General features: G+C 43.7%; 3 protein-coding genes across 19 annotated transcripts in view; 1 reads left to right on the top strand and 2 right to left on the bottom strand.

Moving 5' to 3' along the window:
- The window catches only part of PIAS1 (protein inhibitor of activated STAT 1), a 61,519-nt gene extending 35,107 nt beyond the window's left edge, over positions 1–26,412 (top strand). For 4 of the 5 annotated variants that reach the window (XM_056571638.1, XM_056571640.1, XM_056571639.1 and 1 more), the window contains exons 3-14: positions 1,432–1,516; positions 5,976–6,023; positions 6,105–6,195; positions 6,280–6,414; positions 7,764–7,869; positions 8,433–8,506; positions 10,718–10,878; positions 13,921–14,051; positions 20,010–20,187; positions 20,337–20,479; positions 22,281–22,318; positions 22,512–26,412. In XM_056571638.1, the coding sequence (XP_056427613.1) occupies positions 1,432–1,516; positions 5,976–6,023; positions 6,105–6,195; positions 6,280–6,414; positions 7,764–7,869; positions 8,433–8,506; positions 10,718–10,878; positions 13,921–14,051; positions 20,010–20,187; positions 20,337–20,479; positions 22,281–22,318; positions 22,512–22,799 (1,478 nt within the window). In that variant the 3' untranslated portion in view covers positions 22,800–26,412. The remainder of the gene's footprint in view (positions 1–1,431; positions 1,517–5,975; positions 6,024–6,104; positions 6,196–6,279; positions 6,415–7,763; positions 7,870–8,432; positions 8,507–10,717; positions 10,879–13,920; positions 14,052–20,009; positions 20,188–20,336; positions 20,480–22,280; positions 22,319–22,511) is intronic. The other variant, XR_008892390.1, reaches the window with a different exon arrangement.
- Positions 26,413–43,096: 16,684 nt separating this feature from the next.
- CALML4 (calmodulin like 4) lies at positions 43,097–88,392 on the bottom strand. Of its 13 annotated transcripts, none has more exons than XM_056571629.1 (5): positions 63,031–63,260; positions 62,682–62,712; positions 51,409–51,450; positions 49,168–49,356; positions 43,104–44,278 (listed from the first exon to the last, which is right to left on the bottom strand). In XM_056571629.1, the coding sequence occupies exons 1-5, from the start codon at positions 63,127–63,129 to the stop codon at positions 44,181–44,183; spliced, it is 459 nt and encodes a 152-aa protein (XP_056427604.1). In that variant the 5' UTR covers positions 63,130–63,260; the 3' UTR covers positions 43,104–44,180. The 13 variants fall into 13 exon arrangements, with proteins under 13 accessions (XP_056427601.1, XP_056427600.1, XP_056427604.1 ...); XM_056571627.1 differs by having other exon boundaries at positions 43,106–44,278; positions 49,168–49,359; positions 51,310–51,450; XM_056571626.1 differs by lacking the exon at positions 62,682–62,712 and having other exon boundaries at positions 43,097–44,278; positions 49,168–49,303; positions 51,323–51,450; positions 63,031–63,300.
- A 17,470-nt stretch (positions 88,393–105,862) lies between these two features.
- On the bottom strand, positions 105,863–123,517 carry CLN6 (CLN6 transmembrane ER protein). The gene is made up of 6 exons (XM_056569801.1): positions 123,488–123,517; positions 118,467–118,613; positions 117,546–117,734; positions 113,090–113,145; positions 109,129–109,251; positions 105,863–106,640 (listed from the first exon to the last, which is right to left on the bottom strand). Exons 1-6 carry the CDS (start codon positions 123,515–123,517, stop codon positions 106,370–106,372), a joined length of 816 nt encoding a protein of 271 aa, XP_056425776.1. The 3' UTR covers positions 105,863–106,369.
- Positions 123,518–129,878: the final 6,361 nt, after the last annotated feature.

Here is a 129,878-nt window from a genome sequence, read left to right as displayed (position 1 = left end):
ATAAAAAAATGTTTTTGCCTGGAATACCCCTTTAAGGCGTGACCATCTTAACTCTTTATATAAAAAGAGAGGACTTTCCTGGGTTTCTATACAAAAGTCTTTAATCTCCAACCTGTGGACCTCACAGCTTTTGCGAAACTACAACTCCCAGCATACCCTGACTGCATACAGCTAGGTATTCAGAGAGTGGTAGTTTTACAACAGTTGATAATAGGGATGTACATAGGCTTCCTACTAATCAGGTTCGGGTTGTATGTAGGAAGTCTACACACATTGCAGTATTTGGTGATAAATATAATCTCCTAGACTTTAGCGCCTTCTATTTAGAATGCCTTCTGGTTGATCAGAACAGCCTTGGTTTCATTGTCGGTATGGTTTGGCAATGTTCACACAGCGGAATCTGTGTTCAGACACAACTCCGCCTGCGTTTGCTGCACATAATGTTCAATGGGATTCTGTTGTCCTATTCGGGCAGCGAAAATTCCGCCAAAAAAATTAAATAAAATAAACTGGTGCCAGAAAGTTAAACTGATTTGTAAATGACTTCTATTAAAAATTCTTAATCCTTCCAGTACTTATTAGTGGCTGTATACTACAGAGGAAATTATTTATTTGGAGATTTTTTTTTTCTGACCACACAGCTCTCTGCTGACACCTCTGTCCATTTTAGGAACTGTCCAGAGCAGCATATGTTTGCTATGGGGATTTTCTCCTACTCTGGACGGTCCAAAAAGAAAAGAATTTCCTCTGTAGTATACAGCAGCTAAGTATTGGAAGGATTAATCCTTTTTAAATAGAAATAATTTAAGAATTTGTTTAACTTTCTGGCACCAGTTGATTTAAAAAAAAAAAAAAAAAAAAGTTAATTCCACTGGAGTACCCCTTTAATTTGTGTGAAACTGCGGAAATTCCGCTGTTAGCATAGCCTAATCCTTCATTATGGGAAATGTTTTATGTCTTTTCTAGACCTGAGAAGTATTTCAAGCCAATTAATTGTGTTTCCCAACCAGTGTGCCTACAGCTGTTGCAAAACTACAACTCCCAGCATTATAATTTCAAACAGTGCAAGTTTTTGAGCATCCGTGTTTTCCCAAACGGTGCGACTTCAGCTGTTGCAAAACTACAACTCCCAGCATGCCCGGACAGCCAACGGCTGTCCGGGCATGCTGGGAGTTGTAGTTTTGCAACAGCTGAAGTCGCACCGTTTGGGAAAACACGGATGCTCAAAAACTTGCACTGTTGAAATGATAATGCAAGCGTATGGAGGGGGACTTCTTTAAGTGGCATTGGCCGATACAGTAATAAGCTGCAGCCCCCGCAATCTTCTGAACACTTTGTCTGGAGAGTCAAAATATTATCAGAGAAAAGTGGATGAATGTAATTCTTCTAATAAGATCCTGATCTGAACGTCTTGTCCTTGTGTCTCTGCAGCCTCCGATAACAGCCAGCGATTTCAAGAAACATGCTTTGCATTTGCATTAACACCACAACAAGTCCAGCAAATCAGCAGCTCCATGTAAGTCTCCCCCCTTTCCTATTACCCCCATTCCCCTCCCTTTCTCTTCTAGCTATGTCTTCCCCCTCTTCCCTCCTCCTTACGCCTCTCACTTGGCAACTGCACTTGGCCTATTGAAATCATTGTGCCTGATGGGGGCTAGAGTTACATCTGTGGCTGATGGTGAATTAAGTGTTGTACTGGCAAAGAGTTAGAAGTGAGCGATACTGGGCTGCCCGCACAGGCGCCATAACCCATTCCAGTTAACTCTTTCGGATCAGCTAGTAAAATCTTTCACCATTCTATTTTTCTGCTTTGAAGAAGAGGAAATCTTTCTAAATAACTTTTACTATAAAGAACAACTTAACGGTGTGTAGCCATTGTGCAGTCAGCAAAAAGTCTCTTTGAGCAATAGTCTGTGGTTACCAATACACGTAGGAAACGATAAGGAGTATTTTACACACACATACTACTTACTAGAGATGAGCGAACTTACAGTAAATTCGATTCGTCACGAACTTCTCGGCTCGGCAGTTGATGACTTATCCTGCGTAAATTAGTTCAGCCTTCAAGTGCTCCGGTGGGCTGGAAAAGGTGGATACATTCCTAGGAAAGAGTCTCCTAGGACTGTATCCACCTTTTCCAGCCCACCGGAGCACCGGAAAGCTGAACTAATTTATGCAGGAAAAGTCATCAACTACCGAGCCGAGAAGTTCGTGACTAATCGAATTTACTGTAAGTTCGCTCCTCTCTACTACTTACACATGCGCGCACACACCATACTGTCACAAACCTTTTACTCTCACACAAAGTACGATCCCTTTTTAAACCCTTAACGACCACGGACGTATATTTACGTTCGTGGCCAGCTCCCGATCAGAAGCTTAGTGCTCTTCATATCTGCGGGGTCGCCAATCGGGCTGATGTCCGATATTAACCCTTTAGACACCGCGATCAAAGTTGATTGCGGCATATAAAACGGGAAAATATGCTGCCGGTTAGCTCAGTGGAGCTGTTTGGTGAATTTGCGGCATCCCGAACAGCTGAGAGGACAGCAGGAGGCTCCCTACCTGGCTCCACGCTGTCCGATCAGCGTTTGATTGCTCCAAGCCTGAGCAATCAAGCGCAGACAACACTCATCAATGCTATGGCAATGCATTGAACAGTGCTGGAAATCAGTGTAATGCATGTTATAGCCCCCTATGTGGACTAGAACATTGCAAAAAAAAGTGTTTAAAAAATAAATACCGTATATACTCGAGTATAAGCCGACCCGAGTATAAGCCGAGGCCCCTAATTTCAACCCAAAATCCCAGGAAAAGTTATTGACTAGAGTATAAGCCTAGGGTGGGAAATACATCATCCCCCCCCCCCTGTCATCATCCAGACCCCCGTCATTAACATCCTCATCATCATCACCGCCTGTCATCATCCAGACCCTCATCATCATCATCCCCTTGTCATCATCCCCTTGTCGTCATCCCCACCCCTCTTCATCATCCTCTTGTAATCATCCCCACCCCCCTTCATCATCCCACACCCCCCCCTTCATCATCCTCTTGTCATCATCCGCCCTCAGTGGTCTTCAACCTGCGGACCTCCAGAGGTTTCAAAACTACAACTCCCAGCAAGCCCGGGCAGCCATCGGCTGTCCGGGCTTGCTGGGAGTTGTAGTTTTGAAACCTCTGGAGGTCCGCAGGTTGAAGACCACTGCGGCCTTCGACATCATCCAGCCCCCTCTCACCCCCTTTAGGTCTGTACAGTACTCGCCTCCGCTTGGCGCTGGTCCGGTGCTGCAGGACTGTCCGGAGAGGAGGTCGTCCGGTGGGATAGGGGTTCCGGGCTGCTATCTTCACCGGGGGCGCCTCTTCTCCGCGCTTCGGGCCCAGAATAGAGGCGTTGCCTTGACGATGAGTCAGAAGTACGTTGGTAATGAACGTACCTCTGCGCCGTCGTCAAGGCAACTTGACTATTCTGGAGCCGGGCCCGAAGCGCTTAGAAGAGGCCTCCCCGGTGAAGATAGCAGCCCGGAACCCCTATCCCACCGGACAGTCCTGCAGCACCGGACCAGCGCCGAGCGGAGGAGAGTACTGTACAGAACTAAAGGGGGTGAGAGGGGGCTGGATGATGTCGAAGGCCGCAGTGGTCTTCAACCTGCGGACCTCCGGAGGTTTCAAAACTACAACTCCCAGCAAGCCCGGACAGCTGATGGCTGCTCGGGCTTGCTGGGAGTTGTAGGTTTGAAACCTCTGGAGGTCCGCAGGTTGAAGACCACTGCGGGTGGAGAGTTCACTCGAGTATAAGCCGAGGGGGGGTGTTTTCAGCACGAAAAATCGTGCTGAAAAACTCTGCTTATACTCGAGTATATACGGTAAATAAAATAAAATCATGTGATTTAACCCCTTCCCTAATAAAAGTCTGAATCACCCCCCTTTTCCCATTAAAAAAATCTTGTGTAAGAAAATTAAACATATGGTTAAACTGCACGGTCTATGGCGTACGTGCAAAAAAAATTCCAAAGTCCAAAATTGTGTATTTTTGGTCACTTTTTATACCATAAAGAAAATGAATAGCGATCAAAAAGTCCGATCAAAACAAAAATGGTACCGCTAAAAACTTCAGATCACGGCACAAGATAGGAGCCCTCATACCGCCCCGTACGCAGAAAAATCGTTTTCTTTGGCATTTAATTACAGTATTAGGCTAGGTTTCCAGTGTATTTTTTTGTTTTTCCTCTGCCGTTTTTTTTAATCTGCCCCAGCAGTTTTTGAGAGGTGGATCCATGAGGAAAGAGAAGTAGAGTCCTTTTTATATTTCCCATTTCTTTTGAATACACTCTTGGCTTTTGCTCAAACTGCATATTCCAAACTGTATTCCAAAAAGCACCATAAAAAATCCTGTGTGGAAACCTAGCCTTTACATTTGGTTTACCCTACAAAACTGCTTAAACAGCTGCACAGACCTTGACGTCCTAGATTTGTGGGGTTTGTACATTGTGTTACAGGGAGTGTTCATGTAAAAAAGAAAATGGCAGCAGCACACTGTCAACAAAATGGAGGCTCTTAGCGCACTTTTTGATCAAAACTTGTCCCCCCATCCACCACGCAGAGGTGGCCTCATATCGGATGGGACCCTAACACAAATACTGAGCCTAACACTCTCACCTCTGCTGGGCATGCCGCCTCTGACTGGGTGACATGTTGGATCCACTATCAATCCAAACTATCCCCTGTGAAATAGAGGAGGGGATGCACGGCTACAGAGTGGGGGGAGTGGCTCCCCGTGTATTGGGTTCGGTGCTGGCTACATTTTTGTGTTACAGGATTGAAAGTTTGCAGACTTTTATTTAATTTTTTTTATTGAAGTTATTTGGGTCATTAGCAGGGAGAGGTTATAAAATTCAAATTGAGCTGCATAGAGAAATTGACTTGCGCTTCACAGGCAAACCCCAGTGTAAAATAGCTGGTCCCAATACAATGTGCCTGGACCAGAACAAGGTGATTATTGGGGGGAACTGAGCGGTCTGTCTTTAAGGAGGTGCTGGGTAGCTGTTTAGCTTCTCCCTTGTGCACTAAAGTTTTTGCCTGGAGGGTCACACTTTAGGATATAGGTGGGGGATTTTTCTACAGCAACCAATCTTATCCCAGCTTTCATTTTTAAAAAAGGCCGTAGATGTATAAAAGCTGGAATCTGGTAATTTTGATTTAGTGTTTACGCAATGCACTATAGTAAAAAAAAAAAATTCTTCTGTGGGTCAAACCTATTAAAATTGTATGTAAAATAGTATGTTTTGGTGTGGAAGGACACCCACGAAATCATGGCGAGAACATACAAACTCCTTGCAGATGTGGGATTTAAACCTAGGACTCCAGTGCTGCAAGAAAACAGTGTTCAAGAACAAGAACGGCCCTCAAACTTTTTTTTTTTCTTTCTCTCCAGAGTTTGACAGCCGTTATTTTGACGGGGCGCAATGGGCAACAGCGGGTCCTGTTGGACCCCATTATAGTCAATGGGGTCTGTCAGACACCATTGTCTTTCAGTGGGAGAGATTGCTCCGATGGCCATCACCCTATCATGTAAAAGGGGCCTTAACCACTGAGCCAAATCTCCCTCATAGTCTCATGAAGCAGATAGGCTGCCGATGTATAACATGAATCTGCATCTTATTACATAAGCAAATAGATGGGATTAGTAGATATCTCATCCACACGCTGCAGGAAAATGTGCACAAAATCTCTGCAGCATGGAAATGAAGGATGAGTTGAAATCCATCCTGCCCAATCTTTCTCCCCCTGATAGAAAACCACCATACACATTAGTCTGCAAGCTAGTCCAGCCAAAATCAGCAAGTTTAACCATTACATGTCTGTGTATGGTCAAAAGGTTTCCATTGTGTTAGGAGAACCTATGAACAGTTTTTTTTTTCTTTGCTTGCATTAAGTGTTAGGAATTTTACATTCACAATTATTACTTCTTGCAGGGACATCTCTGGGACAAAATGTGACTTTACAGTTCAAGTGCAGCTCAGGTAATCCACTGCATTTTTGTCAGTCTTTCTGTCTGACTTGGTTTCCGGAATCAGACTCTAATCTTATATTCTTCTCTACAGATTCTGTCTTTCAGAAACTAGCTGCCCCCAAGAAGACCATTTCCCACCAAACCTGTGTGTAAAAGTCAATGGGAAACCCTGTAATCTACCAGTAAGTGGGGCCTCTGCATATACCTTCCCCTTGTTTTATCCCCCTGTTTCTACCATTTATTTACATTTTCTCCTTCTCTCATAGGGCTATCTTCCACCTACCAAAAATGGGGTTGAACCAAAGCGACCAAGCCGACCAATCAACATTACCTCACTTGTACGTCTGTCTACAACTGTTCCCAACACAATTGTGGTGTCGTGGACATCTGAAATAGGACGTGTAAGTTTGCCACTATACTATACATTTTAGTAAGCAGAATTTCTGCCTGCAATGAGTAGTGGAATTGCAGGCGGAAATTCCGTAGTATGAACCTAGCCTAACAGGGTCACAAATCTCACATCACTGAAACTGAGATTTTCATATCTGCTTGTGAGAAGCCCTTAACCACTTAAGGACACAGCCCATTTTGGCCTTGAGGACACATTCAAATTTTACATTTTAATTTATTTCCCTCTTCTCCTTTTTTAAGAGCCATAACTTATATCATACAGAGCATATGAGGGGTTTTCTTTAGTGTGTGCACTGTGCAGCAGAATTCAATTGACGGCAATAGAATTCTGCGGCACAAGACTTTGAGTGTAATTTCTAAGTGGAATTACGTTTTGGAGATTCCTTAGTCTGAACCTAGAAGGGACCTTTCTCTCCCAGGCGCTTTCCTCGCTTCAGGAGATGGGCTCTAGACTTTTCCTAAAGAATCTTTCTGCAGTAGTGTAGAGCACTCAGCTAAGCACTTTTCTTTCTCTGTTCTTTCAATCGGATCAGTGGGAGTTTCAGAACGCAGACACCGACCAATCAAAACTTTTGACATGGGGTGTTTCATAAAAAAAAAAAAATTAAAAATAAATACTCTTTAAAGCGTACCAGTCAGATCCAACAAAAACATTTTTAATATATAACTCAGTACCTAATCCTGACCATGTACATCTCATTTTTGTGTCTAGCACCTTTATATTTATTTTATTACACTTTTTTAATTTAGCTCACTAGTCTGAATTCCTCTCAAAGAGAGGGGGCGTGGCCTCACTGTGCAGGTCTCCGCCCCCTCCCTCAGTATGCTGTCTGCTCACATCTCCCCTAGCATTAGCAAAACTACAACTCCCAGCTTGTCCTTACTGACAGTAGCGGGACACAAGCTGACAGTGGGAGGATTTTTCCTCAAGCTGTGAGCCCTGCACTCACAGCTGTCAATCAAGGAAGTGTGTCCATGACATAGGTGATGATGCATGGACACAGCAGGACTAGTATGTGTCCAAGCAGGCAGGGGGGCAGTTGTTTGACTGGCTTTTTCAGTATGACATACTGAAAATTTTCTTATGAAAGAAATTGCAAAACCTATCAAGTTTTCGTATCTGACAGTGCCCATTTAAAAAGTAAAGTGTGGAATTTCTGGTTTGTAGAAATTAAATATATTTCTGCCTGATTAAAAAGGAACTAAACTGCTATCCATGATCACTGGATGGTGATATAGCTTGTACAAATGACTACCAGTTCCTGGTTGCTAAGATTGATGCATGAAGAGGTTTTTATTGTGGGGGAATAAAATCACTGAACCCTGATCTATTTTTTAGAATTTCTCACTGGCTGTATACCTGGTGAAGCAGTTGTCTTCAGCCATCTTATTGCAAAGGCTGCGAGCAAAAGGAATCCGCAATCCAGATCATTCCAGAGCACTTAGTAAGTCCTTTCTATATGATTCATCCTACACTTTAGAGGAATGCAGTGGGTTTGGGATCCCGTGAATCTAGCAGGACTCAATATAAAACTTGCGGGTTCAAGCGGTTTTTAGTCTTCAGCGAGCTGAAACGTGCTGCTCATACCCGAAAACCTGGGGGTGATGAAAGTGCTTTCTCTAAAAGCTGTGACAAAATGTTGCAGAAGTCGATCGGAAACCAAAACCGTTCCAAACAGGGCTTTATTATGCTTTACAATGCTATTTGTCCACTTTATTCCCTAGGGTTTGTCAGGGTTTCCAAACCAATGTGCCTCCAGCTGTTGCAAAACTACAACTCATAACATGCCCGGACAGCCAACGTCTGTCCGTGCATTCTGGGAGTTGTAGTTTTGCAACAGCTGGAGGCATCCTGGTTGGGAAACACTGGTTTTAAGTATTCCGCAAGCTTCAATGTATACATAGACTGATATAAATGTCACTGATTTGTAAATCTATAGTGGTTTCAATTGAGAAAATGAAGACATGTGACTTTACAAATGACAGAATTTTTTTCCCCCCTTTCTAGTTAAAGAGAAACTCACAGCTGACCCAGACAGTGAAATAGCAACAACAAGTTTACGGGTTTCTCTCCTGTGTCCGGTAAGATATAACAAAGGCAAAGTGCTTTATGGTCTGCTTTAAAAATGGGATCATTGAAGAAAGTTGTGTACTGCATCTCTTCCTTGTATGGCACTTTACATTTACCTTTCTTATACATTATTTTGTGTGTTTTTTTTATTTTAATTTTTTTTTTTTTTTTTAAACTTTATTCTTACTTTAGTCACTATTGGTTAACTTTATTGCTATTGTGATTTCTAGCTAATAATGACCAGTCACAAATGTACACCTGACAGCTTGTTTAAACAAAAATATGGTATTATTCACACCACTCCTTAACCCCTTAAGGACGCAGGACGTAAATGTACGTCCTGGTGAGGTGGTACTTAACGCACCAGGACGTACATTTACGTCCTAAGCATAACCGCGGGCATCGGAGCGATGCCCGTGTCATGCGCGGCTGATCCCGGCTGCTAATCGCAGCCAGGGACCCGCCGGCAATGGCCGACGCCCGCGATCTCGCGGGCGTCCGCCATTAACCCCTCAGGTGCCGGGATCAATACAGATCCCGGCATCTGCGGAGGTTCGCGATTTAAATGAACGATCGGATCGCCCGCAGCGCTGCTGCGGGGATCCGATCATTCATAACGCCGCACGGAGGTCCCCTCACCTTCCTCCGTGCGGCTCCCGGCGTCTCCTGCTCTGGTCTGTGATCGAGCAGACCAGAGCAGAAGATGACCGATAATACTGATCTGTTCTATGTCCTATACATAGAACAGATCAGTATTAGCAATCATGGTATTGCTATGAATAGTCCCCTATGGGGACTATTCAAGTGTAAAAAAAAATGTAAAAAAATGTAAAAGTAAAAGTAAAAAAAAAGTGAAAAATCCCCTCCCCCAATAAAAAAGTTAAACGTCCGTTTTTTCCTATTTTACCCCCAAAAAGCGTAAAAAACATTTTTTATAGACATATTTGGTATCGCCGCGTGCGTAAATGTCCGAACTATTAAAATAAAATGTTAATGATCCCGTACGGTGAACGGCGTGAACGAAAAAAAATAAAAAAAGTCCAAAATTCCTACTTTTTTAATACATTTTATTAAAAAAAAAATTATAAAAAATGTATTAAAAGTTTTTTATATGCAAATGTGGTATCAAAAAAAAGTACAGATCACGGCGCAGAAAATGAGCCCCCATACCGCCGCTTATACGGAAAAATAAAAAAGTTAGAGGTCATCAAAATAAAGGGATTATAAACGTACTAATTTGGTTAAAAAGTTTGTGATTTTTTTTAAGCGCAACAATAATATAAAAGTATATAATAATGGGTATCATTTTAATCGTATTGACCCTCAGAATAAAGAACACATGTCACTTTTACCATAAATTGTACGGCGTGAAAACAAAACCTTCCAAAATTAGCAAAATTGCGTTTTTCGTTTTAATTTCCCCACAAAAATAGTGTTTTTTGGTTGCGCCATACATTTTATGATATAATGAGTTATGTCATTACAAAGGACAACTGGTCGCGCAAAAAACAAGCCCTCATACTAGTCTGTGGATGAAAATATAAAAGAGTTATGATTTTTAGAAGGCGAGGAGGAAAAAATGAAAACGTAAAAATTAAATTGTCTGAGTCCTTAAGGCCAAAATGGGCTGAGTCCTTAAGGGGTTAAAGGGGTACTCAGGTGGAAACTTATTACCTGCTGTATACTACAGAGGAGGTTGTGTAGTTCTTTTCTGTCTGACCAGTGCTCTCTGCTGACACCTCTGTCCATGTTTCCATGTTAGGAACTGTCCAGAGCAGGGGAGGTTTACTATGGGGATTTGCTCCTGTTCTGGACAGTTCCTGACACGGACAGAGGTGTCAGCAGAGAGCACTGTGGTCAGACTGAAAAGAACTTCCTCTGGAATATTAATTAACCCTGAGAGGGTTAAAAAAAAAAAAAAAAAAAATTCCTCCGGAGTACCCCTTCAATTCTCTATGGTGCACACAAACATGTTCCCTCCGGCCTTCCCTATGTACACAGTGTGTGTGTATGTGTGCGAATAACGACTCGGGACCAAAGCTAAAATAAGATATGAATAGTGCAAGGGTGCTGAGTTTTAGGGGGGGGGGGGGGGGGTGGGGTTATTTGTTTATCCAATATAACTCCATTATTCTGCCATTTACATCCCGAAACCTAATTAAGCACTAAAGAATGTGATTCTTTGCATCTAGAAAAAAATAACCTGTTGGTTTAAATTTCAGCTGGGAAAGATGCGTCTGACCATCCCCTGCCGGTCACTGACCTGTTCCCACCTACAATGTTTTGATGCCACTTTGTACATACAGATGAATGAAAAGAAGCCCACATGGGTCTGTCCTGTGTGTGACAAAAAGGCCCCATACGAGCATCTAATTATTGATGGGTGAGTCTGTAATTCATATGCATTAAAGGTGCCCAAGATAAGTGTTTGATGTGAAAGATGTGCCCTACTGCTATTCGAGAGCGCTGCATTCTAATTGGTGCATTCTAATCGGTGCAGTCCAATGGCCTCCAGGTTATAGGGGGAGATTTATCAAAACCTGTGCAGAGGAAAAGTTGACCACTTGCTCATAGCAACCAATCAGATCCCTTCTTTCACTTTTGAAAAGGCCTCTGAGAAATGAGAAGCGCGAGCTGATTGGTTGCTATGGGGAACTTTCCTTTGCACAGGTTTTGATAAATCTCCATAATAGTTTTCTTTTCTCCTTGACAGAGTTTGGTTGGGAAAGTTGGCGTGGCCTACCAATATAAGCATTACCTTTTTTATATAGCCCCAATATACTTCCCTGTATTTTACAATACAGAGGCTATATGTACACACACAATCAGATATTACATGGTAAGCGGTTTAACAATTTAAACAGGAGTGAAAACTCTGCACAAAAGTGCCTACTCGGCACTTTCCTCCTATGGAAGATCAGCTTTCTCTGAAAGTTCAGCCAAGAGGCTCTAGTTATAGAAGAGGACTGTAAAGTACAAACCCCTTATCGTCATACTCCCACTTTATATCCCCAAAGGTCTGATGCAAGGATTTCAGAATTTCACATCTAAACTTCTGAAAGTTGTCTCTCTTGCCCTCTCTCATACGCTTCTATGTGATTCACTGACAACCTGTGGTGGATGTGTAATCTAACACCGTGCCATATGAAATCCTATAGTGTTTGAAAGATCACCACATGTAATTGTACTCCTCTCTGCTTTTTAGAGGGCACTTGGTGTAACTCTACACCACATCTTGTGTAACCGGCTGTCTGTAAAGGAACATGATACTCTATTAGTAGGGTGCTTTTTTTTCCCCTCCTCCCCTTTGCTAAAAAGTATAATATGCTTTAAAATGTAAGTTTCGGTACAATCTAAAGCAGATGTATCCAATGTGAACTTGTATATACAAATAAACATTACATGAATTTCATTGTGTACATAGACAGTAAACAGAGTACGGCAATTATAGAGATGACCATAGGGAGTGACCTTTATACCTCCACAGCGTAAATTTTACTGTCAGTTGTGAGAGGAGAGAGGGGCCTGTAAATGGACATGCTGATGCATATAAAGGAATAGTTAACTAAAAAATAAATAAATAAAAAAATTCCCTTCCTTAGAATCTGCTGTTCACTTCTGCCTGTTGAGGGAATTCTGTCTCTAGGAAGAGACACAGGAGAAGTGGAACATAAGTAAAAGCAGGGCTTAGCTACTGCTCTGTACAGGAGAGGGAGGGGAAGAGACAATATCTGTCCCTGCAAGCAGTGGGAATATACACTGCCTGAAAAATATAAATTAGGCTTGGTTTACATGGCAGAATTTCTGTGCTAGATTCCGCTGCAGCGAAGTCATGTTGAATGTAATGGGATTCTGCTTCGCTGTGCACACGGCAACATTTTCGTGATAGATGTTTCTGGCACGGAAATTTTCCATTCCAATGAGCACTTTCATTCTTTGTGCGGAGTCCGCATGGAATGCCTAGCAGTCTATAGTGCCAGTGCCCAGCAGTGATCAGAGGGTCCGCATAGAGGTTCTCCATGTGGACATTCCGGAAGTGTGAACATAGCCTTAAGGGTTCTTCTCTCAGTAGCAAGTTAGTACTTTGGTGTAACTTCTTCCTTGATGTGCAAATAAAAACAAAATAGGTTTTCACCAGTCTCCCACATTTCCCATCTTTAAAAATGAAAATGGCAATAGCATGTCAATAAAAACAACAAAAAAAACTATAGCAACCCTTAATCATGGTATATATGCCATGGCATCTTTCTTGCTGTTTTGCGGTTTATTTCATTACAGCTCGCATACCACCTTGCATGTGCATCCACATGCCATCTATTAAGACTGTTCAGTCCACTGCACTTTTCTCCAGCACTGTCATAGCAGAGTATATCCTGTGCTTTGATTGGACAGGCAACTAAGGGAAGGGAATTCCATGTGTGCACTACTGGCAAACTGCTCAGCCCTGGCCCCACCCCCTGGAATGGACCCTGGGACTCTGTGGGCTATTAATAGTTGAATGGTGGGGTGCTGACAAGGAATACAAAGACAACTGCTTCTGTGTTTTTCAGTATAGTGCAGGCACCAAATAGCAGATTGGCAGGGGTGGCTGGTGGTGGTACACCACCGATTGGCCATCAAAAGTATTTTCCTGGAAAACCCCTTTAATGTAACAAAACATGAAGGTTTTTAATAAAACTTTTAAAACAACAAGATTAAATGGTACCTGTCACCATCAATGAAATGTAATATATTTATAGATTAGCCTATTTTAATTACTTTTCTAATATAGTTCTTGATAAAATTTTGTAACTTTGTTAAATTAACCACTATAAAAGTTTGGCCAGCAGAATGTCTCCTGCTGCAGCTGTCCATGCAGCCATGGGAGTTGTAATTTTACAACAGCTGGAGGCACCCCGGTTGGTGCTAAATACCGTGCTATACGTTGTGCTGGATATTTTCAGCTCCCTTTTGCAGCTGCTGGGCAGAGCAGGCACACTGTAGAGTTCAGTGCACAGAGCTGAGAGGGCTGTGCACTGAATGCTGTGTGTTCAGAGCAGCATAGCGGAGTAAGGGAGGAGGTTCTCCCCTGTATGGATTCAGATGAGGTCACACCTGCTGGGTAACACTCCTTCCCAGTCTATGGAGCTGACTGAGACTGAGCAGAATATAAAGCACAATATCAAGAGGGAAAACAAAAAATAAGGGCATCAAATTATTAGAACATTAGTGAACCTGTACAAAAGAGCTCAGTTGGATTTCCCAGCTTGCACAGTTACACTAAAGCTGACTACACCGGAAGCCAAGTTTTCTATATTTTGAACCAGTAAATTAAAATTGTGATTAAAATGTCTTCCATTTCTATTTGGTATATGACCATATAAAATTTTTAGCATTATCGTTGTATATGTAAATAAGATTTATTTAGATTGGTTTTTATCTCTAGCCTGTTCATGGAGATCCTGAAGTGCTGCACAGACTGTGATGAGATACAGTTCAAAGAGGATGGTTCTTGGTCACCTATGCGATCAAAGAAAGACGTGCAGGAAGTCACAACCTCACTTAATGGAAATGATAGTGAGTACTGTGTTTTCAATCTGTCATCATTTACAGATCTGTTTCTAAATCAACATAATGATGTCCTGATGCAAATGTACAGCCAATCAATTATTTATTGTTGATCTTTACTGCTCATAGTAAAATGAAAAATTTAAAAATTGCCATGTATGGCATATGTAGCAATATGACGTGCAGCATTTGCTGTACAATATGAGCCTAGCACAGCTATTGTCAGTTTTGTCTAGACAAGAATGACTCTTATGGTGGGAAACTACTTCCTGGGGAGCTGTGGGGTTATTATCATAGAAAGATCAGATCCTCTAAAAGGATTTTTAAGACTACAAATTTGTACCATTTAAAGGAGTACTCTGCCCCCAAGACATCTTATCCCCTATCCACCACTGGGGACCCCCCGCAATCTTGCATTCAGCACCCACCTCGGGGGAGCTGCATGCCGTGCTGCCAGCTCCAAATCTGCCGTGTGATGACCATGGGACCGGAGCATCATGACATCACGACTCTGCCCCTGTGTGATGTCACGCCCCGCACCTGCTATGGAAGGCCTGCCAGATTGTGGGGGTCCCCAGCGGCGGGACCCCCGTGGTCAGACATCTTATAAGATGTCTTGGGGCCGGAGTACTCCTTTAAATTCCTCCCATACCACACACACACACGCGCACACACAAGTTTTTGTTTGAACACAAACAATCTACTGGCTAATGTTGTAATGGAATGGTGTAAAATTCATACATTTCCACAGGTTAAAGGGGTTTTCTGGATAGGTCAGTGCACATGTCACGTGACCTCAAATATGCTGTCGCAAACACCGTTCCTTTCAGTGTGAGTTCGGCCACCACAGCAAGAGGATGTCTCCTGCTGTGATGGCCGAAGCGCTGCGGCTGTAATGTAATGGTTCCCCTGCTGTGGCTGACATCACATCACATCACATTAATTCCCCGCTATGGAGACCGTGTGCCTGGGGGTGGGGTGGGGAGGGGAGGGGGGGGGCATGGGTGTGGTGGGAGAAGAGAGAATCTCAATGTAATGTCAGCCAAAGCTCTAAGAAAATTGGCTGGGTCCTTAACCCTTTCATGACTGAGCCTTGAAATTGAATTGAAAGAAAAAACACCATTTTGCAACAAGGAATATTCTTTTTTTCAGTGTTGGAGGGGCTCTTTTATTGTGGAACTGGCCGCAACTGCGGCATACTTCTATACTGACAGCCGTCCCCACACACGGTGAGGCAGCTGCCGGCGTCTCCGGACAGCATTTGCGGCCGTCCAGTCTGGGACCTACCCGCCTTTCAGTCCGCGGGCGGTCTCGGCTATTATTATCTCTGGCAGCCGTCCCCGCAGTGGGAGACGGCTGCCGGAGCATCATGGCGGCATGTTCGGCCGGGAGCCAGGCCGCTACTTAAGTCCGCGGCTTTGGCCTGGTCCCGGCCGAGAGTAGCTTCGTCCCCTTATTCGCGCTCTCTGCGCGTCCAATGACCGCAGCGCTCGCACGGGGAGGGCATGTTCAGCCTATCCGGCGGCAGCGCGGACACGCCAGACTTTTCTCAGCCTCTCCCGTGCTAGCGCGGTAACTCCTCTCTTTTGGGATCACGTGACTCTGCTCCGGGTCCAGCACTGCCATCTTCACAGACGCTGCTGCACTCTGCTCCTGTGGGTCTCCCTTCTCGGCCGTGGCATCTCTGCTTATTCAGCCCGCTGTCCTGTATTCCTGAAGCTGCAGGGACGTCAGTCAGGAACCTGGGTGAGCTTGTTCCAGTTTTCTTCTGTCACTAGTTAGCTGTACTTGGCAATGTCCACTCCCAGCTTTGAACCCTCTTTCAGACAGGCGGCCCCTGCTTTGGTCACTTACTATGCTTGTACAGGGTGTAAGGTTAAATTTTCGGGGGGTTCGGCTGAACCCACTTGTTCTACCTTCTCTTCCTCACGCCCTACACCCCCTGCCCAAGATGGCCCTTCGGTGTCTTGTCCCTGACCCTGCCCCGGTTTGGGTGTCTTCCCTCTCCCAAACTATCTCAGACTTGACACAGGTTTCTAAGGAGGTAGCTACGGCCTTAAGGCAGTCTTCCTTGTGTCCCCCTCGGGAAACCAGTTCGGCGTCTTCGGACCGTCGACTCTCCCACAGGCGCCCATGGGTCTTTTATCCTGACTCATCTCTTGAAAACAGGCGCCGTCGCGCTCCAGGTCTCCCGCTCCTAGGCAGCGTTCCTGGTCTCGCAACCGCTCTCCTAGGGGCCGTTCTCGTTCCCTGAACTGCCCTTCCAGATCCCGGTCACCTAGATCGGCAGCCTCCACTCACCGTTCCCGATCTCCGGGTGAACTAGCGGACTCAGACCCGGCTCCGCATTCGGATTCTGAAGAGCTGTCATCCATGTCTGACTTGGTGGACAGCTTGGTGCCTGCAGTCAGGGACACCTTCCATCTACAGGACTCTGGACCTTCGGACCCTGCTCCTGAAGTTTTTACTTTACACGTATTCATCGCTCTCCCAAGGTTTTCCATCCTCATAAGGAGTTTGATGAACTTCTGGAGACTGCCTGGAAGCTTCCGGAGAAGCGCTTCCAAGGCACTAAACGGTTTAAGACTGTGTCCATTACCTCAGGGTCTTATCTCTAAATGGACCGTTCCACCATCTGTGGACCCCCCCCCCAGTCTCCCGTTTATCCAAATCCACCACTCTACCGTTGGCGGATGCTGCTTCCTTTAAGGATCCCGACCTTGCTCTTGCCTAATCCCTTGTACCGCGCCTATCTCAGCAGTCAGAGAGGTTGAGCCGTTACCGGTCGATATGACCTGGTTGCTACCGCCGCTGCGAGACCATCCCGCTTTGCGGCGGGCTCTGGTGAATACCAGTAGCAACTTAGAACCGGTCCACCGGTACGGTCCACGCCAATCCCTCTCTGACACAGAGGATCCACCTCCAGCCTGCCGAACCCTGACACCCGCTCTTTCTCCGGTTTGTTTTTCTCTGCCGAACCTTCTGGCGTTTCTGTAGTTGTGTCTTGAAACGCGTTTGGATCTTAGTTATCTCAAGGGCCAAGTGTCGGCGCTGTCTATTCTTTTTCAGCGGCCTCTAGCTTCCAACTCATCGGTTCGCACTTTCCTTCAAGGGGTAGCTCATGAGATTCCTCCCTACAGGTCTCCTACTTCCCCTTGGGACTTGAATTTGGTCCTGAGTGCCTTGCAATCTGTTCCGTTCGAGACTATCCACGACATTTCTTTGTTTCCTTTCTTGGAAGGTCGCCTTTTTGGTAGCTCTGACCTCGATCCGACGGGTATCGGAATTGGCAGCTCTCTTGTCAACCTCCCTTCCTGATTCTTCGTCAAGACAAGGCAGTGCTTCGGCCGGTTCCTTCCTTTCAACCGAAGGTGGTTTCGTCTTTTCATCTGAATGAGGATATCATTCTTCCTTCTGCCCTGCTCCGTCTCATCCTAAGGAGTGTTCTCTCCACAATCTGAATGTGGTCCGGGCCTTACAAGTTTACCTTTCTGCCACCTCTTCCTTCCGACGGTCTGAGTCGCTGTTTGTCCTTCCAGAGGGCAGACGCAAGGGTTTGCCGGCTTCTAAGGCCACCATCTCCAGGTGGATCCGGTCCGCCATTTCTGAAGCATATCGTTCCAAGGGGAAAGATCCTCCCTTCCGGGTCACGGCTCACTCCACTCGCTCTTTGGGGGCCTCTTGGGCGGTCTTTAACAGGGCTTTGGCCCTACATGTGTGTAAAGTGGCTACTTGGTCTTCGGTGCACATGTTCACCAAGTTTTACCAAGTGCACACTTATGCATCCGCCGAAGCCTCTTTAGGGCGTAAGGTTTTGCAGGCAGCGGTGGCTCTGCCGTCCGCTTGATTCCGGGTTGCATGGTTTTCCCACCCCGGGGACTGCTTTGGTATGTCCCACGGTTCCTTTGTCCCCCAATGGAGCTGAATGAGAAAAGGAGATTTTTTACACTTACCGTAAAATCTTTTTCTCGGAAGCTCCATTGGGGGACACCGTTCCCACTCAGTGTTTTTAGTTGTGGTCTGAGAGTCGGTCGCCTGTCAGTTTGTTGGTTCATTTGTTTTGACGGGCTCCCTCCGGACTCTGTATTTTTTCGGTTCCTCCTATTGCTTTGGGACTAAAACTGAGTGTCTCTAAGGCAGTAGGTGGGGTATACCCTGCTGGGAGGGGCCGACTTTTTTGTATGCCTAGTGTCAGCCTCCTAGTGGCAGCAAGATATACCCACGGTTCCTGTGTCCCCCAATGGAGCTTCTGAGAAAAAGATCTTACGGTAAGTGTAAAAAATCTCCTTATTTTGACCACCTATAACTTTTTCATTTTTCCGTGTATAGGGCTAATTTTTTTGCTGAATTTATCGATACCACATTTGCATATATAAAACTTTATCATTTTTTTTATTTTTTTTTATAAAATGTGACAAAAAAGCTGCATTTTTGGCCTTTATTTTTTTTATTTTTTTACAATTATGCCGTTCACCGTACAGGATCATTAACATTATATTTTGATAGTTTGGACATTTACGCACGCGGTGATACAAAATGTTTTTTTTTTTTAAATACTCTTTTTGGGGGTAAAATGGGAAAAATTGACAATTTTTATTGGGGGAGGGGATTTTTCACTTATATTTTTTTCAACTTTTTAAATTATTTTTTATCCAACTTTTTTTTTTAAACACTATGTCCCCATAGGGGACTATCTATAGCAATCCTTTGATTGCTAATACTGTTCAGTGCTATCTGTCATCTTCGGCTCTGGTCTGCTCGATCTCAGACCAGAGCAGGAGACGCCGGGAGCAGGCCGGAGCCAGGTGAGGGGACTACCGGCCGCCATGCTGGATGATCGTATCGTCGCGACAGCGCTGCGGGTGATCTGATCATTCAAAGTACCGCACTGCCGCAGATGCACAGATCACGGCATCTGTGGGGTTAATGGCGGACATCCACGTGATCGCGGATGTCGGCCATTACCTGCGGGTCCCCAGCTGCTGATAGCAGCCGGAACCTGCAGTGTATGACGCGAGCACTGCTCTGATGCTCGTGGTCATACACGGGACGTAAATGTACGTCCTGGTGCGGGAAGTCCTGCCAAACCAGGACGTACATTTACATCCGTGGCCGTTAAGGGGTAAGCATACTCATTTTCGTACAAAAAGTTAGAAATTTTTTAAAGTGTCCTCTTCTGACCCCTATAACTTTTTTTTTAATTTTCTGCATACATGGATGTACTGACCAAAAAGCCACATTTCTGGACTTTGTTGTTTTTTTTTTTTTTTTTTTTATGTTTTCGCCTTTTACTGTGTAATTTTAAATGTAATATTTTTATTTCAGACTCTTATGCACGTGGCGATACCACATATGCATGGTTTTGTTTTTTACGTCATTTTAATTGAAGAATGGGAAAATGGGGGTGATTCAAACTTAAATTAACGTGCTTTAACCCATTCCCTAATTAAAAAAAAAAAGTTTATCCCCATAGGGGACCGTAAAAATGCAATCTTTAGATTGATCAGTCTCATCGGTGCTCCATTGCTCCATCGGATGACGGGGTGGAAGGTTAGAGACCTCTTGCCGTCCTCTTTTGATTGGGATGCCGCGGCAGTCAGCCCACTGAGCTAGCCAGAACGGGATTTACCGCTTTTAGATGCCGCAATCAACTTTGATAGTGGCGTCTAAAGGGTTAATGCCGGACATCAGTGATTTCCGGCATTAGCCGTGGGTCCAGTTGCTCATAGCAACTGGGACCCACCGGGTATGATTCTCTCTCAGCTGCTGAGCGCGCGTCATACAGCTGGAGCTGTTCATGTAAATAAATGTCCATCTGCGGGAAGAGGTTAAGGCCAATATGGGCAAAGTCCTTAACGGGTTAATGATTTATGCTGTTCTGAATTAACAAGTTGAACTTGAGTTGGTATACGGACTCCATTGTATTCTATTGATCCTATATATTTTAATATGCATATGATGTTGCAGGTGGGTGTATCAGCAGTACAGTAGAGCACCAGATGTCACCCAGCCAGCCTTCTAATAAAAGCAAAAAGGTTGAGGTTATTGACCTGACGATAGACAGCTCTTCAGAGGAGGAGGAGGAGCCATGCGCCAAGAGGAGCTGCCCATCTATTACTCCAGCTTCACCATTAAGTAACAAGGGGTGAGTAAATATCAGAAGTTATATAGTTATGCATTTAAGTGGCAGTCTGGCTTTGTTGCACTTGCAAACTATACAATTTTTTATTCATTAGGTTTTATAGTCTTAGTGTAGTAAATCATTGGTCTTACACTTTTTTTTTTTCTCTCCAGTCTGATGAATCTACAGCACCAGGCATCTCCTATATCTCGAACACCCAGTCTACCAGCTGTGGACTCCACTTATATCAATACCCCCCTACTTCAGGACTACAGGCATCCTTTCCATATGACGCCAATGCCGTATGACCTGCAAGGTATGAGTCATCAACAGCATGCTGCTCCTCAATCCATTGCAATTAACTTCCAGTTTGACTGGTTGGGTTCAGGTTCCATAGAATTGATACCTGAAGATGTTGCAGATTATTAACCCCTTAACGACGCAGGGCGTATATTTACGTCCTGCCCCGGCTCCCGCGATATGAAGCGGGATCGCGCCGCGATCCCGCATCATATCGCGACGGTCCCGGCGCTCATCAACGGCTCATCATCGCTGCGATGTGCGGTATTAACCCTTTAGAAGCGGCGGTCAAAGCTGACCGCCGCTTCTAAAGCGAAAGTGACCCGGCTGCTCAGTCGGGCTGTTTGGGACCGCTGCGGTGAAATCGCGGCGTCCCGAACAGCTGACCGGACACCGGGAGGGCCCTTACCTGCCTCCTCGGTGTCCGATCGGCGAATGACTGCTCCGTGCCTGAGATCCAGGCAGGAGCAGTCAAGCGCTGATAACACTGATTACAGGCATGTTAATACACGCCTGTGATCTGTGTAAAAGATCAGTGTGTGCAGTGTTATAGGTCCCTATTGGACCTATAACACTGCAAAAAAAAGTAAAAAAAAAGTGTTAAAGGTCATTTAACCCCTTCCCTAATAAAAAAGTTTGAATCACCCCCCTTTTCCCATAAAAAAAATAACAGTGTAAAAAAAATGTCCGAACTATAAAAATATATCATTAATTAAACCGCACAGTCAATGGCGTATGCGCAAAAAAATTCCAAAGTCCAAAAAAGCGTATTTTGGTCACTTTTTATACCATTAAAAAATTAATAAAAATTGATCAAAAAGTCTGATCAAAACAAAAATCATACCGATAAAAACTTCAGATCACGGCGCAAAAAAATGAGTCCTCATACCGCCCTGTACGTGGAAAAATAAAAAAGTTATAGGTGTCAGAAGATGACAATTTTAAATGTATAAATTTTCCTGCATGTAGTTATGATTTTTTCCAGAAGTGCGACAAAATCAAACCATATAAGTAGGGTATCATTTTAACCGTATGGACCTACAGAGTAATAAGGCGTAATTTTTACCGAAATATGCACTGCGTAGAAACGGAAGCCCCCAAAAGTTACAAAATGGCGTTTTTCCTTCAATTTTGTCGCACAATGATTTTTTTTTTCCGTTTCGCCGTGCATTTTTGGGTAAAATGACTAATGTCACTGCAAAGTAGAATTGGCGACGCAAAAAATAAGCCATAATATGGATTTTTAGGTGGAAAATTGAAAGGGTTGTGATTTTTAAAAGGTAAGGAGGAAAAACGAAAGTGCAAAAACCCTGAGTCCTTAAGGGGTTAATGACCAACATAAAGACGGAATCTTCAGCATTTGTTTAGCTAGTAAAGTTATAGATATCCAGTGGTGAAAAATGTATCCCCTATCCTAAGTTTCAGATCGCGGGGGGTCCGACCGCTGGGGTCCCCCCGCGATCTCCTGTACAGGGCCATGACAGCCCGCGGGAAGGGGGTGTGTTGACCACCACACGAAGCGGCGGCTGACATGCCCCCTCAATAAAACTCTATGGCAGAGCCGGAGCGTTGTCTTCAGCAATCTCCGGTTCTGCCATAGCGATGGGTTGAGGGGGGCGTGTCTGCCGCAGCTTCGTGCGGTGGTGAACACGTGCTATCTGGTCAGCGAACCGGGGCCCCGTACAGAGATTGCGGGTCCCGTAGGATAGGGGATAAGTTTTTCAACACTGGACTACCCCTTTAATATAAAATGACAAATCCATTAAAAAAAATAGTAGATTGTCTTTTTAACACCTAGGTCAACTCTTTCTTCGCAGGGTTGGATTTCTTCCCGTTCCTATCTGGAGATAATCAGGTAAGTGTGTGTAAAAGTTCCCTCACAGCTTTTTTTTTTTTTTTTTTTGTTTTATTCATCTAATTGAAACCTTCCAGTCTTTCTTTGATTTACCACTCCCTTAATTTTTTTTTTTTTTTTTTTTTTTTAATGCTGTAATTATTCTTTTTTTCTTCTATTTTTTACCCTAAACTTAATTCTCAATTCTCTTTAGCATTACAACACCTCCCTTCTGGCTGCCGCAGCAGCTGCTGCCTCTGAAGAACCAGACCTACTTCATTCTTCACGTTTTTTCCCGTATGCGACCTCTCAACTCTTCTTGGACCAGCTCAATGCAGGGGCTAGTGCCTCTCTCCCAGCAACCAATGGAAGCAACAGTGGTAGTAACAGCAGTTTGGTATCATCGAACAGCCTGCGAGAGAGCCACAGTGCAGCAAGCAGAGGACCAGCAGACAGCTCTTCTCTCTATGGCATAATCCCAGATGTTATCTCTTTGGACTGATCCACAGATGAAGCACATTCGGGAGGGATTTGAACTCCCGTTTGTCACCAAATTCCTTTGTTTAAAATTTTTTTTTTTTTTTTTTTTAAAGGAAATGTTTAACAAAACAGACATGTACAGAGAACAGAACTATATTTTCAGTTTTACTTTTGTATATAATCCGAAAACTTTACTCATGCCCCTCCCTTACAGAGACTGAGTTATGGACCCACCTCTTCCTCTGCACTTGTCCTTTTTTTTTTTTTTTTTTTTGTGTCCCCCTTCTTTTTTGGTTTTCCAACTGGATCTTGGAGACTGACTCTCGTTCTGGAGCCCTCCACCCACACAGTTGGTTCCTCCTTGTATTATCTGGCTTCACAGCATTACCCATTTCTGAACCATATAGATCAGACACAGTATTGGTTTGATTGTCCCTGTACGAGTCAGGTGCTTGCATCAATCATTCTGGAACAATCTCCATTTCTGAATCTAAGCTGCAGTGATCACTTGTTTAGTTTCTCTTCTGCACACGTATCTTGTATTTATTGGATCTTGTTGAAGTCTTTAGCAGTACAAATGAGAATCCTAACATGGCCTTTCTTCTAGGCAGTATTGCAAGGACTTGGAGTGGGTGAAAGTCATCTTATTGGTGTTTGCTGCCAAATGACCACTGCAAAAACAAAGCACTTCTGTTCCCTTCAGCACGAGGAGACATCTTGAAGGCTCTAAGTTACACTTCTCTAAAATAAGCTATCAATCTAAAGAAATAGGGGAAAAATATCAAAGCCTTTTCCTGTGTGTGTGATGAGCTGGCATTAACCTTAACTTGCACAGACATTAATAACTTTGCTTGTCTCCCTACGAATGTTGCATTATTATTCTCCTAGTAGGTCCAGCATTGCAGGCAGTGCTTATATAAGGTGTGCAATATATGTTAATAGGCTGGAAAGGGCCAGGTAAAGGGGTGAAAATCATGGTCAAGAAAGAACATGGCCTGCATCTGTATCGTGTTGTAAACTGCATATGTGATACTAGTGTAGTCTACTCTGAGCACCTACTCTGCTCTTATTTTTACTTTTATGTGTCAACAATCATGTCTGTTACATGAAGTAAATAGCATCTCCCTGTAGGGCCGCGTTCACACTGAATGCTTCAGCTATGCTTAGTGAAACAGAGCCTACCCCTGCATGTGCTTGGGGTAGGCTCTATTAAAATCAGGTTTCTTTAATGGTCTAAAGCAGTGTTTCACAACCAGGGTGCCTCCAGCAGTTGCAAAACTACAATTCCGGGCATTGTGAAGTTGTTGTTTTGCAACAGCTGGAGCCACCCTGGTTGGAAAACACTGGTCTAACGCATTCATTTGCCTTTGATCATTTTACATGTCAAATATAATCTGCACAACCAGTTGAAGAAACCGGATCAATTAATTTCTAATGTGCTGATCCATAGCTGCAGTCACAATTGTGCTTGTTTGATTGGAGTAACAATTGGACACAACTCTAAAAAGCTATCCGAATTCTCATTATACAGTAAGATTTTATTTATAATTTCACTTCAGCTTTGTAATCGGCACGAGAAAAGTCATCATATACATTTAATTAGATGTCATGACCATATATTATATATATATATATATATATATATATATAATTATATGGTGTGAGGGCATGGTCATGTCGCCAGTGCTCCTCAGCCTGTGGATCTCCAGCTGTTGCAAAACTACAATTCTCCATGTGCCTGCTGTCAAGGCTGGAATTTGTAGGTTTGCAAAAGGTGGAGAGTCACAGGTAAAAAGTATTCGTCTACAGAAGATCAGTGTAAGAATCTTAGAGTCTTCTGATGCGGCTGTACATTTTAACCTGTAGGAACCACCCACACAACTAAGTCAGTATTTCCCAACCAGGGTGCCTCCAGCTGTTGCAAAACTACAACTCCCAGCATGCCAGGACAGCCCATCCAGCTTTTTCAAAACTACAACTCCCACATTTGGCTGTCCGGGCATGCTGGGAGTTGTAGTTTTGCAACAGCTGGAGGCGCCCTGGTATGGAAACACTGCCATAACTGCTGTGTGTGTTTAAGGAACAGCTCCTACTACCTGCACATAAGTAGCAAGAGCAGTTTGTAAAGCTAAGGCTGCAGCAATGTAGACTGGCAGTGGAGTAATATGCAACTCTCTAATGTTCAAGGTAGTGATGTGGTGGGAAGGTGCACGAAAAACCCATTTAAAAAAAAAATGCATAGTATTATGTAGCCAGTACCATGATGTTTTTGTTTTTTATTTTTTATTTTATTATAAGCAGTTTCTAAACTGCTTGTAGATGTGTAAAACTGCCTTGTGGAAGTGTAGTTGCTGATATCATTTTTATAAACATACATAATCTAAATTCAAATTAATAAGATCAGTCACCTTGAAGAAAAACACCACACTGCTGTCTTTTTGATCTAGTTTTTTAGCACCTGTGAAATTCCCCAAACAGCGACATTCTTGTCATCAGTTTGGATGTGGGATCGCAGCTTAGTTAAACTGGGGAATCCACCTTCCAGACACTAAATCGGTGCCATGGGTCAGTTTTTAAACTTTTTTTTTTTTGTGTGTCTTTGAGGCACTGTAGAAAAGTTAGTAACCTGTCTGAAAAGTTAAACTGCCCAAAATGTGTGCAGCATCAAACCCTAAGGCTAAGTCTCCACTTGGTTTTTTTTGCACTTCGCTTTTAGGGATTACAAAAATGCCTGAAAAATCGCCAGTGCAAGTGATGCCATCATGCGTTTTTTCTGGCGTTTTTTCCGGCGTTTTTTCATTGGTGTGGAAATTGCACCTTTGGCTTTTTTTTTTTTTTTTTTTTGGTACCCAAAAATTCTTGGGTACCAAAAAAGGATGCAGCAGTGATGGAAAATTTTTTATGAAACGCAATGTATATATTTTATAACATAATTTTTTTAAATTTATTTAATAAAGTGTGTGTGTCACTTTTTTTAAATACATTTTTAACATTTTTTATGTAGTACTACTACTCCCAGCATGGAACAGACTGTTCCATGCTGGGAGTGATAGTACCTGTGCTATAGACATATATCGTACATAATATAGCAGAGAAGCGAGGGGTTTATACATCACTCGCCTCTCTGCACTATACTCCGGCCACTGATGTCAACAGAAATTCATATTTCCCACCCAGAGCTGTGATTGGCCGGATGGTTGCAGCCAATCACAGCTCTGAGGAAAAGATGAAAGAATGAGTGAGTGGCCGGCCCGGAGTATAGTGCAGAGCAGGGATGTGAGCGATGTATACAGTCGCTCCATCTCCGCTATAGACAGGACGATCATAGAGGGTATCAGTAGTGACATCCACTGTGATGTGTCCTTAAGCAGGCACTACTACTCCCAACATGGAGCACACTCTGCTCCATGCTGGGTGCGGTAGTACCTGTATTAATAGACCGCAGCGAGTGTAACTTCTGACACCCGCTTCGATCTGTCTATTAATACAGGTACTACAGCTCCCAGCATGAGGCAGAGTGTGCTCCATGTTGGTAGTATTACCTGCAGTTATGGAAAGATCACAGCGGGTATCACTCCTGACACCCGCTGTGATGCTCCTGTATAATGTATAGATGCAGCGGCCGCTCTTCTATGGTCCCCTGCACGACCGTATATATACACATGTTCCTATTTCTCACAGAGAGCTGTGATTGGCTGGAACCATCTGGCCAATCACAGCTCTGCGGAAAATATGAATAGGTGTATATATACGGCAGTGCAGGGGACCATAGAAGAGCGGCCGCCGCATCTATATATTATACAGAAAGATCGCAGCGGGCGATCTGTCTATTAGTACAGGTAGTACTACTCCCATCATGGAACAGTGTGTTCCATGCTGGGAGTAGTAGTACTAACTAAAAAAAATTGAAAAAAAAGTGACAAACACACAATACATTTTTTATAATTGTCAGCTACATTTTTATTTCCCCGCACACATAAATTGATCCCTGTTTAAAAAGTAAGGTTTTTTTTTCAATAATATACATTTTGTTAGATACAATTTTTCCTTCACTACTGTATTTTTGAAAAAAATATTTTAATGGTACCCTACGAAATTTTATTAGAAACAGCTATCTACATCACTTTTTTGGATCGCTAAAGTCCAAAAAGATTAAAAACCGCCTGCAAAAACGCCAAAGTTAAAATCCACATAGCGTTTTTCTTGGCGTTTTCTCACCCTCATAGACTTCTATTGGAGCCAAATGCCACGATTTTGACAAAAAACGCCAGTTTGAGGGAACTACAGCGTTTTTTTTTCAAAACGCCAAAGAGCGGAAAAAAATGCAGAAAAAGTGAAAAAAACGACAAAAGGATAAAAATGCCATGTGGCAGAATTGGCGTTTTTCTTTGCGTTTTGCAATTGCAACAAAAAAAGTGGAAACTTAGCCTTACAGATTCTCTATCAATAAAATCGTTAACTAATAAACCACCTGTAGCGCATAGTCTCACAAGGCAGATTTTTTTTTTTTTTTGTAGAATGTAGTGCGGTGTTTCCCAACCAGGGTGCCTCCAGATGTTGCAATACTACAATTCCCAGTATGTCTGGACAGTCTTTAGATGTCCAGGATTTCTGGGAGCTTACCTTTGCAACACCTGGAGGCACCCTGTTTGGGAAAAAGTGGCATAGTGCATCTGCAGCATTCATCTAAAGAAATACTTTCCCATGCTGTGCAAAGAAACCCATTAAAGGGGAACTCTGCCCCTAGACATCTTATCCCCTATCCAAAGGATAGGGGATAAGATGTCAGATCGCCGCGGTGCCGCTGCTGGGGAGCTCCGGGATCCCCGCTTCGGCACTGCGCTATCATTACAGCACAGAGCGAGTTCGCTTTGTGCGTAATGACGGGCGATACAGGGGCCGGAGCATCGTTACATCACGGCTCCGCCCCCTCGTGACATCACGGCCCGTCCTCTTAATGCAAGTCTATGGCAGGGGGCGTGACAACTGCCACGCCCCCTCCCATAGACTTGTATTGAAAGGGGTGGGCTGTGATGTCACGAGGGGCGGAGCTGTGATGTAACGATGCTCCGGCCCCTGTATTGCGTGTCATTACGTGCAGAGCGAACTTGCTCTGCGCTGTAATGATAGCGCAGTGCCGCAGCAGGGATCCCGGGGATCCCCAGCAGCGGCAATGCGGCGAGCTGACATCTTATCCCCTATCCTTTGGATAGGGGATAAGATGTCTAGGGGCGGAGGACCCCTTTAAGGGTAGGGTCATGCATTCCATATTTTACTGCTTATTTTCTGCCGCTGATTTTTTTTTTTCTTCTTCTACCCATTCTATTATTTATTTATTTCTTCTACCCATTGACTTAAATGGGTAGGAAAATATGCAGTAGCAAAATACAGCATGTGTAATTTTATTTTTGAGAATTCTACCAGGACTTCTGCAGTTAAAATAATAAACCTTTAACTTTCCTCCTGCCACTGGAATAGGTCTTCTGTTCTATGGACTTTCAGCTTTTAGGCCCGACCTGTCACACTGCACTGACTTGATCGCCGGCTGCAGTGATGTCTCGTCTTCAGCTGGTAATGGGCAGTGTTATGCACCTTCATGTTACATTACACTGCTGCTCAGCCTATCAGTGGGCAGGACATCCCTGTAGACGGTGATTAGCTGAGTGCAATGTGAGTGATTATGTCCCAAAAGCTCTGGAAAGAAGACTGAACCAGGGGACAGGAAACAGATTTCAAGGCATCAGAGAAGGGCATGTCCCTGTAGCCATCCTCTAGCAAGAGGATTGTCTCCACAATAGTAGGTGATCAAGGGATAAATGATTGCAGAAACAATAGTGGGCCATTACAATTTCCAGGTGTGTGTTGTATACAGTAGGTCCATAAATATTGGGATATCAACACAGTTCTAACATTTTCGGTGCTATACACCGCCACAATCCATTTGAAATGAAACAACTAGATGTGCTTTAACTGCAGACTGTCAGCTTTAATTTGAGGGTATTTACATCCAAATCAGGTGCATGGTGTAGGAATTTCAACAGTTTGCATATGTGCCGCCCATATACACCGACAAAAGGAAGCTAGTAGTGAAAAAGATATATTTTATTTAACAAATATAAGAGTAACAGACATTTAAAATAAGAAAAGATAAAAGCAAGGCACTACAAAAACAACTGCAGGTAAGTGAAGGAGGTACAGCAGGCATAAATACACGGAATACAGGGAAAAATGTGTCATAAGTAGCAATAGAAAATTTATAAAATCAGGATATGTATATTAAATGCTAGGTAAATAGTAATCACAGAATTGATAAAAAGTTAATGGTGAAAAGAGGTCATAACATTCTGCCATGCATAGCCTACCTACCAACCCCAACCCACACGTACGTTTCGCTTGTGCTTCGTCAGGGGGTGTGTCTGTTGAGACTCAAAATCAGGAATGCCAGATTAGAGTTTGCCAAACAACATCTAAAAAAGCCTTCACAGTCCTGGAACAACATCCTATGGACAGATGAGACCAAGATCAACTTGTACCAGAGAGATGGGAAGAGAAGAGTATGGAGAAGGAAAGGAACATGATCCTAAGCATACACCTCATCAGTGAAGCATGGTGGTGGTAGTGTCATTTCATAGTGGGCATGTATGGCTGCCAATGGAACTGCTTTTCTTGTATTTATTGATTGTGACTGCTGGCAAAAGCAGCAGGATGAATTTTGAAGTGTTTCGGGCAGTATGATCAGCTCATGTTCAGCAAAATGCTTCAGAACTCATTGGATGGCGCTTCACAGTACAGATGGACAATTACCAAAAGCAACCTAAGAGTTTATTAAGGGAAAGAAGTGGAATGTTATGCAATGTCCAAGTCAGTCACCTGACCTGAATCTGATTGAGCATGCATTTCACTTGCTGAAGACAAAACTGAAGGTAAAATGCCCCAAGAACAAGCAGGAACTGAAGTAGAGGCCTGGCAGAGCATCAGCAGGGATGAAACCCGGCAATGTCTGCTGATGTCTATGCTTCCAGACTTCAGGCAGTAATTGACAGCAAAGGATTTGCAACCAAGTATTAAAAAGTGAAAGTTTGATTTATGATTATTATTCTGTCCCATTACTTTTGGTCCCTTAACAAGTGGGAGGCACATATGCAAACTGTTGTAATTCCTACACCGACCACCTGATTTGGATGTAAATACCCTTAAATTAAACAGTCTGCAGTTAAGCACATCTTGTTCATTTCAAATCCATTGTGGTGGTGTATAGAGCCAAAAATGTTAAAATTGTGTCTATGTTCCAATGTTTATGGACCTGACTGTGTAAAAATAAATAAATATATATATATATATATATAATATTTACCACGGCAGCACATCGAATAACCTGTTTTGTATGCATGAATCATGACACCATTTAGTGGAATCTTGTTTTGCTCTCCATCCTTTATAGTATAATAAGGCTGCTTTTACACTGTCTGTCCATCATGGGGTATAGCTTTCCCACTCTATAAACATAGAACCGCATGTGGACACCATGAAGGACATTTATCAAAGCATTTAGTAGTTTGTTTTTTTTCCTTAAAATTGGTGCAAAAAAGCACGTGCACCTACACTCTTTTATCTGCGACTTTTGTGCACATTCCTAAGCAAAAAATTAAAATCTTGCTTACCAAAGCAAAAAGTGATTTTTGACTTGCAGTGGTCAGAGATTTATCAATTGCGAAAGTCGCAAAAAAAGTTGCATCACATGAAAAAACCTACTAAATTTACTCCAGCTCAGACATGGAGTAGAAAAAGCCACTACCTAAGCAAAAAAAGAAAAATTGCTTACATGAAAGAAATTTATCAACAGGCTGAAAGCAGTTGATAAGTCGCACATAAGCAAAAAAAATTGTAAGAAAAAAATTACTAAAAAAAGGAATACATAAGCAAACATTGATAAATGTCCCCCCATATGCTTTAATCTATGAAAAAAAATAAACTTGTATATACTGTCCGGTAGACATGGTTTTACTGGATACATATGCATTAATAGTGCATTATTCAGTACAGCAGGAAAAAATGAATACTGACCTATAGCAGATGGATAGAGGCCAAAAGAGCAGGACCGGACAGTTGACATTCCACATGCTTGATCCTTCTCTAATATGACGTATGTGTTGGCAGAACCTGCCAATTCAGGGCCATTGACTGCATATTTACTGTGTACAGCAGACCCCCAAGCAGGGTGACCGCTGTATACTGTATAATGCCTTTAAATGCTCTTAAAGGAATTTCAGACCAAAACCACCAAACCGTTTTATTTATTTTTATTTTTTTATGTGCAAGTCTCTAATGTCCATTACATACTCCAAGTTTTAATCAACATTTTCCTATTTAGGCTCAAATATAATTGACAGAAATGAGAATTGATCACTGTTGTATAGCCAGCTCTTCATTCATCACAGTATATTATGGTTATTAATAATCATTGATGGCTTTTGGTAGGTGCCCTCGGTGCTCCGTAGCTGATCTACAAGGAGATGTGCTCTGTTTTCTGACTTCCTTTTTAATGTTTTTCCCTTTGTTCTTATTGGGAGATGGTCCTGATGCTTATCCGTACAGTGCAGTGGGGTAAGCACCAGAACGGGCAGCAGCTGACGTACTAAACACCAGAACTTGGTGTTGGTTTCCATGAACGATCCAACCCTGTAACTCATTGCCTTAAACTTGTGTTCATATGGCATGCCAGACCAGCTGAAAGGCTTTTAAAGATGTATAATAGGCCAATGTCAGTTTGTATAAAGTACCAAGTGAAAATATTTATTACTTGCATTGGAAAAATTGTTTACCTATTGAATGTTATCTGTTTCTGTAGAAGTCTTTAGATGTAATAAAAGCATTCTGATGTCTTCTTGTGACATGTGACTGCCGATTTCATGAAAGCCTGGTGAGGAAACTTTTTCTACCAAAACTGAAGTGAAACAGTTTGGAATCACATTTCTCTATCGGCTCCATTGGGGGACACAGACCGTAGGTGTATACTGCTGTCTAGGAGGTGTGACACTATGGTAATAAAAAAAATTGGCTCCTCCCACCAGGATATACCCGCCTTCAGGCTCTGAGCTAATCAGTTTAAGCTTAGTGTCTGAAGGAGGTGGACATGGTCTGGAATTCTCCAGACCAGGTCTACTGATTTTTTATTTTCCTAGTATAGGGACGTGTTAGTTTTTTTAAATTCCCTTTTCTTTTCTGTTTTTAGGTGGGGACTCAGGGACTCAGGTTCCTTGTTTCCCCATTACGAGTAAGGGGGCACAGACATTGCGTATATGCGCTGTTCACCCCCTCGCCAACGGTCAGCACCTGGGTTGGTACCTCATGGGTCCTGGTCCCCCTATTTCCCTGCTCGCCTCGCTCGCGCATAGCAGCCAGGCGTGATGCAGGTAACTAAGCTGACTGAAGACTTCATTAGGTAATTTCTTCTGACTGAGGTAAGTACTTTCCCCCTTTTCTCCTCAGGTGCGGACTTGCAACTTCTGGAGACCCCCTGTTTTGGCCCACCTTTTAAGGTTATGAGGCTGGCTTACTGGGGATGGGCTTTTATTCTGGTCCTATTTTCTGGGGGAGCAGTGGCATCTGAGGGGGCATATGTTTTTCACTAGTGTGTGTGTGGTACAGTGTTTAGACTGCAGCGCCTTATATGCGGCTGACAGCCGCGGTGCTGGTACGGGCCAGGCGCTCTGCGCTGGCTTACTTTCGCTTTCGCCAGCAGTCTCTGCCAGTGTATCGGCCGCCCTCTCTGTTCCCCCGAGCGCATATGCGGCTGACGTGTGCTCGGGACAAGGAGCGGGCGCCATTACTGTTTCTTCTCGGCCTTCCTTAGCTCCACCCACAGGGCTGTCGGAGCTCTTCTGTGGCGCCAAATAGCCTCCAATCAGCACCGTGGGCGTGTTTTTTGTCAGAAGGGGGCCAATTAGTTAGTGCCTCTGCTTCAGGCACGCCCCCCTCCGCTATTGGCTGGCCTGTTTTCTAACACTAGCTGCACGGAGCCGTTCTCCTCACTGCAGCTGCCAGGGGACACAGACTAGGGTGAGAAAGTTCCTGTCCTTTTTTTCTCATAATGTCTGTACCCAGAGCTGTTACCCCCTCTAAACAGAGTCTCCCGTTCGGTGGCTGAGGCCTCCCGGGAAGTAGTGTCCGCCTTGAAGGGGTTTTCCCTGCGCAGGGCCTCTGAGAGGGCCCACTCCTCCTCTCCACATACTTCACAAGCGTACTAGGGGTGCCTCGTCTGACTCTTCCATTGAGTCTTCAGATAGACGTGAGCGTTCCCCTCGTGGGTCCCGTCCTCCCCCTGTCATCTGGGCACAAACGTCGCTCCTTCAGAGGATGTTCCCAGAGTCGCCGCTCTGCCACGCCAGAGCCGCGTATCCGGTCAGGGTCGCCCCCCTCCAGGACTGCCTCTACTCATTCACATTCTCCTGGTGGACGAGGCTTCTGAGCCGGCATCTGACTCAGAGGACCGCTCGGACTCCATTTCAACGGTGAACTCATTGGTGACAGCCATAAGAGACACCTTTCACTTAGAGGACCCAGGATCTTTGGATGTCAATCCAGGAGTATCCTTTCATCGTGCTAAGCCAGCACCTCAAAGGTTCAGCTCTCACGCTGACTTTGACCACATTCTGGAATCTGCATGGAAACATCCAGACAAGAGGTTCCCGGGAATCAAGACGATTCAAGAACGTTATCCATTGGACAAGGACTTTGTCACTAAGGTGGTTTCCCCTCCCTCAGTGGATCCACCAATCTCCTGGATCTCTAAGGCGACTACACTGCCTCTGGCAGATGCTGCTGCCTTCAAGGATCCCGTGGACAAGAAGGTAGAATCCTTAGCGAAGTTTGCCTCTGAAGCAGCTGGCTCTTCTCTTCTTCCCATATTCGCCTCGACATGGTTGTCCAAGGCTCTGTCGGAATGGTGCCAAAACCTCCATCAGGATATCTTAGCGAGATCCCCCCCCCCCCCCAGAGGATCTATCTGCTCTGGCTCTCCAATGCTCTAAAGCTGGGGACTTCCTGTGCGCAGCTTCCATGCAGTCAGCCCGTTGTTCTGCCTTTGCTGTGGGTCACCTAGCGGCTCTCCGTCGCTCTATGTGGCTTAAAGCTTGGAATGCGGATGCCGCTTCCAAAAGGTCTCTCACTGAGCTTCCCTTTACGGGTGGCCGTCTTTTTGGCAAATGCCTTGATGAGAATATCTCTGAGGCAACGGGAGGTAAGAGTTTCTTGTTACCTCAAAACAAGGCTCGCCCTACTTCCCAAAGGAAGTCCTTTTCCTTTCGGTCCTTTCGGACCTCTGGCTCCGGCAAAGGGTCTGGGCAGGCGCCCTCGCGGGACAAGAAGGCTCCCTCATTCCGGGCACGCCCGTCTTGGAAGTCGGACTCCAACCGGTCCGGCTGTTATGCGCCGAAATCAGGCAACCGCAAACCCACTTCTGCATGAAGTGAGGCCCCCACCCGCGGTTTCTTCTCGGGTGGGAGGTTGTCTCTTGCTTTTTCGAGACATCTGGACCTCACACATTCAGGACTCTTGGGTCAGGGACGTGGTGTCCAACGGTTACCGAATCGAATTAGTCTCCCTTCCGAGGGATTACTTTTTTCGATCCCGGGCCCCCCGGTCTCCTCTGCCGAAGCATTTTCGAGCGGCTCTCCAGTCACTGCTTCTCCAGGGGGTTATCGTTCCCGTTCCTCCAGGGGGAACGGTTTTGGGGTTTCTATTCAAATCTTTTTGTGGTCCCCAAGAAGGACGGTTCTGTGCGTCCAATCCTAGACCTCAAGCGTCTCAATCGTCACCTTCTTATCCGCCACTTCCGAATGGAATCTCTCCGTTCGGTGGGGGCATCCCTGGAACAAGGGGAGTTCCTCTCATCAGTGGACATCAAGGATGCCTACCTCCATGTGACAATATTTCCAGGCCATCATTGGTACCTCCGCTTTGCGGCACTTTCAATTCGTAGCCCTCCCCTTTGGTCTAGCAACGGCTCCTCGGGTCTTTACAAAGATCCTTGCGCCAGTGATGGGCCTGTTACGGTCGAGGGGAATCTCGGTGATATCCTATCTGGACGACCTTCTCATCAAGGCTCCAACCAGAGTCCAGACTCTGGAGAATCTGGACGTCACTCTCCACACTCTGGATCGCTTCGGGTGGATGGTCAACCAGGACAAGTCAGTCCTCCGTCCTACCCAGTCTCTAATCTTCCTGGGACTTCGATTCGACGCGGCCTCTGCCCAAATTTGTCTCCCGCCGGACAAACGTCTGGCGCTTCGGTCGGGGGTCCGCTCTCTTAGGACCCAGGTCTCAGTCCCCATCCGCACTTGTATGGAAGTCCTGGGTCGGATGGTGGCAACTATGGAGGCCGTACCCTTTGCCCAGTTTCATTACCGCCCCCTTCAACTGGCGATTCTCTCTCGATGGAACAGATCTCCTCTGTCCCTCGATCGTCAGATTGTTTTCCCTCGCAGGGTCCGTCAGTCTCTGCTCTGGTGGCTCCGCTCCCCCCTTCTTCTCCAAGGGCGGTCATTTCTTCCCCTTCACTGGCAGGTTGTTACAACGGATGCCAGCCTGTCGGGCTGGGTTGGCATGTTCAGGGATTGGACGGTTCAGGAACTCTGGTCTCCCCGGGAGACCCTTCTTCCGATAAACATATTGGAATTACGGGCGATTCTTCTTTGTCTTCTTCATTGGGAGTCCCGTCTTCAGTCCCGTCCTGTCCGCGTTCAGTCGGACAACGCCACGGCCGTGGTGTACATAAATCGACAGGGCGGCACTCGCAGCTCGGTAGCCATGGCCGAGTTGACCAAGATTCTCACCTGGGCGGAAAGCAAGGTTCCGGCTATTTCGGCGATTCACATTCCGGGAGTGCTCAACTGGGAAGCGGACTTCCTCAGTCGGTCCTCACACGACCCCGGCGAGTGGTCTCTACATCCAGAGGTCTTCGTGCAGCTCTGCGACCTCTGGGGCATTCCGGACGTGGACCTCAGGCTCTGGCCATGGCGCCCTAGTGATTCCTTGGGCGGGGTTTGCCCTACCCTATCTGTTCCCTCCCCTTCCGCTCCTTCCCAGGGTGCTGAGGAAGCTCAAAGCAGAGGACGTCACCGCCATTCTGGTAGTTCCAGATTGTCCCCGAAGGTCGTGGTACACCGACGTAGTCAGGCTCCTGGACGACGCTCCACTGCGCCTTCCGCTCCGTCCGGACCTGCTCTCTCAGGGTCCTCTTTGCCACCCCAATTTACAGTCGCTGCATTTGACGGCGTGGCGGTTGAGACCGCGTTTTTGAGGGCCCGCGGGTTCTCTTCCCAAGTCATTCATACCATGCTCAGGGCTCGTAAGCCCTCCTCCGCAAGAATTTACCACCGTACTTATTTTCGTTGGTGTTAAGCTCAGGACTTCTCCCCGGTAACCTTCTCGGTTCCCCGTCTTCTCTCCTTTTTACAGGGGTTGGAACTGGGGTTGTCTCTCAGTTCACTTAAAGGTCAGGTTTCGGCCCGTGCTGTTCTTTTTCAGCGGCCCCTGGCTTCTAATTCTCATGTCCGGACCTTCCTTCAAGGAGTGGTGCACGCTGTTCTTTCTTATCGGTTACCCTCTCCCCCTTGGGATTTGAATTTGGTTCTGAGTGCCCTCCAGGGTGCACCCTTTGAGCCCCTTAGAGAGGTGTCTCTCCGCCTCCTTTCTTGGAAAGTGGCGTTTCTTGTTGCTATCACCTCCATCCGGGGGGTGTCTGAATTGGCAGCTCTTTCCTGCCGCTCTCCGTTTCTGGTGATCCACCATGACAAGGTTGTTTTCCGGCAAGATCCTTCCTTTTTGCCTAAGGTGGTCTCGGCCTTTCATCTCAATGAGGACATTGTCCTCCCGTCCTTTTGTCCTGCTCCTTCTCATCCTAAGGAGCGCTTACTACACAAGCTGGATGTATTTTGGGCTGTTCGGTCTTTTCTCTCTATCATTTCTTTGTTTCGTCAGTGTTATTCCTTTTTCGTCCTTACGGAAGGTCGTCGCAAGGGACAACCTGCTTCCAAGGCCACCATTTCTCAGTGGATTTTGTCCGCCATTTCGGAAGCCTATCGCTGTAAGGGGAAGATTCCTCCTTTCAGGGTTGTGGCTCATTCTACCCGTTCTGTTGGGGCATCCTGGGCTCTCCAGAATAAAGCCTCGGCCTCGCAGATTTGCAAGGCGACTACCTGGTCGTCTTTGCACACTTTCTCGAGGTTTTACCGAGTTCATACTTTCGCATCGGCTGATGCTAGTCTGGGTCGTAAAATGTTGCAGGCGGCAGTGGATCGGCCGTCTGACTGACTGCTTATCTGCCCACCCAAGGGACGGCTTTGGTACGTCCCATGGTCTGTGTCCCCCAATGGAGCCGATAGAGAAAAGGAGATTTTTGTTTACTTACCGTAAAATCTCTTTCTCGGAGGATCCATTGGGGGACACAGCTCCTGCCCTTTTTGGGATTTTCCTTTGGTTCTCTGTCCGAGGTTGTGTTCAGTTATGTTTTTTCTTCTGGTTCTCGGACAGTTTTGGGTTTTTCTTTGACCTGTTGGTCTCCTCCTATTGCTCTGGAACTTAAACTGATTAGCTCAGAGCCTGAAGGCGGATATATCCTGCTGGGAGGAGCCGACTTTTTTTTATTACCATAGTGTCACACCTCCTAGAGACAGCAGCATACACCCACGGTCTGTGTCCCCCAATGGATCCTCCGAGAAAGAGATTTTATGGTAAGTTAACAAAAATCTCCTTTTTGTTCTTTTGGGGGTAAGGTGCCATATTTAGCTGTTTTTTTTTTTTTTTTTTTTTTTTTCTACCCCTTGAAGTCAATTGGTATCAAAATACACAGCTGATTTTGCTATCCATTGCCTCCAATGGGAAAGAAAGTATGCAGCAAAATATGGTACGTGTGACCCTAACCTTATATTCTCAAGAATCTGACCCCACACCTCCCAACTTTTTGAATGATTAAAGAGGGTCATGTAGAGTCAAATGAAGCATAAAGCTCCTTGAACCCCATTCAGAATCTGTCAAGATTCCCATACACATTATATTTTAAGTGAATGATTTAAAGGGGTACTCCGCCCCTAGACATCTTATCCCCTATCCAAAGGATAGGGGATAAGATGTCAGATCGCCAGGGTCCCGCTGCTGGGGACCCCCGGGATCGCCGCTGCCGATCGCCGCTGCCGCACCGTGCTATCATTACTGCACAGAGCAAGTTTGCTCTGTGCGTAATGAGGGGCGACACAGGGGACGGAGCAGCGTGATGTCATAGCTCCGCCCCTTGTGACATCACGGCCTGCCCCCTTAATGCAAGCCTATGGCAGGGGGCAGGATGACCGCCACGCCCCCTCCCATAGACTTGTATTGAGGGGACGGGCCGTGACGTCACGAGGGGGAGAGCCGTGACGTAACGATGCTCCGGCCCATCTATTGCTCGTCATTACGCGCAGAGTACTGGTGGGTGCAGCAGCCGAGATCCCGGGGGCCCCCAGCAGTGGGACCCCGGCGATCTGACATCTTATCCCCTATCCTTTGGATAAGGGATAAAATGTCTAGGGGCGGAGTACCCCTTTAAACAAAAACGATTGGGTAAAATTCAACAATAAAATGAGTGTTGTCTCTGGATTTTCCCAGGTTGCAGTGCGGCCCAAAACATTACATCACTAGTCAGGTGATGAAAGGGAGCGTGTCTGTACTTCAGTGCGTGGAGCAAATGCTGGGTGGGAAGGAGATTATTCTCCACAGGGCTGCAGGGAATTGTAGTTTGTCACAGCACCCATGGAAAGGGAGCCTAGCTGTTCTGCAAGGGGTGGGATCACTGATGTGTTTGAGGGGAAAAAGTGACCTCGCACTTACAAACAAGGAATCCTGGGACTTGTAGTTGAAGGGAAGGAATACAAACAGGAAATAGCCAGTTCACAAAAAGAAAGCAGCGTTATGGTGGACTCACAACACAGTCATTTAGCCCAAAGGCAAGCACGTATCCTTCTCAAGTATGTCCATTACTGTCTGGCAGGTAAGTACTAAAGTCACCTTCTGGTGGATAATCCCTTTTAATGTGCACTTTGCCTAAGCCAACCAATGACAAATTATCATCTAAAAAGAAGTTTCAGGCCATAGTGGGATGAAAGATCTTTAGTCCTTGATCTATATTTCAGGAAAGAGTATTATCGGAAGGTTCCCATAAAGATCCCTTGTAATTCGCCTGGTGTCACTGATCATGTACAGTCTGTCTTCTATCTAATGTGTATGGCTCCATTCACATTGGCTCCAGCCACTCTCAGTTCCTCCTCAGTGACCTTGAATGTTCACATTCTAACACTATTTCATTTTTAGGTCTAAGTTCTGTGCTAATTGATGTCATTGTGTTTTTTTTTTATAGGGTAGTGTTTTTAAACTGTGTGCCTCCAGCTGTTGCAAAACTACAACTCTCAGCATGCCCGGACAGCCAACGGCTGTCCGGGCATGCTGGGAGTTATAGTTTTGCAACAGCTGGATACATAATGTTTGGAAAACACTGTTATAAGGGGTCAGACCTCTGGAGCAAACGTTGTTACAATTTGACCCTTTTACAGTGTAGCTGGTTATTATCATGTATGTAAAGAGCATTTATATTGAACAACAGTATACAGAGTTATAAATGATGATGCATTTTAATCACAGTTTAAGGTACAAGATTCATTTAAAGGGATACTCCACTCGAAAACATTTTTTTTTTAAATCATCTGGTGACAGAAAGTTAAACAGATTTGAAAAAAACTTCTATTAAAAAATCTTAATCCTTTTAGTACTTATCAGCTGTTGTATGATCCACAGGAAGTTCTTTATATTTTAATTTCCTTTCTGTCTGACCACAGTGCTCTCTGCTGACACCTCTGTCCATATTAGGAACTGTCCAGAGCAGGAGAGGTTTTCTAAAGGGATTTGCTTCTACTCTGGACAGTTCCTAAAATGGACAGAGGTGTCAGTAGAGAGCACTGTGGTCAGACAGAAAGGAAATTCAAAAAGAAAAGAACTTCCTGTGGAGCATATAACAGCTGATAAGTACTGGAAAGATTAAGATTTTTAAATAGAAGTAATTTACATATCTGTTTAACTTTCTGGCACCAGTTGATTTAGATTTTTTTTTTTTCCAGTGGCGTACCCCTTTAACTTCAATTTTTTTTCTGCCATTAACATTTATGGGAGAAAAGTAGCTGTCTGAGGGTCCAACCACTGGGAACCCAACCTATAAACAGAAGAAGATCTATGTACACCAATAGATAGTGCAGAAAGGACTCAAGAGCTGGTTGCAAATGCGTTGGACCTGCCCATTTCAGTGTGGTGAGTAAAGAGTCCATCTTGATATATTCATTCCAGTAAATAAGTGAATGTCAAAGATTAGACAAAGAATACCCCCCTTTTAACCCCTTAATGACTCAGGGTTTTTCAGTTTTTGCACTTTCGTTTTTTCCTCCTTACCTTTTAAAAATCATAACCCTTTCAATTTTCCACCTAAAAATCCATATTATGGCTTATTTTTTGCGTCGCCAATTCTACTTTGCAGTGACATTAGTCATTTTACCCAAAAATGCACGTCGAAACAAAAAAAAAATCATTGTGCAACAAAATCGAAAAAAAACGCCATTTTGTAACTTTTGGGGGCTTCCGTTTCTACGCAGTGCATATTTCGGTAAAAATTACACCTTATCATTATTCTGTAGGTCCATACGGTTAAAATGATACCCTACTTATATAGGTTTAATTTTGTCGCAGTTCTGGAAAAAATCATAACTACATGCAGGAAAATTTATACGTTTAAAAATGTCATCTTCTGACCCCTATAACTTTTTTATTTTTCCACGTACGGGGCGGTATGAGGACTCATTTTTTGCGCCGTGATCTGAAGTTTTTATCGGTATGATTTTTGTTTTGATCTGACTTTTTTATTACTTTTTATTAATTTTTTAATGTTATAAAAAGTGACCAAAATACGCTTTTTTGGACTTTGGAATTTTTTTGCGCGTACGCCATTGACCGTACGGCTTAATTAATGATATATTTTTATAGTTCGGACATTTACACATGCGGCGATACCACATATGTTTATTTATTTTATTTTTTACACTGTTTTATTTTTTTTATGATTCAAACTTTTATTAGGGAAGGGGTTAAATGACCTTTATTAACACTTTTTTTTTTACTTTTTTTTTGCAGTGTTATAGGTCCCATAGGGACCTATAACACTGCACACACTGATCTCTCATCCTGATCACAGGCGTGTATTAACACGCCTGTGATCAGCATTATCGGCGCTTGACTGCTCCTGCCTGGATCTCAGGCACGGAACAGTCATTCGTCGATCGGACACCGAGGAGGCAGGTAAGGGCCCTCCCGGTGTCCGATCAGCTGTTCGGGACGCCGCGATTTCACCGCAGCGGTCCCGAACAGCCCGACTGAGCAGCCGGGTTACTTTCAGTTTCACTTTAGAAGCGGCGGTCAGCTTTGACCGCCGCTTCTAAAGGGTTAATACCGCACATCGCCGCGATCGGCGATGTGTGGTATTAGCCGCGGGTCCCGGCCGTTGATTAGCGCCGGGACCGACGCGATATGATGCGGGATCGCGGCGCGATCTCGCTTCATATCGCGGGAGCCGGCGCAGGACGTTAATATATGTCCTGCGTCGTTAAGGGGTTAAAGGGGTACTCCCGTGGAAAACTTTTTTTTTTTTTTAAATCAACTGGTGCCAGATTTGTAAATCACTTCTATTAAAAAATCTTAATCCTTCCAGAACTTTTTAGGGGCTGTATACTAAAGAGAAATCCAAAAAAGAAATGCATTTCCTCTGATGTCATAACCACAGTGCTCGCTGCTGACCTCTGCTGTCTATTTTAGGAACTGTCCAGAGCAGCATATGTTTGTTATGGGGGTTTTTTCCTGCTCTGGACAGTTCATGAAATGGACAGCAGAGGTCAGTAGAGAGCACTGTGGTCATGAAATCAGAGGAAATGCATTTCTTTTTTGGATTTCTCTTTAGTATACAGCCCCTAATAAGTACTGGAAGGATTAAGATTTTTTAATAGAAGTGATTTACAAATCTGTTTAACTTTCTAGCACCAGTTGATTAAAAAAAATAGAAAGTTTTCCACGGGAATACCCCTTTAAGGCCATGTTCACACAAAGGAATTTCTAAGTGGAATTCTGCTTGGAAGTTCCGCAAATTTAAGTGCACATAATCTTCAGTGTGTATTCCACTGTCCCATTCACACAGTGGAATTTCCTCTGTGGAAATTCCAGACTCTCCTAAATTATAAGACTTGGTGGAAAACTTTTTTTTTTTTTTTTTATAAATCAACTGGTTCCATAAAGTGAAACAAATTTGTTAACCACTTCTATAAAAAATCTTAATTCTTCCAGTACCTATCAGCTGTTATTTGCTCCAGAGGAAATTCTGTTCTTTTTGAATTTCCTTTCTGTCTGACCACAGTGCTCTCTGCTGACACCTATGTCTGTGTCAGGAACTGTTCAGAGTAGGAGCAAATCTCTGTAGCAAACCTCTCCTGCTCTGGACAGTTCCTGAAATGGACAGAGGTGTCAGCCAGCAGAGAGCACTGTGGTCAGACAAAGGAAATTCAAAAAGAAAATAACTTGCTGTGGAGCATACAGCAGCTGATAAGTACTGGAAGGATTAAGATTTTTTAATAGAAGTCATTTACAAATCTGTTTAACTTTCTGGCACCAGTTAATTTAAAAAACATTTTTTTCCACCGGAGTACCCCTTTAAGTTTTGCAGAATTCCATTAAGAGTCTTATTGAAGTTTAAAGGAGTACTCCAGCAGAAGTTAACTTATCCCCTATTCAGAATAGGGGATAAGTAGCTGATCGCGTGGGGTCCGATCGATGGGACCCCAGCTCTCTGTGAAAGGCGCACGCACTCCATTTCTCTGGGAGCGCCAATAATGCCCAAGAGCTGTACTCTGGTCTTTTCGGCGCTCCCATAAAGGGATGGAGTGTGTGCCGGTTGCAGCATGTGCTCCTCACTGAGGGCCGGGTCTCATCCCAGTGATCGCAGCAGGCCCCAAGGGTCGGACCCCCTGCAATCCTCTACTTATCACCTATCCTATAGATAGGGGGTAAGTTAATTTTGCCATAGTTCTTATAATCAGACTGTGTTTTAAAAGCATATAAATTCAGCAAAACTGTGAAAAAAACTGCAGTCTGCTGTTCTGAGCTGAATACCATTGCTGTGTATGAGCTGTGCCAGGTATTGCAGCTCATCTCCATGCAAATGAATGGATGTAATGGACAAAAGTGTAGCGGTTCTGGAGGAGAAAAAAAACCCACATACCTCATTTTCACCTCCAGGAGAACAACTATAGGCTGGTGTCATACACAGGTTTGGTTTTTGTTTTACATTCCACTGTTTGAGCCAGAAATAGTTTCAAATAGACTCACCTCTGGTTTTATCTTAAAACTGAAGTTGTGTCTTCCCCAAAAATGCTGTGTATGAAACCATCCTTAAAAGGGGTTATATCAATTTTTTCCTCTTAGTAACAGCACCACTCTTGTCCTCAGGTTGTGGGCAGTATTGCAGCACAGTTCCATTGTTTCAATGTAGGGTTGTAATACCGCACACAGCCTAAGGACAAGTGTGGCACTGTTTTATTTATTTTATTTTTTGTTCTTTTAATAAAAGGGCTAGCCTTGTATCAACAAAGTATGCAAAGTGGAATACAAGCATTTAGGTAAATATTTGCTTTATTTTCAGCCACTTAAGCCTGATCTACAGCCATTTCATGGTCACAACAGTTTGGAAGGCCTAGACAAAGTGGGTGTGACAGGGAAAAAGACCAGGATTTCCACACCACTTGGCCAATGAAGATCTGTTTGTTTGTTTTTTAGCTGAAAATAAAGGCAAGTGATCTATAATGGTGAGTACCACGTGTTTTGTTTTTTCCTTTGTATACTAATTTTGTATCCTAAAGTTTAGCACCACCATTTACAGAAGTAATGACTTAAAGGGTACCTTTTATCAAAAAAAAACTTTTGATATATTATAGATTAATGTATGCAGAATAACTTTCCAATAGCATGTTATTAAAAAATATGCTTCCTCTATTTAATTTTCCACTTTGAAAAAATGACCACTAGGGGTCTCCCTACCAGTCCTTTTTTATAGATTTCAGACTCATGCAGGAGTCCTAAATCTCAGAATGCATCTGGGACACAGACAAGCTCAACACTGCTCCCGGGCAGTGAGCAGTGGTGAGTTTGTCTGTGTTCCGGCTGCAGTTGATGAAAGGCACCCTCTAAGTTGTTCAATAGACTACCACCCCCACTCTATCAAATAAAGCAACATATTCGTGGTGCTGGTGGACTTCTTAGTACCAACAAAGCATTGTTCATCTGTTGGACTTCAGTAGTCAGGTAGTGGTAGCGTCATCTTCCTCACAAAATCTTCATACTTCACCATTCCGTCAGGCCCTACCTCAGCATCACGAAAGAGATCATCCACTGAAAAGAGAAAAAAAATAAAATAAATTTGTAGCATGTGAAGAAAATAACAACAAGCTAAGTAAATACTGTATATACTGCACTACCTAACTGTGCAAGAAAGAAGACAAAAGTAACACGGCACTCACCCATCTGCTGCACTCCATTTCATCTTTTAATTGAAGATTTGCAGGGGCACAGAAAGCAAGCAATGGTGCTGTTAACTTCGGAGGTCAGGTAAAGTGCTTGCTTTAAATTTCCCTGCAAGTCTGTTACCTGCCATGAATATTTTTTCAATTAAAAGATAAAATGAAGTGCAGCAGATGAGTGCCGTGTTAGGCTGGGTTCACATCACGTTTTCCCCCATACGGGAGCGCATACGGCAGGGGAGAGCTAAAAACTTGCGCTCCCGTATCCCTGCGTATGCCATTCCGTTTGTAATTAATTTCAATGAGCCGGCCGGAGTGAACCGGTCGGCTCATTTTTCCCCGTATGCGGTTTTCTACCGGACCTAAAACCGTGGTTGACATACAGGACCGCATACGCAGGGATACGGGAGCGCAAGTTTTTAGCTCTCCCCTGCCGTATGTGCTCCCATATGGGGAAAAAAGTGATATGAACCCAACCTTAGTTCCCTCTTCTTTCCTGCTGGATCGTGGACTGTAGAGTAACCCCCCGACATGCGATGGCCCCGACATATGATAAAATCGACATACGATGGCCTTTCAGAGGCCATCGCATGTGGATGTCAGCATCGACATACGATGCTTTTATATGTCGGGGCCATCGCATTAACTGCTATCCGACAGCGCCAAATGCTTAAGCTGCTGTTGGATAGCAGTTTAAGCATCCCTGGCAGGTTCGCTTACCTATTCCACTTCGCGATCCTCCGGTGTCTTACACATCTTCTCCAGGGTCCGGGCCTTGCTTTCCGGCGTCATTATTACGTCACTACGCACGCCGCACCGGCGCAGCAGCGTAATAACGTCACCAGAAAGCGAGGTCCGGACCCTGCAGAAGATGCGGAAGAAGCCGGAGGATCACGAAGAAGACACCGGAGCATCGGGAGCCCCTTGGACAGCATCGGGAGCGGTGAGGACCTGGTCCGGAGAGGCGGGGACAGGTGAGTACAGCTTCCTATACTTTACATTGCACGGATCCCTCAACATGCGATGGATTCGACAAACGATGGGTCGTTCGGAACGAATTACCATCGTATGTTGAGGGACCACTGTACTATATTTGACATGAGCACCCGTTGCTATATAAGATTGGTCTTGCTGCACTGAAAGTCTGGCGGTGGGGCGGATAACTTCAGATCTGTAGTGTGCAGTACCAACACCTGTTCTATAGCAGAGTTTCCCAACCAGGGTGCCTCCAGCTGTTGCAAAACTACAACTCCCAGAATGCCCGGACAGCCGTTGGCTGTCCGGGCATGCTGGGGGTTGTAGTTTTGCAACAGCTGGAGGCAGCCTGGTTGGGAAAGACTGTTCTATATACTTACTACCTAATTGTAGTTTCTCAAGCCTGTTAACCCCTTAAGGACTCAGCTTTTTTCCGTTTTTGCATTTTCATTTTTTCCTCATCACCTTCTAAAAATCATAACTCTTTCAATTTTGCACATAAAATTCCATATTATGGCTTATTTTTTGCACCACCAATTCTACTTTGCAGTGATATTAGTCATTTTACCAAAAGATCCACGGCAAAACGGAAAAAAAATTCATTGTGCGACAAAATTGAAGAAAAAATTTAATTTATTAAATTTTGGGGGCTTCCGTTTCTCCGCAGTACATTTTTCGGTAAAAATGACACCTTCTCTTTATTCTGTAGGTTTATATGGTTAAAATGATATCCTACTTATATAGGTTTGATTTTGTCGTACTTCTGAAAAAAATCATAACTACATGCAGGAAAATTTATACTTTTAAAATTGTCATCTTCTGACCCCTATAACTTTTTTATTTTTCTGCCTAAGGGCCAGTATGAGGGCTATTTTTTTGCGCCGTGATCTGAAGTTTTTATCGGTACCATTTTTGTATTGATCGGACATTTTGATCGCTTTTTATTCATTTTTTTATGATATAAAAAGTGACCAAAAAGACACTATTTTGGACTTTGGAATTTTTTTGTGCGTACGCCATTGACTGTGTGGTTTAATTAATGATATATTTTTATAAAAAATATATTAAAAAAAGGGGGGGGGGGGAGCTCAACGCAAATATAGTAGTAAGAAAGCCTAAACCGAGGATACTGCGTTGCACCTACCCTTGTGCCAAAAGAATAATTTAGTAAAACAGAAAAAGATGCAGTCCTACTAGGTATAGGGGAAATAGGAATAAAATAGAGAGAATAAGAAGAAGTGTCTAAAACATAAATAAATAAATTGTATTTATTGAATGATAGTCTCGATGATGTTCTATAGTCTGGGCAGGGCCCTTGCCACAGACTGAACAAAATATATTAAAAGAATATTAAGACCTATATTGTACATAAAATTTGCACTGTTGCGGGAAATAGATTGTTAAAAAGTCTTGAGAATAAAATATATTCGGGCTAGTGGGTTAACAAAGTCAAATAGCAGTTTTGGGAGCGCTGGAGGCTCCTAAATAAATGCCCACTGTAGCAGTTTGTGCACGTATTAGCGCTGGTGCAAGAAGAACAATAATCCTCTATCTCAGACAGCACGGAGACCGGGTAAATGAGGAACAAAGTTAGAAAATCAGGAACTTAGTGCCTCCTGGCGGAGGACGTTTGCCGGCAAACGGGAGCAGATGTATTTGTGGTACGTCCCCTTTGGCCCGATGGTACGGGAAGATAATCTTTTTATTTTGCAATGTTTTTAATTTTCAACATTTTTTTTTTTTAATGTTTTTTTATAAAAAAAATAAATTTTTTTAAATATTTTTTTTTTTTTTACATTTTAGGCTCTATATGTCTCCAGTTTAATTTATTTATTTTTCCTATATATATATGAACTTTATCCCCCTCATTTATTTCTATTTGCTTTTTTAAACCCCTAACACTATTACACATTTTCAGGCCACGGCTAGTCTTTGATCATAGTACAAACACTAAGACCCAGCACCCCAATGCATTTTTTCATGCATGTCAGTAGTTTCACATCCACTTACCCATATTCCTACTGTAAGTTACACCTTCTTTTATTCCAACAAATTATTATATGTCCATTCTCCACTCATTGCTATTTTTGCACATATATGTAACTTTACATAAGTAATTTATTTATTTAACCTATGCTATCTTTTTTGACACCTACGTATACCAATTTCACCAACTCTTTATTACTATCCTATTTCTTTATTTCATTTTTTTCTCTCTTTCTGTGTCTAAAAACTTTATTGGGGCTTATTTGCCCTAACATAATCCAGGTCTTGTTTTACTTTCACCTGAATGATGCTACCATTGAAAAAGGGGACCCAGCTCCCCGAAACGCATCTGGTTTAGACTGCTATAATCTGCACTTTGATCGGGACACCTATTGGGCTATCCTCACCTCTACATCTGACCCCGTGCCGTCGGGGCAGAGAGGCACTTCACAGTGCTGCCACACGCTGTTAAACTCATCTTCAACACCGGACCCCTCTCTCATCTGCTCCCGTGCTACCGGGACTGAGAGGCATCCAGGACATCACCACCACTGGACTCCGTGCGTCTCTCTTATATCTTCCCGTGCCGTCGGGCCAAAGGGGACATACCACAAATACATCTGCACAAATACATCTGCTCCCGTTTGCCAGCAATCGTCCTCCGCCAGGAGCCGGTAAGAGGCACTAAGTGCCTGATCTTCCAACTTTGTTCCTCATTTACCCGGTCTCCGTGCTGTCGGAGATAGAGGATTATTGTTCTTCTTGCATCAGCGCTAATACGCGTACAAACTGTTGCAGTGGGCATTTATTTAGGAGCCTCCAGCGCTCCCAAAACTGTTATTTGACTTTGTTAACCCACTAGCCTGAATATATTTTATTCTCAAGACTTTTTAACAATCTATTTCCCGCAACAGTGCAAATTTTATGTACAATATAGGTCTTAATATTCTTTTAATATATTTTGTTCAGTCTGTGGCAAGGGCCCTGCCCAGACTATAGAACATCATCGAGACTATCATTCAATAAATACAATTTATTTATTTATGTTTTAGACACTTCTTCTTATTCTCTCTATTTGTTTCCTATTTGCCCTATACCTAGTAGGACTGCATCTCTTTCTGATATATTTTTATAGTTCGAACATTTACGCACGCAGCGATACCACATATGATACCACATTTTTATTTACACAGTTTTTTTTTTTTTATGGGAAAAGGGGGGTGATTCAAACTTTTATTAGGGAAGGGGTTAAATGACTTTTATTAACTTTTTTTTGCAGTGTTATAGCTCCCATAGGGACCTATAGCACTGCACACACTGATCTTTTACCTGATCCCTGCAAAGCCATAGCTTTGCATGGAACAGTGTAATAGGGGGTTGATTGCGCAAGCCTGTAGCTCAGATGGAGCTCGGACGCGATGGAGCAAGGAAAGGGGGCCTCTGCTCGTGTCGTAGCTGATCGGGACATCGCGATTTTATCGCGATAGTCCCGATCAGCCCGACTGAGCTGCCGGGAAGCTTTTACTTTCATTTTCAACGCGGTGATCAACTTTGATCGTCACGTCTGAAGGGTTAATAGCACGCGGCACAATGATCTGTGCTGTGCGCTATTAGCCCAGGGTCCCGGCTATGAATAGTAGCCGGGACCAACCCGGTGTGATGCGGGGTCCAGGCGCAAGGCGTACAGGTACGCCCTGCGTCCTTAAGAGGTTAATAATGGGTTCCAAACACCGCAATATACAAATACAATGGTAACACAAGTCATCTAGCACAACATAGACTATTCTATATTCGTCTTACCTTCCTCAGGTGTTAACTTTTCCCCCATTCTGCATAGTTTAGCCTTCAGCTCAGCCAGTGGGATCAATCCCTTCTTTTGCCTGTCAGTCATCAGCATGGCTACAAGGATCTCATTCTCCGGGTCTTCCTGCTTCTGCTGCCGGTACATAATGGTCAGGAAGGTTGAGAATTCCAGTTCTCCATCTTTACCTGCTGGGTAGGGACTAGTGTTATTAATAAGAACAGATTTAACCCTTAGGGTCTGTTCAAACGGCAGAATTTTTGCCTCAAATTAAAGCCCATAGACTTCTATGGGATTCCGCACTCCCATTCACACTTCTGAATTTCAGAAGGTTGAATAGGAGTGCGGTATCCCATAGAAGTCTATGGGCTTTAATTTGAGGCAGAATCCCGCAAATTCTGCCATGTGAATAGACCCTTTTAATAGGACTACAATGATTCTATTTTGCACATATTGATGTGTTTTCAAACCCTATTTATACAATGAAATTTAAACTGATGTTTTGTACTTTTTTTTTATCGGCTTGAGATAAAATGTTAGTGTACCTGTCCTCAACAAAAACGTTTTATGTAATGTAGATAATACTATTATATGTATATTTGTAATAAACATTGGTTAAAAATATATGTATATTTTTGTCCCTGCAGCTACTGCCTGTGTGTCTCTAGGAGGAGTCCAAATACAGGAAGTGAGGTCAGGACAAGTAGGACTCTGTACACTAAGCAGGGCCCGAGGACAAGCAGGGCTCTGTACACTGAGGCTCTGTGACATGCTATAGTCTCACACATGAGCATGATTGACAAGCCAGGAGCCTGCACAGATCCCTGCTTGTCCTGACCTCACTTCCTGTATTTGGACTCCTCATAGGGACACACAGGCAATAGCTGCAGAGACAGCATTTTTTTTAACCTGAAAATATAAAAAAAAATTTCAGCCAATGTATATTACAAAATACATATAATGGTATTATCTACATTATATAAAAGGTTTTTGTTGACAACTTTAAGGGTAGAGTTCCAGGACAATGCCCTATCCCCCACAAGCCACAGCATGTTACAGTCAAACCTGCCTCAAGGTCTATTTTAAAGTTACGCAGCTCATCGCATGACATATGAATAAAGGCTCCCCAGCCCCTCTGGCCTGCTTGCTGCTGCTGGAGGTGTTGCCGATTTTACAACTGCAGATCCACAATTCGGTCCGGCGTGTGTATATACGTTCTAAGTGTCCGTTATCATTTGCAGGAAATATACTGCTGAAAGGGCACTAAGGGTCTGTTCCCATTGGTGGATTTAATTGTGAGATTTCCTGCTGCAAGTTTGAACCGAGCGTACACTCCGCAGCAGATTTTGGGCAAAGGAATTTTTGCTGTGGAAAAACCAAAGCAGACCCCATTGATGTCAATGTAATCTGCTGCAGAAATTCTGCTTCTGGAAATCTGCCGTGGAGAGCCCGCTCCAGTTCAAACTTGCAGCAGGAAACACACTGCTATCTCACAAGTAAATTTGCCAATGTGAACAGACCCTTAGGTTTTAGGACAGAGATTCAGCATAGATTTGCGAAAAAAATGCATTAATTTGCCAAAATTTGATATCTTTCAATCATTTGCAGAATCAATGCGGAATTTGTGCAATTACCGCATGAATTCCACATTAATCCACAGTGCACGTTAACAAAGTGCCTTTATTCATTGCAAAAGTTTCATTTTACATAAATTCCACACAAAATCTGCCTTTAGAGGAGCCAAATTCCACAACAATAGAAGACATAACCTATATTTTTGACAAAATGCAGAATTTTAGCTGTGCACATTCTGCAAAAAATTCGGGTGTGTTAATGGGTCTACAGAATTCCATTGATGTAAATTGCTGCTGCCCCAGCATTCGGAACATTTTGTTCCGGACGCTGGGTACGGGCTGCGGGGGTCGTGACATCACGGCCACGCCCCTCATTATGTCATGTCACGCCCCCTCAGTGTAAGTCTATGGGAGGGGGCGTGGCAGCTGCCATGCCCCCTCTCATAGACTTGCATTGAGGGGGCATGGCGTGACATCACGACCCCCCCAGCCTCAAGAAGGTGTTCTTTGATTTCTTTGCATCAACCCCCTCCGGCCATGCAGATTAGATATTATTACATTACATACCAATTTTATGCACCTGCAGGTGACGGGTGACTTCTGCGGGGGTAGGACAAGTCCCCAAGCAACGCATAACAGTCAGAAGGTCTTGAGCAGGAATCTTGCCCTTTCCCTTTTTATCGTACAGGTTGAAACATTCCTTGAACTCTGAGAGAAAGTGACATATGACAATAAGCAATACACGCTGTGAACCGAAAGGTTAGAATAGTTTACACAAAAAGTCATACATATACAACCACTAGCAAAAACCATGGAATTCCCACATTTAGAGGGGATATCACCAAGCTTGCTTTTTTCTAATAAATAGCAAATCCACAAGTCACAGATCTGTCACAAAACAATGTATAATGGCTGAACATTATAAATTCATAAAACCAAGAAAATAAATTACTGTAAAAAATTGCAAATGATTTTTCCAGTTCAAGTAAAAAAAATAAAAATAAATGGTATTCGCTTGCAATAGCTGAAAAACAAAACAGTGAAATTGCTTAAAAGGGTACTCCACCCCTAAAGGATAGGGGATAAGATGTCTGATCGCTATGGACCCCTGCGATCTCCGTGCAGCACCCGGCGTTCATTTAAAGCGTCGGGTTCAGTGCTGGAGGGTTGTGATGTCACGGCCATCTAAAAGGGCCCTTCACTTCAGATGTGGCCAGACAACTATCCAGGGCGGTAGCAGAGAACACTAAGGCTAGGTTCAGACTATGGAATCTCCGGGCAGAACATTTCCGCTCGGAGATTCCGAGAACGGCCAGCTACGACCACGCGGACACTGCTGTCTCCAATAGACTGCAATGTGTTCCGCGAGTATTTCCGCCTGAAGAAAGAGCAACGCCACTCTCTTCAGGTGAAAATTTCCAAGCAGATTTTCCGTTCACAAATTCCGTGTGAATTTGTGAATGGAAACCCATTCACTACACTATATATTTTAGCAAGCAGAATTTCCGCCTGCAATTTCAAAGCGGAATTGCAGGTGGAAATTCCGTAGTCTGAACCTAGCCTAAGGGTTTATTCACATGGCGGAATTCCACCTCAAATGAAAGCCCAATATATTCTATGGGTTTCTGGACTCCCGTTGACACTTCTGAATTTCCGCTTCTCTATGGGCTTTCATTTGAGGTGGAATTCCGCCATGTGAATTAAACCTTAGGCTAGGTTCACACTACGGAATCTCCGGACAGAAAATTTCCACCCATAGATCCAGATAACGGCCAGCGCCGACTGAATCTGTCGGCGCTAGGACCACGTGGACACTGCAGTCTCTAATAGACTACAATGTGTTCCGCGAGTATTTCCGCCTGAAAAATGAGCAACGCCATTCTTCAGGCGGAAATTTTCAAGCGAATTTTCCGTTCACAAATTCCGCTTCACAAATTTTTAAAAGTGTGAATTTTGGAACGGAAACCCATTCACTATACAGTACATTTTAGTAAGCGGAATTTCTACCTGCAATTTCAAAGTGGAATTGAAGGCGGAAATTCCGTAGTGTGAACCTAGCCTTAGGGCCTATTCACACAGGTGGAATTTCTGCACCAATTCTTCTTCCTTGGGTGGTTTCTGGCTAGTGCAAATTATGGCCGACATTTATCATTGTCTTTAGACTATTTTTTGTGTCTAGAAAAGGCACAAAAAAAGGCACAAGCAGGGTTTATTTGCGCCTTTTTTTGCACCTTTTGATTTACACATTTCTGCTGATTTTGAGTTGGAATCCACAGATTTTGACAATACACATGATATGGAAGGGTTTTATGAACTGCGCCTTTTTGTGAAAAGGCGCAAAGCCACTGAAAAGTCTCTAAAACGACACCAGCCCAGACTTAACTTTTTGGTGTATGTGAAGAGAGAAATTTCTGAAAATGTGACCTGCTACCTTTTAATAAATTTGGCGCTCCTACACATTACCAGCACACACAAAAAAAAGGTGTGAAAAATGCTTCACGCCATGTGTGTGGAATTGATGCGGAAATTCAGAAGTGTGGAATCCCATAGAAGTCTACTGGCCTTTCATTTGAGGTGAAATTCTGCCCGTGTAAATAGACCCTTAGTGTTCTCTGCTACCACCCTGGATAGTTGTCTGGCCACATCTGAAGCTGAGGGCCCTTTTAGATGGGCCGACAGTGGTCAGGAAACAAGCACTGATCCATCTCACTTTACAAGGCTCAATCGTGCGGCCAGTCAGATGGACTGTACATCCCAGCTGTACATCCCATTTAGACAGAGTGATGTACAGCAAATAACCATAATAACCCGATTAGGGCTGCAAGATTTAGGGAAAATGTCCAATTGCGATTATGGAGGTAAATAATGCTATTTCGATATGTGATCGTGATATAATAAACAAATTGTAAAATCCCCCCAGTTCATATCCAATCCCCTTATTTCATAAAGCCAAACACCCGCTTTCATGTACAATGACTAAACATAAAATGGAGGGTATTGGATATGAATCGAGGAGAAATTATCTTAATTCCTCCTCCGCATTTCATGTGCCTGGCCTAGTCCGCACAGTCTCCGGCATTGGTGCAGCGCAGCCGCGTGGGAAAGCGCACTAGGGTAGGGAGTGTTTGATTCTACTCAGTGCACTTCTTGGTAAAAATGACAGATTATCTTTATTCTATTTTAATATATTACCTAAAAATGTTATATCTTTTTTGTAAAAAAAATGTGTATGCCTAAAATTGGCCTCCTCTGACCCGTATTACCTTCTTATTTTTCCGTATACGGGCTGTATGAGGGCTCAATTTTTGCTCTGTGATCTGTAGTTTTTATCAGGACCATTTCTGTTTCGATGGGACTCTTTGATCACTTTTTATAATTTTTTTTCTGGTATATGAAGAGACCAAAAATTAGCAATCCTGTTGTTTTGGTATATATATATATTTTTATTTTTATTTTCACGCCATTGACTGAGCGGTTTCGGTGATGTCCGGCATTAGCCAGTATGAAGAGAGCTCAGCTCCTGAGCTCTCTTCATACACCCGCCGCATGGCTGCACTGTATTCATGCGGCAACCAGTTGTATTGGGGGAGACACAGTGAGACGCACAATGGAGGAGCCCCGCTGCACTAGAGCTGAGCATACTACCATCGCCGACTCCCGTTTTACACCTTATGGTCGCTCCCATGCGCACGGAGCGGCCCCTCCAGGGTGCGGTCCACTATTTCTCCTCTCAGATAAAGATTTAGCAAAGGGTCAAATCGCTATATAGCAATCCGCAATTATCGCGATTCAGCTAGAGCATAAGCTAAACAATGCTGATACAGTCAAGTGACCATCATAGGAATTGCAGAATTGGTTGTATTATGCAAAAGTGAGGAAATTGGTCATTTATTATCATTATTTATTCATTAATACTATATGAGCAAATTATGGAAAAACAAACAGCATTGAATAACCTCCTTTAATGAATACAATGTATAAATACTATGCAGTAAGCATTTGCGCCACCTAGTGGTGATAATATAAAGAACACCTATCGTACTTTGCAAACTTGTCATTTTGTGTCCAGATTTATAGAAAATGAACCTATGAATCCTGACATTGTCCACTTGGCTCTCTGATCAGAGTCAATTAGAGACAAATGGGCTCAGCGATCAATAAAGTGCTTCGGCACCTGGACAAGTGAATGTGACAGAAGATCAGAAGAAAATGATAGATATCATTTAATAGTATGTCTATGCAGAAATTTAAAGGAAATCTGCCATCAGTTTCACTTGCATTAACCTGTCAGTACAGACAGACAGTGCAGGTGACACTGATGACAACCATACTTTCCTGGTCCAGTTCCATGCCCCGGTATTCCCGCTATCTTCCTCTGTTGTTTTCGTTTCTGGGCCGACTTGAAGCATGGGCAGAGCTTAGTGACGTCACTGCTGCTGCTTCTCTGCTGGGTAACGCTGCTAGCAAACAGCAGTGGTGATGTTTGGAAGCTCTGGCTATGCTACAAGTCGGCCCAGGAACGAAAACAATGGAGGAAGATAGCGGGAGAACCGGAGCATAGAACGGGATCAGGTAAGTATGGTTGTCATCAGTGTCAACTGCACTATCTGAAATAAAAAAGCACAAACAGATGCGCTCCGTAGTGTAACACCAGAGTGTGATCGGTAACGCCAAGTGTAAACTGCGCTTGCCGCATGGAGTTGTACTACAGCCAAGTAAAACAATGGAACAAGGCATTTCATCAAGGTATCTCTGCAGCGTCTTCCTGCTGGGGTAAAAACACGATAAGAGCAGACAATCTCCAGACAGCAAGGCGGGATGGATAGGAGCGCTGAGACAAGGTAGAAGTACTACCTTGTCTCAGCGCTCCTATCCATCCCGCCTTGCTGTCTGGAGATTGTCTGCTCTTATCGTGTAACTGCACTAGCTGTCTGTACCGACAGGTTGGTGCAAGAGAAACTGATGACAGATTTCCTTTAAAGTATTTTATAAGAAAAATGGTGCATCCACAACTATTATGAACGTTAGAGCATAAAGGGGTACTCCAAAGGGGAGGGGGGGGATTTTTAAATCAACTGGTGCCAAAAAAGTTACAAACAGATGTAAATTACTTCTACTGAAAAATCTTAATACTTATCAGCTGCTGTATGCTCCATAGGAAGTTGTGTAATTCTTTCCATTCTGACCACATTGCTCTCTGCTGCCACCTCTGTCTGTTTCAGAATCTGCTGAGCAGAAGCAAATCCCCATTGCAAACCTCTCCTGCTCTGGACAGTTCCTGACACAGACAGATGTGTCAGCAGAGAGCACTGTAAGCAGACAAAAAGGAAATTCAAAAAGAAAAGCATACAGCAGCTGATAAGTACTAGAAGGACTAATATTTTTTAATTAAAGTAATTTACAAAGCTGTATATCTTTTTGGCACCAGTTGATTTGGGGGTGAAATTTTTCCCCCTCAGGAGTACCCCTTTAATAGTTTGTCTAAGTAGGAGAGTACTGTATGAGCAAAATGGTGCCTCTACAACTATAAAGAACTTTATCAGCACAGAATGTTGAACCTAAAAAGAATGACATAGAAATGTACTTTAACCACTTAAGGACCTAGGGCGTATGGATACGCCTTGACGTCCTGGTACTTAAGGACCCAGGGCGTATCCATACGCCCGTGGGAATTTCGGTCCCCGCCGCGCGCCGGGCGGGGACCGGGCCGGGGTGACTGCTGATATCTATCAGCAGGCACCCCATGCAAATGCCCAGGGGGGTCATCAGACCCCCCCACGTCGGCGATCGGCGCAAATCGCAAGTGAATTCACACTTGCGATTTGCGCCGATTCCGGGTCATACGGGTCTATTGTGACCCGGTGACCCGGAATAGAAGGGGGATCGCGGTTGTCCAAGACACCCACGATCCCCCTGTAGGCATAGGAGTGAGGTGGCAGGGTTGCCACCCCTCCTATCCCTGCTATTGGTCTGCTATTGATCGTCAGAGGCGACGACCAATAGCAGACCGGGGGCGGGGGGGTTAACTTTCGTTTTCCCCGTCCTGCCCTCCCACAATAGGCGGGGCAGAACGGGGAACCGAAGGGGACCGGGCGCCGACGTCCACTTACCCGTCCGGAGGCTGCGGCGACGTTGATCGGCGGGCGGCGTCACGTGCTTCTGAAGAGGACGGCTGCTGGGATCCTACGGAAGCCGGTAAGTAGATCTGGAGGGCTACAGTCTGAGACCGTGGTCTCTAACTGTAGCCCTCCAGATGTTGCAAAACTACAACTCCCAGCATGCCCAGACAGCTGTTTGGGCATGCTGGAATATGTAGTTTTGCAACAGCTGGAGGGCTGCAGTTTGAGACCACTATACAGTGGTCTCAAACTATATCCCTCCAGATGTTGCAAAACTACAACTCCTAGCATGCCCACATAGCTGTTTGTTGTCTGGACATGCTGGGAGTTGTAGTTTTGCAACATCTGGAGGTCCACAGTTTGGAGATCACTGTGCAGTGGTCAAAAAACTGTAGCTCTCCAGATGTTGCAAAACTGCAATTCCCAGGATGCCCAGAAAGCAAACAGCTGTCTCGGCATGCTGGGAGTTGTAGTTGGGTACCTCCAGCTATTGCATAACTACATTTCCCAGCATGCCCTTCGGTGATTAGTACATGCTGGGAGTTGTAGTTTTGCAACAGCTGGAGGCACACTGGTTGGAAAATATTGAGTTAGGTAACAGAACCTAACTGAAGATTTTCCAACCAGTGTGCCTCCAGCTGTTGCAAAACTACAACTCCCAGCATGCACGGTCTGTCAGTACATGCTGGGAGTTGTAGTTTTGAAACAGCTGGAGGTTTGCCCCCCCCCCCCCATGTGAACGTACAGGGTACATTCACATAGGCGGGTTTACAGTAAATTTCCTGCTTCAAGTTTGGGCTGCGTCAAATTTTTTGCCGCAGTGCAAACTCCTAGTGGGAAATTCACCGTAACCCGCCAGTGTGAATGTACCCTAAAAACACTACACTACACTACCACCTAATAAAGAGTAAAACACTACATATACACCCCCTTACACTGTCCCCCCCCCCCCAATAAACAATTTAAAACGTCTTGTACGGCAGGGTTTCCAAAACGGAGCCTCCAGCTGTTGCAAAACAACAACTCCCAGCATTTCTGGACAGCCACTGACTGTCCAGGCATGCTGGGAGTTTAGCAACAGCTGGAGGCACCCTGTTTGGAAATCACTGGCGTAGAATACCCCTATGCAATCCCTAATTTAGTCCTCAAATGCGCATGGTGCTCTCTTACTTCGGAGCCCTGTCGTATTTCAAGGAAACAGTTTAGGGCCACATATGGGGTATCTCCGTACTCGGGAGAAATTACACTACAAATTTTGGGGGGCTTTTTTTCCTTTTACCGCTTGTGAAAAGGAAAAGTTGGGGGCTACACCAGCCTGTTAGTGTAAATTTTTTTTATTTTTTTACACTAACATGCTGGTGTTGCCCCATACTTTTTATTTCCACAAGTGGTAAAAGGAAAAAAAGACCCCCAAAATTTGTAACGCAATTTCTCCTGAGTACAGAAATACCCCAGATGTGGGCGTAAAATGCTCTGCGGACGCACAACAAGGCTCAGGAGTGAGAGTGCACCATGTACATTTGAGGCCTAAATTGGTGATTTGCACAGGGGTGGCTGATTTTACAGCGGTTCTGACAAACGCAAAAAAAAATAATACCCACATGTGACCCCATTTTGGAAACTACACCCCTCACCGAACGTGACAAGGGGTATAGTGAGCCTGAACACCCCACAGGTGTTTGGCGAATTTTCATTAAAGTTGGATGGGAAAATGAAAAAAATTATATTTTTTCACTAAAATGCTGGTGTTACCCTAAATTTTTCATTTTCACATCGGGAAATAGGAAAAAAGCCCCCCCAAATTTGTAAACCCATCTCTTCTGAGTAAGAACATACCCCATATGTGAATTTAAAGTGCTCTGCGGGCGAACTACAATGCTCAGAAGAGAAGGAGCGCCATTGGGATTTTGTAGAGAAAATTTGTCCGGCATTGAAGGCCACATGTGTTTACAAAGCCCCCATAGTGCCAGAACAATGGACCCCCGACACATGTGACCCCATTTTGGAAACTACACCCCTCACGTAATGTAATAAGGGGTACATTGAGAATTTACGCCCCACAGATGTCTGACAGATTTTTGGAACAGTGGTCCGTAAAAATGAAAAATAAACTTTTTCATTTGCACAGCCCACTGTTCCAAAGTCCTGTGGGGTGTAAATACTCACTGCACCCCTTATTAAATTCTGTGAGGGGTGTAGTTTCCAAAATAGGGTCACATGTGGGGGGTTCCACTGTTCTGGCACCACGGGGGGCTTTGTAAACGCATATGGCCCCTGACTACCATTCCAAACTAATTCTCTTTCCAAAAGCTCAATGGCGCTCCTCCTCTTCTGAGCATTGTAGTTCGCCAGCAGAGCATTTTACGTCCTAACATGGGGTATTTCCATACTCAGAAGAAATGGGGTTACACATTTTGGGGGTCATTTTCTCCTATTACCCCTTGTAAAAATGTAAAATTTTGGGAAAAAACTGCATTTTAGTAAAAAAAAAAAAATTTTTCATTTACACATCCAAATTTAACGAAAAGTCGTCAAACACCTGTGGGGTGTTAAGGCTCAGCGGACCCCTTGTTACGTTCCTTGAGGGGTGTAGTTTCCAAAATAGTATGCCATGTGGGTATTTTTTGCTGTTCTGGCACCACAGGGGCTTCCTAAATGCGACATGCCCCCAAAAAACCATTTCAGCAAAAGTTGCTTTCAAAAAGCCAAATGTGACTCCTTCTCTTCTGAGCATTGTAGTTTGCCCGCAAAGCATTTTACATCCTAACATGGGGTATTTCCATACTCAGAAGAGATGGGGTTACAAATTTGGGGGGGCATTTTCTCCCATTACCCTTTGTAAAAATGGTAAATTTGGGGGAAAAACTGCACTTTAGTGAAAAAATTTTTTTTTTCATTTACACATCCGACTTTAACGAAAAGTCGTCAAACACCTGTGGGGTGTTAAGGCTCACTGGACCCCTTGTTACGTGCCTTGAGGGGTCTAGTTTCCAAAATGGTATGCCATGTTGGGGTTTTCTGCTGTTCTGGCACCATAGGGGCTTCCTAAATGTGACATGCCCCCCAAAAACCATTTCAGCAAAATTCCCTCTCCAAAATCCTATTGTCGCTCCTTCCCTTCTGAGCCCTCTAGTGCACCCGCCGAACACTTGACATACACATATGAGGTATTTCCTTACTCGAGAGAAATTGGGTTACAAATTTGGGGGGGATTTTTCATCTATTACCCCTTGTAAAAATTCAAAAACTGGGTCTACAAGAACATGCGAGTGTAAAAAATGAAGATTTTGAATTTTCTCCTTCACTTTGCTGCTATTCCTGTGAAACACCTAAAGGGTTAACACACTTACTGAATGTCATTTTGAATACTTTGAGGGGTGCAGTTTTTATAATGGGGTCATTTGTGGGGTATTTCTAATATGAAGGACCTTCAAATCCACTTCAAAACTGAACTGGTCCCTGAAAAATTCTGATTTTGAAAATTTTGTGAAAAATTGGAAAATTGCTGCTGAACTTTGAAGCCCTCTGATGTCTTCCAAAAGTAAAAACATGTCAATTTTATGATGCAAACATAAAGTAGACATATTGTATATGTGAATCAATGTATAATTTATTTGGAATATCCATTTTCCTTACAAGCAGTGAGCTTCAAAGTAAAAAAAATGTAAAATTTTCAATTTTTTCATCAAATTTTGGAATTTTTCACCAAGAAATGATGCAAGTATCGACAAAACTTTATCACTAACATAAAGTAGAATATGTCACGAAAAAACAATCTCGGAATCAGAATGAAAGGTAAAAGCATTCCAGAGTTATTAATGCTTAAAGTGACAGTGGTCAGATGTTCAAAAAATGGCCGGGTCCTTAAGGTATATTTGGGCTGGGTCCTTAAGGGGTTAAAGTCAGTAACTTGATTTTTTTTTTTTATATGGATCAATGTTTCCCAACCAGTGTGCCTCCAGCTGTTGTAAAGCTACAACTCCCAGCATGCCTGGACACCATCTAAGGACCCACATTAGTCTAAAACCTGATTAGCCTGGCTGGACTTTTCAGATAAGTGTCTTATATTAATGTGATAATCACTGTCCATTGCAGAGTAATAAATGCATTCCTGCCTATACATCACCACCATTAAATGTGTGCTGAGGCTTAGGACAAACGATAGGTCTGTGAGAGTATCATTCAACAGTTTAGTCTATTTTACCTACCATATATACTCGAGTATAAGCCGAGTTTTTCAGCACGATTTTTCGTTCTGAAAACACCCCCCTCAGCTTATACTTGAGTGAACTCTCCGCCTGTCAATCCCTTCTCAGTGGTCTTCAACCTGCGTACCTCCAGATGTTGCAAAACTACAACTCCCAGCATGCTCGGACAGCCATCGGCGGCCTTCGTCATCATCCAGACACCCCCTTTAGTTTTCTACTCACCTCCCCTCGGTGGGAAGGAAGGGTGAGCTGGTCCGGGCCATCTATGCTCCCGTCTGGTGAGGAGGGTTAGTCGTTCCGGGCTGTCCATTTTCACTGGGGGGGGGGGGGGCCTTCTTTTCTGCACTCCGGGCCCGGCCCCGGACTGGTGACGATGCCTTAACGACGACATCGTCAAGGCAACGTCACTCTTCCTTCCCACCGAGGGGAGGTGAGTAGAAAACGAAAGGGGGTGTCTGGATGATGACGAAGGCCGCAGTGGTCTTCAACCTGCGGACCTCCAGAGGTTTCAAAACTACAACTCCCAGCATGCCCGGACAGCCATCGGGCATGCTGGGAGTTGTAGTTTTGCAACCTCTGGATGTCTGCAGGTTGAAGACCACTGATGAAGGGATTGACAGGCGGTGATGATGAAGGGGGGGGGGGATGATGATGGGGGTCTGGATGATGACAGGGGGGGGGGAGATGATGACATGGGGGCATGATGTATTTTCCACCCTAGGCTTATATTCTAGTCAATAACTTTTCCTGGGTTTTTGGGGCGAAATTAGGAGCCTCGGCTTATATCCGGGTCGGCTTATACCCGAGTATATACAGTATTTAAGTGTTTCAAAGCGGGGGGGATCCGACCACTGGGACCTCCCCCCGTCATCTGCACGGTGCCGCCGGCTCTCCCCAGTAATGGAGCATGTCAACCCCCTGGTAGCTCTATAGGAGAGCCAGTGATACCCAAACAGATTCCCCACTCCCCCCCCCCCCCCCCCCCCTAGAGATACAAGGAGGGGGCGTGTTGGCCAACACATGCAGGGTTATTACGCTCCGTTTCTGGGGAGAGCTGGGGCACCATGCAGGACACTTATCCCCTGTTCTTTTGATAAGGGATAAGTGTCCTGCACCACAGTAATATAGATGCATGGATAGGTGAATATAGCAGAGGAACACTAGTATAAACCATGGGGGGAGATTTATCAAAACCTGTGCAAAGGAAAAATTGCCCAGTTGCCCATAGCAACCAATCAGCTTGCTGCTTTCATTTTGCAAAGGCCTTTTTAGAAATGAAAGAAACAATCTGATTGGTTGCTATGGGCAACTGGGCAACTTTTCCTCTGGACAGGTTTTGATAAATCTCCCCCCATGTCTCCAAAAGAAAGACCCTTGGGAGGTATGGATAAACAGGAGGCAAGCCAGTAGTTTCCACATAGATATTAGTGTGATCAGCCAAAACAAGACTAAACGGGGAAGATAGGAAACATGATAGTTCCCTTTGAGTTGCTGTGCTATGACTTCTGTATCAGTCTCTGTCCATTTTTACCCTATACTAGACAATGCAGGAGTCCGATAACAAAGCGTCTATTACGATCAGGCCTGTCCTCCCACAATCCCCAAAACTTACTTTGTATGTCATCCTGGGACAGAAACTTGGTCTGCAGAAAACACATAACCAGTTACCTCAATGTCAGCAATACATACAAAATGCATAACGTCAAAACGGTTAGAATTCACAATACATCTAAGAAATGTCATCAGTCTACCCTCTATGATAGTGGTCTTCAAACTCTGGCCCTCCAGATGTTGCAAAACTACAATTCCCGGCTGTCCGGGCATGCTGCGAGTTGTAGTTTTGCAACAGCTGGAGGGCCACAGTTTGAAGACCGCTGCTTTTTGACATGGTAAAGGATGGGTGCAGGCATGCCATGTTGTGCCACCATGATAATTGTCCCCATCATCTGATCATCACCTACCATCTCTGTTCTCTGTGCTGTTCCTGCTTCCTGCCCTGAGTGAAATGTTAAAGTCCACACAGGAAGATGAATATCCGGCCACACTTCTTCTATTGTCATGGAGACCCGGGGTCAGATTCCAGGTAACAGGTCCTATTACCCTCATAAAGCAGCTGCCATACAAAACTCCTAGTCCAGTGAAATATTTATGGAGTGTAGACAAACACAACCTCTCCCTAGGCCTAACCACAGTCATATGAAGTAGATGAAGCACAATCCAACATTACCCCATCATAGCCTTATATTACCTATGCTGGGTCACCGTGATTGCTTAAAGGGGTATTCCAGGCCAAAACTTTTTTAATATATCAACTGGCTCCGGAAAGTTAAACAGATTTGTAAATGACTTCTATTAAAAAATCTTACTCCTTCCAATAGTTATTAGCTTCTGAAGTTGAGTTGTTTTCTGTCTAACTGCTCTCTGATGACTCACGTCCCGGGAGCTGTGTAGTTCCTATGGGGATATTCTCCCATCATGCACAGCTCCCGGGACGTGACATCACCATTGAGCAGTTAGACAGAAAACTTCAGAAGCTAATAACTATTGGAAGGATTAAGATTTTTTAATAGAAGTAATTTACAAATCTGTTTAACTTTCCGGAGCCAGTTGATATATAAAGGTTTTGCCTGGAATACCCCTTTAAAGGAGTACTCCACCCCTAGACATATCTTATCCCCTATCCAAAGGATAGGGAATAAGATGTCTGATCGTGTGGGTCCTGCTGCTGGGGACCCCCGCGAACTCGGCTGTGGCACCCCAGACATCTGGTGCATGGAGCGAACTTCCCTCCGTGCCGGATGACTGGCGATGCGGAGCGGAGGCACATGACGTCACAACCATGCCCCCACAATGCAAGTCTATAGGAGGGGGCGTGATGGCCGTCACGCCCCCTCCCATAGACTTGCATTGAGGGGGCGTGGCCGTGATGTCACAAGCCTCCGGCGCTGCACCCAACGTTCTAAACGAACACCGGGTGCAGCAGGGAGATCACAGGGGTCCCCAGCGGTGGGTCCCCCGCGATCAGACATCTTAACTCCTATCCTTTGGATAAGATGTCTAGGGACGGAGTACCCCTCTAAGTGCAAGGTAAGGTTAGAATTTTATGCCTGGAGGTTGGTACATGTCTTCCCTAAGGATGTAGGTCCATTTGTAGAGTTCCAGCAGTCTACGGGTCGTTTTCATCTTGCATTATAAATATGTCTGGAAACCAATGGTAATGGTCACTTTTCAAAGCACTTAAAATAAACACAATCACATTAGGCACAAGTTTGCTTCTTGTCTCCATTAGTTCTGTTTTTGATCCACATAGGGAGGACATTTATCATTGTTTGCTTTGGTAAGCAAGTTCTGAAGTCATTTTATTTTTGCTTATGTGCATATTTATAATACTATCACAGGGGGTTGATAAATTTGGAGCACATAAGCAAAACACAAAAGTCGCACAAAAGACTTTTGTGAGACTTTTTTTTGCGACTTTTTTATTTTATTTGCTCAGATACATGAGATTGGAGAGACCTGGAGTTGACTTGTGTGACAGTCGCACATCATAATGACCACTGCAAAGTGAAAACTCAAATTTGCTTAGGTAAAGGCTGTTTGTAACTTTTTGCTTACCCACTAAAGTCGCCCCAAAAAAGTGCTCAGTCGCACGTGCTTTTTGTGCGCCCGGAGTAAACAAAAAAAAAAATATAAAATATATAAAATGTCCCCCATAGTGACTGGGCAATGACAGACAATATAGCTAAAATATGCAATACAGTGAAGAAGCAAACAAAAAACTCCTTGTGCTTCTCTCCCCTTCTAAACTCCATAAGGGATCTCCTCTTCCTTGATTTCCCCTTCTTACCTCAACAGTGTTTGCAAAGGCTGCGCTCCCTCCTCTTCAAAGATAAACACATGATAAGCCATTCTGGGGATCATTAGAACCTTTGTACAGTACCCTAACAACCCTTATCCTAAACCGTAGAAAAGTCATTTAAAAATAAATAAATACACAGCAACCCATAACAAGGTACTTTCCTATATACAGTCATGGCCGTAAATGTTGGCACCCCTGAAATTTTTCAAGAAAACAAAGTATTTCTCACAGAAAAGGATTGCAGTAACACATGTTTTGCTATACACATGTTTATTCCCTTTGTGTGTATTGGAACTAAACCAAAAAAGGGAGGAAAAAAGCAAATTGGACATAATGTCACACCAAACTCCAAAAATGGGCTGGACAAAATTATTGGCACCCTTTCAAAATTGTGGAAAAATAAGATTGTTTCATGCATGTGATGCTCCTTTAACCCCTTAAGGACGCAGGATGTAAATGTACGTCCTGGTGAGGTGGTACTTAACGCACCAGGACGTACATTTAGGTCCTAAGCATAACCGCGGGCATCGGAGCGATGCCCGTGTCATGCGCGGCTGATCCCGGCTGCTGATCACAGCCAGGGACCCACCGGCAATGGCCGACGCCCGCGATCTCGCGGGCGTCCGCCATTAACCCCTCAGGTGCCGGGATCAATACAGATCCCGGCATCTCCGGCAGTTCGCGATTTAAATGAACGATCGGATCGCCCGCAGCGCTGCTGCGGGGATCCGATCATTCAGAACGCCGGACGGACTATTCAAGTGTAAAAAAAAATGTAAAAAAATGTAAAAGTAAAAGTAAAAAAAAAGTGAAAAATCCCCTCCCCCAATAAAAAAGTTAAACGTCCGTTTTTTCCTATTTTACCCCCAAAAAGCGTAAAAAACATTTTTTATAGACATATTTGGTATCACCGCGTGCGTAAATGTCCGAACTATTAAAATAAAATGTTAATGATCCCGTACGGTGAACGGCGTGAACGAAAAAAAAAAAAAAGTCCTAAATTCCTACTTTTTTTATACATTTTATTTAAAAAAAAATTATAAAAATGTATTAAAAGTTTTTTATATGCAAATGTGGTATAAAAAAAAAGTACAGATCATGGCGCAAAAAATGAGCCCCCATACCGCCACTTATACGGAAAAATAAAAAAGTTAGAGGTCATCAAAATAAAGGGATTATAAACGTACTAATTTGGTTAAAAAGTTTGTGATTTTTTTAAGCGCAACAATAATATAAAAGTATATAATAATGGGTATCATTTTAATCGTATTGACCCTCAGAATAAAGAACACATGTCATTTTTACCATTAATTGTACGGCGTGAAAACAAAACCTTCCAAAATTAGCAAAATTGCGTTTTTCGTTTTAATTTCCCCACAAAAATAGTGTTTTTTGGTTGTGCCATACATTTTATGATATAATGAGTGATGTCATTACAAAGGACAACTGGTCGCGCAAAAAACAAGCCCTCATACTAGTCTGTGGATGAAAATATAAAAGAGTTATGATTTTTAGAAGCCGAGGAGGAAAAAATGAAAACGTAAAAATTAAATTGTCTGAGTCCTTAAGGCCAAAATGGGCTGAGTCCTTAAGGGGTTAAACTCATCTGGGGCAAGTAACAGGTGTGGGCAATATAAAAATCACACCTGAAAGCAGATAAAAAGGAGAGAAGTTCACTTAATATTTGCATTGTGTGTCTGTGTGTGCCACACTAAGCATGGACAACAGAATGAAGAGAACTGTCTGAGGACTTGAGAACCAAAATTGTGGAAAAATATCAACAATCTCAAGGTTACAAGTCCATCTCCAGAGATCTGGATTTGCCTTTGTCCACAGTGCACAACATTATCAAGAAGTTTGCAATCCATGGCACTGTAGCTAATCTCTCTGGGCGTGGACAGAAGAGAAAAATTGATGAAAGGTGTCAACGCAGGATAGTCCGGAAGGTGGATAAGCAGCCCCAAACAAGTTCCAAAGATATTCAAACTGTCCTGCAGGCTCAGGGAGTATCAGTGTCAGCGTGAACTATCCGTCAACGTTTAAATGAAATGAAACGCTATGACGGAGACCCAGGAGGACCCCACTGCTGACACAGAGACATAAAAAAGCAAGACTACATTTTGCCAAAATGAACTTGAGTAATCCAAAAATCCTTTTGGGAAAACGTCTTGTGGACAGATGAGACCAAGATAGAGCTTTTTGGTAAAGCACATCATTCTACTGTTTACCGAAAACAGAATGAGGCCTTCAAAGAAAAGAACACAGTACCTACAGTGAAATATGGTGGAGGTTCAATGATGTTTTAGGGTTGTTTTGCTGCCTCTGGCACTGGGTGCCTTGAATGTGTGCAAGCCATCATGAAATCTGAGGATTACCAACAGATTTTGGGTCGCACTGTACAGCCCAGTGTCAGAAAGTTGGGTTTGCATCTGAGATCTTAGGTCTTCCAGTAGGACAATGGCATAGGGAATAAACATGTGTATAGCAAAACATCTATTACTGCAATCCTCTTCTGTGAGAGATACTTTGTTTTCTTGAAAAATTTCAGGGGTGCCAACATTTAAGGCCATGACTGTAGTAGTTTCTATCACCTGCTGTGTGATCATGACAAGAACTCCTCGCATGATATCAGACCTCCTGGTGGCCCATGCACATCAGCCATTCCAATAAACATCTTGTTTCATTCACTCCCTCTATCTGCCTTGCATGCTTTCCTATCTACACTGATACAGCACAGCCTATGTGATCTGCTTTCTCTGAAGACTTGGATGCTTTCCCTCTTCTCCACATACTGACAATCTCCTCCACCTCCTGACTGGTACCACTAAGGCCGAGCTCAGGAGAGAGGGAGAACTCCCGTCCTCCTGTGCTGTCTTCTTCCTGGGGCCTGATACGTCACACTGCTGCTCAGCCCATTGTTGGCCGAAGCAAAACATCACTGTGGCCAGTATTTAGCTGATCAGCAGTGTGACCACCCGCAACCAGGAAGAAGACAGCACAGGAGGACGGGAGTGGCAATACCTGGGTAAGTCCAGGTTGTTGCTTTATATGCCAGCAACTTGGGGGTCGATGGTTGAAAAAAGTTCTACTCTGGAGTACTCCTTTAAAAGACATCTTATCCCCTATCCAAAGGGTAGGGGATAAGATGCCTGATCGCAGGGGTCCCACCGCTGGGGACCCCCGTGATCTTGCACGCAGCACCCCATCATAATGAGTCCCCGGAGCATGTTCGCTCCGGGTCTGATTACTGGCGATTACGGGGGCCGGAGCATTGTGACGTCAACGCCCCGCCCCCTTGTGATATCACACTCCGCCCCCTCAATGCAAGCCTATGTTTTTATTTACTAATGCAGTTACAATGTTTCAGCAGTTCTATGTTGCATTTATCTACTAATAATCCATGACCCGTCCTGAGTCCTCAGTCCCCCCGTACATCAAAATGTTTTTGTTTAAAAAAAAAAATACAGTAAGAAGCATACAGGAAACATTTTTCAAACATTTGCATTTTTATTTATTTTTATAACATAAGCTAATCCAAACATCCCCTGTGGATTTGCTACCTAATGACTTAGTGATTCCGCATCCTGCTAAAATCCGCAGCTGAATCGCAGCATGTGAACATAGCCTAAATCTTTATCTAGCCAAAAACAGAGGCAGATGTCTAAAGTGAATTATGACTTATACTGTCAGTAGTATTTAGGAAAGGATTTTGTTAGTTTAATTCTGGCTACACAACAACTCCTGATCATGTCTGACCTTGTAAATTCTTTGCTGCCTATTCACCCTTTACTAGAGAGCAGAACCTCCATCACCTGATAAGTTGGCGGGAGCAGTAATCCGGCCTCCTATGTTATTTTACAACAAGTATTTATTTTGCTCAAAGGCCTTATTCACAATGGTGTATTACAGCTCCATGTGAGAGCTGTGTATTAAAGGGGTATTCCAGTAAAAACTTGTTTATATATATATCAACTGGCTCCAGAAAGTTATACAGATTTGTAAATTACTTCTATTAAAAAATCTTTATCCTTTCAGTACTTATGAGCTTCTGAAGTTAAGGTTGTTCTTTTCTGTCTAAGTGCTCTCTGATGACACCTGTCTCGGGAAACGCCCAGTTTAGAAGAGGTTTTCTATGGGGATTTGCTTCTAAACTGGGGGCGTTTCCAGAGACAGGTGTCATCAGAGAGGACTTAGACAGAAAAGAACAACCTTAACTTCAGAAGCTCATAAGTACTGAAAGGATTAAGATTTTTTTTTATAGAAGTAATTTACAAATCCGTTTAACTTTCTGGAGCCAGTTGATATATAAAAAAAAGTTTTTTCCTGGATAACCCCTTTAAGTGTCAGAAAAGGAGTGTCATCCTATTCAGAATATGCTATAAAATCTACTTTCCCATGTTGGGCTCCCATCTTGTAAAAAAAAAAAAAAAAAAAAAAGCCTTTGTGTTATTCCAGTGTAGTTATCTTTTCTATACTGAAGTTGTTTAGTGACGCATTTTCCTTCTCTGTGTTGACCCCACTTCTCTGCAACCTCTGCTCGCTCCCCCTTCCTTCCGGCCAATATGTCACACAAGTGACGAATGTGTGATTTATTGGTCGCAATGGAAACGGGGAGCCAGCAGAGGTTGCAGAAAACATGCATTTGTTGCAAAACACAATAAAGTTTCAGTTTGCAGCAGTCTAAGGCGACTGTCTGTCAATGGCGGGACATGTAATGGACACCGTTACATCAAATTCCTTTCTGCTATCAAAAAATGGTCTAGGCAGAGATGGGTATGTAGTGAAGGTGCCACCTGTTTCTAGATGGTGGACTGTGGGAACTGCTTGTGATTGCTGGCAGATCAGCTGATCCTCTCTACTGGTGGTCTGTCTGGGCCATCTAGAGCCTGTTTACCATGTGTGCCCAGAATGGCAGGAAATTCATGACAAGCATCCTGCTTATTTCAGTCTAATGATGCCTCCTCTGTCAACTGGGCATCATTTCTTGAGTGTATCTTGAGGCATGCCTAAGAGTCAACAATTTCTTACCAAGAGGTACACTACTCAAAGTAGCCTATGAGAGTCTTTTTATAGGGCAGTGGAGGAAGCACTTGTACACCCTCTTGTGGCAAGACCCAGTGTCTAATCAGCTCAGCCCTTTTAACTGAAGTACAATACTAGAAACAGCTAATTGTTTTCTTGTACAATCTCTTTAACCCCTTAAGGACTGAGCCCTTTTTCACCTTAAGGACTCGGCCATTTTTTGCAATTCTGACCACTGTCATTTTAAACATTAATAACTCTGGAATGCTTTTAGTTATCATTCTGATTCCGAGATTGTTTTTTCGTGACATGTTCTACTTTAACATAGTGGTAAAATATTGTGGTAACTTGCATCCTTTCTTGGTGAAAAATCCCAAAATTTGATGAAAAATTTGAAAATTTAGCATTTTTCTAACTTTGAAGCTCTCTACTTGTAAGGAAAATGGATATTCCAAATAAATTTTTTTTTATTCACAAATACAATATGTCTACTTTATGTTTGCATCATAAAGTTGACGTGTTTTTACTTTTGGAAGACACCAGAGGGCTTCAAAATTCAGCAGCAATTTTCCAATTTTTCACAAAATTTTGAAACTCGCTTTTTTTCAGGGACCAGTTCAGGTTTGAAGTGGATTTGAAGGGTCTTCATATTAGAATTACCCCATTATAAAAACTGCACCCCTCAAAGTATTCAAAATGACATTCAGTCAGCGTTTTAACCCTTTAGGTGTTTCACAGGAATAGCAGCAAAGTGAAGGAGAAAATTCACAATCTTCATTTTTTACACTCGCATGTTTTTGTAGACCCAATTTTTGCATTTTTGCAAGGGGTAAAAAGGAGAAAATATTTACTTGTTATTTGAAACCCAATTTTTCTCAAGTAAGCACATACCTCATATGTCTATGTTAATTGTTTGGCGGGCGCAGTAGAGGGCTCAGAAGGGAAGGAGCGACAAATGGTTTTTGGGGGGCATGTCACCTTTAGGAAGCCCCTATGGTGCCAGAACAGCAAAAAAAAACAAAAAAAAACCCACATGGCATACTATTTTGGAAACTAGACCCCTCGGGGAACGTAACAAGGGGTTAAGTGAACCTTAATACCCCACAGGTGTTTCACGACTTTTGCATATGTAAAAAAAATTTTTTTTTTTTACCTAAAATGCTTCTTTTCCCCAAAATTTTACATTTTTAAAAAGGGTAAACGCAGAAAATACCCCCCAAAATTTGTAACACAATTTCTCCAGAGTACGGCGATACCCCATATGTGACCCTTAACTGTTGCCTTGAATTACGACAGGGCTCCAAAGTGAGAGCGCCATGCGCATTTGAGGCCTAAATTAGGGACTTGCATAGGGGTGGACATGGGGGTATTCTACGCCAGTGATTCCCAAACAGTGGGCCTCCAGCTGTTGTTAAACTCCCAGTATGCCTGGACAGCCAGTGGCTGTCTGGTAATACTGGGAGTTGTTGTTTTGCAACAGCTGGAGGCTCCATTTTGGAAACCGTGGCGTACCAGACGTTTTTCATTTTTATTGGGGAGGGGGGCTGTGTAGAGGTATGTGTATATGTAGTGTTTTTTACTCTTTATTTTATTTTTTGTTAGTGTAGTGTAGTGTTTTTAGGGTACAGTCGCACGGGCGGGGGTTGACAGTAGTTTCTTGCTGGCAGTTTGAGCTGCGGCAGAAAATTTGCCGCAGCTCAAACTTGCAGCCGGATACGTACTGTAAACCTCCGCGCATGTGAGTGTACCCTGTACATTCACATTGGGGGGGGGCATCCAGCTGTTGCAAAACTACAACTCCCAGTATGTACGGTCTATCAGTGCATGCTGGGAGTTGTAGTTTTGCAACAGCTGGAGGCACCCTGGTTGTGAAACACCGAGTTTGGTAACAAACTCAGTGTTTTGCAACCAGTGTGCCTTCAGCTGTTGCAAAAGCTACAACCCCCAGCATGTACCGACAGCGGAAGGGCATGCTGGGTCTTGTAGTTATGCAACAGCTGGAGGCATACTACTTTGGCTGGGGATGCTGGGGATTGTAGTTATGCAACAGCTGGAGACACACTGGTTTGCTACTTAACTCAGTGTACCTTCAGCTGTTGCAAAACTACAACTCTCAGCAGTCACCGACAGCCAACGGGCATGCTGGGAGTTGTAGTTATGCAACCAGCAGATGCACCACTACAACTCCCAGCATGCACTTTAGCTGTTTGTGCATGCTGGGAGTTGTGGTGGTCTGCCTCCTGCTATTGCCTAACTACAGCTCCCAGCATGCCCTTTTTGCATCAGGTCAGTCCCTCGTCGCCGCCGCCGCTCCTGGGGCCCCGATCCCAACATTGACGCCGGGGATCAGGGTCCCCAGCTCCCGGAGTGCACGTCCCACACCCGCTCACGTCCTCCGGAAGAGGGGCGGAGCGGGTTGCGGGAGTGACACCCACAGCAGGCGCCCTGACGAATCATCGCCGACATGGGGGGTCATCATGACCACCCTGGGAGATATGCCCCGATGCCTGCTGAACGGTTTCAGCAGGCATCGGGCACCGGCTCCCCTCCAGCTAGCGGCGGGGGGCCGGGATTTGACAGGACGTACTCAAACGTCCAGAGTCCTTAAGGGGTTAAAGGTAAATGCACACTATGGGGGAGATTTATCAAAACCTGTGCCAAGGAAAAGTTGCCCAGTTGCCTAAAGCAACCAAGCAGATTTCTTCTTTCATTTTGCAGAGGCCTTGTTAAAAATGAAAGAAGTGATCTGATTGGTTGCTATGGGCAACGTTTCCTCTGGACTGATTTTGATAAATCTCCCCCTATATGTTTAGACCTATAGCAATTGCAATAAAATATTCCACTGAAGTACCATTATTGGAAAAAAGCTGGTGTGAACAAAGTCTTAGAACAGACAATTCTAGCCTCTGCCTTTTCTAATAAAGTCAGTTACCTTCGGGTGCGTTCACACATGCGTATTTTCTGCTGCAGATTTGCCTCAGCAGATTTTGTTGCCCATTGAAGTCATTGGGCAGCAAAATCTGCAGCAAAAACATGCACGTGTGAACTACCGTATTTTTCGCCGTATAAGACGCACTTTTTCTTCCCCAAAACTGGGGGGAAAAAGTCAGTGCGTCTCATACGGCGAATACACCCCTATCGCGGCGGTCCCTGTGGCCATCAACGGCCGGGACCCGCGGCTAATACAGGACATCACCGATTGCGGTGATGCCCTGTATTAACCCTTCAGACGCGGCGATCAAAGCTGACCGCCACGTCTGAAGGGAAAGTGACACTAACCCGGCTGTTCAGTCGGGCTGTTCGGGTCCGCCGCGATTTCACCGTGGTGGTCCCGAACAGCCCAACTGAATAGCCGGGTTAGTGCTTACAGGACACCGGGAGGGACCTTACCTGCCTCCTCGGTGTCTTCTCCGTTCAGGGATCCCCTGTATGGCCGGCACTCTCCTTCCTCGTCATCACGTCGTCGTGTATGTGCGTCGGCGTGCGTCGGCGTGCGTAACGACGTGATGGTGGCGACGGAGAGCGAGGATACCCGGCCGGCAGCAGAGATGTTCCAGAGCGACGGGGACACGGCGACAGCGATGGAGCGACATCCAGGGCAGCGGTGACGGGTCCGGAGCGGCGGGGACACGTGAGTATTACATCCTATGCAGTGGTCTTCAATCTGCGGACCTCCAGATGTTGCAAAACTACAACTCCCAGCATGCCCGGACAGCCAACGGCTGTCCGGGCATGCTGGGAGTTGTAGTTTTGCAACATCTGGAGGTCCGCAGGTTGAAGACCACTATTGGGTTCGAAATCTTTATTTTTTTAGATTTTGCCCCTAAAAATTGGGTGCGTCTTACATGCCGGTGCGTCCTATAGGGTGAAAAATACGGTAATCCTTACAATACAAAATATAGAAATATAAAAAAGAATTCCTTTACAATAAAAAAAAGAAAATATAGTTTTTATTCTGAAATAACCATCTACAAGGTAAGTGCAGTCATTTCCGAGTTGTCTAATGCGCAATCACATATAATCGGTATATATAACATATAAATTGCTTGCACTAAACATATATATATATTAATGATTGTCTTAACGTATTGTTAGATCAAAATCCACAGGGCCAGAGCTCCAGGCAGACTGTAACCTGAAATAGAAGTCATATATTGTCCAGAAAATACTTTCTTTTGCCTAATTATTTGCCAGAATTCTTGTAAAAAAAAAAAGTCTGCTAATGTAACAGAAAACACAGGAGCTGGATAGCAATTCCCATATACTAAAATATAATAATTCTGCATTAAAACAGCCAAGTCTACTGCAGTAAGAAGAAAACAGGCTCTCCTCTTCTTCAGGTAATAATAAAGTCTATGGAAAGTTTGTCGGGCGTTATCATATTATTATAAATATAAATCAATATATCATTTTCTTTTGCTTATGGAATCCCTAGCTCAGGGCTCTGAAGCCAGAATGTTCCTGTTTTCTGTCAGGCCTTGGTATAATACTGACCTCACCTTTTTGCCCTCTGTTCAAAGGCAGACAGAGACTAAAAGGAAGATTTATCAAAACCTGTCCAGAGGAAAAGTTGCTGAGTTGCCCATAGCAACCAATCAGATCGCTACTTTTATTTTTTAGAGGCCTTTACAAAAATGAAAGAAGCGATCTGATTGGTTGCTATGGGCAACTCAGCAACTTTTCCTCTGGACAGGTTTTGATAAATCGCTCCCTACAACTTGTTTACAAAGAGAGTAAAAAAAACAATGGAAGTCCTAGTCCAGATGTTTGGAAACCCAATATGAGAGCTTACAAATGAGCCACTATTGTTATGATTCGGCAGGCTGGAGGTGGATCCTCTGTGTCAGAGAGGGATTGGCGTGGACCGTACCGGTGGACCGGTTCTAAGTTGCTACCGGTATTCACCAGAGCCCGCCGCAAAGCGGGATGGTCTTGCAGCGGCGGTAGCAACCAGGTCGTATCCACCGGTAACGGCTCAACCTCTCTGACTGCTGAGACAGGCGCGGTACAGAAGGACAAGGCAAGAGCAAGGTCGGACGTAGCAGAAGGTAAGGGCAGGCAGCAAGGGTCGTAGTCAGGGGCAACAGCAGAAGGTCTAGAACACAGGCTTGGGACATACACAAAACGCTTTCTCTGGCACAAGGCAACAAGATCCGGCAATACCGGGAAGGGGAAGTGAGGTTATATAGGCGTGGAGCAGGTGGGAGCTAATTACAGATTGAGTGGGCCAGACACCAATCATTGGTGCACTGGCCCTTTAAATCTTAGAGAGCTGGCGCGCGTGCGTGCGCCCTAGAGAGCGAAGCCGCGCATGCCAGAACGTGACAGCCGGGGACCGGGACAGGCAAGTAGCTTGGGATGCGATTCGCGAGCGGGCGCGTCCCGCTATGCGAATTGCATCCCCGTCGGCAGTGTCAGTGGCAGCGCTCCCGGTCAGCGGGTCTGACCGGGGCGCTGCAGAGAGGAGAACGCCGCGAGCGCTCCGGGGAGGAGGAGGGACCGGGAGCGCTCGGCATAATAACTATTGTTTAACCCCTTTAGGACACAGGGCGTACAGGTACGCCCTGACGTCCTGGTAGTGAAGGACACAGGGTGTACCTGTACGCCCGTGGGAACCAGACCGGGATGCCTGCTTACATTTTTCAGCAAGCATCCCGTGACAATGCCCAGGGGGGTCCTGAGACCCCTCCATGTCTGCGATTGCCGCAGATCGCTGGTGAATTCAGAAGAGGAGTTAATGTCCCCTTCTCTCAGCTCTGCTCGCTCACCAAGCTCAGTCAGTGAGCAGAGCTGAGAATATAAGAGACGAGATCTGTGCCCCTCAGGGCTGAAGAAAAGCTGTGTAGTGTAGGGTGAGCATTAGAGTTTCAGGGCACTGCATTTGGCCCGCTTTATTTATTTATTTTGCTGCAGCATTTTTTTTTTCTTATAACAGTGTGTGATGTATAATCACACATGGTTATATATAAGTTACACCAAGCACATACACTACACACTTAACCCCCCCCCACACACACACACACCCTCGCTTTACTTGCCTCCGACTCCAAATCTGCCAGTGTGGTCGAGGAAGATCTTACTTTTCTGTGCTCTTCCTTGTCCTCCTCATCATTTAGAATTGATGACGAGCCCCTCATGGTGGCAACCCCCCCCCCCCCCATGATAGTGACCCAGTGGCCGACACTAGTACGAGTGTCCATGCAGTTCGTAATAGGAGTCCAACCCCCCATACAAGTGTACCAGAGCCCCCTTCTGGTGAACCTGTCTGGAGACCCCAGAGGGATATCAGCCACGGATTCCTGAGTTTGTTGGCGACTCAGGAATCTGGATTGACACGGAAATACACTGTGTACACTGAAATAGACTATTTTGGCTATTATTCCAGTGACGACTTTGTCAAAGATATGGTGGTGCAAACAAACTTGTACACTCAACAGTTCATTGCCCACTGCCCTGATTAGTTTTTGGCTAGGCCCAATGAATGGTGCGCCATCAATGCAGCCGAAATGAGGATATTTTGGGACCTCGTGCTGCATATGGGCCTAGTCAAAAAACCAAGTGTCAGGCAGTACTGGAGTGGGGACATCCTGTACCAGACCCCACTCTACGGTATGGCCATGACACGAGGACGGTTCAAGGCCATTCGGAAATGCCTGCATTACGCTGATAATGTGGCATGTCTACAAATCTGTTTAACTTTCTGGCACCAGTTGATTTAAAAAAAAAAAAAAGTTTTCCACCCGAGTACCCCTTTAAAGGTGCTACGTCATTATTTAATGCTGTTTGTTAAAGATGCATATTACCGAATATTGCATCTAAATTGACTCAGAGGAAAATCTCTGCCCTGGAATCCATATTCTGGGGAGTTAATATCAAGCCAGGTAATTTGGGATACTATACTACCAGATATCTGAGATTGGTTATAACCAGTGGCGTTGCGACCCGGGTGCGGGGGGTGCGGCCCGCACCGGGTGACACCAACCTAATGGGGTGACACCAAGACTCCGCAGCACCCACACCCCCCTCCCCAGCTACACTTACACCCCCCTATGTGCCCGACCGGCCTCCCATCCGTCAGCACCCCCCCCCCTGTGCTGTGTGTGCGGTGCGCCCGTCCGTTAGCAACCCCCCCCCCCTTTCAGTGCGCCCGTCCGTCATCAGGCCCCCCCCCCCCTCACCAGTACTGTGCCCGGCCTCCGCTCCCACGTCTGCGCCGGCCTGACGTCACACCGCATGGCCGCGCAGGGGGACGTCAGTTACGTCACTCGCATTGCGCCCGGTGAGAAGGATCGCGCTGCGCTGGATCGGTGAGCGTGTGTGTCTGTCTCTATCTATGTTTGTGTGTGTGTGACTCTGTGTGTGTGTGTGTGTGTGTTTGTGTGACTCTCTGAGTGTGTGTGTGACTCTGTGTATTTGTGTGACTCTGTGTGTGACTGTGTATTTGTGTGACTCTGTGTGTGTGTGTGACTGTTTGTGTGACTCTGTGTATTTGTGTGACTGTGTGTGACTGTGTATTTGTGTGACTCTGTGTGTGTGTGTGACTGTGTTTGTGTGACTCTGTGTGTGTGTGTGACTGTGTTTGTGTGACTCTGTGTGTGTGTGTGACTGTGTGTGACTGTGTGTCTGTCTGTGAGTGTGTGTCTCTCTGACTGTGTGTGTTTGTGTGTGTGTGTCTCTCTGTGTTGTATGTGTTTTTTTTTTTTATGTGTGTGTGTGTGTGTGTGGGGAGACTTTGACGCATTGTGGGGAACCTGCAAGGGAACCTGCGGCCTAATGTGGGGAGTCTATGCTACCTAATGTGCGGAGTCTATGATACCTAATGTGCGGAGTCTATGCTACCTAATGTGGGGAGTCTATGCTAGCTAATGTGGGGAATCTGTGCTACCGAATGTGGGGAAACTGCTACCTAATGTGGGGATTCTGTGCTACCTAATATGGGGAAATTGCTACCTAATGTGGGGTAACTGGTACCTACCTAATGTGGGGAAACTGGTACCAAATGTGGGGAATCTATGCTGCCTAATGTGGGGAAAAGATGCTACCTAATGTGGGGAAACTGCTACCTACCTAATGTGGGGGAACTGCTGCCTACCTAATGCTCCCCCCCTGGCAGTAGCACCCTCATCATCCGCCAGCAACTACCCCCCCCCCCCCCATCAGCAGATCCTGATGGTGGATGATGGCGGTGCTCCTGCAAGGAGGATGATCCTGCCGATGGATGATGGGGGTGATACTGCCAGGGGGGATGGCCAGTAGCACCCTCATCATCCTTCAGCAACACCCCCCCCACTAGTAGCACCCCGATCATCCACTAGCAACACCACCAATACCCCCCTCCCGTGGTAATAGCATCAGCTAACGGATGTTGAGGGTGTTACTGCGGTTGTGGTATTATATTCAGAGGGTGCACTGTATGGCAACGTTATATTCAGAGGGCGCAGTTTGTGGTAGTATTATATTCAGAGGGCGCAGTTTGTGGTAGTATTATATTCAGAGGGCGCAGTTTGTGGTAGTATTATATTCGGAGGGCGCAGTTTGTGGTAGTATTATATTCAGAGGGCGCAGTTTGTGGTAGTATTATATTCAGAGGGCGCAGTTTGTGGTAGTATTATATTCAGAGGGCGCAGTTTGTGGTAGTATTATATTCAGAGGGCGCAGTTTGTGGTAGTATTATATTCAGAGGGCACAGTTTGTGGTAGTATTATATTCAGAGGGCACAGTGGGTGGTAGTATTATATTCAGAGGGCGCAGTTTGTGGTAGTATTATATTCAGAGGGCACAGTGGGTGGTAGTATTATATTCAGAGGGCGCAGTTTGTGGTAGTATTATTAGAGATGAGCGAACTTACAGTAAATTCGATTCGTCACGAACTTGTCGGCTCAGCAGTTGATGACTTATCCTGCGTAAATTAGTTCAGCCTTCAGGTGCTCCGGTGGGCTGGAAAAGGTGGATACATTTCTAGGAAAGAGTCTCCTAGGACAATATCCACTTTTTCCAGCCCACGGGAGCACCTGAAAGCTGAACTAATTTATGCAGGAAAAGCCATCAACTGCCGAGCCGAGAAGTTTGTGACGAGTTGAATTTACTGTAGTTTGCTCATCTCTAAGTATTATATTCAGAGGGCGCAGTGGGTGGTAGTAATATATTCAGAGTGTACAGTATGTGTTGGTATTATATTCAGAGAGTACAGTATGTGATAGTATTATATTCAGGGGTACAGTATGTGATAGTATTATATTCAGGGGTACAGTATGTGGCAGATTTATATTCAGAGGGTACAGTATATGGTAGTATTATATTCAGAGGGTACAGTATGTGATAGTATTATATTCAGGGGTACAGTATGTGGCAGATTTATATTCAGAGTGTACAGTATGTGTTGGTATTATATTCAGAATGTACAGTGTGTGGTAGTATTATATTCAGTGGGTATGGTGTATGGAAGGTTTATAATCAAAGAGTATAGTGTATTGTAGTATTATATTTAGAGGATACAGTGTCTGGCAGGTTTATAATAATAATTGTTTTCATATAGAGGATGAGAATGCGCTGACATAGTGAGGAGACGTCTGGGCGTCACATTCTACAGACAGAAGTTTTAGCTGGACCAGGCGGTATGTACCATCTGAATTAGATAAGGGAAGACTATAGAGAAGACGTCACCTGTAGTCACTGATATCATTGTGTATTCTCCTCTCTGTGTCCTATCAGAGCTGTAGTCGCTTGTCAGTTCTACAGTTATGGTCAGTGAAACTACAACTCCCAGCATAACCTCACCACTGCATAAAGGGGTACTCTACTGGAAAACATTTTTTTTAATCAACTGGTGCTACAAAGTTAAACAGATTTGTAAATTACTTCTATTTAAAAATCTTAATCCTTCCAGTACTTATTAGCTGCTGTATAAGCGATTCACAGGAAGTTATTTTCTTTTTTAATTTCTTTTCTGTCTGACCACAGTGCTCTCTGCTGACACCTCTGTCCATGTCAAGAACTGTCCATAGTAGGAGCAAATCCCCATAGCAAACCTATCCTGCTCTGGACAGTTCCTGACATGGACAGAGGTGTCAGCAAATAGCACTGTGGTCAGATTGGAAAGAACTACGCAACTTCCTGTGGAGCATACACCAGCTTATATGTACTGTAAGTATTAAGATTTTAAATAGAAGTAATTTAAAAATCTGTTTAACTTTCTGGCACCAGTTGATATAAAAGTAAATGTTTTCCAGTGGAGTACCCCTTTAAGTAATTCTGGGAGCTGTATATTTAAATGGTGAAAACTTCTTTAACACTTTCCCATTCTGTGGCAACTGGTATATCTGATTATTATACTGGAATTTCTCACAATGCGCTACAACAGTGGTGTCTGTCACAACAGGCTAAAAACTTACTGGGGGGAGGGGGGAGGTATGGGGGTGACACCATTTTCTACCGCACCGGGTGACACCAACCCTAGCAACGCCACTGACTGTGTGTCTGTCTGTGAGTGTGTGTCTCTCTGACTGTGTGTGTTTGTGTGTGTGTGTCTCTCTGTGTTGTATGTGTTTTTTTTTTTTTTTGTGTGTGTGCATGTGTGTGTGTGTGTGTGGGGAGACTTTGACGCATTGTGGGGAACCTGCAAGGGAACCTGCGGCCTAATGTGGGGAGTCTATGCTACCTAATGTGCGGAGTCTATGATACCTAATGTGCGGAGTCTATGCTACCTAATGTGGGGAGTCTATGCTAGCTAATGTGGGGAATCTGTGCTACCGAATGTGGGGAAACTGCTACCTAATGTGGGGATTCTGTGCTACCTAATATGGGGAAATTGCTACCTAATGTGGGGTAACTGGTACCTACCTAATGTGGGGAAACTGGTACCAAATGTGGGGAATCTATGCTGCCTAATGTGGGGAAAAGATGCTACCTAATGTGGGGAAACTGCTACCTACCTAATGTGGGGGAACTGCTGCCTACCTAATGCTCCCCCCCCTGGCAGTAGCACCCTCATCATCCGCCAGCAACTACCCCCCCCCCCCCCCCCCATCAGCACCTCCATCAGCAGATCCTGATGGTGGATGATGGCGGTGCTCCTGCCAGGAGGATGATCCTGCCGATGGATGATGGGGGTGATACTGCCAGGGGGGATGGCCAGTAGCACCCTCATCATCCTTCAGCAACACCCCCCCCACTAGTAGCACCCCGATCATCCACTAGCAACACCACCAATACCCCCCTCCCGTGGTAATAGCATCAGCTAACGGATGTTGAGGGTGTTACTGCGGTTGTGGTATTATATTCAGAGGGTGCACTGTATGGCAACGTTATATTCAGAGGGCGCAGTTTGTGGTAGTATTATATTCAGAGGGCGCAGTTTGTGGTAGTATTATATTCAGAGGGCGCAGTTTGTGGTAGTATTATATTCGGAGGGCGCAGTTTGTGGTAGTATTATATTCAGAGGGCGCAGTTTGTGGTAGTATTATATTCAGAGGGCGCAGTTTGTGGTAGTATTATATTCAGAGGGCACAGTTTGTGGTAGTATTATATTCAGAGGGCACAGTTTGTGGTAGTATTATATTCAGAGGGCACAGTGGGTGGTAGTATTATATTCAGAGGGCGCAGTTTGTGGTAGTATTATTAGAGATGAGCGAACTTACAGTAAATTCGATTCGTCACGAACTTGTCGGCTCAGCAGTTGATGACTTATCCTGCGTAAATTAGTTCAGCCTTCAGGTGCTCCGGTGGGCTGGAAAAGGTGGATACATTTCTAGGAAAGAGTCTCCTAGGACAATATCCACTTTTTCCAGCCCACGGGAGCACCTGAAAGCTGAACTAATTTATGCAGGAAAAGCCATCAACTGCCGAGCCGAGAAGTTTGTGACGAGTTGAATTTACTGTAGTTTGCTCATCTCTAAGTATTATATTCAGAGGGCGCAGTGGGTGGTAGTAATATATTCAGAGTGTACAGTATGTGTTGGTATTATATTCAGAGGGTACAGTATGTGATAGTATTATATTCAGGGGTACAGTATGTGATAGTATTATATTCAGGGGTACAGTATGTGGCAGATTTATATTCAGAGGGTACAGTATATGGTAGTATTATATTCAGAGGGTACAGTATGTGATAGTATTATATTCAGGGGTACAGTATGTGGCAGATTTATATTCAGAGTGTACAGTATGTGTTGGTATTATATTCAGAATGTACAGTGTGTGGTAGTATTATATTCAGTGGGTATGGTGTATGGAAGGTTTATAATCAAAGAGTATAGTGTATTGTAGTATTATATTTAGAGGATACAGTGTCTGGCAGGTTTATAATAATAATTGTTTTCATATAGAGGATGAGAATGCGCTGACATAGTGAGGAGACGTCTGGGCGTCACATTCTACAGACAGAAGTTTTAGCTGGACCAGGCGGTATGTACCATCTGAATTAGATAAGGGAAGACTATAGAGAAGACGTCACCTGTAGTCACTGATATCATTGTGTATTCTCCTCTCTGTGTCCTATCAGAGCTGTAGTCGCTTGTCAGTTCTACAGTTATGGTCAGTGAAACTACAACTCCCAGCATAACCTCACCACTGCATAAAGGGGTACTCTACTGGAAAACATTTTTTTTAATCAACTGGTGCTACAAAGTTAAACAGATTTGTAAATTACTTCTATTTAAAAATCTTAATCCTTCCAGTACTTATTAGCTGCTGTATAAGCGATTCACAGGAAGTTATTTTCTTTTTTAATTTCTTTTCTGTCTGACCACAGTGCTCTCTGCTGACACCTCTGTCCATGTCAAGAACTGTCCATAGTAGGAGCAAATCCCCATAGCAAACCTATCCTGCTCTGGACAGTTCCTGACATGGACAGAGGTGTCAGCAAATAGCACTGTGGTCAGATTGGAAAGAACTACGCAACTTCCTGTGGAGCATACACCAGCTTATATGTACTGTAAGTATTAAGATTTTAAATAGAAGTAATTTAAAAATCTGTTTAACTTTCTGGCACCAGTTGATATAAAAGTAAATGTTTTCCAGTGGAGTACCCCTTTAAGTAATTCTGGGAGCTGTATATTTAAATGGTGAAAACTTCTTTAACACTTTCCCATTCTGTGGCAACTGGTATATCTGATTATTATACTGGAATTTCTCACAATGCGCTACAACAGTGGTGTCTGTCACAACAGGCTAAAAACTTACTGGGGGGAGGTATGGGGGTGACACCATTTTCTACCGCACCGGGTGACACCAACCCTAGCAACGCCACTGGTTATAACCTGTGCAGAGCAAATAGTTGTGTGTATAATCCTGCTATTGTCTTCCTGGGGGTAATTGTTTGAAGTTATATATATATATATATATATATATATATATATACTTCCTGCCGTATTCAGGGTGACACTTCTGTTCCTTGTGTTGTCCAGGTGATAGTTAATGGTGTTTGGTAGAGAGCCATCTTGTGGCCAAATCTGAGTATTGCATACAGATATATTGTTATATGGTTTTATATTATTACAACTGTATTAATATTGTGTAATATAATAAATCATTTTTATATTTTATCTAACCATTAGTAGTGGGTCTTACTATTGCACAACATAAATTACCTACAAATGTACAGTGACCCCCCGACCTACGATGGCCCCGACATATGATAATTTCAACATGCGATGGCCTCTCAGAGGCCATCGCATGTTGAAGGCAGCATCAACATACAATGTCGGGTCTATCGCATAAACGGCTATCCGGCAGCGCAGACTGCTTCAGCTGCTGCTGGATAGCCGTTTAAGGTGCCCCGTGTGGTCCGGTGGGTGTCACTCACCTGTACCGGCGCACCAGACCGTCCTCTTCGGGATCCCCTGCATCATCGGCGCTCTCCATCGTCGTTATTGCTCACGCCGTCCGTCATCCAATAGGAGCGGCGTGCGAAGCGACGTGATGATGGCGGCGATGAAGAGACGCAGCAGAGACGGTCCGGGGACGCGGCAAAAGCGATGGAGTGCGACATCCAGGGCAGCGAGGAGCGGCGGGTTACAGGTGAGTACTGTATAACCTCCTATACCAGTGGTCTTCAACCTGCGGATCTCCAGATTGGTTGCGGGAATGCGGTTGGTTGTCCGGGCATGCTGGGAGTTGTAGTTTTACAATATCTGGAGGTCCACAGGTTGGAGACCACTGTCCTATACTTTACATTGCACAGAACCCTCAACATATGATGGTTTCAACTAACGATCGTTCATTTGGAACGGATTACCATCGTATGTTGAGGGACCACTGTACTCTTTTTGAGGTGTTTGTCCACCTCATAGGATAAACCCTGTTGATATTTTTATTTGATCCTTCTTTTTTCCATATAAAGTGCTTTGCTTTATACCCTGACATAAAGTGGAGTCCCCAACGAGAACTTGTAGCTTTAATTAGTTGTGCAAAAGTAAAACGTACTATCCTCTTGGTTTACTTCTTATATTGGTATATCTGTGTGATAATTGTCAGCAGTAAAAATGAGCGCAGCTCTTGTAGATAATCCTTCCATCCCCGAACAGTTGATCCATGGTATAATGGAATATGTGCATGCCCGGCTAAGTATGGACCATGATGTGAGTGAATGGATATGTCAGTTGTAAAAAGAGAATGCATGGACGTGTGATCACCACTTGGTACGGTTAGAAGACACTTAACATATATGTTTGCACTTCAGAATAGCTCAGGTAAGGACCAACAAATCTTAACTCCTTCAGAACGTATGGCGTACCTGTACGCCCTACGCTCGGTGTTTAAAACGGGGTCAAACCGTGACCCCGCATCACACCGGGTCGGTCCCAGATGCTAACAATAACCGGGACCCTGGGCTAATAGCGTGCGGCACCGATCGTTGTGCCGCGCGCTATTAACCTTTTAGACGCGGTGATCAAAGTTGATCGCAGCGTCTAAAAATGAAAGTAAACGCTTCCCGGCAGCTCAGTCGGGCTGATCGGAACATCGCGATAAAATCATGATGTCCCAAGCAGATAGGATGCGAGCAGAGACCCCTTACCTTGCTCAGTCGCGTCCGATCGGCGTTTGATTGCTCCAAGCCTGAGCTACAGGCTTGAGCAATCGAGCCCCTATCTCGCTGATCCATGCAAAGCTATGGCTTTGCAGGGATATCAGCACAGGAGATCAGTGTGTGCAGTGCTATAGCTCCCTATGGGAGCTATAACACTGCAAAAAAAAAAAAAAAAAAAGAGTGAAAAAAAAAAGTTAAATGGGTACTCTCATTAAAAAATTTTTTTTTTATTAAAGAGATTATGTAAAAAAAAAAGTTTCTAATATTTTATTTTAAAAAAATCATGTTTTATGTGTTTTTTTTTTTACGTTTGTAATCCTGGCCACTAGGTGTCACCCTATATGGCTCAGGATTACTTTTCCGCCCCTCACGTTCAGCATGTTTGGACCAACGCTGGCAGGACAGCGTGGCCCAAAACGCGCGTTTACATGAATGAGGAGAGAGAGATGCAAGGCGGGCGGAGATATTTAAATTTCGCGTGCCGTACAAGCGCTGTGCTCGTGCTCTGCCCGTTTCCTATACAGGCAGAGAGTGAGAACAGCGCTGGTTCGCGCGCGGCACGCAAACTTTAAATATCCCCGCCCCCCCTGCATCTCCCTCTCATTCATTGCAGCGCGCGAGCTGCAGGAAAGAGAGAGAAGACGGGCGGAAGCGATCCCCGGCCAGGCTTCAGATGACGTTGTGCCTGCCGGGACCGCCCACTTCCTGTCCTTGCCAGAGAGCTCAACTCTGAGCTCCTCCAGCCGTTCTAGATAAGGTAATTTCATGGGGGTTTGGGCAGAAATAAAGACAGGGATAGATGTAGTTAGTGTCAGGAACAGATGGGGAGGAGGAATAGGGAAATTTAATTTAGTGATAGCTACTCTAACAAAGGTCATTTAACCCCTTCCCTAATAAAAGTTTGAATCACCCCGCTTTTCCCATAAAAAAACAAACTGTGTAAATAAAAATAAACATATGTGGTATTGCCGCGTGCGGAAATGTCCAAACTATAAAAATATATCGTTAATTAAACCGCACGGTCAATGGCGTACACGCAAAAAAATTCCAAAGTCCAACACAGTGTATTTTTGGTCACTTTTTATATCATGAAAAAAATGAATAAAAAGCGATCAAAAAGTCCGACCAATACAAAAATGGTACCGATAAAAACTTCAGAACACGGCGCAAAAAATGAGTCCCATACCGGCCCGAACGCCGTATGTTAGAAGATGAGAATTTTAACATATAAATTTTCCTGCATGTAGTTATGATTTTTTTTGAAGTACGACAATATCAAACCTATATAAGTAGGGTATCATTTTAACCGTATGGACCTGCAGAATAAAGATAAGGTGTTATTTTTACCGAAAAATGCACTGCGTAGAAATGGAAGCCCCCAAAAGTTACAAAATTACATTTTTTCTTCAATTTTGTCGCACAATGAATTTTTTTTCCTTTTCACCATGGATTTTTTGGTAAAATTACTAATTTCACTGCAAAGAATTGGTGGCACAAAAAAATAAGCCATCATATGGAATTTTATGTGCAAAATTGATGAGGAAAAAATGAAAATGCAAAAACGGAAAAACCCTGTGTCCTTAAGGGGTTAAATATGTTGCCAGCTGTTTTTTATGCAGTATTGGAAGTTAGTACCCTCTTAAAGAAGAAAAGCATGTATTTAACCCAAATGCAGGCCCATGCATCCAAACTAGAAGCAAATTTAGAATCTGAAAAAGCAACGGTTAAGGAATTAAAATGTGAAGTTGACCGTTGCAGGGCTGCATATCATAGGTTAGAACAGGAGTCACATAAGCTGAACCTCCATTATTGTAGGCTTTAGCAAGCAGACAGACAAAGCCACACTGTAGTCAATGTTGAAAGTGAGGATGACAGTGAGAGATTCCCAGATCTGCCTAGTCTTTCTCCCCACAATATAGTCACATCACCATCACATGCTCTTAAAGCAAAATCCATCCCAGACCCCACTAGTAAAAATGCCCTAAAAAATGCTTATGGGTTAGCGTATTGGTCCCCAAATTGGAACTCTGGGGAATTTAAGCAACTGTTTTACGATGCAATGCCTATACAAATTAAATTCAGCTTAGCAAGAGATCTTGACTCTCCTTTGGACAGGTTAGTCACAGCCGCTACTTCACTGTATAATATCAGTGAGTGCAATGCCAGGGGTAAGAGAAGATACAGATGAGGCCCAGAACAGAGCGTAGCTAGCTAGGCTAGAACATAAATTGGGGTTTGAGGGGGGATAATAATGGTAATAAAAAAGGTATGCCTACAGTCCCCAGTATAACAATAGGGGTCCCCAAGATACAGGTGCTGGGATAACAGGCCCAGACAGCAAAAGGAGGGTAGGACTGAACCCTTAACCTCATCTAGAAGTCTGTCACCCAATGATAGCAAGGGAATGCCTCAAAACCAAAACAGGCCCAAATCAAAAGATCGGTTTGATAAGTTGGCAGATCAGGTGGCCAAATTAACTGAGATGGTTAATAAAATGTCCTAGGTGTCATCTGAAAACAAGCAAAATTCCTTTTTTAGCAGACCCAGCTCAGCTTTATAAAGTTTAGTTGCAGTGCTACTGACCCTAAAAGTGAGGCCAAAGAAGGGGTGTCTCAATCAATTGCCTCCTCACCTCAGAGGGAGGGGGATGTGTCTAATGATTTTTCTCTCATGCAGTCTAACCATGTAAAATCATGTGTTGATGAATCTTCTCCATTGAGTGAAACACTGATATCAGCATCAACCTATGAGCTGCTGTCTGTGAGCTGTGATGTAATCCAGACTTCCCCCTAAGGTGGGGGCTGCTGTGCGCAGTAGGAATGTCTGAGCTTCTCCAGAGGTCGTGTCTCTGCCGAGGGATCAAATCCTCAAAAAGCGTCAGATGGGTAAACACCCTAATTTCTTATGTAACCTGTTTCATGATGATGGCCGATATTATATTAATTCATTTCTCCAAGATGAACTTATAGCGACAATTAGAGGTTTACTTGATACAGGATCAAAAGCCACCATACTGTCAGTTAGTTACTTTCAGCAAATTATGGATTTGACAGTGAAGCCAAATTTTAAAGCATTCGATGGCTCCTTGATAAGTGTAGGTGGAGACGCTTTGCAGGTAAAAGGAACAGCATGATTAAAGTTTACAATAGCCACGAAAGTAATTAGACATCCCGCACGCACCGTAGATCTTCCTTATGATCGGCTGATCATAGGACTTGATCTTCTGAAAAGATTGAGTTCCGTAGTAGACTTCATCAACTAAGCAATTTGGACTCAAGTGAAGGCTCCTATTGCCTATGAATACTCTTGCAATGCACAAACCCAACGTAACTTTCATGTGGTTGAAGAGAGGCTTAATTCTGTTGAAGTTCATTTTAGGAACAACCAGATACAGATGTCACGATCCTAAAAAATGGTAATCCCGTGGAAGCTGTTAACCCCTTAAGGACTCAGGGTTTTTCCGTTTTTGCACTTTCGTTTTTTCCTCCTTGCCTTTTAAAAATCATAACCCTTTCAATTTTCCACCTAAAAATCCATATTATGGCTTATTTTTTGCGTCGCCAATTCTACTTTGCAGTGACAGTCATTTTACCCAAAAATGCACGGCGAAACGGGAAAAAAAATCATTGTGCGACAAAATCGAAAAAAAAAACGCCATTTTGTAACTTTTGGGGGCTTTCGTTTCTACGCTTTCGTTTCACTATAAAAAGTGACCAAAATACGCTTTTTTGGACTTTGGAATTTTTTTGCGCGCACGCCATTGACCATACAGCTTAATTAATGATATATTTTTATAGTTCGGACATTTACGCACGCGGCGATACCACATATGTTTATTTTTTATTTTTTTTACACTGTTTTATTTTTTTTATGGGAAAAGGGGGGTGATTCAAACTTTTATTAGGGAAGGGGTTAAATGACCTTTATTAACACTTTTTTTTTACATTTTTTTTGCAGTGTTATAGGTCCCATAGGGACCTATAACACTGCACACACTGATCTCCTATGCTGATCACTGGCGTGCATTAACACGCCTGTGATCAGCATTATCGGCGCTTGACTGCTCCTGCCTGGATCTCAGGCACGGAGCAGTCATTCGTCGATCGGACACCGGGGAGGCAGGTAAGAGCCCTCCCGGTGTCCGATCAGCTGTTCGGGACGCCGCGATTTCACCGCGGCGGTCCCGAACAGCCCGACTGAGCAGCCGGGTCACTTTCACTTTAGAAGCGGCGGTCAGCTTTGACCGCCGCTTCTAAAGGGTTAATACCGCACATCGCCGCGATCGGCGATGTGTGGTATTAGCCGCGGGTCCCGGCCGTTGATTAGCGCCGGGACCGACGCGCTATGATGCGGGATCGTTAAGGGGTTAATGGTACCTGTCACACCATAACCATCCAGAATTAAAAAGGTAACCCTGGATGGGGATGTGTTAACCATTTCGCTTCAGGGAAAATGTTCTGAAGTTGCGGACCTGACCAGGCATACTAAATCCATGGTCCGGATTGAAAAGGTAGGTGATAATTTATTGATTCTCATACAGGTGAACAATTTGGCTCGGATGGAAGGTACCTTAACCTATGTGGATGACATCCTGATCAAAAGCACGACTTTTGTGGAATACATTGTGGAACTGAGGCATGTATTGACCCAACTGAGAAGCTGGTGTGAAACTTTCTTTACAGAAGGCTCAATGGTGTCGTACCAAAGTTAATTTCTTAGGTCACAAAGTCACCGCTGATGGAATCAACCTGCAGAAGAAGGTGGAAGCAGTGACCAATACAAAGTCACCAACCAACCTGAGAGAACTGAGGACCTTCCTGGGTATGATTAACTATTCACGTAAGTTCATAGACAACTATGCAGAGATTACGAAACCTTTCTTGCAGTTGTTGAAGAAAGGCATAAAATGGTAGTGGAGCGAATGTCATGAGCAAGCAGTCAATGAGCTAAAAACCAGACTCATCCAGGCCCCATGCCTTGCTTACCCAGAAGGGGGAAACCTTTCTTTACTGAAATAGGCTTCACTGACAAGAGCATGATTGCGGTCCTTTTCCAGAAACAGGAGAACCTGAACTAGATCATCACCTATGCCAGCAAGTCCTTATCCCCGGTTGAGGCAAGATTCAATAACTGTGAAAAAGTATTATTGCAATATTTCAGGAGTTTTATCCAAGGTGAGAAAAATCATTGTGGAAACTGCACCCCAACCACTGCAATACTTGCAAAGCAGTAAAATCAGGGATTAAAATCTTTCCAACAGCAGGATAACCGCATGGACGATGTCCCTAATGGGTTGGCCATTGGAGATCAGGTACAAACAAAATAATAAGAATCCAGTTGCCCAAGGGTGAGCTGAACTTCATGATTGTACCACTGCATGCCCTAAGGATGAACCAGTGGGAAATGATTTTCTAGAGGAACAATCTTTATCTCCATACAAGATGTTTGAAGTGGAGTATTGAAAATCCTTACCCTGTGTCTATGTAGACTGTTGTTCCTACGATACCATTGTAGGAACAGAACGCAAATTGGTTGTGTGGAAATGTGGATTGTTTGGAATAAAAACTTCCCAGATGTATCTGTAGGGTATAGTATTGGTCCTAAATGTAGCCAGGTCGCAGAGCTCACCACTGTGTACAAAGCTCTAAGATGGTGTTAAAGAGTTTGTGATAATAACAGATTCTAATTATATTTGCAACAGCTTTGTGGAATACTTCCCTGGATGGAAAAGGTCCAACATGTCAAGAAGCAACAACAAGCCCGTCAAACACGGTAAGATGTTTTCTAGGATTGACGAGTTGGTTATCGCTCATGGTCTCACCATCTACTGGAAGAAGACGAGAGGCCATTCAAAATATCCAGTGAGGATCTCATCATTGGTACATTCTACAACGAATTGAAGATCCACAGAATTATCCCATTACTGTGGAAGACTGTGTAAAAGCAAAGAAGAATTAAGGATTTTGATGAAGGGTAAGTAACAATTCTCCATACAGGATGGATTATTGGTGGGAAGCTCAAAATATGGCATGGTCATCGAGGTGAGAAGTTAAGATATGAATTGTTACGGGACTATGCTTATTAGCCTCATATGTTGCAAGATGTTCGCACATATTGTCAAGAATGTTTAATCTGTCCTCAATTCCAGCCACAAGCACCCACTCATCGGGCACCGCTGATGAAAAGAGGGATGTCCATGCCATGGTCGGACATCCAAATCAACTTTTTTGGACAAGAAATCACTTCCTCCAAGGGAAACGGATATATGTTAACCGTGACTTGTCTATTCACGAAATGGGTGGAATGTTTGCCTTGCAGAACATGAAGTCAAGTGTATGTGCATCTTTACTCATTAATCATGTATTTTCCAGGTCTGGTCTTCCCCAATGCATCGAATCAGATTGCGGGAGTCATTTTACCAGTGAGGTGATGACAAAAATGTGGGAGATACTGGGGGTAAAGAAGAAGCTGCATATAGCTTAATCGGCCAGCATCCAGTAGTGAAGTAGAGCACTACAATCAATCCATTGTAAACATTTTGAAAAAGTTTGTCAATGAATTCGGTAACGACTGGATGTGAAGTTGCTTTTGGTCCTAATGGCTATCAGGGCCACCCCGTGCGCAGCAACCAAACTTTCTCCATTCGAAATGATCACAGGTAGGAAGATGGCTTTACCTCAAAATTTATTGTCCCAGACAACAGATCATAATTTGATAAATGCTTCTACAGCACATCAATATGTGGAGAATCTACGTAAATACCTTCAGCATGCTTTTGCGTTTGCCCAGAGGAATCTGGAGAAAGCCGCCATAAGCACCAAAACTTAGGAGTATCAAGTTTCTGATCAGGTTTATCTCTACAACTTTGCCCGAGATAAGGTAAAGGAAATGTTTTCCTTCATGGAAGGGATCATTGACAAATTAATGTAATCATTGACAAATTATCACGTGTAGTGTATAAGATCAAAATTCCAAAGGGGGATGAGTCTGTAGATAAATGGGTGTATATTAAATCATCTGCGTGCTTGTCATCCTGGGTCACAACTTCAGAGAATGGAAGACATACCAGATGATGGAGAGTAAAGAGATATCAAGGTTCCAGCTAAAGACAGAAATTCAGGATTGGTATCGTATACATGAATAACTATACTAACCTATCCTCATGCATTTCCTCTGTAACTAATTATCTTTTAACTAAGTTTTATATTGAGAACTTGCTCTGTTACAAGCTATGCCAATTAAAGTTTTGTGGTAGTATAGCGTCATATTTTGTAGCATGATTGATGAAGGAAAAATGGGAAGATGTATGTGCTCATATTTGTCATACAATGTCTTAATAATAGGCGGAGCCAAGATGACGACAAAAGTTGTGACCATCCTTTACATTGTCCTAATTCTGGGGAAAGAGTGCCACACAGAGCCGATCGCTGTACCAGGACCATCATCTGGGATCATGTTGCAAAACACCATGGGATTCATCCTGATGAACTATAGGGTTTTGTACGAGAAGGTCTACATGAGCTTGGATCCACACATCGCTATTGAAAGAGGGTTCAACGTCTCTGAGATTGAGTCAACAGAGAACAAGATGTGGTATGAAATGCATGTCGACTACTCCCAAGAACGAGTTACCCAGATCCTGGAACAGACGAGAAAGACCTTGACCAGAGAACAATTTTCTAGTAATCAGCGACCAAAAAGGTTCATCAGCAATTGTTGCTGCCATAATATTTGGCGTGGTAGGTGCTGTTGTATCTACCGATGTATCAGCCACCTATTCTATATCCATTAAAACACTAGAATCTGAAATCGGATCACTAAAGATAAATTTGATGTCTATTCACCCAGAGATGGAGAACCAAAAACAACACCTATCAGATTCATATTCCGTTGTGGAGGATACAATTGTTGCCACAAACTAATATTCACGGTTGTTGACACACTCAATAAATCTTCATGGAAGTACTAAAAAATGTAAACAAGAACAAATTTTTATTAAGGAATGCATTGATTCTCATACCCAAGTTTATCAAGATGAGGTCCAAAGTGGAATGCAAGATTTGAGGGAAGGACACATTCCCCTCTACTTTGTGTCGTATGATGTCATACGCAAAATGTTACAGAAAGTCAGCGATGCGAAAGTAGAAGACATTCAATTGAACTTAGCCTTCAATATGGGAATTGCCATTCCATTGTATAGCGATCCCGGAAAAATGGAAATTTGTTTTCTTCTTTCCATCCCCTTTGTTACCGCGAACAATGTATAATTATGAAAAGGGTTCATGATTTGGGACCCTGGAAAGACAATATCCATATCAAGATCTAAACCCCTGACAGTGGCTAGGGATGAGCAAATCGAATGTGACGAATATGAATTCGTTACCAATTTCAGGAAAAATTTGATTCGCAACTAATGCAAATGTCGCCTCAATTCTATCACGTGAATTGCTTAATTAAACTCCATTTAATGCGGTCCAGGCTCCAGGGCATCTAAAATTGCGGATCCACATGTGAGGACATGGGGCAAGGTATCCTGGGAAGGTGGGAACAAGGTTAGCTGAGATGACCTTGAATCACATGCAAACTATCACCAGCCAGTCACCCTGTGATGTCACAGTCCTAAATAATCAGCAGCCATATTGCGGCTAGTCACTTCAGCCTTTCACTGCAGAGAGATAGGGACAGACAGCGCTGGGTGTGGCACAGAAAAGCTTTTTTCCAGCAGCGATTCACCTCATAGTCAAGTCAGCGTTCTGTTGCACAGAGAGAGGGCGAAGAGGGCAGTGTGTGTTTCACAGAAAAGCATTCTTACTGCAGCGATTTATCTCCCTGTCACTGTCTACAGCGATCTATTACAGAGAGCAGTGTGTTGCACATAAGAACAGCAGCGATTCAGCTCCATCACAAATCCTGCCTTGAACCACTGATAGGGAAGGGAGTGAGATTGAGAGAGAGAGTGCAATTTTGGGTGTAGTACACAGCGACTGGTGTGTACTGCTGGTGTTGTGCACAAATACTTTTTTAAATGGGCACTGTCACCAACTTTTTTTTTTTGATATGTTGTAGTACTTATGTACTACAACATATCTCTAATATACTTTTATTATTTTATTTTTTATTAAAATTGTTTTATTTACAATTGAAAACCGGCCACTAGGGGGTCTCTCTCCTAGTGGCCGGCTGCAGCCTGGCGTGACGCCTGAAAAAGGACAGATACGGCCGGGCATCTGTCCTTTTTCATTCAGCCTGCGCTCGCTCCCTGCCTGTCAATCAGACAGGCAGGGAGTGAGCACATTGGATCCCCGGCCACTGGCTGGGAGGCCACTCCTCCCGCACATCGCCGCCTCGTCACTGCCGCTGTCCTTGCACGCCCGCTGCCAGACTCTGCAGTAAGTGTAAAGGGGGGGAGACGGAGGGGACGGGCTAGCGCCGCATGTAACTAATAGTTTATCTACGCAGGGTGCCTCCAGCTGTTTCAATACTACAACTCCCAGCATGCCCTGACAGCCAATAGATGTCAGGGCAAGCTGTGAGTTGTAGTCATGAAACAGCTGGAGGCACCCTGTGTAGATGAACTAAGGGCGGAAGTCCCCCCCATCAGTGACGTGGTGCCTGCTGGGGAAGTCTGCCTGGTAGTGAGCACACTGCCAGGCAGACAAAAAGCATTTTTAATATAGTAAAAATAAAAATTAAAAGCAGGGAGGGTGTTAGGGATAGATTGGCAATAGGCAGGGACAGAAAAAAAAATAGGAAGGTGGGAGCTACCCTTTAAGCATACTGGAGTGGATTTTTCGGCCTTCATAAGTGCATAGCACATACCTACATCTAAGTGGTATACTATTTTGTTCCTGTTAAAGTCTCAAGGGTCTGGATACTGTAAAAGGTCAGGCAAAAATACTCACCGGCAGGCATACACATACTTTTTTTTAAGTGTACTGTAGTGCATTTTTCTGCCCTCATAAGTGCATACCACATACGTACATCTAAGTGGTGTACTATTTTGTTCCTGTTAACATCTTAAGGACTCAGGGTTTTTCAGTTTTTGCACTTTCGTTTTTTCCTCCTTACCTTTTAAAAATCATAACCCTTTCAATTTTCCACCTAAAAATCCATATTATGGCTTATTTTTGCGTCACCAATTCTACTTTGCAGTGACAGTCATTTTACCCAAAAATTCACGGCGAAACGGAATAAAAAATCATTGTGCGACTTGGGGGCTTCCGTTTCTACGCAGTGCATATTTCGGTAAAAATGACACCTTATTATTCTGTAGGTCCATACGGTTAAAATGATACCCTACTTATATAGGTTTGATTTTGTCGTACTTCTGGAAAAAATCATAACTACATGCAGGAAAATTTACACGTTTAAAAATTTCATCTTCTTACCCCTATAACTTTTTTATTTTTCCACGTACAGGGTGGTATGAGGACTCATTTTTTGCGCCGCGATCTGATTTTATCGGTACGATTTTTGTTTTGATCGGGCTTTTTGATCACTTTTTATTAATTTTTTAATGGTATAAAAAGTGACCAAAAATAAGCTTTTTTGGACTTTGGAATTTTTTTTGCACGTACGCCATTGACCATGCGGTTTAATTAATGATATATTTTTATAGTTCGGACATTTAAGCATGCGGCGATACCACATATGTTTATTTTTTTTATTTACACTGTTTTATTTTTTTTAAGGGAAAAGGGGGGTGATTCAAACTTTTATTAGGGAAGGGGTTAAATGACAGTGACCTATAGGGACCTATAACACTGCACACACTGATCTCTCATGCTGATCACTGGCGTGTATTAACACGCCTGTGATCAGTGTTATCGGCGCTTGACTGCTCCTGCCTGGATCTCAGGCACGAAGCAGTCATTCGTCGATCGGACACCGAGGAGGCAGGTAAGGGCCCTCCCGGTGTCCTGCAAGCTGTTCGGGATGCCGCGATTTCACCGCGGCGGTCCTGAACAGCCCGATTGAGCAGCCAGGATACTTTGACTTCAGACGCGGCGGTCAGCTTTGATCGCGATCGGTGATGTCCTGTATTAGCCGCGGGTCCTGGCCGTTGATAGTCGCCGGGACTGACCTGATATGATGCGGGGACACCGCGTGACCCCGCGGGAGCCGTCGGAGGACATAAATATACGTCCTGCGTCGTTAAGGGGTTAAAGTCTCAAGGGCCTAGATACTGTGAAAGGACAGCCAAAAGTACAAACCTGCTGCTGTTCTAGACCAATACTGTTTTAACCCCTTAAGGACTCAGGGTTTTTCCGTTTTTGCACTTTCGTTTTTTCCTCCTTACCTTTTAAAAATCATAACCCTTTCAATTTTCCACCTAAAAATCCATATTATGGCTTATTTTTTGCGTCGCCAATTCTACTTTGCAGTGACATTAGTCATTTTACCCAAAAATGCACGGCGAAACGGAAAAAAAAATCATTGTGCGACAAAATCGAAAAAAAAACGCCATTTTGTAACTTTTGGGGGCTTCCGTTTCTACGCAGTGCATATTTCGGTAAAAATTACACCTTATCATTATTCTGTAGGTCCATACGGTTAAAATGATACCCTACTTATATAGGTTTGATTTTGTTGCACTTCTGGAAAAAATCATAACTACATGCAGGAAAATTTTTACGTTTAAAAATGTCATCTTCTGACCCCTATAACTTTTTTATTTTTCCATGTACGGGGCGGTATGAGGACTCATTTTTTGCGCCGTGATCTGAAGTTTTTAACGGTATGATTTTTGTTTTGATATGACTTTTTGATCACTTTTTATTCATTTTTTAATGTTATAAAAAGTTACCAAAATACGCTTTTTTGGACTTTGGAATTTTTTTGCGCGTACGCCATTAACCGTACGGCTTAATTAATGATATATTTTTATAGTTCGGACATTTACGCACGCGGCGATACCACATATGTTTATTTTTATTTTTTTTTACACTGTTTTATTTTATTTATGGGAAAAGGGGGGTGATTCAAACTTTTATTAGGGAAGGGGTTAAATGACCTTTATTAACACTTTTTTTTTACTTTTTTTTTGCAGTGTTATAGGTCCCATAGGGACCTATAACACTGCACACACTGATCTCCTATGCTGATCACTGGCGTGCATTAACACGCCTGTGATCAGTGTTATCGGCGCTTGACTGCTCCTGCCTGGATCTCAGGCACGGAGCAGTCATTCGTCGATCGGACACCGAGGAGGCAGGTAAGAGCCCTCCCGGTGTCCGATCAGCTGTTCGGGACGCCGCGATTTCACCGCGGCGGTCCCGAACAGCCCGACTGAGCAGCCGGGATACTTTCAGTTTCACTTTAGAAGCGGCGGTCAGCTTTGACCGCCGCTTCTAAAGGGTTAATACCGCACATCGCCGCGATCGGCGATGTGTGGTATTAGCCGCGGGTCCCGGCCGTTGATTAGCGCCGGGACCCATGCGATATGATGCGGGATCGCGGCGCGATCCCGCTTCATATCGCGGGAGCCGGCGCAGGACGTAAATATACGTCCTGCGTCGTTAAGGGGTTAAGCGTAGTGAAGCGTATTGTACTCCCTCATATACACACTAAGTATGTCAGAGAAGTGCCAGGACATACACAGAGAAGTGGTAGAGCCCTAAATTCATCAGGCGCAGACTAGGGGCGAGTGGCAGCAGGAGTCGCAGCGAGAGGCCTGATCTCCCGGTATCAGCTGGCGGTCGTGTCTCGACCAGCAACCCACCTGCTGTCATCGTTTGGTTAACACGGTCATCCACTTCATCATATCTGATACCCCAGTCAACAGTCAGTGGGTTCCTCAGACACAACCCTCAGTTGGCATGGTCTGGGAGCAGTTCCTGTCCTCCCATTGCCTGTCCTATGCTGTTCCCTCCCCTACAGAAGTATCTTATGCTGTGGGTTTAGCTCCACTATTCAATGAGGACGATCTAGAGGTCAGCTTTTCATCAAGCATCCGGAGGAGGTTAACATAGCCACATGCAAGATGTGTCGGCAGAAGGTGAAGCGTGGCCAGGGTCCCAATGTTGGCACCATGGCCCTGCGTCAACATATGCTGCGCCACCATAAAGCGGCCTGGGAGAACCATGCCTCCGATGTGGTGGTCCAGCCTTCTGCATCACCCAGTGGCACGCCGATCCATGTTTCAGCCAGCCAAGGCTCCACCACCTCAGCCGAAGAGAGCTGTGTGTGTTAAACCCTCTGTTGCTCCAGATGCTCCTCCTACTTTGAGTCAGTCATTCCGCCAGCAATCCATCGGCGGAGACATGTCCAAGAGACAACAGTATAAGCCCACTCATCCAATGGTGCAGAAGCTGAATGTGTTCCTGTCCAAAGTTGCTGGTGCTGCAGTCCCTCCCTTTTCAAGTGGTGGACTCTGCACATTGAGAGAACTGATGGCTTGTGCCAAGCCGAGGTGGAGAGTCCCAAGCCATCATTTCTTTGCAAAGAAGGCAGTACCAGCCCTGCACAATTTTGTGGAACAGAAGGTGGGCCAGTCCTTGAGGCTGTCGGTGTTTACCAAAGTGCACGGCAGCACCGATGTCTGGAGTTTAACTATGGTCAGGGACAATACATGTCCTTTACGGCCCACTGGGTGAATGTGGTTCCTGCACAGCCACAACAGCAACATGGACAGGTCATGCTGCTTCCTCCTCCACGCTCTCAGGACATTGGTCCTGTGACAGTGCGACTCCGCCTCCTCATCCTCCACTGTGTCCTCAGCCTCCACTGCATGGACAAGTCTCAGTGCCCCTTTAGCATACCATGTGTGCAGGGCACGGCGGTGTCAGGCTGTTCTTAAATGGTTTGCCTTGGGGAACGGAGCCACACAGGGGAGGAACTGCTCCACGAAAACTGGAAATGGGAACCAAGTTGACTGACAACGGGAAGAACATCTTGTCTGCGTTGTGATAAGGGAGGCTGAGCCATGCGCCCTGCATGGCACACGTGTTCAATCTGGTTGTCAAACGGTTCCTGAAGTGTTCCCCCCATTTGCAAGACATCCTAACAATGGGAAGAAAACTTTGCATGCACTTCATCCACTGGTACACGGCAAAGCACACCCTCCTTGAGCTGCAGCGTCAGAAAGGTATCCCCCAACATAGTCCGATTTGCGACGTTGCCACACGTTGGAATTCCACCCTCCATATGTTGGACGACTATATGAACAGAGAAAAGCCATTACCGATTTCTTGATGATCCAAGCGGATAGGGGGGACTCCCCTGTACTTCAATGTCAACCAGTGGCAGCTCATACGTGGCACCTGCCATTTGCTCAGGCCCTTTGAGGAAGCCACATTATTTGTCAGTCGCCAGGATTACAGGATGAACGACGTCATTACACTGCTTTATTTCCTACAACACATGTTGGAAACTATGGCTGGTCAGGACACTGGAGACGTGGCGCCTACATCTCACAGCCCCATGAGCCCTATGGTGGCTGAACTGGAGGAGGAAGGGCACAGTGGAGCACAGTTTAGGTTTCGCCAAATGGGCGGTTTTTCTAGTCATCTGACAGGAGAGGAGGAGCAGCCAGAGGAGCTAGGGGGTTATGAGGAAGGCGAGACAGAGGACCCAGACACACCTTGGCAGTATGCAGTGGAGATGGAGGCACGGAGTGCCTCCGAGTCACTTGCACGCTCAGTTGCTTGCGTAGTGACCGCCGAATTGTCACCATTCGGCAGTGGGATGGCTTCTGGCTCTCCACCTTATTGGACCTTCGCTTCCAGCACAAAATGGGGGCCTTTTTTTTACACCCACTGAGAGGGAGGACAAACTAACTTACTACAGAGACATCTTACGCAGTCAGTTGGCCGATGCCTATCGGCGCCATCGTCCATTCTCTTGCAGGTCTGACTCGGGGGGCCCTCTGCGCTCACCTTCCACTGCCATGGCTGCTGGGGAGAGGTGGGGTGGCAGGACCAGGACCAGTACCAGCTCCATCAGCAGCAGCCTGAGTATACAGTCGCTGATGAGTACCTTTCTTCACCCACATAGTGAAGCTACTCATCAGCAGCAGGTAGACCTGGAGCAAGACCTGAACCAGCCCATGGTGGCATACCTTGACATGCCTATGCCCACACACCTTGAAGCAGTGCAGTGAAACAGAGGGCTTTTTATACCGACAATGATTGAAAACAAAATGGTGGCAGGGTCAAAGGTCAGAGTGGTAAACACATCAATAACAATATAGGATGCAGAAAGTAAAAATTGGATGCTTCATTCATCTTTTATACCTATTATTTGTGCAAGGTAATTGGTGGTAAAAGAAAGGAAATACACTTTAATTAATAAGATGTAAGGGAGATTTGTTTCTTTGTCCGGTTCGTGGTCTAAAAGGAGGCTTGGTGCGCACTCTGATAGAAATCGCTGTGCGCTCTACGGCAAGTAAACAGGAGCCGCGTGTCTCCGCTCTGTTAGTAAACAGAGAGGAGATGCGGCGTGAAGGTTGCTGGGGATGCGTCGCGAAGGAGCGGGTCCCTGAAGATATAATGTTACAGAGCGAGTGCGCAGCTTTGCACTGCTCTGTGCGTGTATTGTAAGGGGAAAGAGAAACAGTGATTGTCCTGTGAAGAGGGAAACTTGGCAAAGAACAATTAGTGTATGATTGTTAAAAGGAATGAGTGCAATAAATAATTAATAAAAGGTACAGTTTGGCTGTAAGTATACACGGAACTGGCTATATTAATATAGAATAAATAGGGATGGTAAAGCATAGCTAATAATGACAATTGGTTTGAGAATAGGAAATTAAAAGAATGGGGAGTTAAAAGGAACATAGTGCACCTGGATATAGAGTGCATAAATAGATTATAAACATATATGAATATAATTATAATATTATAGGAATAGGGAAATAAAAAGGAGCATAGTCCACATGAAAATAGATCATTTAATAAATAGGATAAATGTAGGAATAGGGCAACGGATATATATGTATAACACATAGGTAACTCTTAAATATGTAGTGAATAAGTAAATAAATAAAAATAGTTAATGGAATGTATAACAATCAATAATATATATGGAGAATAGAAACATATAGATATATAAAAAACTATAAAAAAAATACATGAAAGATTATATATAAACCCTGCACAACCATATTTAACTAGATAAAAAAATATTCACAGGTTGCTCTCAATGAATTTGTTTAAACCCAAGGGCTGCAGTGTGCATAATTAAAAAAATCCAAAAGTTTTCACGTTGTCTAAGCATATTAAATCGCTGAGGAACATCTTTGTTAATCTGTTCAATGGCTAAGACACTGAAGTCCGTGAAATTGCCCTCCTGGTGTGTGTAAGCGTGGCGCGACACACTATGAAGCTGGTATCTAAGTGTCACATTACTGCGGTGTTTGTTGATCCGGTTTCTTAAGCACTGCGTTGTGCGGTCTACTTATTGCAGGCCGCATGTGCATTGCAAGAGATATATGATGTACTGGGATTCACAGGATATGTGCGATTTAATGGGTAAGGTTTCTTTGGTGACCTCAGAATGAAATTCCATCATCATATGTATTAAATTGGAACAACATTTGCAGTGCACATGGTTAGACTTAAAGCAGCCATTTTTTTTTTGTAGAAAATTGGAAGAGGGTTTCTTCTGCAGAATTTTCAGATTACTTGGAGCAAGTATATTTTTTATAGAGCGTGCTCTTCCTAAATTTATTAGTGGCTTCGGGGAAGGGTTTTTGTAAAAAAAGGATCGTTCAAAAGGATATGCCAATGTTTGGCAAGTATAGATGTAATATCCTTATTATTTTTGGAATAGGTGGTAATGAACTTACAGCATCATTTGTCTTTAGATTTTAGAAGTTGTCATTATAAGAAATGACAGTTGATACATCTAAATAGCTATTGCTGTCCACCTTTTTTTTTTTTTAAGTCTGTATTAGGAACATTGTCCTCAGTATGAAAAACACAAACCTCTAAAAATTCTGCATCATTTGAATAAAATTCATGTGTAAAAGTGAGTATTGATGTGTTTACCACTCTGACCTTTGACCCTGCCACCATTTTGTTTTCAATCACTGTCTGTATAAAAAGCCCTCTGTTTTACTGCACTGTACAAATCTGTCAATCTGAAGAAGGGGTGCTAACCCCAAAACGCGTTGTTGTTGTGAACCAATAAAGCTTGAACTTTATCCACTTCCATGACTTGGCTGTGAGATCTCTGGACTTCTGAGCGCCTGGGTGAAGGTGATTTTTTCCTTGCTATACAGTTTACCTACAGGATTCCCATCTGGACCTATCCTGGGACCTGCAGGCCTGCACAGAATCCTCGTTCTTAAACTCAGATTGAGGTTACATGCGTATTTAATATACGCTCCAGGTGAGCGGCCATCCATTAGACCCCCCCACCTATCCCCACTTTTTTGTAGGGTGCAATTTGCTTCCTAGGGTAATGTACTAGGCGCCTTCTTGGGCCTTCTTTTTTTCTCTCCATTTAGAAACTTGATTTGTGGCCACAACTAGCAGAGTTTGCCCTGGAAAAGCTGTCCTGCCTGGCCAGTATTGTGCCATCATAGTGGGTGTTTAGTGTGGTGGGGGCCATAGTAACCCCAAGGAGAACTAGTCTGTCCACAAAAATTGTGGAGACTGACCTTTGTAAGGATGAATCAGGCCTGGATCAGCCAGGATTTCCACCCACCAATGCCTGATGCATCAAAGTAGACTGACCATGGTGCCACACCAACACTTCACAAATATGGAAAGTGGAAAACAGATTTAAGGCGCTGTTCCCCAGTAAAACATTCCTCTGCATCAGACCGTTTTTCCCCCACCTTCGTCACAGGGTACTGGTATTGCCACCCACCCACTCCTGTCACCAGGTCACTTTAAGGACTGCCACCTCCAAGCTGTCTCATTTAGCCACATGTTCTCCTCATACTGCCACAAACTCTAGGCTGTCATTCAGCCACTATATGGTCTCCTTATGATGCTGCAAACTCCAGGCTGTGTCATTCAGCCACCATATGGTCCTTGCATGCTACCGCCACCTCCAGGATGTGTCATTCAGCCACTATATGGTCTCCTCCTGCTGCTTGTACATTACTTAAACATTTTTAAAAGTAGCACTAGCTACCATAAATCTTCAATTTAAATTTGAAAATTCATCTTTTTGTCTTAGGGATTGTGATGCCCTCTGGTCTCCTTCTCATGCTGCCGCCAACTCCAGGCCGTGTCATTCAGCCACTATATGGTCTCCTCCTGCTGCTGGAACATTACCTAAACATTTTTATGGTAGCACTAGCTACCATAAATCTTCAATTTAAATTTGAAAATTAATTTTTTTTATCTTAGGGATAGTGAGGCCCTATGGTCTCATAGGGCCTCCAACTCCAGGCCATGTCATTCAGCCACTATATGGTATCCTCATACTGATGCCACCTCCAGGCTCTGTCTGCGACAGTGATTCTAATAGCAATGCCTCTGATCTGCATGTCATACTTAAAACAGTATTATTTCACTAACCCAGCACACACCCTATGCGTGTTGCAGCAAGGCAAAGTGTTCTACACTCCTATTGAGGCTCTCTGTAGGGCAGAAATTGCCATTCTCAATAGGAATTCACTGCGAATAAATTCGAATCCAATCGTCAGAATTGAATTTTTCTAAAATTCGCTCATCTCTAATTGTGGCCTATCAACCTTGCAAACCAGACTGGCTTTCTGTCCTGATTCTGGGCAATTGTGTACCATTCCGGGACAATAATTACCAGTGCGATGGCGATCCTTTCAATTATGATGCCACCAATGCCCTATGTGGATGGGAATACGAAAAACACTGGTCGGAAAAGTACCATGTGACCATGTCCAAAATTGAGGAGGACAATACAGTAAACGTTGTTTTGATACAGAACAAGTGGCTCGTGAGCACACGTTTACCAAATATGACCGTTTTTTCAAAGGTTATTGGACTGCCTTCTCCTGTCTCTTATAAAAGTACCCCGTAACTCTAGAATTACAATTGGAAATTGGACTCTATATCCTGTCGAGTTAGAGGACATCGATGGGGAAGTGGAGAGCATTGATGCCTTCCAAACCCAGAAGATTGACATTAATCATGATTTCAAATTTCTTTTGGATCACAAACCTAGTCATACAGCCTGAATGGTCATTCGAAAAGATAATGCCACTATAGACACCCTTCAGTATTCTACAATGGACAATGCCATACTAAACCCTTCTATTTAGGTATGGCGGGTCGATTACGTGTGGAGCATATTGATGATTATCATTCTTGGATGGTTGTGTTTAATAACAGTCAAGATGGTACGATGGAGGCAATTTTTCAGAAAGACTTTAGCAAGGTTCTGGCTTGAACATCACAAATCGAATCAAGATGCTATGATTATTGATGAATTGGTATGAAAAGCCCTTTGTAAGCGTTCCAATCTAATACATTTTTATATTCAATGATTTTATTGTAACAAAGTGAGATTTTGTCGGGCGTTATATAAATATAAATCAATATATCATTTTATTTTGCTTATGGAATCCCTAGCTCATGGCTCTGAAGCCAGAATTTTCCTGTTTTCTGTCAGGCCTTGGTATAATACTGACCTCACCTTTTTGCCCTCTGTTCAAAGGTAGACAGAGACTAAAACTTGTTTACGAAGAGAGTAAAAAAAACTATGGAAATCCTAGTCCAGATGTATAAAAACTTAAACCCAAAAAGCTCTCAGGTGTGTATTTTAACAGGTTACTTAAAAAGTGCATGTTTGTGTATATAATCCTGTATAATATGGTCTCCTTGGGTGTAATTGATTGAAGTTTATATATATAATTTATATATTATACACACACATACATCCTGCCGTATTCAGGGCAACTCTGCTGCCCCCGTGTTGTCCAGGTGATATAGTAATTGGTGTTTGGTAGAGAGCCATTTTGTGGCCAAATCTGTGTATTGCATACAATATAAATATATATATATTTTGTTATATGGTTTTGTGTCGATTATTTTAACTGCATTAATATTGTGTAATATAATAGATAATTTTTATATTTTATCTAACTGTTAGTAGTGGGTTTTACAATTGCACAACAATAAATTACCTACAAATGTACTCTTTTTTGAGGTGTTTTTTTTAACCTCTTAAGGATTCAGAGCGTACCTGCACGCCCTGCGCCTGGTGTTTAAAACGAGGTCATGCCGTGACCCCACATCATACAGCCTTGGTCCCGGCTGCTAATGATAGCCAGGACCCTGGGCTAATAGCGTGTGCCACAGATCGTTGTGCCGCTCGCTATTAACCCTTCAGCTCGCTATTAACCCTTTATCGCCACGTACAAAACAAAAGTAAAAGCTTCCGGGCTGATTGGGGCTATCACGATAAAATCGCGATGTCCCGATCAGCTAGGACACTAGCGGAGACCCCCTTACCTTGCTCTGTCGCGTCCGATCAGCGTTTGATTGCTCCAAGCCTGAGCTACAGGCTTGAGCAATCGAGCCCCTAGAACGCTGATCCATGCAAAGCTATGGCTTTGCAAGGATCAGGGTAAAAGATCAGTGTGTGCAGTGTTATAAAAATAAACATATGTGGTATTGACGTGTGCGTAAATGTCCGAACTATAAAAATATATAGTTAATTAAGCCACACGGTCAATGGCGTACACGCAAAAAAATTCAAAAGTCCAAAATAGCGTATTTTTTGTCACTTTTTATATCATGAAAAAAATGAATAAAAAGCGATCAAAGTCAGATCAATACAAAAATGGTACCGATAAAAACTTCAGAACACGGCGCAAAAAATTAGCCATCATACCGGATCATACGCGGAAAAATAAGTTATAGGGGTCAGAAATTGAGAATTTTAAATGAATAACTTTTCCTGCATGTAGTTATGATTTTTTTTCAGAAGTACGGACAAAATCAAACCTATATAAGTAGGGTATCATTTTAATCGTATGGACCTACAGAATAAAGATAAGGTGTCATTTTTACAGAAAAATGCACTGCGTAGAAATGGAAGACCCCAAAAGTTATAAAATGAAATTTTTTCTTCAATTTTGTCGCACAATGAATTTTTTTTCCGTTTCGCTGTGGATTTTTTGTTAAAATGACTTATGTCACTGCAAAGTAGAATTGGTGGCGAAAAAAAATAAACCATAATATGGATTTTTAGGTGCCTTTTTTGCGCCTTTTCACAAAAAGGCGCAGTTCATAAAACCCGTCCATATCATGAGTATTGCCAAAATCAGTGGATTGCAACTCAAAATCTGAAGAAATGTGTAAACCAAAAGACGCAAATAAATCCTGCTTGCGCCTTTTCTAGACACAAAAAACGGTCTAAAGACAATGATAAATGTCGGCCAAAGTGCTTTGCTTTATACCCTGACAAGTTTCACTCCTACAAGTGACTACAAAGGGAAACACAGATCTAGCTTCTCTCAGTGCAAGCTGTTGATGTGCAGTGTGTAGAACGCCCAGGGCTCAGGGATATAAATTACTCCAGGGTATTTCTTGCGCAAAATTTTGTCATTCCATAACCAGACAATCCAGACTGCTATGAGGAACAAAGTGAGGGAAAATGAGAGAAGTAGAAACAGGCCATTACTGTCCAGGCGCAGACCTTTACGCTTTTGGTGCAAGATGAGTGCAAGCATTGCAAAGAATGTGAATATGAAGATGATGAATATTTGCCCCTCAGTCACCAGGTACCTGTCAAAAGAAGAGTAACATAAAACTAAGGTAATAAATCCACCATGTTCAGCTTGATCTTTAGATTTATTTCACTGCTTGATGACCTCTCAGAAGATAATATACACATTATGGCCATTTATTTTGGTACACCTTGCTAGTAGTGGGGTTGCCCTTCTTTTGCCTTCATTATTGGCGGCATACTTTCTACAAGGTGCTGAAAACATTCCTTAGAGCAGTGTTTCCCAACCAGGGGGCCTCCAGCTGTTGCAAAACTACAGCTCCCAGCATGCCCGGACAGCCTCTGGCTTGCTGGTAGTTGTAGTTTTGCAATAGCTAGAGGCACCCTGGTTGGGAAACACTGCCTTAGAGATCTTGGTCCATATGGACCTGATGGCATCCCGTAGTTGCTGCAGAGTTGTCACCTGCCCATACGTGATATGACTCTCCTGTTCCACCACATCCCAAAGATATTGAATTCTATTTGATTGAGATCATGTGACTGTGGAGGTCATTGGAGTACAGTGACCTCATTGTCATGTATGAGATGATGTGAGCTTTGTGATATGGTGCATTATCCTGCTGGAAGTAGCCATCTGCAGCTGGGTCCAGTGTGGTCATAAAGGGATTGACATGGTCGGAAACAATACTTATTACAAAGAGGTCCCCCTACAGCATTACACCACCACCACCACCACCACCACCAGCAGCCTGAACTGTTGATTTAAGGCAGAAGGGATCTATGCTTTCACATTGTTAATGCCAAATTCTGACCTGCCATCTGAATGTTGCAAAATAGTACTATGAGGGAAAAAAAAAGTTTCACTTCCATCTGAGGAAGGGGAAGGCTAACCGCAAAACACGTAATTGTTTAATTTTTTTCACCAATAAACCAGTCCTACGCTGGAGCTAAATAATATCCTTGACTTTCTACCTTATTTAACAAGATTTAGCAGTGCCTGGTTATCAAATATAGTTTTTTGTCAGACTACTATTTTGGTTGACTACAGGACAGGTTGCCCCCTACTCCTGATGACCTCCGGGCTGAGAAGCTCTCTCTCTCTACTTTGGTACCCCTGTGGTTTTAGGCTGACCGGCTCATTTATCATCTACATCATGTGAGCAGCCATCTTAAATAGGCATCTACAGCACATACAGACACTGATACAGGGTCTAAATACACTTGGGTAATACATGAAGTGTCGGTTTCCGGTCTTCTTTCGGTTTCATTTTAATAGGATTTGAATGCTGCAGCTGTGTGAATTGTAGCATAATTTTTCTTTTCTTAGCTAACAGGAGTGGCACCGTTGTGGTCTTCTGCTGCTGTGGCCCATCTGCCTCAGGGTTGATGTGTTGTGGATTCAGAGATGGTATTCTGCATACTTTAGTTGTGATGAGTGGTTATTTGATTTACTATTGTCTTTTTGTCATCTCAAACTAGTGTCTGCCCATTATAAGCTGACATAACAAGACATTTTCATCACACAACTGCTGCTCACTGTATGTTTTTTTTTCCAACCATTTTCTGTAAATCCTAGGGATGGTTGTGTGAGGAAATCCCAGTAGATCAGCAGTTTGGGAAATACCCAGACCAGCCCGTCTGGCACCAACAACCATGCCACATTTACAGTCACTTAAAGGAGATATAGGGAAAAGCTTAACCTATCCAAAGGACCCCCTGCGTTCTCCTGTATGGGGGCCCCGACTCTCCTGGGAGCGGCATGTCACGACCCCCGCATGAAGCAGTGGCCTACACGCCACCTCCATATATCTCTATGGGAGAGCAGTTCAGCTATCTTCAGCTCTCCCATAGATATAAATGGAGGAGGGCTTGTTGGCTGCTGCTTCGTGAAGGAGAGCAGGGGCCCTGTGCAGAAGATTGGGGGGGAAATCACAGCGGTCAGACCCCCGCCATCTAAAAGGGAATACGTTTTTCTCCCATGACACTTCTCCTTTAAATCCCCTTCTTACCTTATTCTGACACTCAGTGTGAACTTCAGCAAGTTGTCTTGACCAGCTTGAGTTGCTGCCATGTGATCGGCTGATTAGCTATTTGTGCTAACAAGCAATTCAACAGGTATACCTAATAAAGCGGCCAGGAAGTGTAGGTGGGAGACTAGGCCTGAGACCTACAGTTACCATGTATATTGGATCTGCTAGCCAACCATTATATCAGTCTGTGTAGAGCCCTGTATATCAGGTAAAAATACCACAATGTTGGTGTAATTATACATAATGCCTGTGGGATATGTGTTTCTTAAGAGCCCAGTGAGGAACTTCCTCAATGCATCCACCCTGCTCGGAATCAGGGTTATTTTGCAGTGGAAATTAACCCCCTCCAATTCGAAGTCCTATTGACTAATGGCCTTTTCCAGGCAGATTCTGCTGAAAGGATTCTGCAGTGTCTACCGTGCAACAGGATCCCATGGAAAACAATGGGAGGCCTGCTGCCAAGCTGAATCTCCATAGTGTGCATGGGCCCTAAGGGACTTGCTATGAAGATACTTGCCAGTAGTACAGGCTGCTTGGGAGTAGCAATGACCAGGCAGATAAAGGCATCTCACTTTCCCGCTTAACTGTCGTGAAGCAACCAGAGAAATAGATGAACAGGATGAGAAAAAATGGAATGTACCTATAAAAACAAGGGAAAAATAACTGCAATGAATGATACTGATCCAGTTTTATAAAGTTATTCCATAGGTCAATGAACAGCAGCTTAAAGGGGATATTCCGGCAACAGACATCTTATCTGATGTCTAAATAGTAGTAAGACAAACCCTTAAAGGGTTACTCCGGCCCCAAGACATCTTATCCCCTATCCAAAGGATAGGGGATAAGATGTCTGATCGCGGGGGCCCGCAGCTGGGGACCCCCGCAATCTCTCATGCAGTACCCACCTGTGGCAGCTGCACAGAACGATGTTCTCTCCGTTTCTGAAGGGTCACGACTACAGGGCAGCAACCTCTGTGTTTCCGGGACTGGAGACGTGACGTCTCAGCGGCAGCCACCTGCGCTCAGACATCTTATGCCCCATCTTTTGGATAGGGGAGAAGAGGTCTATGGCTGGAATACCTCTTGCCATATATCTCCTCTGCAAAATCCAAACTACAGGGGATCAATGTTCATATAATCCAAGTGAAATATCATAAAAATAGTTATTTAAGCAACTGGCCTACAGTGACTTCTTATATTTACTAGAAAAATGAAATAGGGCATTTCTGGAACACCCTGCTAAAGAATCCTTCTGGGCATCTGCACCTAGAAAAAAAAATATGAAAACCTACAGTAAAGACAAATCCCTTTCCATTAACCACTTCAGGACACACAGCATATATTTACGTGATGTGCCGCCTTGGTTACTATGAAGCTATCTGCAGCTGGACATCGGTGATCACGGCATGTACATGGCCAGTTGCCGTCAGCCTGGGGTTTCTGATCAGCTCATTTTTAAATTCCCCGCGGGGATCCCTGAATGGCCAGTACTGAGGAGCGAATCAGGGAACCTCCTGGGGTTTTAAAAATGGACAATGTGAGGGGACATATGTATAATAAAAGTGTTTATTGGGGGGGGGGGGGGCATAGAGCGCTATATATCTAGCCCCCGCCAGCGCATTAATAAAAATATGACCCCCGCCAGCGCATTTATAAGTATCTATACCCCCGCCATTGCATACTGTGACCCCGCCAGCGCATTTGTCCTAATTTTCTATTGCTGCGCTATATGTGACAACCATACCTATCAGAACGTATTCAGCAGCCACCCCGCCAGATGATCCTGACATATACTATTCATTCATAGCGCCGGCTGCTGGATGCGCTGCTGACATATATACTTGTCATATATAGTGCATTTGTACAGCGTTATATATGACAAGTATATATGTCAGCAGCGCATCCAGCAGCCGGCGCTATGAATGAATAGTATATCTGTCAGGATCATCTGGCGGGGTGGCTGCTGAATACGTTCTGATAGGTATGGTTGTCACATATAGCGCAGCAATAGAAAATTAGGACAAATGCGCTGGCGGGGTCACAGTATGCAATGACGGGGGTATAGATACTTATAAATGCGCTGGCGGGGGCTAGATATATAGCGCTCTATTTTTAGACTTCAATGTTAAAAATAACATACGTTAATATACCCGTTTGTGACGTGCGAAAAATTTGTGCATGTCACGTTATTTCTCCCGTCACAACTAACCTACGTTAGTCATGAAGGGCTATAACGTGTGACAAAAGGGTAAACGAAAAAAACCATTGACTTGAATGGGGTTGCTTAACTTGTGTTAATAATTAGTTTTCAAACGTACGTGTATTAACGGGAGAACCTCAGTGTGAAAGCAGCCTTAGCTGTATGCATACAGCCTCAGTAGACTGTACCAGCAGAGCATCGATTTTACCGATCTTTTTTATGTAATAGCATAGCATTGATCAGTATATCAGCAATCAAATTATTGCTTATAATAGCCCCTCCTTTAACAATTTAAACACTCCCCATTTTATCTTTTTTTAAATAAAAAAAATTGTAAACAAAAAAAATAAAACATATTTGGTATTGCTGTATTTGACATTGTCAGAACTATTAAAATATAAGGGGAGATTTATCAAAACCTGAGTTTCCCATAGCAACCAATCAGATTGCTTCTTTCATTTTTGAAACAGCCTCTGGAAAATGAGAGAAGCCATCTGCTTGGTTGTTATGGGCGACTGGTCAAAAAAAAAAAAATGAAGAACTGATGATTTTGGGACATACCATATATCAGAAAGACAAATAAAATGTAATTAAAAAGTCATCTGAAAAAAAAATGGTAACAATAAAAACTACAGATTACGGCAGAAAAAAAAGAATTAAATAATTCTAAGGCTAGGTTCATACTGCAGAATTTCCAAGCGTAATTCCACTTGGAAATTCTGGTGCAGCAAAATCCCATTGCTGTCAACAGGATTCAGCTGCCCAGTCCACACTATAGATTTTCAGCAGCAGAGATTCAGATGCTGAAATTCTGCCACCATAGGGGATAAGATGTCAGATCGACGGGGTCCCGCTGCTGGGGACCCCAGGGATCGCCGCTGCGAGTTCGCTCTGTGCATAATGACGGGCGATACATGGGACGGAGCAGCGTGATGTCATGGCTCCGCCCCTCGTAACATCACGGCCCGCCCCTTAATGCAAGTCTATGGCAGGGGGCGTGACGACCGTCACACCCCTTCCATAGACTTATATTGAGGGGATGGGCCGTGACGTCACGAGGGGCGGAGCCCTGACGTAACGATGGTCCGGCTCCTGTATTGCCCGTCATTACGTGCAGAGCAAACTCGCTCTGTGCAGTAATGATAGCACAGTGCCGCAGCAGCGATCCCGGGGGTCCCCAGCAGTGGGACCCCAGCGATCTGACATCTTATCCCCTATCCTTTGGATAGAGGATAAGATGTGTAGGGGCGGAGTACCCCTTTAAGGGGTTAAAAAGAACTCGTAACTGGTATCGGCAAGTACTAGATTTAAAGTATCGGGACATCCCTAGTATTCACACATACAGTATCCGGCACATATTTGATGTGCAAGGATTTGAAGTTGCAGATTTTATGCTTCAGATTTAAATGTAAATGAAATGACTGAACACAACTTCAAATCTGCAGCTTCAAATCCTGCACATCAAATATGTGCAGGATACTGTATGTGTGAAAATACCCTGAAGGTGTAAATTTTTTTTTAAAGATGTAAAATAAAACCTATATAAATTTGGTATTGCTGTAATCGTATTGACAAAACCCCCCAAAAGTTGCAATATTGTTTTTTTTATTTTTTTTTATTTTACACAAATATTTTTATTGTTTTGCCATAGATTGAGGATATTAAAACAAATTGAACAAGTTATGGCCCTTATATTGAGAAAAAAAAAAATGAAAACTGGCTTTGTCGTAAAGGGGCTAAGGGGTTGTTTGCTTTTTCCTGAAAAACAGCCACACTTGTCTATGGGTTGTGTCTGGTATTGCAGTACATCTCCTTGGGAGTAAATGAGACTGAGCTGCTATATCAGGCTCTCTTGAACAAGACAGGTGCCATATCTAAAGCGAGAGGGAAAACAAAACAAAACAAAAAAGAAGACCCTTCTTTCTTATTCGGTGCCTCCAGCTATTGCAAAACTACAACTACCAGCATGCCCGAACAGCCAAAAGCTACCTAGGTATCCAGGGAGTTGTAGATGTGCAACAGCTGGTTATGAATTCTTAGTCTAAGGGAACACAGCACATAATCCATTGCAATATATACTGGTGCATTACTAGGTCAGTGTTTCCCAACCAGGGTGCCTCCAGCTGTTGCAAAACTACAACTCCCAGCATGCTGGGAGTTGTAGTATTGCAACAGCTGGAGGCACCCTAGTTTGGAAACACTGTACTAGGTAATAGGACTGCATCAGTAAATAAGCATCCAATATCTTTGGCGACACAAACAAGTAGTAAATTCTTACCACATGGAATGACCCAAGTATTCATCGTAGTAATATAACAACTCAAAGGAGTCCACCTGTAACAAAGTGTAAGGCAAGATGAAGTGAACAACAACAGAATAATGCAGTTTTACTGACAGCCCCAATTTGTAATGTAATGCAGTTACAGTATACTAAATTGTTGGGTCAACTAAAATCCTTATTGATGGCTTCATAAAAAAAAAAAAAAAAAAAAAAATATCTATATATATCTCTCAAACTGGTTCCTAAATTCTGCAATGCACAAATGTGTTTACCCCTATTGCCAACATAGTGCTATGTTGTGAATAGTTAGAATAGGGGGACAATGAGTGGAGTTTAGGGGGTGCAGTATGCTGCTTGCTCAGTCCTCTAAGAAGATGATTAGGGTTGTCAGTCAGTGACTCCCCTTCTAACAGCGAGGCCGTACTCACTGTTACGGGTGTTCAAGTGTTGTACTTTGTATTTAAAGGAGATGTATCCTGTATAATAACTTTGGATGGGGGTTAAGTTTTAGATTGCGGGGGTCCGACTGCTAGAATAGCCTTCAGCCATCTCCAACTCTCACATAGATATACATGAAGGGGGGGGGGGGGGGTTGGATGCAGCTATGTGCAGGGGTCAACGGGGAGAGCTTTGGTTACGGGATCCTTTGGTTACGGGATAAGTTTTTATACATCATCGTTCTCCATTAATGGGAATTCATTCTACGTCTATGGGGAGGAGGCTGATCTCTACTGTAAATTGTGGCAGATCATGTGTCATCTTTAGGTCAGGTTCACACTATGGAATTTTCCAAGCAGAATTTGGCTTTGAAATTTTGCACGAAAATTCCAGTTCAGCAGAGTCCTATTGCCATCAAAGGGATTTTGCCGCAAAGGGAACACAACGGTATTTCATTGGCTGAGCTTTCTGCCAAAAAAATGAACTTTCAATGGAATACTATGTGCAATACATAGTCATCTATGGGTCCCCTGGGTGAAAGTTTTGTACTGTGATCCCAGAAATACACTGGTGTCACCTTTAAGTGTACTGGAGTGTCTGGGGTGAGAAGAAAGGCATTACTGGGAAATCATATGCACAGAACAGGAAAGGTCAGCTTAGTTTTAGGCCTCAGTCAGAATGAAGACTGCAGGATTTCAGGATTATTTTTAAAATATAGATAGTAAAATAGAAAATTTGAAAAAAATTAATAAAAAAAACAACAACAATTCCCAACTGAAAATAGATATAAGAGACGGTAGTGTGCGCCATACAAAATACCATCATGTGACACTGACTGTTATGAATCTTCTATCTACAGGTTTAGCCTCTTGATATTAGGAGTATTAGGAGTTCATAGTAAGTTATAGGCCCTCTCCCCATCTCAGGGCTATCATTAGTCTATATTGTGGGGCTCCGGTTTGTTGTCCCTTTAGGAACCCCAAAACTAATGGGGGAAACATGTCAGGACTAGTTATGCTGTAAATGGTTATATAGCAATGTCACTTTAAAATTTTATTAATTAATAGCTTATGTTTATTACAGAGAACTGTGGTATAACAATGACCAGTATTGTCAATCTTGTCCTGTATGTCAAGCGGATGAAGCATTTCCGTGCATACATCTGTGCATGGTTATTCAGTGCACTACTAGAATCTATCTTGTCCTACAGTGATTGTCAGGACATAATGATGATCTGACTGACCGCTGCACTTTGTTGCGGATTCCATAGAAGTGACATGATAGGAATCATGTGCATAGTAACATAGTTCATAAGGTTGAAAAAAAGACCAGAGTCCATCTAGTTCATCCTATATCCCTAATGAGTCCCTACTGAGTTGATCCAGAGGAAGGCAAAAAACCCTCATACTAGAGGTAAAAATTCCTTCCCGACTCCAAATATGGCATCGAAATAAATCCCTGGATCAACGTTCTGTCCCTAAATATCTAGTATACATAACCAGTAATGTTATTATTCTCCAAAAATGTATCCAGACCCCTTTTGAACTCTGTTACAGAATTCACCATGACCACCTCCTCCGGGAGAGAATTCCATAGTCTCACTGCTCTTACAGTAAAGAACCCCCGTCTGTGCTGGTGTAAAAACATTCGTTCTTCTAAACATTGAGGATGCCCCCTTGTTATAGATACAGTCCTGGGTATAAATAGATCATGGGAGAGATCTCTGTACTGTCCCCTGATATATGTATACATAGTTATTAGGTCGCCCCTAAGCCTTTTTTCTAAACTAAATAACCCTAATTCTGATAATCTTTCTGGGTACCGTAGTCCTCCCATTCCCCGTATTACTCGGGTTGCCAGTCTTGAACCCTCTCCAGCTCCACTATATCTTTCTTGTACACTGGTGCCCTGTACTGTACACAGTATTCTATGTGTGGTCTGACTAGTGATTTGTACAGCGGTAGAATTATTTCCTTGTCGTGGGCATCTATGCCCCTATTCATGCACCCCATGATTTTATTTGCCTTGGCAGCAGCTGCCCGACACTGGTCACTACAGCTAAATTTATTATTAACTAAGACCCCAAAGTCCTTTTCCACGATAGTCGTCCTAAGTGTGCTCCCAAATATATATATTACCCCATCCCAGATTTTTCCTCCCCATGTGCATTACCTTACATTTATCAGTGTTGAACCTCATCTGCCACTTCTCAGCCCAAACCCCCAACCTATCCAGATCCATTTGTAACGGTGCACTGTCCTCTATTGTGTTTACCGCTTTACAGAGTTTAGTATCATCTGCAAAGATTGCTACTCTACTATTCAACCACTTTACAAGGTCATTAGTGAATATAATAGAATAGGACCCAAGACTGACCCCTGTGGTACCCCACTAGTAACAGTCACCCAATCAGAATAAGTACCATTCATAACCACCCTCTGTTTCCTATCACTGAGCCAGTTACTTACCCACTTACACACATTCTCCCACCAGCCCAATCCTTCTCATTTTATGCGCCAACCTTTAATGTGGAACCGTATCAAATGCTTTGGAAAAATCCAGATATATGACTTCCAGCGATTGCTCCTGGTCCAGTCTGGAGCTCACCTCCTCATAAAAGCTGATCAGGTTAGTATGACAGGATCGTACCCTCATAAATCCATGCTGATACGGAGTCATACATTTATTTTTATCAAGATACTCCAAAATAGCATCTCTTAGAAAACCCTCAAACAATTTACATACTACAGAACTAACTTAAACTAACAGGTCTATAATTCCTGGGGTCACCTTTTGTCCCCTTTTTAAATATTGGCACCCCATTTGCCATGCGCCGGTCCTGGGGGGGGGGGGGGGGAACAGTCCCTGTTACTATAGAGTCCCTGAATATTAAAAATAGGGGTCTGTCTATTACATTACTTAATTCCTTTAGAACATGGGGAGAATGCCATCTGGACCTGGTGATTTGTCTATTTAGATTTTTTGTAGGCGGCACTGTACTTCTTCCTGGGTTAGACAGGTGACCTGTACTGGGTTACCTTATCTCGCTGTATTTCACCTGGCATTTCATTTTCTCCGGTGAATACAGCATATTTTGATTACTTTTCCTGCAGAAATTAGGAAGACTTCTATTGTGAGTATAAGAGAGATATTATTTTTGTCTGCAAGTAGCCCTTTACTGAACCTCTATTTAGCTGTCAGATATTATCATTTTGGAGAATTTTTAAGACACTCAGTTTGTCTCTTGTTTTGAGATGGTGGTGCATATTGAGAATACCCTATATCCTTCAATTATATCTAATGAAAGTCTAAACTTTATAAGGGGCTCAGTATATTTTGAAGTAATGTTTCATTTCTGACCAGCTTATTTGACTTAGTCTTATGCTGTAAGTTGTAACATAAAATCCTGAATTAAACAATGGGTCATTTTCTGATAAAAGTTTCCTTTTGGGGGTGTATTTACATGTTGAGTAGTGAAGTTGCAGAGTTTAAAGCACAGATTGAAATCCTGCACGTTAAAATATGTGCCACAATAGACCATATATAGACCACAAAAGGGTGTTATCCAGGATTTTGGTAAATGGTATAAATGTAAAATTAAATATAAAAACCTGCCACCGCCCCTTCTGTGTTCTCCCCACCATTCACTTACATTGTTCACATGATGCTGCAGCTAATAACTGACCTCAGCACGATCTTTTCTTGAATTTACAGCGCGTGACCGCTATGACCAGCATCTAGATGCAGGGTAACCTCATTGTAGCAGGCCCGGTGGGGAACACTGGAGCAGTGGCAGAGCTGGAGCAACAGCAAGTTTACAGGCAAGTAAAGGGTTTTGTTATTGTATCTTATGCCGGCTGTAACTCTAACCCAATTTTCTAATAATCCCGGACACCTCCTTTAGTAAGTCTGCACTAATTAGATAGCTGCCACTTTGATGTCACTGAAGGGTGTCCTCACCTCCCATATGTATGCTGCAGAACCCCATTCCCATTTTACCTCCCTGCCTTCTCACCAGGGTGGGGGGCTGTAGATTTTGCATGATGGGGTTGTCCCGCACAGACAGGTGAAGCTGGTATCCGCTGAAGATCAATCTGTGATTGACAGAATCTCCCACCAGGTGGATGCTTGCCCCCATGACAAACGTCATGATGCTGATGTAGATCACAGAGTTGGGGAGGGTCTTCGGAGATCTTTCTATCAACTGGAAGAGATACAAGAAAAATTTGAATTATTATTTTATACAAATGCTTAGCACGTTACTCAAGATATTTCTCATCCTACCTACCACTAAATCGTGATATTACCGTGATTCTCTTCAAAAATTATATAAATGCAACTACCTGAATGAAACCTCTCACTGTAATAAGACACGGGCTGCCAAAATCAAGAGACTGTACTAAAAGAAGTTTGTATTCCCTGCAGCTCTATACTATACCTAGAACAGGGCTCCACAAATCCCAGGCGCCAGGTCGTCTGTCAGCCCTGTGTGCACACAGCTGCAAAAATATATGGAAGCAGGCGGGATGGCCAACAGCCAGGATGACAGCTCACACTCACACTGGAAAACTTTACCCATCCTCCATTTCTCTTGTGTCATGGAATTCAGCCAAACAGCATGTACGTCATGTGTAAAGGAGAGCCTCTGCCAATGAGAATGCTAAGCGAGCTGGCTACCCAGTTCACTTGCTCTTCACTAAAGGAGATTAAGCGGTGTGGGTTGCAAGCGGATACCAGGGGGGGTTGTGGTCATATAACTGTTTCATTGTCATTTAAACCATTATGGTGTGCATACGTGGGGGCTCAATGATCTATTATAAGAAATTATTAGATTGCATATAAAAGGCCCAAAAAAAATTTGAAAAATGTTCTTAAAAACAACCCGCCCTGTCCCTATTTCCCTCTTCAGTGCTGACTACCATTAATCCCATTTCACCTTCAGCAGCAACAGCGGAGTTATAATGTTATAAGCCATATGGAAGTAGTCGCCTGCACTGGGTTTATTCAATGGGAACCAATCCAAGGGAAGGATTATCTGCAGAGAGAACAGAAAACATGACTTCACTAATAAATCACTTGGTCTCTGGTGGCACAGAAAGGATACATCTAGAAAAAATACAGTGAAACATTAAGCATTTGGGGCCTTATATGTGGAATTTAAAATCATTTCCTAGAATTTGAGAACACTAAGCTCAACATTTATATGGTTCTGAGAATAAGTGACATATTACAAGGGAACAAACACTAAATACAATCAATAATAAACTATACATACCAAAATAATATCATTGAGTATCCAGAGGGGATACAGAAATAGTAGTAAGACAAACCTTTAAAGGGTTACTCCGGCCCTAAGACATCTTATCCCCTATCCAAAGGATAGGGGATAAGATGTCTGATCACAGGGGGCCCGCAGCTGGGGACCCCCGCAATCTCTCATGCAGTACCCACCTGTGGCAGCTGCACAGAGCGATGTTCTCTCCGTGTCTGAAGGGTCACGACTACAGGGCCAGAGTTTCGTGACGTCACGACTCTGCCCCCTTGTGAAGTCACGCCCTGCCCCCTCAATGCAAGTCTATGGGAGGGGGCATGACAGCCATAAGCCATAATATGTCTTAGGGCCGGAGTACCCCTTTAAATGCAACACTAAAATTCGAAAAAATACTAAACATACATTGATCAGCCTTAACAATAAAAACTAATTGTGAAGGACCTTTGTGCCACCAAAAGTGCTCTGCCCAGTGGAGACATGGCCTCCATAAGATCTCTGAAGGTGTCCTGTGGTATCTGCACCAATATGCTTCCAATAGATCCTGGGAGTTGTGAGGGGCGGCCTCCATGGATCAGACGTGTTTCCAGCACATCCTTCAAATGCACGGTCCTATTAAAATCTGGGGAATTTGGAGGCCAAATCATCACCTTGAACTGTTTGTTACATTCCTCAATAATTGTTGTTGTGTGGCCAGGGCATTATCCTACAAATAGAGACCACTGTCCTGTAGGAGGGGGCCCGGTCTGTACAATGTTCTCAGTATGTGTAGAAGTAACATTAATATGTGGATCCACACCCACTAGACTTCCCAGCAGAATACTGTCCAGAGCATCACACTGATTCCGCTGGCTCTTTATATTTTCATAGGGTTTCCTGGGGTCAAGTCTTTTCCAGGTAAGTGACACACATAAATCTGGCCATCTACATGGTGTAAACAAAACATGATTGAGTAGATAAGGCCCCCTTCTTCCATTGCTCTATGGACCAGTTCAGATGCATATGTGCCTATTCTAGGCACTGTTGGCAGCATGGGCACTGGTCTACGGCTAAGTAGCTCTATACACACCAATTTTTGCTAGCAAGCACTAGCCCCAGCCACTAGCACTCATTATTTCATGTCAACACTGTTTAAAGGGGTACTTCGGTGGAAAATTATTATTATTTTTTTTATCATCTAGTGCCAGAAAGTTAAACAGATTTGTAAATTACTTCTATTAAAAAATCTTAATCCTTCCAGTACTTATCTGTTGCTGTATACTACAGAGGAAGTTGTGTAGTTCTTTCCAGCCTGACCACAGTGCTCTCTGCTGACACTGTCTATTTCAGGAGCTGTCCAGTGCAGGAGAGGTTTTCTATGGGGATTTGCTCCTACTCTGGACAATTCCTGAAATAGACAGAGGTAACAGCAGAGAGCACTGTTGTCAGACAGAAAAGAACTACTCAAATTCCTCTGTAGCATAAAGCAGCTGATAAGTACTGAAAGGATTAAGATTTATTTATGTTTAACTTTCTGGAGCCAGAAAAAAAAAATAATAATAAATAAAAATAAAGGGTGTCTTCCACTGGAGTACCCCTTTAAAGTGGACAGTCCAGGTCCAATCTGCAATTCAGAATTAGTGCAGCCAATAGTGCTGTGTGATAGAGCACCCTTACAGCAACCTGGTGCTATTGTCATGAGATAATAAATGTTATTCACTGCACCCGTCAGTGGGTCTAGTATGAAAAGTAGCTATCCTCCCGTAAGAAAAAAGAGCCACCTATTAGAGATAGCATCCCTGTAAGGCAATACAGTACTTGACCCCTAAATAGCCAATCCAGAATCTCCTCCAAAAAGAAAACCCATGTCAGAGATCTATTTACCAGTCAGCAACCCTGCTCTATACTGATGAGGGGCCAAAAACCCCAAAACAGGTCTCTACAGATGAAAAGTGCACCTGTCACCTGGAATTTCATTAATAAAAGGTCAACAGTTCACAGAGGTCTCAAGTAGAGATGAGCGAACTTACAGTAAATTTGATTCGTCACGAACTTCTCGGCTCAGCAGTTGATGACTTATCCTGCATAAATTAGTTCAGCTTTCAGGTGCTCCGGTGGGCTGGAGACTCTTTCCTAGGACTGTATCCACCTTTTCCAGCCCACCGGAGCACCGGAAAGCTGAACTAATTTATGCAGGAAAAGTCAGCAACCGCCGAGCTGAGAAGTTCGTGACGAATCGAACTTACTGTAAGTTCGCTCATCTCTAGTCTCCTGTCCATGGTGTTGCTGTTTTATTTTTTTATTTATTTTTTTTGTGCGAGACTGTGCGCTCCTGTATCCCAGCCGGACCCGACCCGTATCTCATTTATTTGAATGAGCCGACCAGAGTCAGATAGTGACTCTGGTCGGCTTATTTTTGCCTCGTATCTGGTTACCACGGTTTTAGGTCTGGTGACAAAACCGGATACGGGGCAAAAATGAGCCGACCGGAGTCACTATCTGACTCTGGTCGGCTCATTCAAATAAATGAGATACGGGTCGGGTCCGGTCCCCTATAGCGAAAACGTAATGTGAACCCAGCCTAACACGGAAGCTACCTCCAATAGCTGGCACCAGAGAGCAAGCTTTCTTCCTTCTGGAGGAAAACTACTTTGTATAGTTTTATTTGCCATGGAGCACTGCATGTCCTTTAAAGGGGTACTCCGGTGAAAACCTTTTTTCTTTTAAATCAACTGGCTCCGGAAAGTTTAAACAGATTTGTAAATGACTTCTATTAAAAAATCTTAATCCTTCCTGTACTTATTAGCTGCTGAATACTACAGAGGAAATTATTTTCTTTTTGGAATGCTCTCTGATGACATCACGAGCACAGTGCTCTCTGCTGATGTTATTATTATTATTATTAAGTCTTTGTTTATTTATTGTTGTCCTTAGTGGGATTTGAACCCAAGGCCCCAGCACTGCAAGGCAGCAGTGCTAACCACTGAGCCACCATGCTGCCCTTAGCATACATCTGCTATACACGGAATTTCCTCTGCAGTATTCAGCAGCTAATAAGTATTGGAAGGATTAAGATTTTTTAAATAGAAGTAATTTACAAATATGTTTAACTTTCTGCCACCAGTTGATTTAAAAGAAAAAAGGTTTTCACCGGAGTACCCCTTTAAGTCTACACAACCCTGGCAAACTCCTCAAGGAGACACCTACCCCTTCAGTGGTTGTAATGTTATGGTTTAAGGTCTATTCACACGGCAGAATTTCAGCTTGTGGAATTCCGCCTTAAATTAAAGCCCATAGACTTCTATGGGATTCCGCACTCCCATTCACACTTCTGAATTTTCACTTGCGGAAATTCAGAAGTGTGAATGGGAGTGCAGAATCCCATAGAAGTCTATGGGCTTTAATTTGAGGCGGAAATTCTGCCGTGTGAATAGACCTTTATAGTGAAAAAAATGCACTAATACACCTTAAAGGGGTATTCCAGGAAAAAAACTTTATTTATTAATTTTTTTTTTTTTTTAAATCAACTGGTGCCAGAAAGTTAAACATATTTGTAAATTAATAGAAAAAAGTTGCCCGGACCTTCTAAGTGAGTAAATGATGGTATGGATAATTAAATGAGAAATATTAAATGAATGATTGTCTGGATCGTGCTTCAATGATAATAGTATAAACAGTTTAATAAGATGGGATAAATAGACTGTGGTTAGTTACTTCTCACAGGACCCATGTGAGAAGAACATATACAATAAAAACAACCTTTAGGTAATAATGTACATGAAAAATATAAAATGACAATAATACCAAAAATTAAGATAATGTTATGGCATGATAATATCACTGGCATATAGTGAGTGCAGCTGGTATTTAACCGCTAATATCTACGCACCCACTGCACAATATGTTCAACAATTTATGACAGTTTTCAAATGAATGTTACCGGTCCTTTAGGCAGCAGCCTGGGCAGAAAGCGCTGCTTTCACAGTGTGTAGATGGTGCCGGTACACTGCGCCCTCTGTGCAACGTCCCAGATGGTGTTGGTAAAGTCCAGTGAGGTCCTGGTAAGAGCGGAGGAGATTGGCGCTGGCAGGCGCCGGTGATTGCAGATCGCCGGGAGGACGTTGGCGCTGGCAGGCGCTAGAGATGGAAAGTCCTCAGCGCTGGTTAGATGTAGTCAGGGCCAAACACTGGATACGAGGAGCTCACCTCGTGTTGTCGGCGTGTGACGTCAGCTGCTGCTGGAGCCGAGTTCGTTGCACTGGAGGTAGTTGGCAATGGTGGACCGGACTGATGTCGGACTGGATGTCCTGATGGCCTTAGTGGTTTAAAAGCGATGAACCAGCCTTGGTGGATATGCACAATATATAAAATAGATAAGCCAGTGATCATGCCCAAGTGGACTAGACGCGTTTCAGGGTTATTTAATGTAACCCTTTCCTCAGTAGTCATATGATTATGCATATCCACCAAGGCTGGTTCATCGCTTTTAAACCACTAAGACCATCAGGACATCCAGTCCGACATCAGTCCGGTCCACCATTGCCAACTACCTCCAGTGCAACGAACTCGGCTCCAGCAGCAGCTGACGTCACACGCCGACAACACGAGGTGAGCTCCTCGTATCCAGTGTTTGGCCCTGACTACATCTAACCAGCGGTGAGGACTTTCCATCTCTAGCGCCTGCCAGCGCCAATCGCCTCCGCTCTTACCAGGACCTCACTGGACTTTACCAACACCATCTGGGACGTTGCACAGAGGGCGCAGTGTACCGGCACCATCTACACACTGTGAAAGCAGCGCTTTCTGCCCAGGCTGCTGCCTAAAGGACCGGTAACATTCATTTGAAAACTGTCATAAATTGTTGAACATATTGTGCAGTGGGTGCGTAGATATTAGCGGTTAAATACCAGCTGCACTCACTATATGCCAGTGATATTATCATGCCATAACATTATCTTAATTTTTGGTATTATTGTCATTTTATATTTTTCATGTACATTATTACCTAAAGGTTGTTTTTATTGTATATGTTCTTCTCACATGGGCCCTGTGAGAAGTAACTAACCACAGTCTATTTATCCTATCTTATTAAACTGTTTATACTATTATCATTGAAGCACGATCCAGACAATCATTCATTTAATATTTCTCATTTAATTATCCATACCATCATTTACTCACTTAGAAGGTCCGGGCAACTTTTTCTATTGGCTTGTCTTTTTGTGCAATTAGGGTATAGTTGCATGCCCTAGTTTGACCTCAGTGTGTATTGTGATTGTGAGCTGCACATACACCCCCTTTTTCTTTATATTTGTAAATTACTTCTATTAAAAAATCTTAATCCTTCCAGTACTTATTAGCTGTTGAATACTACAGAGGAAATGGTTTTCTTTTTGGAGCACAGTGCTCTCTGCTGACATCTCTGCCCATTTTAGGAACTGTCCAGAGCAGCATGTTTGCTATGGGGATTTTCTCCTACTCTGGACAGTTCTTAAAATGGACAGAGATGTCAGCAAAGAGCACTGTGCTCGTGATTCAGCAGAGAGCTCTGTGTTACAAAAAGAAAATCATTTTCTCTGTAGTATTCAACAGCTAATAAGTACTGGAAGGATTAAGATTTTTTTAATAGAAGTAATTTACAAATCTGTTTACCTTTCTGGAGCCAGTTGATATTAAAACAGATTTGTAAATTACTTCTATTAAAAAAATCTTACTCCTTCCAATAATTATCAGCTGCTGAAGTTGAGTTGTTCTTTTCTGTCTGGCAACAGTGCTCTCTGCTGACATCTCTTCTTGTCTCGGGAACTGCACAGAGTAGGAGAGGTTTGCTATGGGGATTTGCTTCTACTCTGGACAGTTCCCGAGACAGGTGTCATCAGAGAGCACTTAGAGAAGAACAACTCAACTTCAGCAGCTCATAAGTACTGAAAGGATTCAGATTTTTTTTAATAGAAGCAATTTACAAATCTGTTTAACTTTCTGGAGCCAGTTGATATATATTAAAAAGTTTTTTACTGGATAACCCCTTTAATACACTGAGGTTGCCAGCTAAGTCGCTTTTTGGCCTAGGATTGTCAGATCATGGCTAACATCACTATCTGGGATGTCCCAAGATTTTCCTCTGTGACATCAGGAGGGTCCCTAATTCTATAGAATTAGTCAGTACTGGCAGCCTTGTTATCATCACTCAACACCATTGCTTAAGGTTACATAGTAATTCGATAGAAGCACATTGCAGGCTTGATCTGGGGTTTGAGGGACTTTTTATTGGCTCATTTAGTCCCTCCTTTAAGGACATCTGTGAGAAGCCATGTTTAATTAAGCATCTGGTAGATGACAGATGTCCTTTAAATTAATTATCACCATTAAGGTAACATGCACCAAGTGACCCCTATACCCCGAGCCTCAGGTTACCTCACAGGATAATGTGACATGGTCCTAAGAACCTTATGCTGTGAAAGGTTTGCTGCTGGGACCGTTTAAAAGGATAATTGAATATTCAATGTTAGTAATATTTTATTGTGAGTGTCTTAACTAGAGATGAGCGAACTTCCAGTAAATTCGATTCGTCACGAACTTCTCGGCTCGGCAGTTGATGACTTATCCTGCATAAATTAGTTCAGCTTTCAGATGCTCCTGTGGGCTGGAAAAGGTGGATACAGTCCTAGGAAAGAGTCTCCTAGGACTGTATCCACCTTTTCCAGCCCACCGGAGCACCTGAAAGCTGAACTAATTTATGCAGGAAAAGTCATCAACTGCCGAGCCGAGAAGTTCGTGACGAATCGAATTTACTGTAAGTTTGCTCATCTCTAGTCTTAACCTAATTCCTTATATTGCTCTGTGTCAGCTCTAGACATTCTCCAGGTCACTACCAACACGCTCATTCACACCTGCAGGGTACTGAGCCAGGGAGACATTAGAGGGGCCACCCCCAGGGGTCCTGCTGTTCTATACCTTCATCTATTAGCGAAAGTAAATGGGACCTGTCCTATATGTGCATCACACAAAAGCGCTTCAAAAGGGGTTCTCCACTGGAAAACATTATTTATTATATATATATATATATATATATATATATATATATATATATATATTTATATTAAATAATAAATAATGTTTTCCAGTGGAGAACCCCTTTTAAAGCGCTTTTGTGTATATATATATCAGCTGGTGCCAGAAAGTTAAACAGATTTGTAAATGAGTGTATATATATATCAGCTGGTGCCAGAAAGTTAAACAGATTTGTAAATGACTTCTGTTTGAAAATATTAACACTTCCAGTACTTACTAACTGCTGTATGTGCCAGAGGAAATTCTTTTCTTTTTGAATTTCCTTTCTGTCTGACCACAGTGCTCTCTGCTGACACCTCTGTCCATTTTAGGAACTAGATACTTGGCTTCAAAGGAACCCGGCTGACGGCGCTGATCGACCAGACAGGTAGATGAACTTAAAAGAGGATTTATTAACCAGAATGCAATGCGTTTCGCTGCGCATGCGCAGCGAAACGCGTTGCATTCTGGTTAATAAATCCTCTTTTAAGTTCATCTACCTGTCTGGTCGATCAGCGCCGTCAGCCGGGTTCCTTTGAAGCCAAGTATCTACTACCGTATATGTTCCGGAGGGCAGCAGACGATCATTTATACATACCTATCCCATTGTTGTGTATGTGCCTACACAACCACCCAGGGTGAGCAGTTCATTTATATATTAATTCCGCTCTCTGGGTCCAACAATATTTTAATTTATGGAGCGCTTACTTCCTTGTCTCTACATGTTTAGAGTAGGAGCAAATCCCCATAGCAAACCTCTCCTGCTCTGGACAGTTCCTGACATGGACCGAGGTGTCAGCAGAGAGCACCGTGGTCAGACAGAAAGGAAATTCAAAAAGAAAAGAACTTCCTCTGTAGTATACAGCAGCTGTTAAGTACTGGAAGGATTAAGATTTTTTTAGTAGAAGTAATTTCCAAATCTGTTTAACTTTCTGGCACCAGTTGATTTATGGAAATGTTTTCAGTGGAGTACCCCTTTAATCTCAACAAGATCTATGTAACTCTTCACTTTTCCTGCGGTGGCACAGAAGACAAACTGTACACTTTTTGTAGAAGTTCTCCAAAGATAACTGTACAAGTTCCAGCAGTATGGCACCATGCGTTAAAGGGTTATCCAGAATTAGAAAAAAAACTGTGCAAGTTTCCTCCAAAAACAGTACCACACGTGTCCTCAGCTTGTGTGTGCGCCTATTACAACTTTACTTCAATGTAACTGAGCAGCAATACCACACACAACCTGAGGACGGGGGGATGGTGCTGTTTTTGTAATAAATTTGCTCTGTTTTTCTATTTCTGGATAACTCCTTTAGGCTTATTGGTGGAGATTTATCAAAACCTGTGCAGAGGAAGAGTGGTGCAGGGTTGCCATAGCAACCAATCAGATGCTTCTTTCATTTTCCACAGGCTCTAGATCTGGGGGGGAGGAGGCTGTGAGGGATCTGATTGGTTGCTATGGGCACTACACACTCTGCTCTGCACAGGTTTTGATAATCTCCCAATTGTTGGGGATCCTTCTAACAGGATTGTCCAAAGCAGTATCTTATGGCAGGTTGCAATAGTGGGGCAAGGGCAAAGCAGAGTCATTGGGGGAGATTTTTCAAACTGTGAGGAAGGTGGGTTCAAGGGTGATTGATTGTTTTGGGGGGTTGTGGTGATTTTAAGGGGGTTTGGGTTTTGAGGGGGGGGGTTAGGGGGGAAATTATTGATTTAGAGGAGTTTTTGGGGGTTGGAGAAGGGTTTTTAGGGGGGGGGGGGGGGGGGTTTGATTAGTGGAATTTGTTATTGGGTTTGGTAGGAGTGGTTTTTTTTTTGAGGTTGAGGAAGTCAGGGTAGGAGGGTTACTATGGTTTGGAGTATTGTTTCTATGAAGAGAGGTATTATGGTAATATGTGGAGAGAGAGGTATGAGAGGGCATTGGGGTTGAGGGTAAGAAGGGTTGCTTGAAATGGAATAATATGCTGTTCTGGACAGTTCGTAAATGGAAAGATGTAGCAGAGATGTGCTCTGATGTCAGCAGAGAGCTGTGCTCATGATGTCAGCAGAGAGCTCTGTGTTTCAAAAGAAAGAATTTCTGCTGTAGTATTCAGCAGCTAATAAGTACAGGAAGGATTAAGATTTTTTAAAGAGAATTTACAATCTGTTACATTCTGTTAAGGTTTTTGCAGGGGATAGGTTGATTATGGGTTTTTTTGGGTGTGGGGGGGGGGTGTGCGGGGGTTGATTCTGATTGGTTGCCATGGGCAACTGTACTACTCTTCCTCTACACAGACTTAAATAAATCTCCCCAATTGTCCCTAATGATAATTATATTATACCTCATTTTTCTGTCCCTCTTCTCGTCTGGAAGTAGTGTATGTTCACAAGGTCGAACGTCCACCAGAAATCTTTTTACGGGCGGACATTCTGCAGACAGAAGGGGCCAGCAGAACATGGACCGCTGGAAAATTAGTTGTCTCCATAGACGGCAATGCATTTGTGACCGATCTGTATTAACAAGCCAATTCTTTCTGTGAAGGCCAGAATCGGAATTTCGTCACATGCACCATGCAGCAGAATCCCATTGAATCCCAGAAGCCGATTTTTTTTGGCCGCATTCCACTCAGGAAATTCCGCCGTGTGAACAGAGCCTTACATTAAGGAATGCAAACCTAAGAAGCTTACAATATCTATCACACTCCATACAATCGGACGTCAAAGTCAGAAGCCAGTTCTGCAAGGTGAAATAGAACCACAGGTCAGGTGAAAGCGGTTATTTCTTGATTCATCTTTGGGTTTATCTGAGGAACCATAAAAAAATTCTGCTTATTAAAGTGAAAAAGATCAATGAGAATTAGGACTCCGCATGAGAATATTTTCCGGCCCTTACTTAAAAGGGTTATCCAGGAAAAAATACACGCACACATATATACAGTGACCCCCCGACTTATGATGGCCTCGACATATGATCATTTCAACATATGATGGCCTCTCAGAGCCCATCGTATGTTGAAGGCAGCATAGACATATGATGCTGCTGTGTGTCGGGGCCATCATACAAACAGCTATCTGACAGCGCTGACAACTTCAGCAACTGACAGATAGTTGTTTAATGTGCCCCGTTCTGCCTCCTGTTACTCACATGCTGTCCTGCTAACTCATGCAGGCTTCCACTGTGAGCTCCATGTAAGCCCCGCCCCCCATTGCAACCATAGCCAATAGCCTGGAGCATCTTGCTGCAGGCATCCAATGAGCTGCTGGCTGCCCTCCCCTTCCTTTCCTATAGAGCTGTAGTCGGCAGGATCGTAATGGAGGACATTCTGTCCCCCCTGAAGGTATTTAAAGAACTGTACAGTACTGTATGCGATGTCACACATCACATACAATACATATACACACTATACACCCCATACATCAATGTTTCCCTATCATTGTGCCTCCAGCTGTTGCAAAACTATAACTCCCAGCATGCCCAGACAGTCAATGGCTGTACATGCATGCTGGGAGTTGTAGTTGTGCAACAGCTGGAGGCACCCTGGTTTGTTAAACACTCCCCATACAATGGTCATCCCAGAACCAATTAGCAGTTTCCCATAGAGATATGTATTCAACATACAATGGTTCCGAGGCCCCAGAACCAATTACTATTTTTACATAGACATATGTACTCGACATATGATGGTTTCAACATATGATGGTTCTCCTGGAACCAATTAATATCATATGTTGAGGGACCATTGTGTATATATATATATATATATATATATATATATATATATATATATTTCAACTGGCTCCAGAAAGTTAAACAGATTTGTAAATTGCTTCTATTAAAAAAATCTTAATCCTTTCAGTACTTAGGAGCTTCTGAAGTTGAGTTGTTCTTTTCTATCTAAGTTCTCTCTGTTGACACGTGTCTCGGGAACTGTCCAGTTTAGAAGTAAATCCCCATAGCAGACCTCTTCTACTCTGTGCAGTTCCCGAGACAAGCAGAGGTGTCAGCAGAGAGCACTGTTGCCAGACAGAAAACAACAACAACAACTCAACTTCAGCAGCTGATAATTATTGAAAGGA

The sequence above is a fragment of the Hyla sarda genome, chromosome 4 (genome assembly GCF_029499605.1).
Source record: "Hyla sarda isolate aHylSar1 chromosome 4, aHylSar1.hap1, whole genome shotgun sequence".
NCBI lineage: Eukaryota > Metazoa > Chordata > Amphibia > Anura > Hylidae > Hyla > Hyla sarda.
Note: the sequence above shows the minus strand (reverse complement) of the source record. Positions and strands in the feature narration are given on the sequence as shown.

Bases quoted from the DNA above. Each gene is read 5' to 3' on its own strand.
- CLN6 (XM_056569801.1), bottom strand. From the start codon at position 123,517: ATGGTGTTGGTAAAGTCCAGTGAGGTCCTG. The intron at 113,146-117,545 runs GTGAGAAGGCAG...ACTTTGTTACAG, and splicing joins ATCTACAGCCCCCCACCCTG to GTGGACTCCTTTGAGTTGTT. The intron at 106,641-109,128 runs GCAAGTATCTTC...TTCTTTTGACAG, and splicing joins CCAAGCAGCCTGTACTACTG to GTACCTGGTGACTGAGGGGC.
- CALML4 (XM_056571624.1), bottom strand. From the start codon at position 63,265: ATGACTGTGGTTAGGCCTAGGGAGAGGTTGTGTTTGTCTACACTCCAT. The intron at 51,451-63,030 runs GTAGGTGATGAT...ACTTTCTCTCAG, and splicing joins CAGCACAGAGAACAGAGATG to AGTTCAAGGAATGTTTCAAC. The intron at 49,360-51,309 runs GTATGTAATGTA...GTCCCTACCCAG, and splicing joins CCTGCAGGTGCATAAAATTG to CAGGTAAAGATGGAGAACTG.